This window comes from Trichomycterus rosablanca, chromosome 20, assembly GCF_030014385.1.
Source record: "Trichomycterus rosablanca isolate fTriRos1 chromosome 20, fTriRos1.hap1, whole genome shotgun sequence".
Lineage (NCBI taxonomy): Eukaryota > Metazoa > Chordata > Actinopteri > Siluriformes > Trichomycteridae > Trichomycterus > Trichomycterus rosablanca.
In genome coordinates, this window is record NC_086007.1 from 19,610,793 (window position 1) to 19,754,971 (window position 144,179).

The 144,179-nt window shown below is 41.7% G+C and overlaps 4 protein-coding genes across 4 annotated transcripts; 2 read left to right on the forward strand and 2 right to left on the reverse strand.

The window, feature by feature from the left end:
- The first annotated feature begins 6,805 nt into the window (after window positions 1–6,805).
- On the forward strand, window positions 6,806–9,984 carry ckmb (creatine kinase, muscle b). The gene is made up of 7 exons (XM_063016269.1): window positions 6,806–6,910; window positions 7,579–7,786; window positions 8,310–8,464; window positions 8,544–8,676; window positions 8,763–9,058; window positions 9,144–9,333; window positions 9,524–9,984. Exons 2-7 carry the CDS (start codon window positions 7,597–7,599, stop codon window positions 9,700–9,702), a joined length of 1,143 nt encoding a protein of 380 aa, XP_062872339.1. The 5' UTR covers window positions 6,806–6,910; window positions 7,579–7,596; the 3' UTR covers window positions 9,703–9,984.
- Window positions 9,985–16,766: 6,782 nt separating this feature from the next.
- mark4b (MAP/microtubule affinity-regulating kinase 4b) lies at window positions 16,767–112,281 on the reverse strand. The gene is made up of 17 exons (XM_063016225.1): window positions 111,429–112,281; window positions 94,234–94,431; window positions 88,430–88,483; window positions 57,886–57,934; window positions 55,903–55,968; window positions 52,512–52,582; window positions 51,318–51,374; window positions 50,933–51,169; window positions 50,525–50,644; window positions 45,094–45,193; window positions 44,722–44,831; window positions 43,186–43,369; window positions 42,885–43,081; window positions 41,038–41,141; window positions 33,003–33,278; window positions 27,173–27,217; window positions 16,767–18,549 (listed from the first exon to the last, which is right to left on the reverse strand). Exons 1-17 carry the CDS (start codon window positions 111,471–111,473, stop codon window positions 18,225–18,227), a joined length of 2,238 nt encoding a protein of 745 aa, XP_062872295.1. The 5' UTR covers window positions 111,474–112,281; the 3' UTR covers window positions 16,767–18,224.
- Window positions 112,282–124,087: 11,806 nt separating this feature from the next.
- On the forward strand, window positions 124,088–132,488 carry si:dkey-182i3.11 (protein artichoke). Its single transcript, XM_063016482.1, has 4 exons — window positions 124,088–124,147; window positions 129,679–130,689; window positions 131,596–132,083; window positions 132,476–132,488. Exons 1-4 carry the CDS (start codon window positions 124,088–124,090, stop codon window positions 132,486–132,488), a joined length of 1,572 nt encoding a protein of 523 aa, XP_062872552.1.
- Window positions 132,489–134,640: 2,152 nt separating this feature from the next.
- LOC134334245 (zinc finger protein 883-like) lies at window positions 134,641–143,491 on the reverse strand. The gene is made up of 5 exons (XM_063016483.1): window positions 143,311–143,491; window positions 141,935–142,109; window positions 139,141–139,238; window positions 138,946–139,042; window positions 134,641–136,076 (listed from the first exon to the last, which is right to left on the reverse strand). The coding sequence occupies exons 1-5, from the start codon at window positions 143,479–143,481 to the stop codon at window positions 134,641–134,643; spliced, it is 1,977 nt and encodes a 658-aa protein (XP_062872553.1). The 5' UTR covers window positions 143,482–143,491.
- Window positions 143,492–144,179: the final 688 nt, after the last annotated feature.

Here is a 144,179-nt window from a genome sequence, read left to right on the forward strand (position 1 = left end):
CCTTGGGCCCAGCAGTTAAAGTGGAAATAGAATCAAGGTTTGTCCACCTGAAAAAGACGCGGACTTACTATTTGTGTGTTGGTCATTAAAGATAAAAGACAAAACGAGATGTGCTGGGTTTTTTAAGACACAGGGGGAGTGGTGACTTAAGTGACATCCCTCTGGCAAACATTCAACAAAGCAGCTTAGGGAGGGCAGGATGAGAAAAGTAAATGGCATTATCCTGCCCCCGTCAGACTTGCTTAGCTTGACAAGCCACAGTCAGAAAAGACAACCGGCTATTACCAGCACGGCTCCTTTTGCTGTAAAGATTAAGAGCTTGCAAAAACAGTATATAATTTTCATTATTGTACAGTACTAGTTCTTTCAGTACAGACTCTCTCAACATACAATAGGTTCAGAAATAAGGGTAAGTTAAGGTGTAGGGCTTTAAAAAACTAAACAAAAGGAGCCTTAGCTCTGTTGGGTCTACTACAATGAAAACATAGAGGTATCATAAGGTGAATGTGCACAGGAAAGACAAGAAAGTGAAGGCTGAAGAGCAGCTGCGACCAGGCAGATATATGAGGCCAGGCTGACTGATGGCTCAGCTGCTGGGCACATGCACCGTGTGAGGCAGACTCTTACCATATAAGGACAGTCTGGGTGTGGGAAGGAAACAGCACAGCTTTAAATGGCAGCCAGGATTAAAAGAGCCACCCACAACTTTCACTTGTGCTAGGTTTGACTGCATTAAGCAAGCTGGCCAATATACAATGTCATTTTGTTAAAACATTAAATAAAAAATGGCAAAATTGCATGTTGAAACAATAAGTATGTGAACACCCTAGCAGTAGCTTGTTGGACAACCCATTTCAGAACCACAGGCATTTATATGGAGTCCCCCTTATAGCCATAATTCCCTGCACTCTTTTTGCACTGTGTCTGTGTCAAAAGAGCAATTGTGAGGTCAGGCACTGATGCTGGCTCACAATCAAGGGCTCTTTTATCTCTATCTATCTATCTATCTATCTATCTATCTATCTATCTATCTATCTATCTATCTATCTATCTATCTATCTATCTATCTATCTATCTATCTATCTTTATAACTGTTATTATCTATCTATCTATCTATCTATCTATCTATCTATCTATCTATCTTTATAACTGTTATTATCTATCTATCTATCTATCTATCTATCTATCTATCTATCTATCTATCTATCTATCTATCTATCTATCTATCTTTATAACTGTTATTATCTATCTATCTATCTATCTATCTATCTATCTATCTATCTATCTATCTATCTATCTATCTATCTATCTATCTTTATAACTGTTATTATCTATCTATCTATCTTTATAACTGTTATTATCTATCTATCTATCTATCTATCTATCTATCTATCTATCTATCTATCTATCTATCTATCTATCTATCTATCTTTATAACTGTTATTATCTATCTATCTATCTTTATAACTGTTATTATCTATCTATCTATCTATCTATCTATCTATCTATCTATCTATCTATCTATCTATCTATCTATCTATCTATATCTATCTATCTTTATAACTGTTATTATCTATCTATCTATCTATCTATCTATCTATCTATCTATCTATCTATCTATCTATCTATCTATCTATCTATCTATCTATCTATCTATCTATCTATCTATCTATCTATCTATCTATCTATCTATCTATCTATCCATCCATCCATCCATCCATCCATCCATCCATCCATCCATCCATCCATCCATCCATCCATCCATCCATCCATCCATCCATCCATCCATCCATCCATCCATCCATCCATCCATCCATCCATAAGGCAGAAAATACACTGGATAGGTTTCCAGTCCATCACAGCGCACATTTACACAAACACACTTACATATTTAGGGGGACTTTTTAGTAACCCCAGTTAACCTGACTGCATGTTTTTAGACTGTTGGAGGACACCTAAACCCACGCAGACGTTTATTTATGTTCATTACCATGTACAATCCAATCAACTGAGGGTTAGTGGCATTGTTTAAGGGCCCAACAGTGGCAATGTGAATCACACATATTATTGCATTTTACAAACTGTTCCAACTTCTCTGGACATGGGATTTGTTTGTATATATATATATATATATATATATATATATATATACCAACCAGGCATAACATTCTGACCACTGACAGGTGAAGTGAATAACACTGATTATCTCTTCATCACGACACCTGTTAGTGGGTGGGATATTTTAGGCAGCAATTGAACATTTTATCCTCAAAGTTGATGTGTTAGAAGCAGGAAAAATGGGCAAGCGTAAGGACTTGAGCGAGTTTGACAAGGGCCAAATTGTGATGGCTAGATGACTGGGTCAGAACATCTCCAAAACCGCAGCTCTTGTGGGGTGTTCCCAGTCTGCAGTGGTCAGTATCTATCAAAAGTGGTCCAAGGAAGGAACAGTGGTAAACACACACGACAGGGTCATGGGCGGCCAAGACTCATTGATGCACGTGGGGAGCGAAGGCTGACCCGTGTGGTCCGATCCAACAGACGAGCTACTGTAACTCAAATTGCTGGTCCAGTTAATGCTGGTTCTGATAGAAAGGTTGTTGCGTAAGGGGCTGCAAAAGGGGGACCAACACAATATTAGGAAGGTGGTCGTAATGTTATGCTTGAAGAAGAATAAGAAGAATTATAATATATAATTATAAATAATAATTATATTATAATCATTATTATTATTATTAGTAGCAGTAGTAGAAGTAGTAGTAGTAGTAGTGGTGGTGGTAGAAACAGGAGTACCATAACAAGCTTTAAAAACACAATGAGAAGAATGTATTTCAGGCTGTTACTATTGAGAGTTTATTTATTCATAAATAAACTTCAGTATCATTTCATGTAGGTGATTAAAAAGGGGACAAGGAGAATAGCCATTAGCACATGTCCACAGTGCACGTAAGGATTGCAAGTAATGTATCTGTCCTTACACTGACCAGCCAGCCCCCCTCCCACCACGGATCAAGATCTTTCTCCCTCACCTTTTTCCTTCACCTTTTTTCTGCACTTCACTTTACATTACATACTACACACATATAAACATACTGTATTTATAATATACACCGATCAGCCATAACATTAAAGCCTCCTTGTTTCTACACTCACTGTCCATTTTATCTGCTTTACTTACCATAAGAGCACTTTGTAGTTCTACAATTACTGACTGTAGTTCATCTGTTTCTCTGCCTGCTTTGTTAGCCCCCTTTCACCCTGTTCTTCAATGGTCAGGACCCCCACCGGACCACTACAGAGCAGGTATTATTGGGATGGTGGGTCATTCTCAGCACTGCAGTGACACTGACATGGTGGTGGTGTGTTAGTGTGTGTTGTGCTGGTATGAGTGGATCAGACACAGCAGCACTGCTGGAGTGTTTAAATACCGTGTCCACTCACTGTCCACTCTGTTAGACACTCCTACCTAGTTGGTCCACCTTGTAGATGTAAAGTCAGAGACGATCGCTCATCTATTGCTGCTGTTTGAGTTGGTCATCTTCTAGACCTTCATCAGTGGTCACAGGACGCTGCCTATGGGGCGCTGTTGGCTGGATGTTTTTGGTTGGTGGACTATTCTCAGTCCAGCAGTGACAGTGATGTGTTTAAAAACTCCACTCATCCACTCATACCAGCACAACACACACTAACACACCACCACCATGTCAGTGTCACTGCAGTGCTGAGAATGATCCACCACCCAATTAATACCTGCTCTGTAGTGGTCCTGGGAGAGTCCTGACCATTGAAGAACAGCATGAAAGAGGGCTAACAAAGCATGCAGAGAAACAGATGGACTACAGTCAGTAATTGTAGAACTACAAAGTGCTCCTATATGGTAAATGGAGCTGATAAAATGGACAGTGAGTGTAGAAACAAGGAGGTGGTTTTAATGTAATGGCTAATCAGTGTATATATATAATACACTATATACTGTACACTATAGTTACTCTGTGCTGGAGCTGGTGTTTCACTCGAATTTCCCCCTGAGGGTCAATAAATGAAATCTTATCTGTGTCAAGCCCTGTGGTTCAAAGTGGCTTCCACAACTCCGGGAGGAGTCCTGGGAGAATGTGTATAAACAAGATGCATATGTGCATCCTGCATTAAGTTCTGCACAACCTATATACAACGCATACTGGACTTCTTGGCACTCACGCGACCTTTAAATATATAATAGCTAAAATTATGAGTCACAGTGTAGCATCAGTTTACACACACACACACACACACATATATGTTAATTCTCCTGATGTCCTGTATGTAATCACTAATGTGTATTCAGATTTTATACAGGTTGTTACTCTAATATGCAAGGTCAAGGGTTACTGCAAGGACCGATAAATTGGTGGGTGGACAGACCCAAAGCTGAGTCAATGCAATTCAATCCAGCAACCTGTCACAGGAAAACGGACACATTTGTGACCCAGCACTAAACATAGCACTAGCAGAAGGACATAGCATTGGAGGGGCTCAAGTTTCAATGAAAAGTGTTTCCATATCAAACTCGATTTTACATGCCCATGCACAGACACATTTTACATGTTTAAATACAAACAAAAAGGGTTTTTATGTCAGCTCTGATGAATAAGAAACAGTTTACTGTTGTACATAGCTGTAAAGCACACTTAGTTTTGATTTTATATAACGTAAGCATGTCACGCAAGTGACTGAGATGTGAAATGAAGGTGGCCTCTATGTACAAGTGAAGTAAAAGTTATGTATCCGGTTACCCCAGCCTTGAGTGTGACGTGCTTTTCAGTAGCAGCTAAACTAAAAGCTCGGCTGGCTGCCAATGTTCTAACTAAAGTACAGCATGTATGTATAATACTGACGCTCATAAACTGAACAAACAAACAAATAAACGACAGAAAATCAGCCTTCAACTGTGAATTCCATTTTATCAGCTCCACTTCCCATATAACAGCACTTTGTAGTTCTACAATTACTGACTGTAGTCTATCTGTTTCTCTGCATGCTTTGTTAGCCCCCTTTCATTCTGTTCTTTAATGGTCAGGACCACTACAGAGCAGGTATTATTTGGGTGGTGGATCATTCTCAGCACTGCAGTGACACTGACATGGTGGTGGTGTGTCAGTGTGTGTTGTACTGGTATGAGTGGATAAGACACAGCAGCGCTGTCACTGCTGGACTGAGAATAGTCCACCAACCAAAAATATATCCAGCCAACGGCACCCCGTGGGCAGCGTCCTGTGATGAAGATCTCAAAGATGACAAACTCAAACAGCAGCAATAGATGAGCGATCGTCTCTGACTTTACATCCACAAGGTGGACCAACTAGGTAGGAGTGTCTAATAGGGTGGACAGTGAGTGGACACGGTATTTAAAAACTCCAGCAGCGCTGCTGTGTCTGATCCACTCATACCAGCACAACACACACTAACACATTACCACCACGTGTCCCTGCAGTGCTGAAAATGATCCACCACCTTAATAATACCTGCTCTGTAGTGGTCCTGTGGGGGTCCTGACCATTGAAGAACAGAGTAAAATCAGGCTAAAACTTTGGTGTGTTAGTGTTTGTTGTGCTGGTATGAGTGGATCAGACACAGCAGCGCTGCTGGAGTTTTCAAATACCGTGCCCACTCACTGTCCACTCTATTAAACACTCCTACCTAGTTGGTCCACCTTGTAGACGTAAAGTCAGATACGATCGCTCATCTCATGCTGCTGTTTGAGTTGGTCTTCTTTTAGACCTTCATCAGTGGTCACAGGACGCTGCTTACGGGGCGCTGTTGACTGGATATAATTTAGGTTCGTGGACTATTCTCAGTCCAGCAGTGACAGTAAGGTATTTAACAACTCCAGCAGTGCTGCTGTGTCTGATCCACTCATACCAGCACAACACACACTAACACACCACCACCATGTCAGTGTCACTGCAGCGCTGAGAATGACCCACCACCTAAATAATACCTGCTCTGTGGTGGTCCTGTGGGGGTCCTGACCATTGAAGAACAGGGTGAAAGCAGGCTAAAAAAGTATGTAGATAAAATAGATGGACTACAGTCAGTAATCGTAGAACTACAAAGTGCTTCTATATGGTAAGTGGAGCTGATAATATGGACAGTGAGTGTAGAAACAAGGAGGTGGTTTTAATGTTAAGGAAAAAACTAGAATCTTCTGTTGATTGATACGTCTACAAATTTTCCAAACCCCCGTTCAGTACTGTTATGTAACTATCCTTATTCAACATCAGAGAGCAGGAGCTTATTGGATGCTAATTTTGGAGGCAGATACATGAGTATACACATTTTCCAGCTTCTACCGTCCCTCCCTATCCTTTCTTAAAAAGTAAAACCACTGTGACCAAGAGTGTAAGCTGGTAGCAGTGTTGTAGGTGCTGGATTGGTACTGTTTACCACACCTCTTTATGTCTTTTATATTCTCAAATTAAACAGTGTAATCATGCAATGGCCAGAATTTTCTCAGCCAGTTCAAGAATCATATTGTAAAATCTTTACAATACATCCTAATTTCATTTTAACTGCATATTACTGTACTTTCAATTATTCTAATCCATCAACGCTAACATACAAAGTCCATTTGGCTAAATATCCTTCAACCACTAAATAGAAAGGAACAGGCGGAGGGGACGGGGTTGGGGACAGCTGTCACCCTGCCTCTAGTAATATGATGTGGGTTCTTTCCTTTTAGAACCTAAACCTGTTATCAGAGAGCGCTCGCCTCCAATAGTTTTAGAGCATGCAGAGACTGCGCAGCCAATAGGCATTCAGCATCTGAGTATATAAACCATGGTCTGACGTTTTGCAGAGTTGGGCAACCCCTACATTGGCTTTGGTGAACAGGATCTGATCCCAAGGACTGTTACTTTGTTCCCTCATACAGGTAAAGCAACGGTGGCTGAACAGATTGATTAAAGCATGTGAAAAAATATGGTTAACAAGAGGATACGTTTTGATTGTTGATTTATAAGCAAACCAAATTGTTTTCAGCTAAAAATAATGTTATAAATAATGTTCTTAGTTGTGGAGATCTGTGGAGTTGGCGCATTTCTGCATTTTTCTGGCGTGTTCTCCTGAACAAAACGGTAGATTCTGGGGATAAGTCCCAGGTTTTATTAAAAAGTGCAATTCGAACACAAGGCGTATTTAAATAATTAGCAATGTTAAGCAAACATGAATGCAAGTTAAGATTTTGTAGAGACCAAACCACAGTGTTCTTGCGGTATGATCATTTTTTTAATATAATTTGCTTATCATTGAGACGTCAGTTGCAAGCATATCGTACTTTCCATCGTGGATTCCACGTAGTTCTGACTTGCAAACGTGCAAATATTCACGCACACCACCCCCACCGAAATTAGAGAGGTGCATGTGGAATCTGTGGAGTGAGAATTTAGCAGGCACGCTAAATATATCTTGCAGCCAGATACATATATGCAAGCAAGCTGTGCCCCCACCACTTAGGTGGTAATTTGAAGCGATTACATTTGCTCAACTGACTAGCAAAGCATGTACTTCAAGCAATAAACATTTTTGTGTATATGTTTGTAGATCAAAAAAGGTGCAATCATGACTAAGAATTGCAACAATGACTACAAGATGAAATTCCCTATGGAGGAGGAGTACCCTGACCTCTCCCTGCACAACAACCACATGTCCAAGATACTCAACAAGGATATCTACAACAAGCTGAGGTCAAAGTCAACCCCAAGTGGCTTCACTCTGGATGACTGCATCCAGACTGGTGTGGACAACCCTGGTAAGAACGACCATACAAATACACAGAGAATGGGGTTTTGTAGTGTAACATTATCACTTCAGCCACATTAGTACCAGTATGTAGAATTACAATAGTCAATATATTGAGATGGGATACATTTTTTCCGACCCTTCACCGTTGACTGAGGACGCCTCTCGACTGACATACGCCCCCTCCGGCACGTACAGTCAGTACAGACTGCGAACAGTTCATACACTTGACGGGCACTGTGTACGGAGGGCCACACCCCCATCAGCATTATTCCTCAGCCCTGTGCAGGCGTCATCACTCAGCCAGCAGGGGCCGCAGTCGATCCGACTCTCTTACCCTCTAACCCCGAACAACAGCCAATCGTTGTTCATGCGGCCGCCCAGCCCAGTCAGAAAGGCAGAGCTGAGATTCGATACGATGTATTCGAAACCCCAACCCTGGTGCGCTAGCGTACTTTACCGTGGCAAGATGTGATACATTTTAAATTAAAGCCATTGTACTCATTCCAATTCACAACGTAATCTCTCTCCAGGCCACCCCTTCATCATGACCGTTGGCTGTGTTGCTGGTGATGAGGAGTCCTATGAGGTCTTCAAGGATCTCTTTGACCCAATCATCTCCGACCGTCATGGCGGCTACAAGCCCACAGACAAACACAAGACTGATCTGAACTGGGAGAACCTGAAGGTGTGCATTAAAAGACTCTTGTCGAGTATGTTGAATTGCATCTTCTTGTACTTCACTGACATCTTTTGTTCTTACGAAGGGTGGTGACGACCTTGACTCCAACTACGTCTTGAGCAGCCGTGTACGTACCGGCAGAAGCATCAAGGGATACACCCTGCCCCCACACAACAGCCGTGGTGAGCGCAGAGCTGTTGAGACGCTGTCCATCGAGGGTGAGTTTTCACATCAATCTTCCAGTCACACTCCATTCCCTACTGTAAAAATGTAACAGCCCTGAATTTTACTTAATTTTTTACAGCTCTGACCAGCCTGGATGGTGAGTTCAAGGGCAAGTACTACCCCCTGAAGGACATGACCGATAAAGAGCAAGAACAGCTGATTGCTGATCACTTCCTTTTCGACAAGCCCATCTCCCCACTGCTGCTGGCTGCCGGTATGGCCCGCGACTGGCCAGACGCAAGAGGCATCTGGCACAATGACAACAAGACCTTCCTGGTCTGGGTGAACGAGGAGGACCACCTGCGTGTCATTTCCATGCAGAAGGGTGGCAACATGAAGGAGGTCTTCAAGAGGTTCTGCACAGGTCTGCAGAAGGTGAGAAGCTAACCGTTTGTTCAAGTTTCAAACGATTAGACTAAAAAAAACTCACGCCAAACGTTCATGTTCTATCTTTACACAGATCGAGACGATCTTCAAGAAGCACAACCACGGATTTATGTGGAATGAGCATCTTGGCTTCGTCCTGACCTGCCCCTCTAACCTGGGCACTGGTCTCCGTGGTGGTGTGCACGTCAAGCTGCCCAAGCTCAGCACACACGCCAAATTCGAGGAGATCCTGACCAGGCTCCGCCTGCAGAAACGTGGAACAGGTATACTTCAGGACTCACTTTCTTAACCGCTTATCCTGTTAGGGTCGTGGGGGGGGGGGGGTCCTGGAGCCTATCCCAGCTTTTCAATGGGCGCAAGGCACACAGTAACACCCTGGACGGGGCGCCAATCCATTGCAAAGTTGCAAGTCAATTCTTTCAGTGACTTGACCATCTCTGTTTGCTTGTCCAGGTGGTGTGGACACTGCCTCTGTCGGCGGTGTGTTCGACATCTCCAACGCTGACCGTCTGGGTTCATCTGAAGTTGAGCAGGCGCAGCTCGTGGTTGACGGTGTGAAGCTCATGGTCGAGATGGAGAAGAAGCTGGAGAAGGGCGAGTCCATCGACGGCATGATCCCCGCCCAGAAGTAAAGTGGAAGCAGTGTTTTTTGTATTTGTTCCCTTTGCCATCAAAGGAGCAATCAAGCAGGAGAAATGATCTTGCTTGATGTTTTTTAAGAGACACTTGATCCTGCTCCCTCTTTCATACTTCAAATTCTCTCTTTCTTTCTCTTTTTACGGTTGCCATCTTTCCCATTTCGCTGTAACATCCTGGGATCAAATTGCCGCATAGCCTGGGGAAACTCTGACTATGCCGTCTTCACCTTTGTTTTGGTTGTACAAAGTAATAAAAAAGCCCAATGTAACAATCAACATGTGCTTCAGCTAATCATTTCAGTTCATGCATGTATTTTATTCACTGAATCAATTAATACTTTTAATTTGAAATTTTTCCCACTTTTCCCCCAATTTCCCTTAATTTTTCTAATCTAATCGTGTCCAATTACCCTGATCGCGTCCTCTATACTGATCCGACCCTTCACCGCTGACTGAGGACGCCTCTCAACTGACATACGCCCCCCTCCGGCACGTACAGTCAGTACAGACTGCATCTTTCACCTGCACGAGTCGAGTTCATACACTTGACGGGCACTGTGTACGGAGGGCCACGCCCCCATCAGCATTATTCCTCAGCCCTGCGCAGGCGCCATCAGTCAGCCAACAGGGGCCGCAGTCGCACCAGTTATGAGGACCTATGGTCCGACCTTTTACCCCTATGAACAACAGCCAGTCGTTGTTCATGCTGCCGCCCAGACCGGTCGGAAAGGCAGAGCTGAGATTCGATACGATGTATTCGAAACCCCAACTCTGGTGTGCTGGCGTACTTTACCGCTGCGCCACCTGAGCGGCTGTTTTTTTTTTTAATTAATAGAAATCTGGCATTGGTAGGATTTGTGATTGATCAGACCACACAACTGATCAGGCATAACATTATGACCACCTTCCTATTATTGTTTTGGTCCCCCTTTTGCTTCCCCATACCCAACAAACTGTGATGCACTGTGTATTCTGACACCTTCTATCAGAACCAGCATAAAATTCTTCAGCAATCTGAGCTACAGTAGCTCATCTAAAAAATCGGACCAAATGGACCAGCCTTCGCTCCCCAGGTGCATCAATGAGCCTTGGCCGCCCATGTGCCGGTTTACCACTGTTCCTTCCTTGGACCACTTCTGATAGATACTGACCACTGCAGACCATGGGAACACCCCACAAGAGCTGCAGTTTTGGAGATGCTCTGACCCAGTCGTCTAGTCCAGTGGATTTAAAATAGAATAACTGTACTACTCACAAATGAGCTTTTTTCGCTGCAATGAGATGCTGCTCCCACCTAGGGGTGATTAAAAACAATAACACCTGTAAAAAAGTAGTTTTCATTGCTGATGTAGCATCTCTAATTATTTATTCTTTCTGTGCGGCCCGGTAATAAATGACCGGTACCGGTCCGCGGCCCGGTGGTTGGGGACCACTGGTCTAGCCATCACAGTTTGGCCCTTGTCAAACTCGCTCAAATTCTTATGCTTGCCCATTTTTCCTGCTTCTAACACATCAACTTTGAGGATAAAATGTTCACACACTCACTTTCTTAACCGCTTATCCAATTAGGGTTGCGGGGGGTGGTGCTGGAGCCTATCCCAGCTTTTTAATTGGCCCAAGGCACACAGTAACACCCTGGACAGGGCGCCAGCCCATCGCAGGTCAGACACCCACACACATACACCCATTCACCTATAGGGCAATTCAGTGTCTCCAATTAACCTTGGTAGACCTTAGTGGACCTTGGTAGACTTTAGTGGACCTTGGTAGACCTTAGTAGACCTTGGTAGACCTTGGTAGACCTTATTGGACCTTAGTGGACTTTGGTAGACCTTGGTAGACCTTAGTGGACCTTGGTAGACTTAACTGGACCTTGGTAGACCTTATTGGACCTTGGTAGACTTAACTGGACCTTGGTAGACCTTATTGGACCTTGGTAGACCTTAGTGGACCTTGGTAGACCTTAGTGGACCTTGGTAGACTTTAGTGGACCTTGGTAGACCTTAGTGGACCTTGGAAGACTTTAGTGGACCTTGGTAGACTTAACTGGACCTTGGTAGACCTTATTGGACCTTAGTGGACTTTGGTAGACCTTGGTAGACCTTAGTGGACCTTGGTAGACTTAACTGGACCTTGGTAGACCTTATTGGACCTTGGTAGACCTTAGTGGACCTTGGTAGACTTTAGTTGACCTTGGTAGACCTTAGTGGACCTTGGTAGACTTAACTGGACCTTGGTAGACCTTAGTGGACCTTGGTAGACTTTAGTGGACCTTGGTAGACTTTAGTGGACCTTGGTAGACCTTAGTGGACCTTGGTAGACCTTAGTGGACCTTGGTAGACTTAACTGGACCTTGGTAGACCTTAGTGGACCTTGGTAGACTTTAGTGGACCTTGGTAGACCTCAGTAGACCTTGGTAGACTTAACTGGACCTTGGTAGACCTTAGTGGACCTTGGTAGACTTTAGTGGACCTTGGTAGACCTTAGTGGACCTTGGTAGACTTTAGTGGACCTTGGTAGACCTTAGTGGACCTTGGTAGACCTTAGTGGACCTTGGTAGACTTTAGTGGACCTTGGTAGACCTTAGTGGACCTTGGTAGACCTTAGTGGACCTTGGTAGACCTTAGTGGACATTGGTGGACTTTAGTGGACCTTGGTAGACCTTAGTGGACCTTGGTAAACTTAACTGGACCTTGGTAGACCTTAGTGGACCTAAGTAGACCTTAGTGGACCTTGGTAGACCTTAGTGGACCTTGGTAGACTTTAGTGGACCTTGGTAGACCATAGTGGACCTTGGTAGACCTTGATAGACCTTAGTGGACCTTGGTAGACCTTAGTGGACCTTGGTAGACTTTATTGGACCTTGGTAGACCTTAGTGGACCTTGGTAGACCTTAGTGGACATTGGTAGACTTTAGTGGAACTTGGTAGACCTTAGTGGACCTTGGTAGACTTTAGTGGACCTTGGTAGACTTTGATGGACCTTGGTAGACCTTAGTGGTAGACTTTTTGGACTGTGGGAGGAAACCGGAGCTCCCGGAAGAAACCCACACAGACACGAGGAGAACATGCAAACTGCACAGAAAGGACCCGGACCGCCCCGCCTGGGGATCAAACCCAGGACCTTCTTGCTGTGAGGCGACAGTGCTACCCACCGAGTCACCTTGCCTCCCTCGTATGTTTAATAAGTATTAAAAATGTCCCCCTGGACCTATGGACCTTTCTTTGTGCACTGGTGCGCAGTCATGTTGGAACAGGAAGGGGCCATCCCCAAACTGTTCCCACAAAGTTGGGAGCATGAAACTGTCCAAATCTCTTGGTATGCTGAAGCATTAAGAGTTCCTTTCACTGGAACTAAGGGGCCGAGCCCAACTCCTGAAAAACAACCTCTGATGTAAGGCTTGGATGCAGCTGCTCGGCCATGGAAACCTATTCCATGAAGCTCTCTACACACTGTTCTTGAGCTAATCTGAAGGCCACATGAAGTTTGGAGGTCTGTGGCGATCGACTCTGCAGAAAGTTGGCGACCTCTGCGCACTACGCGCCTCAGCATCCGCCGACCCGCTCTGTCATTTTACGTGGCTACCACTTTGTGGCTGAGGTGCTGTCATCTCAATCGCTTCCACTGACAGTTCTCTGTGGGATAATTTAGTAGCGAGGAAATTTCACGACTGGACTTGTTGCACAGGTGGCATCCTATCACGGTACCATGCTGGAATTCACTGAGCTCCTGAGAGCGACCCATTCTTTCACTAATGTTTGTAGAAGCAGTCGGCATGCCTAGGTGCTTGGTTTTATACACCTGTGGCCATGGAAGTGATTAGAACACCTGAATTCAATGATTTGGATGGGTGAGTGAATACTTTTGGCAATATAGTGTATATCTAAACTACATAAAAATTACCTTTGCATTTCGAAATCTGTGACCTGCTGTAACCTCTTTGTTAGTGGCTACCTTGTTGATAAACCACTGACAAACCTTTTTTTCCATTCTACACATAGACACACATACATGAACACCCACAATGCACACAAGCTCTGGTAAGTGGGATTGTTAACAGTTGTGCTATTAAATCCCACAGTATACACCGATCAGCCATAACATTAAAACCACCAATTTGTTTTTACACTCACTGTCCATTTTATTAGCTCCACTTACCATATAGAAGCACTTTGTAGTTCTACAATTACTGACTGTAGTCCATCTGTTTCTCTGCATGCTTTGTTAGCCCCCTTTCATGCTGTTCTTCAATGGTCAGGACCCACACAGGACCCCCACAGAGCAGGTCTTATTTGGGTGGTGGATCATTCTCAGCACTGCAGTGACACTGACATGGTGGTGGTGTGTTAGTGTGTGTTGTGCTGGTATGAGTGGATCAGACACAGCAGCGCTGCTGGAGTTTTTAAATACCATGTCCACTCAATGTCCACTCTATTAGACACTCCTACCTAGTTGGTCCACCTTGTAGATGTAAAGTCAGAGACAATCGCTCATCTATTGCTGCTGTTTGAGTTGGTCATCTTCTAGACCTTCATCAGTGGTCATAGGACGCTGCCCACGTGGTGCTGTTGGCTGGATGTTTTTGGTTGGTGGACTATTCTCAGTCCAGCAGTGACAGTGAGGTGTTTAAAAACTCCACCAGCATTGCTGTGTCTGATCCACTCATACCAGCACAACACACACTAACACACCACCACCATGTCAGTGTCACTGCAGTGCTGAGAATGATCCACCACCCAAATAATACTTACTTTGTAGTGGTCCTGACCATTGAAGAACAGAATGAAGGGGGATAACAAAGCATGCAGAGAAACAGTCAGTAATTGTACAAAGTGCTTCTATATGGTAAGTGGAGCTGATAAAATGTACAGTGAGTGTAGAAACAAGGAGGTGGTTATAATGTTATGGCGCAGAGCTTGTGGTGTAGACGAAGTCAAATACTTCCACAGAAACTTGTTTGTGCCATTGGATGCATTTGGATGCAAGAACTGAGTATTGTATTAAACAATTAAAGAACAATAAGAAGTAGGGATGTAACGATATACCACAATACAGTCAATAACCGATTCAAAAAGTCCACAATTCAAATCGATTTGACATGTAAAATAAACCGATATTCACTTTAAACAGCAGAGGGCACTGGCGCTATACAACTTGCCTTGTTGACGTCACTGGCGCTTTACGCCTGGTTGCCAAATTGTTTTGCATAGTTTGTACCTACCTCAGAAATAAAAGGGCATTCATTATTTAAATAAATAAAAGATAAGCACAAATACAGTATTTTATCTGTATTTTATTATTCATAATTAGTCTTCAGTTTAAAAAAATCGGGAAAAAATCGTATCGTGAACCCAGTATCATGAATCGCATCGCATCGTGGGTAGAGTGTATCGTTACATCCCTAATAAAAAGTGGAACGTCTATTTTCGGATAAAATATTGTGTAATCTTTTTGTTTTCATTATTTATTTTTATTTTTCGCTTGACAATATATTTCATACTTTAGGCATTTACACCATATTAATGTAGAGTTTGCTTCAGGGCAACATCATCACTATCCAGATCTTACAGCATTTCTTATTTTAGAAGCTTAGAATTGACCTTTAGTGTCTCAGCATTTTATACCCCAAAAAAGTGGAATGCAAATCTCATTTCTAAAGAACTATTTTAAGGTTATAGGAGTTCAGGAGGATATTTTATCTCTTTTTATCGCTTGTTCAGATTTTGTAGCACACTTGGCTACAAAAAGCCCTTATGCTTTAGCAAAACAACAACAAAAATAAGTTAATGTAAAAAAATTAACAATGTAAGGCCAGTGAAAAAAGATCCGTTTTTTGGTGATCTCAACACACCCTAAGAGCACTACAGTGTCTTTGCACACAGTACTAATGAACTATTTAAAGGGGCCCTTGGAACTAAAAGTACAAAGTCCTTTGTAATAAACAGTACTGAAAATGTATCACAGGATAAAGTGGCAGACTTATATTAGCACCTCGACAGTTCTTGTTACTACTACTAGAGGTCTCCAAGCCTATAACTAGGATTTATGCACATATGTTGTGTAGTGCAGGCACAATTTCTGAGAAAGGTTTTAGAGTAGAACAGAACATGGCAACGTTTTCATTATATTTACTTTGTATGTACTCTTGATGAAATTAATTGTCATGTTATAAAAAAAATTATAACCAAATATAAATAAAAAACCAAAAATTATATAAAAGTCAAATTAGCACCAGATATGAATTTGACTCAATAAAAAAGTAATCATGTATCTAAAATCAAACTATAAACTCAAAAAATGAATTCTTTTTAGAAAACACACGCTGGAACCAGAGCTGGGATCTCAAATACATCGTATCGAATCTCAGCTCTGCCTGCCGTCTAAGGCTGAGCGGCCACATGAACGACGTTTGGCCTGTTGTTCAGATATGGGCGGGACTAAGCCGGATGGGGTCTGACCCCCGCCCCGATTGAGAAGAGCGAGACCGTCACACGCCCCCTCTGACACGTGTGCAGTAGTCGATTTGGATATTTTCCCCTGCACAAGGCGAGGTCACATGCGGATCAGTTTGTGTACAGAGAGCCACACCCTAATAAGCATTATTCCTCGACTCAACCAGCCATCAGAGGTCCTAATTTAATCAGTTATGAGGAGCCTTTATCTGGCTTGTCCTACCCTATAAACAACAGCCAATCGTTGTTCATGCAGCTGCCCAGCCCAGCCGGATGGCAGATGTGTTCAAAATCCCAGCTCCGGTGTGCTAGCGCGTTTTACCGCTGCATCTTCTGAGCGGCAGGAAGTTCTTTCAAAAAATGAATATATCCCATAACTTTTTATGACTGTAATAATAAAATTGCCTGTATTGTGTATATAAAGAATTAGTTCTGACTGAATTTTGATTTGTAATTGATGATGGAAAGGAAATCCATTGCCGCAATGAATAAAAAATGAAATAGGACAAAAGAGAGTCGTCACAATACCGACCTCTGCACAAATTTGCAGAAATATAATGAACAATAATGTGTAAATATTAAATTAAAGCTTTAAGTTTCGAGGTTTTTATTTTATGTATTTAAATTTATCAGCACATTAAGTTATTTAAGTATTTTACAGCTTATAACCAGTGTGTAAATTGACTTGGTTTTTATTGGTATTGTAACTTTCTATTACCATTTTGGGGGCTTTGGGAATTGTAGTCTACAAATCTTCTATTTTATTTATACATTTTCTCCCATTTTCTCCCAATTTAGCGTCTCAATTCAATCTGTCTTCCGCTGCTGGGGATCCCAGATTGAAGTCGAGGTGAAAAACGTTTGAAGACCCCACCCACATAGTCCGGTCAACCCACCAGAGCAGAAACCAGTTTCGAACTGAGGAGTTCAGAATCTCGGCGCTGGTGTGTTAGCGGAATATCTAATACCCTGCCAATCAGTGTAAGGAATATCCAATACCCTGCCAATCAGGGTCCTTACACAGCGTTTGAAAAAACCCCACCCACATAGTACGGTAATCCCAGCCCTTGCAGAATCGTGTCTGCTGCAGGATGTCTGAACAGAGGAGTTCAGAATCTCGGCACTGGTGTGCTAGTGGAATTTCCCGCTGCGCTGAGGTCTGGATTCAAATCTCAGAGGTGCTATCGGACGACCAAGTGTCTACACAGACATAATAAATCAAAAAGTTTGCAGTAAATTATTGTAATATGACAATCGCTTTCATAAAGAATACATATACAGGTAAAAGAAAACACTGCCATGTCTTGCTCTACAATGAGTAGTGGTACCCTCACATTTCTGGAACTTCAGAAACTTCAGTTTGGTCGATTGCAGGGAGACGGTCCTCTTATTTGAGGTGATGATACAGTAAAACTGTGGTCTCTTATCCATTTAGCAGTGTCCTCTGTTGGTTTTACGACAGAGGCTGCTCACTGGCTTGACTTGACAGGTGCGTTGTACCATTTAGGGAAAAGCACAGTTAAAAGAAGAGATGCTCATTCAACCCTAAAGTGCTACTGTACAGCAACAGAGGTTGCATAACTGAGAACAACTGCTGAAACGCAGACGAAGAATATATGACGGCTACGACGTAAGTGGCTCAGAAAAAAACAGCCATTGCCTATTTACAACACAGGCAGTTTAGGCAGCTTTTCGTTTCTGCTACACAGTTTTTTTATGCCTGTGTTTAGGCCACATCTGTTTAGGACATCTGTTTGTTAATTAAGGTGTTAATTATGGCGCAATGGCAAGTGAAAAATGAATTAAATAGCAGCTATTCAAAGAGAGCGACATGAAGGGCTAAGACTTTGTGGTGATGTTACATATTGGGCAAAACTGGAATAAAAAAATAACTTGACACCGAGTCTGTTGGGTATTTTTCTCAGCAGTCCTTGTGTGAGGCAGGCATGACACTCCCAATGTCTGTTTCGAGTCTGTGTAGGCTCATAGAGGCAGAGGTGGGCTTACGCGGGTCCTACAATTTCGTCCCCTGCCCGTTGCACTTCCCCTCCGCCTCGACGTTTCCTAGAGTTCCAGCTCTTTCGACACCCTGGTGGCAATGTCCCGGAAGGCAAGCGGTCCTCCCCACAGGCGCTTGAAACGGACGCCACTGTTCTCGGGGGGGAGGTGGCACACCTCGGCCTCGAACGCCACTCGGGAGCCTGCAGCACCGTGCGTGCATGAGAGGAGGAAGGGGCCAGCCTGGTGCACCTGGCAACCGCAGCCCTGTGCCGCCTCGCGCACCGCCGACACCACCTCGGCCGGATCCCGCTCGCTCCGTACTTTTACATCCCAGCTGCATCGGGGGGGCCGGGGCTCTGCCGCTTTTTGATACCCAGATAGGTGGCGACTGTGAACGGAGGAGAGGGGGGAAGGTTGGGGGAAAGGAAGATGGGGTAGAATGTGTGGGCAGGTCCAAATGATATATGTGGTGATTGGGTAGATAAGGGAGAGGGAGAGAAAGAAATAGGTTAGAACTCCATAAGTAAAACAATTCAAGTCATGATTCATTCACTCATTCATTCATTCATGCCCAATAACCATTTAATACCGCTTACAGCAGATTAACTAACATTTACATCAATCAGCCATAACATTAAAACCACCTCCTTGTTTCTACACTCACTGTCCATTTTATCAGCTCCACTTACCATATAGAAGCACTTTGTAGTTCTACAATTACTGACTGTAGTCCATCTGTTTCTCTGCATGCTTTGTGAGCCCTCTTTCATGCTGTTCTTCAATGGTCAGGACCCCCACCGGACCCCCACAGAGCAGGTATTATTTAGGTGGTGGATCATTCTCAGCACTGCAGTGACACTGACATGGTGGTGGTGTGTTAGTGTGTGTTGTGCTGGTATTAGTGGATAAAACACAGCAGCGCTGCTGGAGTTTTTAAACACCTCACTGTCACTGCTGGACTGAGAATAGTCCACCAACCAAAAATATCCAGCCAACAGCGCCCTGTGACCACTGATGAAGGTCTAGAAGATGACCAACTCAAACAGCAGCAATAGATGAGCGATCGTCTCTGACTTTACATCTACAAGGTGGACCAACTAGGTAGGAGTGTCTAATAGAGTGGACAGGGAATCGGATCCACTCATACCAGCACAACACACACTAACACACCACCACCATGTCAGTGTGACTGCAGTGCTGAGAATGATCCACCATCTAAATAATACCTGCTTTGCGGTGGTCCGGTGGGGGTCCTGACCATTGAAGAACAGGGTGAAAGCAGGCTAAAACAGTGTGTAGAGAAACAGATGGACTACAGTCAGTAATTGTAGAACTACGAAGTGCTTCTATATGGTAAGTGGAGCTGATAACATGCACAGTGAGTGTAGAAACAAGGAGGTTTTAATGTTATGGCTGATCAGTGTATATATAAAAAAATTTTTACAATAAAATTGCATAATTCAATTGTAATAAACATGCAATAAACACAAAAACCAGCATGTAAACATTATGCATGTTTGATATTCACCTGATAAATAAATTTTATATCTTAAGTAAGTAGGCTTAGCGCTTGGGTGGCACAGAAGTGCTATATGAAGTCCGGGCGTCTACACAGACATAATTGGCTATGTTTGTGGGGTGGACCAAAATATAAATACATGTCACAAAGATGTAAAGCCATTTGAGGAGCAAAGTTAGTATCCTAAGTTCGGTTCATTCTGGTCAGCATATCTGACACAGTTGTGTCTGACATGTCTGGCACAGTTTTATACTGGATCTCCTTTTTATCCAGGCTTGTGACTGGCACTGAGACCACACTGACAAAAAAAAATGCAGCTCCCATTGGCAAGGCCGTTCAGCCTGCCCTCAGACATTGCCAATCGTGTCTGCGTAGATGCCAGACAGGCCTATAGCATCGTTAAAATTCGAACCCTGGATATCAGCATTAGTGGACTGCTGAGTTTTACCACTGTGCCACCAAGCACCTACTCAGTATTAGTATGGCGTTCCTAAAAAAAGAGGCCAGTGAGTGTTTGTACTGCAATAATAATCATTTAAGTGTTATTAGATGAGTTCTTATATTTTAAGTACAAGCCATTTACAGTGAATGTGTCCATATTTACAGTCTGTACCCAAACCTGATATACTTACACTTTAAATTAGGCTTTCTGCATTAAGTCATACAGCTGTTACACATGTGCTATGAAGAATATCTGTGCTTGCACTTAAAACATGCTTAATTTCAAGCAGACATGTACTGTAACTGTATTTATCCACAGCTTGGACTCTGTCGATTAATCAAAACTGGCAGGCATGTAGCAAAGTATTACAGACGACCAATCAATTCAAGCACTATCAAAGTTAATGGTACTAATGAATGCTAGATATCTGCAGTAGTGGGCTAGTGTGTTTTACCACTGAGATTCGAACCCTAGATATCTGCAGTAGTGGGCTAGTGTGTTTTACCACTGAGATTCGAACCCTAGATATCTGCAGTAGTGGGCTAGTGTGTTTTACCACTGAGATTCGAACCCTAGATATCTGCAGTAGTGGGCTAGTGTGTTTTACCACTGAGATTCGAACCCTAGATATCTGCAGTAGTGGGCTAGTGTGTTTTACCACTGAGATTCGAACCCTAGATATCTGCAGTAGTGGGCTAGTGTGTTTTACCACTGATATTCGAACCCTAGATATCTGCAGTAGTGGGCCAGTGTGTTTTACCACTGAGATTCGAACCCTAGATATCTGCAGTAGTGGGCTAGTGTGTTTTACCACTGATATTCGAACCCTAGATATCTGCAGTAGTGGGCTAGTGTGTTTTACCACTGATATTCGAACCCTAGATATCTGCAGTAGTGGGCCAGTGTGTTTTACCACTGAGATTCGAACCCTAGATATCTGCAGTAGTGGGCTAGTGTGTTTTACCACTGAGATTCGAACCCTAGATATCTGCAGTAGTGGGCTAGTGTGTTTTACCACTGATATTCGAACCCTAGATATCTGCAGTAGTGGGCTAGTGTGTTTTACCACTGAGATTCGAACCCTAGATATCTGCAGTAGTGGGCTAGTGTGTTTTACCACTGAGATTCGAACCCTAGATATCTGCAGTAGTGGGCTAGTGTGTTTTACCACTGATATTCGAACCCTAGATATATGCAGTAGTGGGCCAGTGTGTTTTACCACTGATATTCGAACCCTAGATATCTGCAGTAGTGGGCTAGAGTGTTTTACCGCCGAGATTCGAACCCTAGATATCTGCAGTAGTGGGCTAGTGTGTTTTACCACTGATATTCGAACCCTAGATATATGCAGTAGTGGGCTAGTGTGTTTTACCACTGAGATTCGAACCCTAGATATCTGCAGTAGTGGGCTAGTGTGTTTTACCACTGAGATTCGAACCCTAGATATCTGCAGTAGTGGGCTAGTGTGTTTTACCACTGAGATTCGAACCCTAGATATCTGCAGTAGTGGGCTAGTGTGTTTTACCACTGAGATTCGAACCCTAGATATCTGCAGTAGTGGGCTAGTGTGTTTTACCACTGAGATTCGAACCCTAGATATCTGCAGTAGTGGGCTAGTGTGTTTTACCACTGAGATTCGAACCCTAGATATATGCAGTAGTGGGCTAGAGTGTTTTACCGCCGAGATTCGAACCCTAGATATCTGCAGTAGTGGGCTAGTGTGTTTTACCACTGAGATTCGAACCCTAGATATGTGCAGTAGTGGGCTAGTGTGTTTTACCACTGATATTCGAACCCTAGATATGTGCAGTAGTGGGCTAGTGTGTTTTACCACTGATATTCGAACCCTAGATATATGCAGTAGTGGGCTAGAGTGTTTTACCGCCGAGATTCGAACCCTAGATATCTGCAGTAGTGGGCTAGTGTGTTTTACCGCTGATATTCGAACCCTAGATATCTGCAGTAGTGGGCTAGTGTGTTTTACCGCTGAGATTCGAACCCTAGATATCTGCAGTAGTGGGCTAGTGTGTTTTACCACTGATATTCGAACCCTAGATATCTGCAGTAGTGGGCTAGTGTGTTTTACCACTGAGATTCGAACCCTAGATATCTGCAGTAGTGGGCTAGTGTGTTTTACCACTGAGATTCGAACCCTAGATATATGCAGTAGTGGGCTAGTGTGTTTTACCACTGATATTCGAACCCTAGATATGTGCAGTAGTGGGCTAGTGTGTTTTACCGCCGAGATTCGAACCCTAGATATCTGCAGTAGTGGGCTAGTGTGTTTTACCACTGAGATTCGAACCCTAGATATCTGCAGTAGTGGGCTAGTGTGTTTTACCACTGATATTCGAACCCTAGATATCTGCAGTAGTGGGCTAGTGTGTTTTACCACTGAGATTCGAACCCTAGATATCTGCAGTAGTGGGCTAGTGTGTTTTACCACTGATATTCGAACCCTAGATATCTGCAGTAGTGGGCTAGTGTGTTTTACCGCTGAGATTCGAACCCTAGATATCTGCAGTAGTGGGCTAGTGTGTTTTACCGCTGAGATTTGAACCCTAGATATCTGCAGTAGTGGGCTAGTGTGTTTTACCGCCGAGATTCGAACCCTAGATATGTGCAGTAGTGGGCTAGTGTGTTTTACCACTGAGATTCGAACCCTAGATATCTGCAGTAGTGGGCTAGTGTGTTTTACCACTGAGATTCGAACCCTAGATATCTGCAGTAGTGGGCTAGTGTGTTTTACCACTGATATTCGAACCCTAGATATATGCAGTAGTGGGCCAGTGTGTTTTACCACTGATATTCGAACCCTAGATATGTGCAGTAGTGGGCTAGTGTGTTTTACCACTGAGATTCGAACCCTAGATATCTGCAGTAGTGGGCTAGTGTGTTTTACCACTGAGATTCGAACCCTAGATATCTGCAGTAGTGGGCTAGTGTGTTTTACCACTGAGATTCGAACCCTAGATATCTGCAGTAGTGGGCTAGTGTGTTTTACCACTGATATTCGAACCCTAGATATATGCAGTAGTGGGCCAGTGTGTTTTACCACTGATATTCGAACCCTAGATATCTGCAGTAGTGGGCTAGAGTGTTTTACTGCCGAGATTCGAACCCTAGATATCTGCAGTAGTGGGCTAGTGTGTTTTACCACTGATATTCGAACCCTAGATATATGCAGTAGTGGGCTAGAGTGTTTTACCGCCGAGATTCGAACCCTAGATATCTGCAGTAGTGGGCTAGTGTGTTTTACCACTGAGATTCGAACCCTAGATATGTGCAGTAGTGGGCTAGTGTGTTTTACCACTGATATTCGAACCCTAGATATGTGCAGTAGTGGGCTAGAGTGTTTTACCGCCGAGATTCGAACCCTAGATATCTGCAGTAGTGGGCTAGTGTGTTTTACCGCTGATATTCGAACCCTAGATATCTGCAGTAGTGGGCTAGTGTGTTTTACCGCTGAGATTCGAACCCTAGATATCTGCAGTAGTGGGCTAGTGTGTTTTACCACTGATATTCGAACCCTAGATATCTGCAGTAGTGGGCTAGTGTGTTTTACCACTGAGATTCGAACCCTAGATATCTGCAGTAGTGGGCTAGTGTGTTTTACCACTGAGATTCGAACCCTAGATATCTGCAGTAGTGGGCTAGTGTGTTTTACCACTGAGATTCGAACCCTAGATATGTGCAGTAGTGGGCTAGTGTGTTTTACCGCCGATATTCGAACCCTAGATATCTGCAGTAGTGGGCTAGTGTGTTTTACCGCCGAGATTCGAACCCTAGATATCTGCAGTAGTGGGCTAGTGTGTTTTACCACTGAGATTCGAACCCTAGATATCTGCAGTAGTGGGCTAGTGTGTTTTACCGCTGATATTCGAACCCTAGATATCTGCAGTAGTGGGCTAGTGTGTTTTACCGCTGAGATTCGAACCCTAGATATCTGCAGTAGTGGGCTAGTGTGTTTTACCGCCGAGATTTGAACCCTAGATATCTGCAGTAGTGGGCTAGTGTGTTTTACCGCCGAGATTCGAACCCTAGATATGTGCAGTAGTGGGCTAGTGTGTTTTACCACTGAGATTCGAACCCTAGATATGTGCAGTAGTGGGCTAGTGTGTTTTACCACTGAGATTCGAACCCTAGATATGTGCAGTAGTGGGCTAGTGTGTTTTACCACTGAGATTCGAACCCTAGATATGTGCAGTAGTGGGCTAGTGTGTTTTACCACTGAGATTCGAACCCTAGATATCTGCAGTAGTGGGCTAGTGTGTTTTACCACTGAGATTCGAACCCTAGATATCTGCAGTAGTGGGCTAGTGTGTTTTACCACTGAGATTCGAACCCTAGATATCTGCAGTAGTGGGCTAGTGTGTTTTACCACCGAGATTCGAACCCTAGATATCTGCAGTAGTGGGCTAGTGTGTTTTACCGCTGAGATTCGAACCCTAGACGTCTGCAGTAGTGGGCTAGTGTGTTTTACCACTGAGATTCGAACCCTAGATATCTGCAGTAGTGGGCCAGTGTGTTTTACCACTGATATTCGAACCCTAGATATCTGCAGTAGTGGGCTAGTGTGTTTTACCGCCGAGATTCGAACCCTAGATATGTGCAGTAGTGGGCTAGTGTGTTTTACCGCTGAGATTCGAACCCTAGATATCTGCAGTAGTGGGCTAGTGTGTTTTACCGCCGAGATTCGAACCCTAGATATGTGCAGTAGTGGGCTAGTGTGTTTTACCGCTGAGATTCGAACCCTAGATATCTGCAGTAGTGGGCTAGTGTGTTTTACCACTGAGATTCGAACCCTAGATATCTGCAGTAGCCAGTGTGTTTTACCGCTGAGATTTGAACCCTAGATATCTGCAGTAGTGGGCTAGTGTGTTTTACCGCCGAGATTCGAACCCTAGATATCTGCAGTAGTGGGCTAGTGTGTTTTACCACCGAGATTCGAACCCTAGATATGTGCAGTAGTGGGCTAGTGTGTTTTACCGCCGAGATTCGAACCCTAGATATCTGCAGTAGTGGGCTAGTGTGTTTTACCCCTGCGCCATCCAAGCACCTACTCAGTATTAGTATGGCGTTCCTAAAAAAAGAGGCCAGTGAGTGTTTGTACTGCAATAATAATCATTTAAGTGTTATTGATGAGTTCTTATATTTGAAGTACAAGCCATTTACAGTGAATGTGTCCATATTTACAGTCTGTACCCAAACCTGATATACTTACACTTTAAATTAGGCTTTCTGCATTAAGTCATACAGCTGTTACACATGTGCTATGGAGAAATCAGACTTCTCTGAGGAATCTCTGTGCTTGCACTTAAAACATGCTTAATTTCGAGCATAAATGTACCATACAGCACGGACTCTGTCGATAAACACAGTCGTTCATGTCATTAAACAAAATTGGCAGGCATGTAGCAAAGTATTACAGATGACCAATCAATTCAAGCACTATCCAAGTTAATGGTAACAATTTTCCTAATGTGCGTCCTAGTTAATGTCTCCTTTACGAAGTTCATATTTCAAGCACTATCTGTGATTAGCAAGGGTCAAACTGAGAAAGGTGGCCTGTCCTAATACGCCACATTACGCAACACTAAGTACTACTAGATGCTTCTGAACAAGTCATATCTGAACTACAGATCAGGCATGTATTAAAATTTACCTGGAGTTCTTAACCTCATTTTTTGCTTCTGGAGCTTTGCAGGGGAGGAGAGAGAATTAGTGTACAGTCAGTTTTGTGGACACAGATTTTAAAAAGCTGGAATAAATTACAATTAAGAGAAAAAAATGCAAGCAGTTCATCTGTGTTCAGAAAACTGGACCTTTGTTCATCTTCTGTTACTTGAAGAATGCAGAATGCTTATATAAAATGGCTTGACATGAGTTAAGAGTAAGAGTAAAGCCTGGTTTTTGCTTTCACCTAACAGGCACACACAGGTGAACCCAATCATTAAGACCACCACAGCACCCCATAAAAATGTGCATGGCAAGACGTACAGTACCAGTCAAAAGTTTGGACACACCTTCTCTTCAGTGGTTTTTCTTGATCATTTTTATTTTCTACATTGTAGGTTAATACTGAAGACATCCAAACTATGAAGGAACACATATGGAATTATGTAGTGAACAAAAAAATGTTAAACAAACCAGAATATGTTTTATATTTTACCAACTCTACCTCTGCACAGCACAACTGATGGTCTAAAACACATTAAAAAAGAAATGAACTCTAGACAAAGCACAAACGTTAATTGAAAACCATTCCAGGTGGCTGAGAAAATGCCAAAAAGTGTGCAAAGCTGTCATCAAAGCAAAAGATGGCTACTTTAAAGAATACAAAATATAAAACATATTCTGGTTTGTTTAACACTTTTTTGTTCACTACATAATTCCATATGTGTTCCTTCATGGTTTGGATGTCTTCATTATTAATCTACAATGTTGAAAATTCAAAAAAAATCAAGAAAAACCACAGGAATGAGAAAGTGTGTCCAAACTTTTGACTGGTACTGTATATCAAAACATACATTTACATTCTCGGCATTTAGCAGATGCTCTTATCCAGAGCGACTTATGCCTAGTGCACACTACATGATTTTTGCCCTGATTTGCCGGTTCCTGAGCAACTCGGCGTTCGCTCTGCGATCGAAACTCGGCTCTCAATCGCTATGTGTGAACTACTCAACAACTCGATCCGAGCGGCTTTATCTAGCTTGTCAAAGGTAAGTGGGGTAATTCTTGTGCAGTCAATGTAGTACTACAACTACAACTACAAACTACATTTTCAGGTATTGTTTCCATTAGTGCTGGAAATATAAATCTTATAAAGATAGACACTCTTATTTTTATTATGGCTTTTTATTACCAGCATCACTGTTCACCCTAATGTTCTCAGATTCCGTGAATGTTCAAGACTTTCCAAAATGTGTTTAAACTGGTGCTCTGAAGACCTTCTGAAAAAGCATAAACCAGGCTTTGGAATTACTGTATATTTAGTTCAGCCATGAATAAAAGCTGGAAAAGTGAGAATTGTTAATACACACTTACCTTGAGACCGGAGATCTGCAGAGTCTCTCAGGTTCGTCTGTGACCCTCAAGAAGAAGACAAAACTTTGCGTTATGAATTGGCTTATAGGTAGAAAAATAAGCATTGCTCCTACCACTCTCCTTACTAAACACACAAAAATCATCTTACAATACCAAAAAACATCAATGTCAATACTAACAATTATTTTAAAACATATTATACATATTTATTCGAAAAATATAAAATGTAACAACAGGCCATACGCAGACATCCCAAGTCTCCCGGAAGTTCCGGGAGTCTCCCGCATATACATAGCGGCTCCCTGATGCACGCAAGTCTGATATACAATCTAGCGCACTGTGTAGGGAACATGTTTAATATACTGTCTAGTGCACTAAGTAGGGAACATGAATTCATAACTAAAATACTATCTAGTATGCACTATGTAGGTAACATGAATCCGTTATCTGATATACAACTTAGCGCACTATGTAGGGAACATAAATCCGTTAAATTATAGTGGTTGTGACGCGAACAGTTAGCTAAGTAGCTCAGTAAGCAGCTTCTAAAAGTTCTGTTATCACCCATGTCCTTTGATGTGTGCGAGAGCTTTTTTACCTTTTTGTAATAAAAAAATTAAAAAAAAAGGGCGTGGTCCGGGGTACCTCCCGGAAATGAGTTTTTGCAACTTGGGATGTCTGCATACGTCAATGTGAAATCATATTAAAAGCTTCCAAAGAGTCCACGTTTCATCTATGTCTATGCCAAGGCCATGTCAAAGACAAAAAGTACTATTCGTACTATTATTAAGGTGCAAAATCCAACATATGTCATGGTATAAGGGTGCATCAGTGGCCATGGCATGGGTGACCTGTATATGTGTGAAGGTATCTGACTGAGGCGTATATTGTGATTTTTAAGCTGCCGTCAAGGCAAAATCTTTTAAAGTCTTTTTCTGATTGCGTCATGCTTCCTCCCCACTAATGCGATCCCCGCTCTGATTTGAGGAGAACGAAGCTAACCCACGCCCCCTCCGACACATGGGCAGCAGCCATATGCGTCTTTTCACCTGCACAAGGTGAGTGCTAATGTGGATCAGAACTGTGTACGGAGAGACACACCCTGATCAACGCACTCCTTCCCCGCCCCTGTGCAGGCTGCATCAACCAGCCAGCAGAGGTCGTAGTTGCATCAGTTACGAGGAGACCCTATCCGACTTACTACTACCCCACCCCTATATGAATGACAGGCCAATCGTGTGTTCATACTGCTGCGCATGATTTTTTACTTTAATCGATCACTTTATTCTTGGCAGACTTATGGTGAGTTTGGTTCCACCGGAAAACACCAGCCACAAGGCAGAAAAAAACACCCCCCCTCCCAGTTGAAGCTCAGTAGGTTGATAGCAATGCTGAGATTTAAAACTAGACAGCATTATATTTGTATAAAATAATCAGCCTGACCGAACTGTATTGCAGGAATGGCACTTTAAATCCACACAGTTAAAATATTTGTCAAGAGTGCAATTTCATCTACGACCATTTGTGGGCGACATAGTTTCATTCAGCACCAAGGAGACGGTACTAAACCTTTAACAACAAATATATGAAGCTAAAGCCTTTTAAATCTGGAATATATTGTGTCCAAACAGATTTAATGTTTGTAACTGGACTATGAAGGTATGACTAGACATGTGTATTAGCACCAAAGCTGTGAACACAATCCTTATAATGACTAGTTGCACAACTAATCAGTCTTAGCCTGGACAGTCAGTGCTCTTGTACTGTGCCAAATTTAGCACCCATATGGTGGCACAACAACTTACAGGAAACGAGTCACGAAATTCATAAGCTTCTTATAAACACTAAAATAGCTGGGACAGGAAGATGATTATGATACGGTATGATACGGACTCAATAGAGCTTTTCATAAAGGAGTCACATGATCACATGATAAGAACTAGGTATTATGGTACACTGCACCTGTAAATGAGATGATTTGAAAAGAGGGAACACGAAAAAAACAACACATTCACAGCAGACGGATGAGGCTCGTGGTGCTGAGGTACGGAGTGGCCCTTGATATCCGACCACAACTGGAACCCATCAAAGCAATTCATAGACATAGAGCTGATAAGAACGTTTAGTACTATGAATTGCCAATGATGCGTTCCCTGTTGTAAGGCTTGAGTGACAGTGGCCTCAAGGAGGCGCTCTGCTACTCAGCTGGACCTGCAGGAACCGAACAGGATGTGTACATGCATGCATGGCGTGCAGGAGACAAAACAGTGGAAAGAAGACTTACTAACTGGTTTTGATCCTTGAGGCAGAGTGCAGCTTGACACTGACTTGTTTGAGTTCTGACGCTTAGAGGGGTCAAGACTGACCCTAGAAGATGGAAGTAAGATAGACAAGAAAAGAAAAGAGAGATAGATAGACGATAGTAAGACAGCAGTGCAGGACATAGAGTTAATAGAGACTACAGCTGAAAGAAGGAAATAAGAGCGACAAAAAGAGACATAGTGTACCCAACCTCACCCTGAACTGACGACTGGTTTATACTTCCTTTTAAAATCGTACAAAGCATTTACATGCCTCAACCAGAACACCATGCTAACTTGTATGTTAAATTCATACACAATTGTGTTATTGAAATTTTTGAGGCGTGGGATTCAGTCCATGGTTTGAGGATGAAATGCAAGAACTCAACATGAGTAAAAACTGTGTTCAATATGCTGTGTAAATCAACAGTATTGCACTGTGCACACCAGCACAAACAATAGTATATATACACCGACCAGGCATAACATTCTGACCACTGACAGGTGAAGTGAATAACACTGATCATCTCTTCGTCACGGCACCTGTTAGTGGGGGGGATATGTTAGGCAGCAGGTGAACATTTATCCTCTGAGTTGATGTGTTAGAAGCGGGAAAAATGGGCGAGCGTAAGGACTTGAGCGAGTTTAACCAGGGCCAAATTGTGATGGTTAGACGACTGGGTCAGAGCATTTCCAAAACTGCAGCTTGTGTGGGGTGTTCCCGGTCTGCAGTGGTCAGTATCTATCAAAACCTGGCAGGGCGCAACAAAAATCTGGCGTGCGCCTATTAGATGGGACGGGAATCTGGCATGTTGCAACAAAAATGTCCAGAACTTATAATGTCCAGGTCATCTTCAAAGACTGGATTAAAAATAAAGAACTCTTCCAGGCCACCCAAGAAGGATGGGTTCCTGCTGAGTCTGGTTCCTCTCAAGGTTTCTTCATGTAATTTTTAGGGGAGTTTTTTTTGTCGCCCTCGGCTTGCTCAGCAGGGGTAAAGCTGATGTGAGACAATGTTCATAGTAAGAAGCATATATAAATGAGTAGGGGTGGGCGATATGGCCCTAAAATAATATCACGATATTTCAGGTTATTTTTGCGATAACGATATTTTTGGCGATATAACGAAACACTGAAAAATATTTTATTTATTTTGAGAAAACACTATTGCAAAAAAAATAATGTTCAGGTTTTATTTAGAATTAATATAAGTTAGCACTTCGTAGAGAAATGTAAGAAGTATGTAAGAATTACGCACACTTTTCTGTATTTTGTCTTTCCAGTAAAAATAATGTAACATAATGTAGTGGCGGAGTCAGACAATTTCCATAGGGGTGGCCAGACTGAGACCATTGCTCACACAGGGGTGGCACAGAAACTGATACCTTTTTTTCATGTGGTCATAAAAAATTTATTTACCTATACAGGCAGTAAGTGCCATGTAGAATTACATCATGAAGAAAATTGACTTTACTTTTAATAACCTTCTTCAATCCTGGAGCTTTTTAAAAGGGAATATTTTCTTTTAAATAGAAGTGTTATTTAACAGCTATTAAATTGTTTCCCAACAAAATCCGCCCAATTTGGCGGATAACCGCCCAATCTGGCAACACTGGAATGCGCAGAGCCCGGTGGCGCCTGTACTCGTAGCACGCCACAACTACGTACTAAGTAAAGTAGTAATAGACCACTGAAGTCGTGCGTCATTCTGTAGTCCTCGTTATGCCCATATTTGGAGACCCGGGTCTAACTCAGATTTCCTATAGGAAAAATGAACAGGGTTTTCAAAAAATCGGCTCTAACGCATCCTGTGCTAAATAAACATGTTCAGAACCCTGTATGTTTTGTCCTGTGTACATTTTTCTCCTGTACATCGCTGGATCCTCTGAATTACGAGGTTGTTAAAGGGTCGTAATACTAATAATGCTACACGAAAGCTAATGCTACTGCGCATTAATTAGACGTCACTGAAGTACACCAATCAAATCAACGGAACGAGCGGCTCGCTTTTGGTGAGTACAACCGAAGGCGTAACACCCGACCATCCTTGCTTTCTACTTTAATGTAGCTAGCTACTAAAAATATCAACCAAAACTTGTGAATATCACTCCACTGTTACACCGGTGAATCGCGCTGCTTCGTGCGGTTACTTAAGAGGCTTATACAAGAAAAAAAAAAAGAAAACATTAAGAGGCTTACAGTTTAGTGACATCAATTCAGTGCGCAGTAGCATTAGCTTACATGTAGCAATATTCATATTTTGACTCTTTAACGACTTCATAATTCAGAGGATCCAGTGATAAGACAGAAGAATCTCCATAGAACAAAACGTAACAGCTCTGGAACATTTTTTATGACTACAGGATGCGAGAGAGGCAATTTGCGAAATCTCCATTCATATTTCCCATTCAAAATTTCTCTTAGACCCGGGTTACCAAATATGGGCATAACAACATGGCGTGGCCTACAAAATGACGACACGACTTCAGTGGTCTATAGTACTAAGTAGTACTACTTCTGTGTTGGTGGTTGACCTTAATGTTAAGAGTATTCCTGCACTGTTTGGTGGAGGTGCGCTGTTGAATTGCGTCCCTGTGTGAACCTGCGTGCAGAAATAATTCTGCAAACAAGTTGCCGGCAAAGCGGTGATTGGGGTTTGGGTTGCCAAAGATTAATTTATGGTGGACTTGGGCTTTTTGGAACGAGCTCCTCCACTGCAGAGCCGCTTTCCGCCATACTCATAGCTGTGCCCAAATGACCCACGTAACGAACGTACGCCATTTGCGTAGCTGCGTGACGTCATTACGTAAACAACGCAGAATATCACTATTATTACGATATGGGATTTTTTGTATCGTTTTAAAAATTATACCAGTATTATCGTGAACGATACGATATAGCACACCCCTATAAATGAGTCTGACTTAACTTGACTGATACACATAACTTGTGTATAATCTACCTCACCATTATTTACTTAGTACCATGTACTAACCAACACTTGTCTCTAGTCTTGTCTTCCTTTATTTATTTTAAGCATTCTCGTATTATTCTAATGTCGTCTACCTGCACTGTACTGTAGTGTTTTGCACTTTTTGTTCTATGTTGCACCTTGGACCTGGAGGAACGTTGTTTCGTTTCAATATGTATTTGTATATAGCTGAAATGACAATAAAACCTCTCTTGACTCTTGAAAAGTTGTCCAAGGAAGGAACAGTGGTAAACCGGAGACAGGGTCATGGGCGGCCAAGGCTCATTGATGCACATGGGGACTGAAGTTAATGCTGGTTCTGATAGAAAGGTGTCAGAATACACAGTGCGTCACAGTTTGTTGTGTGTCGGGCAGCAACGGGGGACCAACACAATATTAGGAAGGTGGTCATAATGTTATGCCTAATCAGTGTATAAACAACACGTGGGACTCAAAGCAGTTCAATACGCTTTTACATAATACTAATTTTATTAAAAAACATCTAAAATGATACACTCAGTGCATGTGTGCTCTGTAGCGGCCTGTTCTCTCCTCTTACCTGCGTGTGAGCTTAGAGGTCAGCTTGCTGAACAGATTGGAGGTGGCACGGGTACGGGCGTGGGGTAAGGGGCTGGCGTCGTGTGACAAGGTAGGCGATTTTGGCGGGGCATGCGTAGGCACTCTGCGCTCCCGGAGCTGACCTCCGTGGAAAGTGCTGCGGACGGTCGACCCTCGGCTTAACCTGGAACGTTCGGCTGAGGAGGACGAGGCCACCCCCGCCCCGGTTATGCTGTGTGTGGAGGGGGAGGCTGGAGGCAAGCGGTGTGAGATCGAGCTACGAAGAAAGCAAAAACAAAACACAGACGGCACATGAGTACCGAGATCACAAGCCTGCAGGGACATGATCAGATATCAGATTAGTCAGATATGGCCTTCAGTAAAAGAGCAGAGTTTAATAAAGCATGAGTGTGCTTATGCTGAGTCACCCAGCTATGACAGTTCTCTCTTGCTTAATGACTAGGCAAAGAACCTGACATATTTCTTTTTAGCAAAGCATTAAACCACCTCCTTGTTTCTACACTCACTGTCCATTTTATCAGCTCCACTTACCATATAGAAGCACTTTGTAGTTCTACAATTACTGACTGTAGTCCATCTGTTTTTCTACATACTTTTTTAACCTGCTTTCACCCTGTTCTTCAGTGATCAGGACCCCCACAGAGCAGGTATTATTTAGGTGGTGGATCATTCTCAGCACTGCACTGACACTGACATGGTGGTGGTGTGTTAGTGTGTGTTGTGCTGGTATGAGTGGATCAGACACAGTAGCGCTGCTGGAGTTTTTAAATACCGTGTCCACTCACTGTCCACTCTATTAGACACTCCTACCTAGTTGATCCACTTTGTAGATGTCAAGTCAGAGACGATCGCTCATCTATTGCTGCTGTTTGAGTTGGTCATCTTCTAGACCTTCATCAGTGGTCACAGGACGCTGCCCACGGGGCGCTTTTGGCTGGATGTTTTTGGTTGGTGGACTTTTCATTTACATTTTCATTTACATTTTCAGCATTTAGCAGACGCTTTTATCCAAAGCGACTTACACAATGAGCGGAACACGATGAGCAATTGAGGGTTAAGGGCCTTGCTCAGGGACCCAACAGTGGCAACTTGGTGGTGGCAGGACTTGAACCGGCAACCTTCTGTTTATTAGTCCAGTACCTTAACCACTGAGCTATCACTGGCCCAGCAGTGACAGTGAGGTGTTTCTCACTCCAGCAGCGCTGCTGTGTCTGATCCACTCATACCAGCACAACACACACTAACACACCAGCACCATGTCAGTGTCACTGCAGTGCTGAGAATGATCCACCACCTAAATAATACCTGCTCTGTGGTGGTCCTGGGAGAGTCCTGACCATTGAAGAACAGCATGAAAGGGGGCTAACAAAGCATGCAGAGAAACAGATTACAGACTACAGTCAGTAATTGTAGAACTACAAAGTGCTTCTATATGGTAAGTGGAGCTGATAAAATGGACAGTGAGTGTAGAAACAAGGAGGTGGTTTTAATGCTTTGGCTGATCGGGGTATAATTATTAAATTATATATTATTATATAGTTCCATGCCAGCTTGTTTTTCGCTAATAATTAGGCTCAGTCAAAATAAACTGGTCCACCAAACAGAGGAACAGAGATAGTTCTTTTCTGATAACTATTTAAAGTTGGAACAGACTATACTCTTACTATCGCAGAACCAGACCACATCAGGTACTTTACTGTCCTTACCGTTACTACTGCAGAAACCACTTAACAGAGCAGAAAGTAAAAAGTAAAATAGAACTACAACACCAAAGTGTGGAAACATACTTATATAGAGTGACAGACGATAAATAGGTAAGCAGCAAAGTCAAAACAAAGCGGTTAGGGAACCCAGCTGTGGAAAACACATTGTGACAGTTGAACTCCAACAGCTCGATTTAAGCCATTAGATTAGCAGTTCGTGGCAGCCGGCCTGCTCTGCCCCCTCAGTGTTGCTTGCTTTGCATTTTGGCGCTGCGGTAACAGATCTCGCGCGGTGCCTCCGCCTCGGGTTGGCCTCAGGCCACTTCACTTTACGCTCGAAATAACAAGATGCTAATAGAGCTGCTTCCACCCATGAGCACATAAATACTTAACAAAGCCTTAGACAGATAGCAAAGATATCAAAAATAGAATATTGATCAGATATGTAGCTAAACACATAAAAACAAGTGTTTATTTTGATTCTGTGTGTTTCTAAACACTCATGCATAGATGTGAACACTGCCAGTGCGCACACTAGTGTTAATTAGGAAAGTAATTGCCAAATATAATAATAATGGAACACAATATCTTTTCTTTCAGCTCCCATATCTAGAGGTTGCCACAGCAGATCAGGTCTGCATAATGGACATGGCCCAGTTTTTATGCTGGATGCCTTTCCTGATGCAGCCTTCCTATTTTATCTGGGCTTGGGACTGGCACTGAGAGCCAGAGATGGGGACTCGAGTCGTTTCAAATGACTCAGACTCGACTCATGACTCGCAAAAAATAACTTATAGACAACAAAAGTCAGCATGTGTTAACAATAGTTACGTGTGACAATTATATATATTTATACAACAGTTAGTTCCGACCTTACAATCTGATTGGTTGAGAAGCGTTCTAACTGTGCTGATATTCGTGATAACAACACGGCCTTTTCACGCCACAACTGTATTACTCCGCTGACGCGTTGCCAGTAACGACAAGCTTCATGCACACAAACGCGCACGCAGGCGACAGACTTTATTCCCGATCTCGTTTTAAAACCGTTATCTGATACACAATCTAGCGCAGTGTGTAGGGAACATAAATCCGTTATCTGATACACAATCTAGCGCAGTGTGTAGGGAACATAAATCCCTTATCTGATATACAATCTAGCGCAGTGTGTAGGGAACATAAATCCGTTATCTGATACACAATCTAGTGCACTGTGTAGGGAACATAAATCCGTTATCTGATACACAATCTAGTGCACTGTGTAGGGAACATAAATCCGTTATCTGATACACAATCTAGCGCACTGTGTAGGGAACATAAATCCGTTATCTGATACACAATCTAGTGCACTGTGTAGGGAACATAAATCCGTTATCTGACACACAATCTAGTGCAGTGTGTAGGGAACATAAATCCGTTATCTGACACACAATCTAGCACAGTGTGTAGGGAACATAAATCCGTTATCTGACACACAATCTAGTGCAGTGTGTAGGGAACATAAATCCGTTATCTGACACACAATCTAGTGCAGTGTGTAGGGAACATAAATCCGTTATCTGACACACAATCTAGCACAGTGTGTAGGGAACATAAATCCGTTATCTGATACACAATCTAGTGCAGTGTGTAGGGAACATAAATCCGTTATCTGACACACAATCTAGCACAGTGTGTAGGGAACATAAATCCGTTATCTGATACACAATCTAGCGCACTGTGTAGGGAACATAAATCCGTTATCTGATATACAATCTAGTGCACTGTGTAGGGAACATAAATCCGTTATCTGATACACAATCTAGCGCAGTGTGTAGGGAACATAAATCCGTTATCTGATACACAATCTAGCGCAGTGTGTAGGGAACATAAATCCGTTATCTGATACACAATCTAGCGCAGTGTGTAGGGAACATAAATCCGCGATCTGATACACAATCTAGTGCACTGTGTAGGGAACATAAATCCGCGATCTGATACACAATCTAGTGCACTGTGTAGGGAACATAAATCCGTTATCTGATACACAATCTAGCGCAGTGTGTAGGGAACATAAATCCGTTATCTGATACACAATCTAGCGCAGTGTGTAGGGAACATAAATCCGTTATCTGATACACAATCTAGTGCACTGTGTAGGGAACATAAATCCGCGATCTGATACACAATCTAGTGCACTGTGTAGGGAACATAAATCCGTTATCTGATACACAATCTAGTGCACTGTGTAGGGAACATAAATCCGTTATCTGATACACAATCTAGTGCACTGTGTAGGGAACATAAATCCGCGATCTGATACACAATCTAGTGCACTGTGTAGGGAACATAAATCCGTTATCTGATACACAATCTAGTGCAGTGTGTAGGGAACATAAATCCGTTATCTGACACACAATCTAGCGCAGTGTGTAGGGAACATAAATCCGTTATCTGATACACAATCTAGCGCAGTGTGAAGGGAACATAAATCCGTTATCTGATACACAATCTAGCGCAGTGTGTAGGGAACATAAATCCGCGATCTGATACACAATCTAGTGCACTGTGTAGGGAACATAAATCCGCGATCTGATACACAATCTAGTGCACTGTGTAGGGAACATAAATCCGCGATCTGATACACAATCTAGTGCACTGTGTAGGGAACATAAATCCGTTATCTGATACACAATCTAGCGCAGTGTGTAGGGAACATAAATCCGTTATCTGATACACAATCTAGCGCAGTGTGTAGGGAACATAAATCCGTTATCTGATACACAATCTAGCGCAGTGTGTAGGTAACATAAATCCGTTATCTGATACACAATCTAGCGCAGTGTGTAGGGAACATAAATCCGTTATCTGATACACAATCTAGTGCACTATGTAGGGAACATAAATCCGTTATCTGATACACAATGTAGTGCACTGTGTAGGGAACATAAATCCGTTATCTGATACACAATGTAGTGCACTGTGTAGGGAACATAAATCCGTTATCTGATACACAATCTAGTGCACTGTGTAGGGAACATAAATCCGTTATCTGATACACAATCTAGCGCAGTGTGTAGGGAACATAAATCCGTTATCTGATACACAATCTAGTGCACTATGTAGGGAACATAAATCCGTTATCTGATACACAATGTAGTGCACTGTGTAGGGAACATAAATCCGCGATCTGATACACAATCTAGCGCAGTGTGTAGGGAACATAAATCCGTTATCTGATACACAATCTAGTGCACTATGTAGGGAACATAAATCCGTTATCTGATACACAATGTAGTGCACTGTGTAGGGAACATAAATCCGCGATCTGATACACAATCTAGTGCACTGTGTAGGGAACATAAATCCGTTATCTGATACACAATCTAGCGCACTGTGTAGGGAACATAAATCCGCGATCTGATACACAATCTAGCGCAGTGTGTAGGGAACATAAATCCGTTATCTGATACACAATCTAGCGCAGTGTGTAGGGAACATAAATCCGTTATCTGATACACAATCTAGCGCAGTGTGTAGGGAACATAAATCCGTTATCTGATACACAATCTAGCGCAGTGTGTAGGGAACATAAATCCGTTATCTGATACACAATCTAGCGCAGTGTGTAGGGAACATAAATCCGTTATCTGATACACAATCTAGCGCAGTGTGTAGGGAACATAAATCCGTTATCTGATACACAATCTAGCGCAGTGTGTAGGGAACATAAATCCGTTATCTGATACACAATATAGCGCAGTGTGTAGGGAACATAAATCCGTTATCTGATACACAATCTAGCGCAGTGTGTAGGGAACATAAATCCGTTATCTGATACACAATCTAGCGCAGTGTGTAGGGAACATAAATCCGTTATCTGATACACAATCTAGCGCAGTGTGTAGGGAACATAAATCCGCGATCTGATACACAATCTAGCGCAGTGTGTAGGGAACATAAATCCGTTATCTGATACACAATCTAGTGCACTATGTAGGGAACATAAATCCGCAATCTGATACACAATCTAGTGCACTATGTAGGGAACATAAATCCGTTATCTGATACACAATGTAGTGCACTGTGTAGGGAACATAAATCCGCGATCTGATACACAATCTAGCGCAGTGTGTAGGGAACATAAATCCGTTATCTGATACACAATCTAGTGCACTATGTAGGGAACATAAATCCGTTATCTGATACACAATGTAGTGCACTGTGTAGGGAACATAAATCCGCGATCTGATACACAATCTAGTGCACTGTGTAGGGAACATAAATCCGTTATCTGATATACAATCTAGTGCACTGTGTAGGGAACATAAATCCGCGATCTGATACACAATCTAGCGCAGTGTGTAGGGAACATAAATCCGTTATCTGATACACAATCTAGCGCAGTGTGTAGGGAACATAAATCCGTTATCTGATACACAATCTAGCGCAGTGTGTAGGGAACATAAATCCGTTATCTGATACACAATCTAGCGCAGTGTGTAGGGAACATAAATCCGTTATCTGATACACAATCTAGCGCAGTGTGTAGGGAACATAAATCCGTTATCTGATACACAATCTAGCGCAGTGTGTAGGGAACATAAATCCGTTATCTGATACACAATCTAGCGCAGTGTGTAGGGAACATAAATCCGTTATCTGATACACAATATAGCGCAGTGTGTAGGGAACATAAATCCGTTATCTGATACACAATCTAGCGCAGTGTGTAGGGAACATAAATCCGTTATCTGATACACAATCTAGCGCAGTGTGTAGGGAACATAAATCCGTTATCTGATACACAATCTAGCGCAGTGTGTAGGGAACATAAATCCGCGATCTGATACACAATCTAGCGCAGTGTGTAGGGAACATAAATCCGTTATCTGATACACAATCTAGTGCACTATGTAGGGAACATAAATCCGCAATCTGATACACAATCTAGTGCACTATGTAGGGAACATTAATGTGTTTGTGATGCGAACAGTTAGCTTAATAGCCCAGTTAGCAGCTCCTAAAAGTTCTGTTATCACCCATAATCCTTTGGTGTGTGCGAGAGGTTTTTTATTTCTTTTTTTTTTTTCCTTCGGAGGTTCTTGCCTTTTTCTTCTTGTTGTTCTTACCTCCCTGAAATGAGTTTTTGCAACTTGGAATGTCTGCTTTGTAGAGTTAAACTATATATTCGTTGTGGAACTACTTTTTGGCAGAAGGTATTGTCAATATTAAAGCATATTTATTATTAAATTCAGGGCTTCTTTGATTTATTTTCTTTATTTATTTTGTAAAAACTGTTGTATAAAAGCAATAGAACACTTGAGGTCGTGTGTTATCGCGAATAACATCACGGCTGTGATTCGGTCGCAGGCACGAGCCGAAGGCGAGGGATAACACACTCCCTCTCGTGTTCTATTGCTTAAATATATATATGATCCGACATCATTCTGATCGTGTCATTTTCTGCTCTCTAATAACGCTCCGGCCGTCTTAACCCGCAGCGCAGACAATGGGTAAATGTTCCAGCCAGCTTCCGGCGTAGTGATGAAGCGTCGCTCCCTACTTTGGATTGTAGTCTCACTTAAAATGGTGGAATACCCTACGTAGTGCACTTCACAGGAACAGATAATGTGAATGGAACGCTCCTACAGAATTGGCGCTAATGATTGTAAGAACCGCTTTCTGAACCAATCAGACCTTCTGATTTTAACTTTTAGTAAGAAATGCTGTTATTTGCATTTATTCAGTTTGCGTCACACAGATGATGTGTTAATGAAACGCTTGATTGGCTTTCTAACGAGTTTGTGTTTTACTTCACAACCGGGAAACGTTTGGAGGTTTTTAATTATAAGCACATTTACAAAATAACGGATTATATTCCTAATGGGACACACGGTTATACATTTAACAGCATCTGGAAGAACATAAGCTAAGGTAAGCAGTGGTTATGATTTTTTTTTGCTGTGTTTTGGATTTTGGCTGCTGTGCTGTGATTTATCGTGCGCTTTTTTGCAATGAAAACAAAACGTATCAGTTTAAGCTTTTAACTGATACCTAGGTACGTATAGGCACTAAGTAAAACGGCAAAATACAGTTGCTAATCTGTTGTTTTTTATCTGGACTTACATATTATTTGTATATTTCTACTCTACATTTCTAATATATGTTTTGTGTATATTATATTGACTCGTGACTTGACCCGGACTCGTATTTTGTGACTTGTGAACATCTCTGCTGAGAGCGCACTGATAAATGTGCCTCCTAATGGCTAGACTGTACTGTTCCATACTTTTCCAAACAGATACTGACAGACACACATACACAGATTACCTGTTCTCCTTGCCGTTCTGCAATAATGAGTGTCTATCGGTGCTGGATCGATCCGTACATACGTATGTGTTCCTGCGGGTTATGGTACTTGCTGTTAAGTTGTTCTACAAAGCAGAAAAAAGAAGAAGAAGCAAAAAGTGATAAGCAAACATTCCTAACATAAATGTTAACTGTAAACCTTAAGCTATGACTAAAATGTATTTGTATGTATGTATCTCTTAATGTTTGCCTTTGATGCCTGAAACACACTTATTTAGTGGAAGAAATAGTCAGTCAGTTTAAAAAGATCATTGCAAACAATCTTTTCCATCTACCATACATAATATTGTGAAACAATTCAGTAAATCCAGAGACATTTCAATCTATGCAGGGCAGTGCACTGTTAAATGCCACACTTAGACCACACTGCATAAGAATGTACCAAAAGACAGTTAAAACGTGCTGTGATCAGACGAGTACACATTTCAACGTGTTTTGGGAAAACCAGACATTGAGTTCTTTGAGCCAAAGATGAATAGGACCATACAGGAAGTCAACGTCTGTCATGGTATGAGGATGCATCAATGCCCACAGCATAGGCGACATAGGCGTATATTGGGACATATGCTCCCATCAATTAAGGCATCATCTTTTCCTGGGAAAGACAATACCAGGCCTCATTTTGCACATGCTAAAACAGCGTGGCTTCACAGACACAGAGGGCATGTGTCTGACTGATCTGTGTGCAGTCTAGATCTGTACGGCACATCATAAAGAGGAGAATCTGACAACGATGACTAAAGATTGAGCAGCTAAAGTATTGCATCAAACAAGAAACGTATAAAAACTCCACCTGCCAAACTGCAAGAATCAGAGTAGCAAGACATTGTCACGATTATTTATATTGCTGATCTTAAAACCTACTGATCTCTGAATAAGCTAAAAAAAAATTGGGTTACGACTCAATAACAACCCCTAATTTGCGTCAGCTCTCTGTCTTTATTTGCTCAGCTGCTCCCGTTAGGGGTCGCTGGCGGATCGTGATCCGCATTATTGATTTGGCACAGTTTTGACACAACCCTCCCAATTTATCCGGCCTTCGGACCGGCACTACAATGCACTGGTTTATGCATCCTAGCAGCTAGGTACCTATAGGACAATTCTGGCTGCATGTTTTTGGACTGTGGGAAGAAACCGGAGCACCCGGAGGAAACCCACACAGACACGGGGAGAACATGCAAACTCTGCACTGAAAGGACCCGGACCGCCCGACCTGGGGATCTTTTTGCTGTGAGGCCACTGTGCTGCCCTAATTTGTGTCAGCTGTGATGTGTTAAATAAGCACCTCCCAGAGAGGTGTGTTGCAACTATGGCAAAAACTAAGGAGCTGTCACAAATGCTATGAGAGATTTAATGCAATTTAATACAAGTAACAAATATTTTATATTTCAGAAGGTTTGGCAGAAAATAATTACTTAAGTATGATAGTACGGTTTGAATTAGGGGTCGACAAAGAGGATCATTCTGGTCCTCATACATTATTTTATACCGGATGCCAAATTGTGTTCATTTTCCAATGCCTAGGCTGTTAAAGTGCATCTCAAATTGCAGTGTGTCAGCAATTAGCTAGTCAATTTCCTATTAATTAGGGTAAAGATGTCAAGATTTTAGAAGGCAATTTTTATTATTAAAACATTTGTAATTATTACCAAATATTAAAACAGTTTAAACTACTATTTTAGATGTATTTCTATGCCTTACATAAAACTTTTAACAGTGTTATGTTGGATGTACTACTGGTGGGTAGAATAACAGCATTCTTTATTAAAAATATCATAACAGCTATTAAGGTACTAAGGTTTTCTCACTGGGGTGACGATGGTATCCTTGCGATGGTTAGGAATCTCTGATTTGTTTGGATTGTTAGCTGAGCTGACCATAGGGCTTGATGGAGGAATGGTACGGCTGCTGGCCTTCCTTGCAGCCAAACGCTCCTCCTTGAGATCAGATTCTCCCGCAGTGGTGGGGCTACGCTTAGGTTGAGCTGTCGCAACTGCAGGACCACCTAAAACACACACACACACACAACACCAGACAGTCATCAGAAAGCCTGAAAGATTAAAAAACCTTCGGTGTAGTGTAGTGTCTCAATAAAAAACTAAGGCTCACAGAAGTCACTGTGCCGTCTCTGACGGTGGTATGTAGAGGCACTGCGTTGGGGTTTGCTATGGGTGGAGGCAGACGTTGAGCTTGATGACGAGGTGGAAGAGTGTTTACTGGTACCGTTGGTTATGGGACTGGGTCGAACCCGTGCTAGAGATAGAGTACTGCTTGATCTTGAGTCACTGCCATCCTGTAAAGGGAAACAGGGTTAAACAGGGTATGCACACAAACCCTTCATAATATTTATTAATTTATTAGGATTTTAACGTCATGTTTTACACTTTGGTTACATTCATGACAGAAAGTTCACAAGTCGAATGTCAAACACAGTCATGGCCAATTTTGTATCTCCAATTCACCTCACTTGCATGTCTTTAAACTGTGGCAGGAAATCTGAACCACCACTCAACAATAGCTGATATAACCACATGGGTGAGGGATTACTTTGGCAAACCTTTGTCAAGCGCTACAGTACAGAGTTACATGCACAAATACCACTTAATACTTTACTGTGCAAAAAAAGAAGCCTTATGTTAACCCTGTCCAGAAGCGACGTCGACTTCTCTGGGCTCAAAGGCATCTAGGATGGACCATCACACAGTGGTAACGTGTATTGTGGTCAGATGAATCAGCATTCCAGGTCTTTTTTTTGGAAAAAATGGACATCGTGTGCTCCGGACCAAAGACGAGAAGGACCATCAAGACAGGGTCTGTCATGGTATGGGGCGGTGTCAGTGCCCTTGGCAAAGGTCATTTACCAACAGTTGAGAAAATCTGAGCTGCTGGAGGAAACCCACACAGACACACAGGGTGTGTTCGAAAAGCTAGCTCTCTCTCTACATAGGCAGCATTTTACATCATCCTGTGCGCGCTCCCGAGAAGGAGGCTGTTCGAAGTCCTAGATGCCTTAATATCCTCACTACTGAGGCATCTTAACATTTCAATGTTATTTTGACCCAAGAACGAGTGAGCATCGGAAGCATCCTTAGTGATCGAGGCAACCCCAGAATTCAGTGCGGCAGCTCTTCTCTCACAGAAAAATAATAAAAACATGGCTGACGGGGCGGAGAAACGAACGAGTTATTTTCAAACGTCAATAAATTATTACTGATTTTTAACTTGTATAAACTTGTACATGTGTTTTTATTTGAAAGTTACCTAAGTTGAAAGTTATCTAACCGTTTTCGGTACACGGCGGGAGATAGGGAGAAGAGAGTTAGTTGACATGCTAGCGTGTTGTGCTACCCCATCCCATGGGTTTGAATGACTAAATGCTAAATGCGAAACCCGATGGAATCGCTGTCTAAGTAGTGCGTTCGAATAACCTGACTTATAAGTCGTTGACTAATTAGAATCCTCTCTACTGAGGCAGCTGCCTATGTAGTCGGTAAGACAGCAAGGCGGCTCCCTAGGTTTTCGAACACACCCACAGAGAACATGCAAACTCCACACTTCTTGCTGTGAGGCGACAGTGCTACCCACTGAGCCCCCGTGTCACCCCCCTTTCAGAATAAAAAAATCCAGGAATTTTAGGATCCTTGCCTCGCTCTTGCGGCCCAGCAGCAGGTATGTAGCAGTGATCTCGTTGTACTTTTGAGAGGTCAAGGCTTCCCTGATCTCTTCGCGTGTGTAACCCATACCAACCATTACATCTGGATTATAAGAGGAGAACAGAGAAACACAAAACAAATTAAAACCCAGACAAAGATGGCAATGCTTTCTAATAGGTGAACCTGAATGCAGTTTAAAACAAATACAGGGAAGCTTGGAGATGCTATAAAGTATATTAATTAAGTATCTATCTATCTATCTATCTATCTATCTATCTATCTATCTATCTATCTATCATCAGAGCAGCGGGACATTTTTAGCACGGCTAAAGAAAATTTACACTTACGCAGAAAAGAGACTTACCTATCCGCTCAGTGTCATTATAGTCCTCCACAGGCTCTATGTGTGGCTTCAGCTCATTGCTTTCATATCCAACATTCAACCATTTATCCTTCATAATTTGCTAGAGAAGAAACAGACAGAAATTAATGGATTACACTACATTTTAATATTATTATTAAACTAAAAGCTACCTGTGTTGGGAAAAGTTAAGGAACTCCCGAGCATTGCGTTTCTAATCAGTCAGGTGCATCTATTTTATACAATCAGTTGCAAAACATATACACCATACTGCCAAAAGTATTCACTCACCCATCCAAATCATTGAATTCAGGTGTTCCAATCACTTCCATGGCCACAGGTGTATAAAACCAAGCACCTAAGCATGTAGACTGCTTCTACAAACATTAGTGAAAGAATGCCACCTGTGCAACAAGTCCAGTCGTGACCTCGCTACTAAATATTCAACAGTCAACTGTGGTAGCCACGTAAAATGACAGAGCGGGTCGGCGGATGCTGAGGCGCATATTGAGCAGAGGTCGCCAACTTTCTGCAGAGTCGATCGCTACAGACCTCCAAACTTCATGTGGCCTTCAGATTAGCTCAAGAACAGCGTGTAGAGAGCTTCATGGAACGGGTTTCCACAGCCGAGCGCAATGCAAAGCGTCGTATGTAGTGGTGTAAAGCACGCCGCCACTGGACTGTAGAGCAGTGGAGACGCGTTCTCTGGAGTGACGGATCACGCTTCTCTGCTTGGCGGTTGCCAGGAGAACGGTACTTGTCTGACTGCATTGTGCCGAGTGTAAAGTTTGGTGGAGGGGGGATTATGGTGTGGGGTTGTTTTTCAGGAGTTGGGCTCGGCCCCTTAGTTCCAGTGAGAGTTTGGACAATTTCATGCTCCCAACTTTGTGGGAACAGTTTGGGGATGGCCCCTTCCTGTTCCAACATGACTGCGCACCAGTGCACAAAGCAAGGTCGATAAAGACACGGATGAGCGAGTCTGGTGTGGAAGAACTTGACTGGTCCTTTGGGATGAATTAGAGCGGAGACTGTGAGCCAGGCCTTCTCGTCCAACATCAGTGCCTGACCGCACGCTTCTGGAAGAATGGTCAAAAATTCCCATAAACACACTCCTAAACCTTGTGGAAAGCCTTCCCAGAAGAGTTGAAGCTGTTATAGCTGTAAAGTGTGGGCCGACATCATATTAAACCCTATGGATTAAGAATCATATTCATATGTGTGTGAAGGCAGACGAGCGAATACTTTTGGCAATATAGTGTATCTTCGTTTTAAAAATGAACCAAAGTCTGCCTGCTTAGGTCCTCGAATTATCTGGTGTGTGAACAACTTTTTCTCCAAGTCACCTTGCTAAACCGAACAAGTTGTGGCACATTAAAAAAAGAGGATTATCTATCTACAGTATTATCCAGGGTAGAGGTTCTGCTTCAGCAATGTGCAATTTCCAGGACTGGTCCACATGCCTGCGCAAGTGGTGATTCTCTGTCTGTGATAGGCTCTCTGTGGGAACCCAACACTGCTATGTGATAAGAGGTGGGTGCAAATTGGACACGTGTCGAAGGGGGCGTATTGTGATCCAGCTCTCATTGATCAGATCAAGGGTTAGCAAGCGGCAGCGGATATACAGTTGGAAAGTGGAAATAAATACATTGGGAGATAAACTGGGAAACATCCAGAAAAAAGCTGACCATGCTTCTTAATTAAACCAGATTTTGCCATTTTGACAAGCCACTGTCTTCTTCTTGTCCTCAGCCTTTGTCCCGTTTTTGGATTACGGGGGTCGGCATTTCTGGCTTCTTCCCGTCAGGGGTCGCCGGCGGGATTTGGCACAGTTTTTACGCCGGATGCCCTTCCTGACACAACCCTCCCTATTTTATCCGGGCTAGGGACCGGCACTGCAGTGCACTGGTCTGTGCATCCAGCGGCTAGGTAGGTACCTATAGGACAATTCGGTGTTTCCAATTAGCCTGGTGGCATGTTTTTGGACTGTGGGAGGAAACCGGAGCACCCGGAAGAAGACCCACACGGACACGGGGAGAACATGCACACTCCGCACAGAAAGGACCCGGACCGCCCCACCTGGGGATCGAACCCAGGACCTTCTTGCTGTGAGGCGACAGTGCTACCCGCTAAGCCACCGTGCCGCCCCTGTCAACAACCCCCCTGTAACCCCCTCCTTTTTCTAAAAGTACAACAGATATCCTGTCCTCTACATGAACCACTTTCGTTGATAACCACTGGCTCCTCCCACGTGAGCTTGCATAATGCTTTCTAATCCCTAACATTACATTGCTTATTAGGACCCACAGTTAAAACTCGGGGGGGGGGTCTACATATTCAAATACGCTTGTTTCTCTAACGCCACGAACATTCCTGGCATGCAAAAACTTTACTTCCGTCTTTAAAGATACCTGGTGGCCATTAATAAAGAGTATACCAAAATTACTTCATATATATACTATATATACACACACTATATTGCCAAAAGTATTCATTAGTCTGCCTTCACACGCATATGAACTTGAGTGACTCCCATTCTTAATCCATAGGGTTTAATATGATGTCGGTCCACGCTTTGCAACTATAACAGCTTCAACTCTTCTGGGAAGGCTTTCCACAAGGTTTAGGAGTGTGTTTATGGGAATTTTTGACCATTTTTCTTGAAGTGCATTTGTGAGGTCAGACACTGATGTTGGACGAGGAGGCCTGGCTCGCAGTCTCCACTCTAATTCATCCCAAAGGTGTTCTATCGGGCTGAGGTCAGGACACCAGACTCGCTCATCCATGTCTTTATGGACCTTGCTTTGTGCACTGGTGCGCAGTCATGTTGGAACAGGAAGGGACCATCCCCAAACTGTTTCCACAAAGTTAGGAGCATGAAATTGTCCAAAATCTCTTGGTATGCTGAAGCATTAAGAGTTCCTTTCACTGGAACTATGGAACTCCCGAACCCCCCCCCCCCCCACTTTACACTTGGCACAATGCAATCAGACAAGTACCGCTCTCCTGGCAACCGCCAAATCCAGACTCGTGGCTGAGTTGCTGTCGTTCTCAATCGCTTCCACTATGTTATAATACCACTGACAGTTGACTGTGGAATATTTAGTAGCGAGAAAGTTTCGCGACTGGACTTGTTGCACAGGTGGCATCCTATCACTGTACCACGCTGGAATTCACTGAGCTCCTGAGAGCGACCCATTCTTTCACTAATGTTTGTAGAAGCAGTCTGCATGCCCCAGCCACTTCCTGTTCCTGCCGTCTGGAAAGAGGTACCGGAACATTCGAGCCAGAACCACCAGACCTAAGAACAGTTCCTACTCACGAGCGGTTAAACTGGTCACTCCTACAACATCTACCAGAACATAACATACCCTTCTGACTGTCACTACCAAACCCTGCACAATAACTTATACACTTACACTGGACTTTGTTTACCTAAACCTAGCTGCTAAATCCACTACCTCAAATCTATGCACCTTGTCTATGCACCTTGTATTATCATTGCACCTTGTCTAAGCACCTTATGTATGGACATTTTTGGTAACCTCCCCATCCCCTCCCCCCATTGTCTTTGCACTATTGTCTTTTGTTGTCTGCACTGGAGATGTAGCCTGACAGTGTTTCTTTATACTGTACAACCCTGTATTGTATAATGACAATAAAGTTCAATTGAACTGAATAGGTGCTTGGTTTTATACACCTGTGGCCACGGAAGTGATTGGAACACCTGAATTAAATGATTTGGATGGGTGAGTGAATACTTTTGGCAATATAGTATAATATATATACAGTGTATCACAAAAGTGAGTACACCCCTCACATTTCTGCAAATATTTCATTATATCTTTTCATGGGACAACACTATAGACATGAAACTTGGATATAACTTAGAGTAGTCAGTGTACAGCTTGTATAGCAGTGTAGATTTACTGTCTTCTGAAAATAACTCAACACACAGCCATTAATGTCCAAATAGCTGGCAACATAAGTGAGTACACCCCACAGTGAACATGTCCAAATTGTGCCCAAATGTGTCGTCGTCCCTCCCTGGTGTCATGTGTCAAGGTCCCAGGTGTAAATGGGGAGCAGGGCTGTTAAATTTGGTGTTTTGGGTACAATTCTCTCATACTGGCCACTGGATATTCAACATGGCACCTCATGGCAAAGAACTCTCTGAGGATGTGAGAAATAGAATTGTTGCTCTCCACAAAGACGGCCTGGGCTATAAGAAGATTGCTAACACCCTGAAACTGAGCTACAGCATGGTGGCCAAGGTCATACAGCGGTTTTCCAGGACAGGTTCCACTCGGAACAGGCTTCGCCAGGGTCGACCAAAGAAGTTGAGTCCACGTGTTCGGCGTCATATCCAGAGGTTGGCTTTAAAAAATAGACACATGAGTGCTGCCAGCATTGCTGCAGAGGTTGAAGACGTGGGAGGTCAGCCTGTCAGTGCTCAGACCATACGCCGCACACTGCATCAACTCGGTCTGCATGGTCGTCATCCCAGAAGGAAGCTGACGCACAAGAAAGCCTGCAAACAGTTTGCTGAAGACAAGCAGTCCAAGAACATGGATTACTGGAATGCCCTGTGGTCTGACGAGACCAAGATAAACTTGTTTGGCTCAGATGGTGTCCAGCATGTGTGGCGGCGCCCTGGTGAGAAGTACCAAGACAACTGTATCTTGCCTACAGTCAAGCATGGTGGTGGTAGCATCATGGTCTTGGGCTGCATGAGTGTTGCTGGCACTGGGGAGCTGCAGTTCATTGAGGGAAACATGAATTCCAACATGTACTGTGACATTCTGAAACAGAGCATGATCCCCTCCCTTCGAAAACTGGGCCTCATGGCAGTTTTCCAACAGGATAACGACCCCAAACACAACCTCCAAGATGACAACTGCCTTGCTTAGGAAGCTGAAGGTAAAGGTGATGGACTAAACCCAATTGAGCACCTGTGGCGCATCCTCAAGTGGAAGGTGGAGGAGTTCAAGGTGTCTAACATCCACCAGCTCCGTGATGTCATCATGGAGGAGTGGAAGAGGATTCCAGTAGCAACCTGTGCAGCTCTGGTGAATTCCATGCCCAGGAGGGTTAAGGCAGTGCTGGATAATAATGGTGGTCACACAAAATATTGACACTTTGGGCACAATTTGGACATGTTCACTGTGGGGTGTACTCACTTATGTTGCCAGCCATTTAGACATTAATGGCTGTGTGTTGAGTTATTTTCAGAAGACAGTAAATCTACACTGCTATACAAGTTGTACACTGACTACTCTAAGTTATATCCAAGTTTCATGTCTATAGTGTTGTCCCACGAAAAGATATAATAAAATATTTGCAGAAATGTGAGGGGTGTACTCACTTTTGTGATACACTGTATATATATATACACAATGCAACACTTAAATACCTTCAGAAAATAAATCTTACTTACCTCTAGGGTACAGCGCTTGGCAGGGTTGAGCACCAAAAACCTGCGCAGGATCCCCTCACAATCAGTGGACATGTAGAACGGAACTCGATACTTTCCTCTCAGCACACGCTCACGCAGTTCCTAATGGAGATGAATGGAGTTTAGCTTTTTATAAAACACACCATCTGACTGGGCCTGTCTTAACATGTACATTGGGCCTCCAGACACATTTAGACAAAGAAAAGACGCTTAACCTACTTTGCAATAACTTCAAAGATAAAAGGAAAGGAATGCCTGAACTCTACATACATGTGCATTAACAAGTATGTACACTAAAGACTCGTGTGTTAGGTTACTTTTTGATCCACCTGAGCAAGTACACATTAGACCTTGTGTAAAAGCAGTATCAGCAGAAAAGACAACACAAACCTTTAGGTTTTGGCCATCAAAGGGCAGTGATCCGCTGACCAGTGTGTACAGGATGACCCCCAGGCTCCAGATGTCTACCTCAGGCCCATCGTACTTCTTGCCCTGAAAGAGCTCTGGAGCGGCGTAAGGTGGGCTGCCGCAAAACGTGTCCAGCTTACTGCCCAGCGTGAACTCGTTACTAAAACCAAAGTCTGCTATTTTGATGTTGGAGTCTGCATCGAGCAGGAGGTTCTCTGCCTGAAAAGGAAAAAGATCAAGGGAATGGCAGGGAAGGAAAAGACAGAGCAAGTGTAAAGATGAGCAATGTTCTTATAACACTGTGAGTGAGATATAATGCTTATGATGAGAAGCCTGAAGTATAGGTGACACTGGAGACAACACTTACCTTCAGGTCCCTGTGAACAATCTTCTTCTGATGACAGTAGTGAACTGCAGAAACGATCTTAAACAGGGATAAAAGAAAATACTTTAAGAAAAATATAATTACCTTTCAATTAATTCACTAACGAGCCTGGAACATGCTTTTTGATCCGTAAGGGTTAAGGTGGCAACAAGCTGAAAAGGTCAGCCCAGACTTTTCTATCGCGAGCTCTACCTGGGGCATCCCTATATGTTCCCTTGTCAACTGCGAGATACACACCGATCAGCCATAACATTAAAACCACCTTCTTTCAACACTAACTGTCCATTTTATCAGCTCCACTTACCATATAGGAGCACTTTGTAGTTCTACAATTACTGACTGTAGTCCATCTGTTTCTCTGCATGCTTTGTTAGCCCCCTTTCATGCTGTTCTTCAATGGTCAGGTATTATTTAGGTGGTGGATCATTCTCAGCACTGCAGTGACACTGACATGGTGGTGGTGTGTTAGTGTGTGTTGTGCTGGAATGAGTGGATCAGACACAGCAGCGCTGCTGGAGTTTTTAAACACTTCACTGTCACTACTGGACTAAGAATAGTCCACCAACCAAAAATATCCAGCAACAGCGCCCCGTGGGTAGCGTCCTGTGACCACTGATGAAGGTCTAGAAGATGACCAACTCAAACAGCAGTAATAGATGAGCGATTATCTCTGACTTTACATCTACAAGGTGGACCAACTAGGTAGGAGTGTCTAATAGAGTGAACAGTGAGTGGACACGGTATTTAAAAACTCCAGCAGCACTGCTGTGTCTAATCCACTCATACCAGCACAACACACACTAACACACCACCACCATGTCAGTGTCAGTGCAGTGCTGAGAATGATCCACCACCCAAATAATACCTGCTCTGTTGTGGTCCTGACCATTGTAGAACAGGGTGAAAGTGGGCTAACAAAGCATGCAGAGAAACAGATGGACTACAGTCAGTAATTGTAGAACTACAAAGTGCTTCTATATGGTAAGTGGAGCTGATAAAATGGACAGTGAGTGTAGAAACAAGGAGGAGGTGGTACTTTACTAATCTACTAGGTTGTTACACAACATAGATTAGTCAGTAACAGATCCCATTACCAGTTAGAAACTAAACAAAAAGATAAAAGTAAAATCTTTTAGTCATGATTAGCATAACCATAATTTTAAATTTGTAACATACCTGCCGAAATTTAGCACGGGCCTCCTTTTCCTTCATTCTTCCATGGGCTACGAGGTAGTCAAACACTTCACCTGTCATGGAAAGAGCGCAAGAGAAACACAAATAAATTACATAATGCGTATGCCTTAATAGCACACCAGTAAAACAGAGATCCAATTTCAATGCATACAATCCTTGGTAAAACCAAGATGTGCATTAGGTCTGCAGCACAATGTACATTGTGATTGAAATACAGTTGTATTCAACTGATAAGCTTCATTTATTTATTTATTGATTTACACTAATTGCTTTATAGGCGGCACAGCCTCACAGCAAGAAGGTCCTGGCTTCGATTCCACATGTTCTCCATGTGTCTGCGTGGGTTTCCTCCGGGAGCATACAGTCAGATTAATTGAAGACACTGAATTGCCCTATAGGTGAATGGGTGTGTGTGTGTGTATGTGTGTCTGCCCTGCGATGAACTGGCGCCCCGTCCAGGGTGTTACTGTGTGCCTTGCGCCCATTGAAAAGCTGGGATAGGCTATAGCACTACTGCAATTCCTTACTGCACGGACTTCCCGCCAAAACCCTCCGTCCCCTGCAAACTATACAAAATGCAGCTGCTCGGGTCCTGACATTTACCCGAAAGTTTGACCACATCACCCCTGTTTTGGAAGAACTACATTGGCTGCCAATTTCCATGCGCATTAAATATAAAATTAATGCTCCCGCCTATCTTACTAAACTCCTCACACATCACACACCATCACGCAAACTAAGGTCGTCAGACACGAATCAACTATCTGTTCCTAGATTTAGGATGTCCACTATGGGCGGCAGATCCTTCAGCGTTGCCGCCCCAACACTCTGGAACTCTCTGCCCTCGACTCTTCGCTCTATTTCTTCTCTTTCTGCTTTCAAGGTGTCTCTAAAAACCCATCTCTTCTCACAACATTTTCATTCTACTTCTTGAACTTATATCTCTAACCTATCCTTACTCACTGTCGGTTTGTTTTTGTTTTGTTTTTGTTTTTGTTTTGTTTTGCCTTGTCTTGTTTTGCGTGTTGTCGTTTGTTTTCACTTTTTATTACTGTACAGCGACCTTGAGCTTGGTGAAAGGCGCTATATAAGTTGAACTTATTATTATAGCAACCCCCCTGTGACCCTGATTGGATAAGCGGTTAAGAAAGTGAGTGAGCAATTGCTTCATGGTCAGGGTTGCTGTAAATCTGGGGCAACCCAAAAACAATAGGCGCAAGAACAAAAAACACCCTGGGAAGGGCACCAATCCCTTGCAGGGCAACACACTTACTCATTCATGCACTTTTAACATACTCACTCTCCCACTTACACTCTTATACTCACACACTTCTGGACACCAAGACTAAACCTAGCACCGCGACTATAAGGCTGAAGTAAGTTGAGAAAGAACAGGGTTAAAATAAGCGGGTTCTGGCAGAACTGTGCCCTATGCTTTAATGCTGGTGGTGCACTTAAGGTGGAGAATGTACACCGATCAACCATAACATTAAAACCACCTCCTTGTTTCTACACTCACTGTCCATTTTATCAGCTCCACTTATCATATAGAAGCACTTTGTAGTTCTACAATTACTGAATGTAGTCCATCTGTTTCTCTGCATGCTTTGTTAGCCCACTTTCACGCTGTTCTTCAATGATCAGGACCCCCACAGGACCACCACAGAGCAGGTATTATTTGGGTGGTGGATCATTCTCAGCACTGCAGTGACACTGACATGGTGGTGGTGTGTTAGTGTGTGTTGTGCTGGTATGAGTGAAGAAGACACACCTCACTGTCACTGCTGGACTGAGAATAGTCCACCAACCAAAAACACCCAGCCAACAGCGCCCCGTGGGCAGCGTCCTGTGACCACAGATGAAGGTCTAGAAGATGACCAACTCAAACAGCAGCAATAGATGAGCGATCGTCTCTGACTTTACGTCTACAAGGTGGACCAACTACATAGGAGTGGACAGTGAGTGGACACGGTATTTAAAAACTCCAGCAGTGCTGCTGTGTCTGATCCACTCATACCAGCACAACACACACTAACACACCACCACCATGTCAGTGTCACTGCAGTGCTGAGAATGATCCACCACCCAAATAATACCTGCTCTGTGGTGGTCCTGACCATTAAAGAACAGGGTAAAAAGAGGTTAAAAAAGTATGTAGTAAAACAGATGGACTACAGTCAGTAATTGTAGAACTATGAAGTGCTTTTATATGGTAAGTGGAGCTGATAAAATGGACAGTGAGTGTAGAAACAAGGAGGTGGTTTCAGTGTTATGGCTGAGTGATAGAAATTCTCAGATACACAGTGCATGTCTGTTCTTGTATATGCCACAGCTGGAGGTGACATACAGTTAATAACAGAGAGTTGAATGTACATGAAATAGCTTGTCAGTTTACATATTAATAGCAGAAAAGTCTTTAAAACACCTTATTCATATATATATATATAGTCAAGGTTTTAAGTCAAAGCAAAACAATATAAAAACCTATTTCTACATACATTCTACATTAGGCATAACATTAAAACCACCTCCTTGTTTCTACACTCACTGTCCATTTTATCAGCTCCACTTACCATATAGAAGCACTTTGTATTCTACAATTACTGACTGTAGTCCATCTGTTTCTCTGCATATCTTTTTTAGCCTGCTTTCACCCTGTTCTTCAATGGTCAGGACCCCCACAGGACCCCTACAGAGCAGGTATTATTTAGGTGGTGGATGATCCTCAGCACTGCAGTGACAATGACATGATGGTGGTGTGTTAGTGTTTGTTGTGCTGGTGTGAGTGGATCAGAGATCGTGTCCACTCACTGTCCACTCTATTAGACACTCCTACCTAGTTGGTCCACCTTGTAGATGTAAAGTCAGAGACGATCGCTCATCTATTGCTGCTGTTTGAGTTGGTCATCTTCTAGACCCTCATCAGTGCTCACAGGACGCTGCCCATGGGGCGCTGTTGGCTGGATGTTTTTGGTTGGTGGACTATTCTCAGTCCAGCAGTGACAGTGAGGTGTTTAAAAACTCCATCAGCATTTCTGTGTCTTATCCACTCATACCAGCACAACACACACTAACACACCACCACCATGTCAGTGTCACTGCAGTGCTGAGAATGATCCACCACCCAAATAATACCAGCTCTGTGGTGGTCCTGTCCATTGAAGAACAGCATGAAAGGGGGCTAACAAAGCATGCAGAGAAACAGATGGACTACAGTCAGTAATTGTAGAACTACAAAGTGCTTCTATATGGTTGGTGGAGCTGGCAAGAAGGTGGTTTAAAGGTTATGGCTGATCAGTGTATATGCACATGGAGGCAATACATTTACATGTACTTGATGGTGTGCAGACAGACAGATCTGAAGGCTACTTACCACCACTGGCATACTCCATAACAAGGTAAAGCGTCTTCTCTGTTTCAATCACTTCAAAGAGTTGAACTGTAAAGGCAAAAACACAGAATTCAGAGAAATATTCATGTATTTATTTGTGTACTTTGATTTATTTGAATGAAAAGGCATTAAATAGAGTCAAACACACATTTTTATCAGGAAAAAAACACATACTCCTGTATTAAATATAACCAGTGGTGTACAAGTACAAGTATCTTTGACAGAAGTAAAAGCCACCTTTTAGAAAATTGCTTGAGTAAAAGTCTTAAAGTATCTGATATTAAATGTACTTAAGTATTAAAAGTAGAAGTAAATGCTGTTAATAAAAACGGAAGCGGTCAGAATTTTGAAAAATATGACTATTGTTCTTTTAATCCTGTAAACCACCTTAACAATGGAGCCGACCCCACACCTACAGAAAAAGGAGGACTTCACAATAAAAGGATTTACAGAACAAAATACATTTTCTTCCTTCATCCGAACATGATTTGGCTCAAATCATGCCGATTATAATCGGCTGTTGACATCACTTGTTTGAAATCATGTAATATTTAGTTTTTTTTACGTCATTACTAGCCCTGTTCCAACTTTTTTGGAACGGGTTATAGGCCTAAAATGCATGTATATGCATGTATATGTATGTTAAGAGTTGAAATGAAGTTAACCAGACAAAACATGACATATATTGGGTTCATATAGGATGGAATAAGAGTCAATGGACATGTCTTCATGAGTTTTGCACTAAATTAATTCTAAGAAATTTTAGTGAAATGTAATATCTGGGGTTCGAATGTAATGGAAAATGGTAGCTAGATATCTAAACGATCTAAAAATGTTTTCTAACTATCAGTAATCACAAGTTAGGAACTCAACTTTCGATGCATGTATTTGTTTAAAACTTCAATATTAGCTGGTGCTTAGCCTTTAACTAACATTAGTGTGTTTGGTAAGTTTGGATGGGGAGTTTTGTTTTGAAATGACGATATTTCCTCTGACACATTTTCACTCCGATCGCGTTAATGTGCGCAAATTCGCCAAACCTGCTTGCAATCTGTGACACATCTTTCACCATTTAGCTACACAATTTCTTCTTGTTATTTTATAGTTAAAAGTAACAAATTTACATATGGCAAATTTCCAAAAGTACACATTTTCTTTAAAAAATGTAGTGGAGTAAAAGTAAAAGTTGCTGAAAATGTTTATACTCAAATAAAGTACAGATACTCCAAAAAATACTCAAGTACTGAAACGAAGTATTATTATGAAGTTGGGACATTTTCGAAAATGCAAGTGTAATTTACTGTCCAGTTTTCACTGTCCAGTTTAATTGAGTATTAAAGAAGGATTCATCAAAGACTCTTTGCAAGTCTTTGCGAGCAATAATGGGTTGTGGCTCATGACTATGAGCCAAACTTACGGAGAGAATTGTAAATCAGCTTAAAAAGAACATATATCAATGCAAGATTGCAAACAACTTAAGTCTTTCACCATCTAACGTACATAATATTGTGAAAAGATAGACAATCCAGAGAAATCTCCGTGTTCCAAACAAGGCTAGAAACCATTGTTGAATGAGCATGACAGTTTATGTGTAGCCCCAGGCATGCTGTCAGTATGTCAGACTAGAATAACACCTGGTGATCAAGTACTTTGACATACTTTTTAATACAGAGGAAAGCAATTTGGGACAAAGCCAAAGCAATTGGGAGTGATTAATATTACCCTCATTGTTCTGTGTGTAAAACAGGTATAAATTGTTGACGATCACATGTTTACACATGCACACACCACAACTAATCCCACACTTTGGGGAAACAGTTTACATACTGAATTGCTCATAAACATACTAGTGAAATTATATTAAATATGCTATATATCATAAAAACAGTTTAGAGTAACTTAAAAGTAACAGTGAAACAGTGACATTGACAGTAAAAGCAAACGTGTTCAAAGCACGGGACTCACCAATGTTTGGGTGGTTGAGGCTCTTCATAATCCGTACCTCTCGAAAGAGCTGAAGGAAAAACACAGTGGAAATAAAACTTTATAACATCATTCTAGAACATAATACCATTTTAGTTATTTTACACAAGGGTATCAATAAAGTCTTATCCTATCTTAAAACAAACCAGATAATTGCAATTAGAAAAGTGTACATGGAAACTGCAAATCAACTATAGTTTTATACTGATATTGGGTTGCAAACATCCCATAATTTACACCCCCAGAGGCCCCAGCTCTGGGACCCCCTGATTTTGGGTCCCAGAGACCCCAGCTAAAGTACATGATTAAAGGTGATACGGTACAGCTGACTGTCCTTTACACACACACACACACACACACCAGAGATGTTCACAAGTCACAAAATACGAGTCCGAGTCAATATAATAAACACAAAACATATATTGGAAATGTAGAGAGGAAATAAACAAATAATATATAAGTTCAGATAAAAAACAACAGATTAGTGACTGTATTTTGCCGTTTACTTAGTGCCTTTACTTTCCTAGTCATTGTGCAAATGATTAATGAATGAAATTTTTGTAACAAGTAGGTACCAGTTAAAAGCTTAAACCGACACACACGTTTTGTTTTCATTGCAAAACAAAAGCGCGTGAAAAATCACGGCACAGCGGCCAAAATCCAACCAGCCAGCAGAGGTCGTAATCGCACTAGTCTGAGAGAGAGTCCACCTCCGGCTTAGTCCCGCCCCTTATCTGAACAACAGGCCAATCGTTGTTCATGTGGCCGCTCAGCCTTAGCCAGCAAGGCAGAGCCGAGATTCGATACGATGTATTCGAGATCTCAGCTCTGGTGAACAGCGTGTTATACCATCAGCGCCAATTCTGTCGGAGCGTTCCATTCACCCCAGTTGTTCCTGTGAAGTGCACTATGTAGGGTTTTCCAGGGAGGGTTGTTTACAAGTCATTTTGTTGTTTATGAGTCATGAGTCGAGTCCGAGTCGTTTGAAACGAGTCCGAGTCGAGTCTGAAGTCGCAGTGTGTGCGACTTACGTGCGACTCGGAATCTCCGACACACACACATTTACAACATCTCCATCTCTCTCGCTCCAGGTAATTTGGTTAATTAATGTTGAACCTAATGTATTTTTATTTTACCCACAAAACACAGGGGTCCCTGGGACCCCTAAAAACAAGGTAGTCAACAGAACACATGGGTCAACAAACATGGCTCATGTCGTTGTGCCATTGTCTATCAGTGCAAATAATTTAGGTCTTTTACCATCTAATGTGCATAATATTGTGAAAAGATTTAAGTAATCTGGAAACAAGGCTGGAACCCTCTGTTAAATGTGCCTGACGTTTAAGCTCTCAGACAGCATTGCATGAGACATCAAATTCTAAATGTGTTCATATATGCAAAATACAAATAAGTACAATCACATTTTGTTTTAAAAAATTCTAGCCGCTCAGGTGGCGCAGCGGTAAAAAATTGTGTCTCTCCACATGCAACGCTAGGAGGCGCCAAACTCGTCAATGTGCGGGTGGCAAAGATGCATCCGGCTGCTGCTCATGTTTGGGAGGGGATACGGGTTAGCTTCGATCTCCTCGGTCAGGGCAGGGTTTGGCGTAGACGGAGAGGAAGCACGATGCAAATTGAACAATTGGATGCGCTAAAGGGGGAGAAAAAGGGGGGGGGGGGGAATACAAAATTCTGACATCATTCTAAAGGTTCACATAAACCAGGGCAACCGGTGGTCCAACAGACACAACAGTTCCAAAATAATCATGGGTATCCACATTTTTGGGGATTGGTCCTAATGTTTTAGCTCATCTGCGTATATACAGGAAACGACACTAAAAATGAACTTGCTATAGGTTCTTATTACAGTTGTGGGAGTCTAAAGAAACAGGACAGAGGTGCATACAATGCTGTCTCTCTAGCCAGATGTGTCAGGACAAAAGTAACACAGAGAAAATAAGAATTGAAACATAAAACATGAACGAACTGAGTGGAATGTGCTTCTAAAGGCCAGCTGGCACTGTTAGTTCTGATTTATTTCCAAAAACGCAAGACACCCGGGGAGTATAACAACGAGAATGAGAAAGGAAAGCAAGCAAGCGATTCGAAAAAGTACAAAATATGAAAAAAGAGACAGTGAGAAACCATGCGCTTCCTTCCTTAGACAGCATCCACCTCGCCGTGTCCTGTCCTGTGTATGTTTTTGTACTATCAATGATTATTTTCACACCACAGACAAGAACACTGATAAAGAACGTCATGCTGCAAAAACGATAAGTTTCAATCTGCACAATCTTTAGGCCTAGTGAAGATAAACTAATAGTATGTCCACCTAAATATACAGTGTATCACAAAAGTGAGTACACCCCTCACATTTCTGCAGATATTTAAGTATATCTTTTCATGGGACAACACTGACAAAATGACACTTTGACACAATGAAAAGTAGTCTGTGTGCAGCTTATATAACAGTGTAAATTTATTCTTCCCTCAAAATAACTCAATATACAGCCATTAATGTCTAAACCACCGGCAACAAAAGTGAGTACACCCCTAAGAGACTACACCCCTAAATGTCCAAATTGAGCACTGCTTGTCATTTTCCCTCCAAAATGTCATGTGACTCGTTAGTGTTACTAGGTCTCAGGTGTGCATAGGGAGCAGGTGTGTTCAATTTAGTAGTACAGCTCTCTCACACTCTCATACTGGTCACTGAAAGTTCCAACATGGCACCTCATGGCAAAGAACTCTCTGAGGATCTTAAAAGACGAATTGTTGCGCTACATGAAGATGGCCAAGGCTACAAGAAGATTGCCAACACCCTGAAACTGAGCTGCAGCACAGTGGCCAAGATCATCCAGCGTTTTAAAAGAGCAGGGTCCACTCAGAACAGACCTCGCGTTGGTCGTCCAAAGAAGCTGAGTGCACGTGCTCAGCGTCACATCCAACTGCTGTCTTTGAAAGATAGGCGCAGGAGTGCTGTCAGCATTGCTGCAGAGATTGAAAAGGTGGGGGGTCAGCCTGTCAGTGCACAGACCATACGCCGCACACTACATCAAATTGGTCTGCATGGCTGTCACCCCAGAAGGAAGCCTCTTCTGAAGTCTCTACACAAGAAAGCCAACAAACAGTTTGCTGAAGACATGTCAACAAAGGACATGGATTACTGGAACCATGTCCTATGGTCTGATGAGACCAAGATTAATTTGTTTGGTTCAGATGGTCTCAAGCATGTGTGGCGGCAATCAGGTGAGGAGTACAAAGATAAGTGTGTCATGCCTACAGTCAAGCATGGTGGTGGGAATGCCATGGTCTGGGGCTGCATGAGTGCAGCAGGTGTTTGGGAGTTACATTTCATTGAGGGACACATGAACTCCAATATGTACTGTGAAATACTGAAGCTGAGCATGATCCCCTCCCTCCGGAAACTGGGTCGCAGTGCAGTGTTCCAGCATGATAATGACCCCAAACACACCTCTAAGACGACCACTGCTTTATTGAAGAGGCTGAGGGTAAAGGTGATGGACTGGCCAAGCATGTCTCCAGACCTAAACCCAATAGAACATCTTTGGGGCATCCTCAAGCGGAAGGTGGAGGAGCGCAAAGTCTCGAATATCCGCCAGCTCCGTGATGTCGTCATGGAGGAGTGGAAAAGCATTCCAGTGGCAACCTGTGAAGCTCTGGTAAACTCCATGCCCAGGAGAGTTAAGGCAGTTCTGGGAAATAATGGTGGCCACACAAAATATTGACACTTCAGGAACTTTCACTAAGGGGTGTACTCACTTTTGTTGCCGGTGGTTTAGACATTAATGGCTGTATATTGAGTTATTTTGAGGGAAGAATAAATTTACACTGTTATATAAGCTGCACACAGACTACTTTTCATTGTGTCAAAGTGTCATTTTGTCAGTGTTGTCCCATGAAAAGATATACTTAAATATCTGCAGAAATGTGAGGGGTGTACTCACTTTTGTGATACACTGTAGACTTACAAAGCCTTATACTCCATTATTGTCTTTATGAAACTATAAAAAAAGAGGTGGAAACTCCAGCTGTGGGATTAAGGTAAACTTATGTCTGCAGTCATGGCCAGGTTAAGGGTTTAGTAAAATCCCAGAGGAACATCCATTAAAAAACTTGACATTGTTGTATAGATCAGTAGTGTTTTAAAGCTGTGTCTTTATGTGAAAGATATGGTTTTTCCACTTGTAGGACCTTCCTGCTGTGAGGTGACAGTGCTACCCACCGAGCTGCCTGAAAAGCACTCGTCATAGACTAGATCAGCCTTTCTCAACCGGGGTGCCGTCTGGCTTCGTCAGGGGTGCCGTCAAAACTATTCTGACGTTACTAATAGGGATACATCAATACCATTTTTTCCCAACCGAATACGAGTACAAGTACATGTATTTTTGTACTTGCCGATACCGATACCTATTTAGAATACCGTTTTTTTTTTTAAACAAAAACAGACGTGAGAAGTGACGAGAAGTTTAATGATACCACGTCCAAAAATGCACGTCAACAAGTAGCGAGTGATCAAAGTGTTTGTGCGCTGATGTGATGAAATCAAGGAGGAAAAATAAATGAATCTGAGTGGATTTGGCAACACGAATAGCATGGATTGTTCTGTAGTTAGTTGGAGGTTAATAAATATTTTTGCAATGTTGGTGTTTTGTTGTTATGTTTTGTAGAGAACGATCAGGTCAGAAATACTGTAAAACGTGTGTGTGTGCCGGTGTATTCTGATATAAACTATATTATCCCCCTGTCCCACCTGTTTACACTCCTCTCCTGCGTTTCCCATCACACCGTATCCTGCGTTCTCATTGGCTGTTCGACATGTCACTCATTCCCAGTCGCACATCTCAGATCAGATATCTGACGCAGCAACGTGCACTAGGCACACGGTATCGGATGTTTAGTATCGGAGCCTCGTTTGCGAGTACGAGTACAAGTTAATGAGCGCGGTATCGGGCAAATACCCGATACCAGTATCGGTACTCATGCATCTCTAGTTACTGATATTATGAAATAAGTTTAAAATACAAAAAAGTCAACTTATCATGAAAATGTAGACCATTAGCCGCCTCAAACATCAAAATTTGTCTCACACGCCCCTTTCCCCGTGCTACAACGTCAACACGGGTTGCGTGCGTTGCCTATAGTGATGAGTCGTTCGCGAACGATCCGATTCTATTGAACGGCTCTTTAAAATGGACAAAAGGAACCGAGTCGCGCCTCTGAGAGCCGTTATAATACATATTTACACTTCTGTGCAGTTCTTATCGGCTGTAATTCAACCATTCCGCTTCCATCAGTAGAGGGAATTAATCAGTCATAATAAGAGCTGTTAATTGTCGAAATTCAAATCACTTTTAGTATCGCGGAGAGAGCAAGCGACACACACACACACATGCAGAGAGAGAGAGCTCATTACCTCATTAATGTAAATATTATAATTTTTATTGTTATTATTTTGCACTGTTTTTATTAATATTTTATTCTATTTTATATTTTTGCACATGTAACTGTTTTGTATATATTTGTTCTTTTTTATTGTTATTTTTATTATCTCTCTGTAACTGAGCTTTGGCAATACGAATGTCCTTATTTGTCATGCCAGTAAAGCTTCTTTTGAGTTCAAGTCTGAGGGCCGTAACCGAGCTACAGAGAAACCATGCAGACAATGAGCGGTGCTAGTGGTATAATGACAAATAATTGAGAAATAAGAGGATTGTTCTGAAACCTAATGTAATGCAACCACAGTATGACTCTTCCCTGTAGTGTTTTTGTGTGTTAGCAGTCTGAGGGAGGCAGAGTGTACGTTTTTTTAATACATTTTAGACTGGGGTGACTTGAGATTTTGAATACTTTTAAAGGGTGCCGTGACTGAAAAAAGGTTGAGAAACACTGGACTAGATACAGTAAGTGACTGCATATACTCTAAAACTTTCTGGTCTAGAAGGTCAGTAAAAAAGGGAAACCCTCTTTAATGAGATCATTTATTATCTAAATTACGGTGGTAACTTGACGTCCACTAAACTCGAAATACTTGAAACTCGACACCCTTCGTGGAGAAATCTGTACCCTCACACTCAGTTTTCCTTAAATTCAACATGTTCAGCCTTAAAACTATTATTTATTTAATTTAAAATTAACAATGAACAGCCGCTTTGTTCAGCGTTTGGCTTGTGCGATGAGGCTAGTGTTCTGAGAAATCACCTTTTCCAAGTTTAAAACCCCTATCGAAAAAAAATAAAATAAATAAAGCTTAACGTGGATTAATGTATGACACAGAAACACTAAACTTAATTATTACTGCTCATAAGTTCTCTCTAACAACTAAATAGCTCTGCAGTGCTGAAGGGAAAAATGCTGCATCCAAGCTATTGGCTTAATGTTTTGTATTTTTACAAAATCAATCAAAATGAGAGAGATAATTAGTTTTACTTTAAACTTTACATTCAAAGCAAAAAAAATTTTAATGCAGTGATACACTAAAAATGAACAGAAATCTGTGTAGCAGCTTAACTTGAATATAAGAAAAAAAGTTACTTAAAAGCATTACAGTAAAACCTGAATACCAAAATAAAATGGAAAGGCTCTTTTGTTATGAAGGAAAGCCAGTTTTTAAAGTGCTTGTATTGTGACAATGGTTTGATGGACGTTTGTACACGAACTGAGTGTGTTTTGACCCTTTAGGCCTTCCATAGAACATGAAATAGCGTGCTTGACTCAACTGTCGGCTATTCGGTACCGTAACAGAAGAAGTTAATAAAGTGTTCTGCTCCCGACAATATGTGAATATACTGTGCATTTATTTCTTTATTAAGAAACCCCCTCGTGAAACTCTCACACTGCAGACGTTACACTTCACTGCTGGACTTGTTTTACTTTTCAATTTAAAGTATTTCCACACAGCGGACATGCTGACGTAACACAAAAGATCGGGATTAAGATCGGGTTTAGTAAAGCCGATTCCGATCAATTAAAAAATGCCTTGATCGGATCGGGACATCCCTAATTAATATAATACAATAGTACAATAAAACCTGCACTTTACCTTTACTTTCATATTGTTTCTCTACGCTTCTTAATCGTGAAGATGCATCTTGGAATACCGTATTCGCCCCCCCCCAAGTCAGTTTTAAACTCGTCTTGGGGAATTATTGGTGATAAAAATTTTCACAAAAATTTTGATTTTAAAGCTGCTTTTCTAAACATAGAGTGTAGCTCCATATTATAATAAAGCAATAAGCCACGAGAGGCCGTGCATTACTGTGATTTTAGCACGGGGAATGACGTTTTTTCTAAAACTTCTTTCCCCGTGCTAAAATCATAGCAGTAACGCACGACCTCGAGTGGCTTATTGCTTTTATAAAACGGCGGTCAACATAAAATATAATAAATACAACAATGTTTAATTCATAAATGTATTTATATGTAAATGCAAGGTAGTTCGATTAATAGTGTTGCTAGGCAACATGAGGGCGAACATAACATTAACTTTTTCTTTTCAGTGGCGTATTAATATGGAATGATGTGAGGTGGTCATAGGTGTGCGTTTATCGGGGATTTTACAACGGCTTCGAACGCGGCTCAGCCAATCAGATTTTAGGACCGGAACTATCCGTTTTATAATAATCTGTCTATTGACATTTTTCGGATCCCAAAATAGCAAAATAAAAACCCCTTTTTGTTTTTATTCAAAACTAAATGACCTCAGCACATGTCTACATTCCTCTTCCTTATGCAGACACATCAACCTGATAAAACCGGTATCAGAGATCGTCTGTTCCTTATTTACATTACAGACAGATAATGTATTGTAATCAATTGACCACTGTGCTCACTTTGAAAGAATTTGGTGTAGGGCTGGGCGGTCCTCGTACGGTATGGATTTTTCATATAGCGCCATACCGTAGCATAGTTAATACAAGAGCTGTAGGCTTTAATAGGCAGCAAATCATATAATGTTGTTCATCGCTAAAAGTGCTATGGAGCGCTTGAGTTAGAGTCAGCTCATGAGTTAGATACAGCGTTAGCATGACAGTGTGACAGAGGCTTCTTCAAAAAGTAAACAAAAACAGATGGAGGATGAAGAGAGGGAGACCAAAGATGCACCAGAAGAACCTGCCAAAGAAATGAGCCGCGTCGGCAGTTTAGAACCGACTAAAACACTAGCAAAGCTTATAGTATTCAAAACCTCCACTATATACCAGAGATGGGGACTAATGCCATTAGTGCATTGCACGTAATGCCAAGTTCACACTACACGACTTTCTGATTTGCCGGGTCGCTGTACAGTTCACACTACACGACTGGATCTCTTGCACTCGGGAGTCTTTCAGTCAGTGTGTATATACAGTGTGTATAGTGAGTGTGAGTTATCACACACCGGTGGACCGAGTAGCTGGTGTTGTCATTTTCTGAATTTCAATGTGGTTGGGTGATTCGCTGTGGGCGTGTCATGTTCCGATGTTCCTGTGGGGCGTGGGCATGGCCACCTGAGTTTCCCATTGTTACAGGGGGCAGTGTAGGCATATGTCCCTGTGTGAACAAGTGTGTGGATTGTTGTACCACCTGCTCCACTAATGCACTAATGCCTGCAACAACCGAGAAAGGAAAAAAAGAAAACCAGAACAAGCTGGGGACAGCAATGCACGTGTGGCAACCCACCCCACTGACTGGTACAGGCTGTGCCCAGAACGAGTTCAAACAGGGGGGGCCCACTCTAAAAAAAGAACCGTCATGCTGCCTCTGGGGCAGCTCGGTTTTCCAGTAGGGTTTCTTAGTGACGACTGGAACAAACCTGGCATCACTGCATCAAAGGAAAACAGGTTGCTGAGCACATTTGTGATGAAGAAACTGTGATAAACACTTCCATCTAAAGCAAATTAACACTCAACAAGGCACAGGTGACTGTCAGTTAAGAGGAATTGACACCTCAATCATCTGCACCTCAATGCACCATCTGCTTGTCACATGTGGCAGGGCCAAAGGACATGATTCTGTAACCGAACACCGCCATTAATTCCCGCAACAGGTGGGCTGGTACAAGAAGTTGTCACTTTTGGGCCCTTGAGCAAAACCTTTAACACTCAATTGCTTAGACAATATACCCTGACCAGCCATAACATTAAAACCACCTCCTTGTTTCTACACTCACTGCCTATTTTATCAGCTCCACTTACCATATAAAAGCACTTTGTAGTTCTACAATTACTGACTGTAGTCCGTCTGTTTCTCTGCATGCTTTTTTTTAGCTGGCTTTCACCCTGTTCTTCAATAGTCAGGACCTCAACAGGACCAAGACAGAATAGGTATTATTTAGGTGCTGGGTCATTCTCAGCACTGCAGTGCATGGAAGTGGTATGTTAGTGTGTGTTGTGCTGGTATGAGTTCTTAAATACCGTGTCCACTCACTGTCCACTCTATTAGACCCCCAACCTAGTTGATCCACCTTGTAGATGTAAAGTCAGAGTCGATCGCTCATCTATTGCTGCTGTTTGAGTTGGTCATAGACCTTCATCAGTGGTCACAGGACGCTGCCCACGGGGCGCTGTTGGCTGGATATATTTTGGTTGGTGGACTATTCTCAGTCCAGCAGGGACAGTGAGGTGTTTAAAAACTCAATCAGCGCTGCTGTGTCTGATCCACTCATATCCACCACCACCATGTCAGTGTCACTACAGTGCTGAGGATGATCCACCACCTAAATAATACACTACTCTGTAGTGGTCCTGTGGGGGTCCTGACCACTGAAGAACAGCATGAAAGGGGGCTAACAAAGCATGCAGAGAAACAGATGGACTACAGTCAGTAATTGTAGAACTACAAAGTGCTTCTATATGGTAAGTGGAGCTGATAAAATGGACAATGTGTGTAGAAACATGTTGTTATGGCTGGTTTGCCAAATGCCGAAAATATAAATGCCGAAATGAAGAATCGACACTGAGATAGCTCTTAGCCCTGTAATTAGGTACACCTGCAAACCAAACATCTGGGGCTTGTTAAGGCCTACAAGGTACACATTTGAATTTTGGGTAGTAAAGATACATGCATATCTGTAATTTATTTACACTCAATAACAATAAAAAATTAGGGTACCACCCCAGTGGCAAAACAGCTACAATTCAGTCCTATTTTTGTTGCAGCAAATTAAACTCCTGGTTCACATAAAATCAAGCCTTTAGGGTGAAAGCATTTAAAGTACATACCGTACATATTCATACAAGACATCTGTATAAATGAGCGCACACACACAAACACCGGGCCAAAAATTGGCCAAACCCAAAATTGGCCAAACCCAAAATTAAACTGATCTTTAAAAAGGCATTTTGGAAAATTGTGAACACCCAGATAGCAGAGATGGGGACTCGAGTCGCTCAGACTTGACTCTGACTCGTTTCAAATGACTTGGACTCGACTCATGACTCGCTAGCGTCAGCATTTGTTAACATTAGTTACGTGTGACAATTATATATATATACATATATATAGAATTATTATTATTATAAATATTCTGCTCTCTAATAACGCTCCGGCCGTCTTAACCCACAACACATGAAATGGGTAAATGTTACAGCCAGCTTCCGGCGTAGTGATGAAGCGTCACTCCCTACTCCCTACACAGTTTGAAGTTCACTTCATTTTCGTTACCTTTGGATTGGAATCTCCAGGAACAACTGAGGTGAATGGAACACTCCTACAGAATTGGCGCAAAAATAACCGCTAAAAAATTGGTTAAAATAACCGCTTTCTGAACCAATCAGACCTTCTGATTGTAATTTTTAGTAAGAAATGCTGTTATTTGCATCTATTCAGTTTGCGTCACACAGATGATGTGTGAATGAAATGCTTGATTGGCTTTCTAACGAGTTCATGTTTTACTTCACAACCTGGAAAAGTTTGGAGGTTTTTAATTATAAGCACATTTACAAAATAACAAATTCTATTCCTAATGGGACACACGGTTATACATTTAACAGCTTCTGGAAGAACATAAGCTAAGGTAAGCAGTGGTTATGATTTTTTTTTTTGCTGTGTTTTGGATTTTGGCCGCTGTGCCGTGATTTGCAATGAAAACAAAACGTATCCGTTTAAGCTTTTACTGGAACCTTCTTGTTACGGAAATTACATTCATTTGCACAATGACTAGGAAAGTAAAGGCACTAAGTAACACAGCAAAATACACCGGTCGGCATCTAGCGGGCATAATTGGCAGTGCCTGCAGGGAGGGATGCCGGACTATGTGGGCGGGGTCTTCAAAACGCCGTGTAAGGACCCTGATTGGCGGATAGAGGCGCCTGTGCAGAGCGCATGGGTGGAAGAGGGTTCCGTTAAGGGCTGCGCGTAGGTCGGAGGAGGCGTGAGCAGCAATATACCCTCCTCGACTGCAAAAAATCGGGGATCCACAGCGGCAGAAGACGAATTGACTACACTAAATTGGGGGAAAATGGGAGAAAAACGCATAAAATATAATAAAAATGAATAAATAAATAAAAGGAATTTTGGTTTGACCTATTTTTTGCCGAGGAGTGAACACACACACACACAAATGCACACACTACTGTAAGTGACACGCTAAATTACATAATGACACTAAAAGAATAAACACCATCATCTGAGCAGTATAACAGAGCAGCATTACACGTGCTCAAGCAATTCTACTCATGTGATGCAATTAAAAGAAAGATGATGATATTGCACTAACGTTTATACACCGATCAGGCATAACATTAAAACCACCTCCTTGTTTCTTCACTCACTGTCCATTTTATCAGCTCCACTTACCATATAGAAGCACTTTGTAGTTCTACAATTACTGACTTTAGTCCATCTATTTCATATGCCTTTTAAGCCTGCTTTCACCCTGGTCTTTAATAGTCAGGTATTATTTAGGTGGTGGATCATTCTCAGCACTGCAGTGACAATGAAATAGTGGTGGTGACGATGAAAAACTCCATGGGCATTCTGATGGAAACCTGTTTACCCGCCAAGGTTAAGGATTGAAGTCGAGACTGCAGTGCCAACTATGCTGCTCCTGCCGGATGTGACGGGTCTGGAGTAATTGCACCAAGGATGACAAGAACTCACTACAGACTTTATTGAAGACTAGACCGAATAACAAGTTTATTATTATTTATTTATTTATTTATTTACTGCCAGTTATAACTTTTAGTTCATTTAATTCTGTGTTTGTATGATTTGTGTAAATCCTATTTATTTAAAGTATCCTCCAGACCACCCAAGAAGGATGGGCCCTTGAGAGTCTGGTTCCTCTCAAGGTTTCTTCCTGTAATTTTAAGGGAGTTTTTCCTTGCCACAGTCGCCCTCGGCTTGCTCAACAGGGGTTTTTGTATCTGTTGGTCCTGGATTTTGTAAAGTTGCTTTGAGACAATGTCTATTGTAAAAAGCGCTATATAAATAAAGTTGACTTGACTTGGTGGTGTGTTAGTGTGTGTTGTGCTGGTATGAGTGGATCAGACACAGCAGCGCTGCTGTAGTTTTTAAACACCGTGTCCACTCACTGTCCACTCCTACCTAGTTGGTCCACCTTGTAGATGTAAAGTCAGAGACGGTCGCTCATCTATTGCTGCTGTTTGAGTTGGTCGTCTTGTAGACCTTCATCAGTGCTCACAGGACGCTGCCCGTGGGGCGCTGTTGGCTGGATATTTTTGGTTGGTGGACTATTCTCAGTCCAGCAGTGACAGTAAGTTGTTTAATCCACTCATACCAGCACAACACACACTAACACACCACCACCATGTCAGTGTCACTGCAGTGCTGAGAATGATCCACCACCCAAATAATACCTGCTCTGTGGTGGTCCTGACCATTGAAGAACAGCATGAAAGGGGGCTAACAAAGCATGCAGAGAAACAGATGGACTACAGTTAGTAATTGTAGAACTACAAAGTGCTTCTATATGGTAAGTGGAGCTGATAAAATGGACATTGTGTGTAGAAACAAGGCAGTGGTTTTAATATTATGGCTGATCAGTGTATTTGTACACTCGAGGCTTCCCCAATCTCATGACCTTATACGACACAACACAAACTACACGCTCCTCTAATAAACACACATTTACTCTGACAGGTGCTAATAGGATTGCTTAACCACGTTGTGCACCTGAGCTTGAAAAGGAATAAGCCTGTAAGTCTACAGCTTTCTATCTGTCCTTGTACAGCCTCTCATCCGGTCTCTTAATTCACCACCTACAGACAGGATTTTCTGCTTCATTCCCCAGACGTTGGTCTCATGTACCTATCACTATGGTCACTCTAGAATAGATTAAGGACACCCTGTCTTGAACTGTACTGCTTCTCCGATTCATTTTCCCTCTATCATTAGGCTATGTTACAATGGGGCAGGGAAGGGCAGGGTATTCCTTTTTTTTAATGCATTTTCTCCCCTTTTTCTCCCTTTTAGCGCGTCCAATTGCCCAATGCTTCCTCTCCACCAATGCCGATCCCCTGATTGCTCTGATTGAGGAGAACGAAGCTAACCCACGCCCCATCCGACACGTGGACAGCAGCCGCATGCATAGCGCTGTCGCCTCACAGCCAGAAGGTCCTGGGTTCGATCCCCGGGTGGGGGGGTCTGGGTCCTTTCTGTGTGGAGTTTGCATGTTTACATTAACATTTCTGATCTCTGTGCAGGCGGCATCAATCAGCCAGCGGAGGTCGTGATTGCATTAGTTATGAGAGAGAGCCTATCCGGCTTTTTTGAATATCCCACTCCTATCCGAACAACAGGCCAATCGTTGTTCATGTGGCCGCTCAACCCAACCGGCAGGCAGAGCTAACACTCGATACGATGTATTTGAGACCCCAGCTCTGGTGTTCAGCGTGTGTTTTTACCGCTGCGCCACCTGAGCGGCAAGACAGGATATTCCTTGAATGATAACTTTCCCATCCGGCTCTCGGCAAGAAAGAACTCGTCATGATCTCTTAATTTTTTTGGTGATTCTCTTTACCCTTCATCCTTCTGCTAGCATTAACGATTTACACAATATTTAATACGCGGCAGGGTGCCAATCCATTACAGTGCTTTAGCCCCCCAAATATAGCCAACAGTGTAAGCAGACTCCCAGCCGGCCAACTGATATACGAACCTGGAGGCCCTAACGTGAATTGGTGTCCTGTCTGAGGTGTGTTACTGCAACATGTCCAGTGATTCTGGGTAAAACTGACCCACCATGACCCTGACCAGATCAAAGCAGCACTAAAACATGAAAATGAAATAAAAATCACCACATCATATTACAACACACACTTCATGTGTTCATGTGTGAACCAGTCACTTTCTTAGAAGCTTTCTTTCTCAGCATATTATCCATGTCATGGCCCCTTGGGGGGTCCCTACCCCCTCTAGGTTCAGCTGTCCCTATTGTTTGCCTGTCTGGAATGTAGCTCCTCACTGCAGAAACTTTAATGAAAGATACCACTGATCTCCCAACCCCCACAGTCCTTCGCCCTTGCTGATTCTTAAAGCGTCCCCCTTTTATTTATGCAGCAATTCAACGATGGGGCCGATGTAACGCTCTCGTCTTATAAGGCATATAAGTCTTATACATAACCACCTCCTTGTTTCTACACTCACTGTCCATTTTATCAGCTCCACCTACCATATAGAAGCACTTTGTAGTTCTACAATTACTGACTGTAGTCCATCTGTTTCTCTGCATGCTTTTTTATCCTGATTTTACTCTGTTCTTCAATGGTCAGGACCCCCACAGGACCACAACAGAGCAGGTATTATTTAGGTGGTGGATCATTCTCAGAACTGCATTCACACTGACATGGTGGTGGTGTGTTAGTGTGTGTTGTGCTGGTATGAGTGGATCAGACACAGCAGCGCTGCTGGAGTTTTTAAACACCTCAATGTCAATGCTGGACTGAGAACAGTCCACCAACCAAAAATATATCCAGCCGACAGCGCCCCGTGAGCAGCGTCCTGTGACCACTGATGAAGGTCTAGAAGATGACCAACTCAAACAGCATCAATAGATGAGCGATCGTCTCTGACTTTACATCTACAAGGTGGACCGATTAGGTAGGAGTGTCTAACAGAGTGGACAGTGAGTGGACACGGTATTTAAAGACTCCAGCAGCGCTGCTGTGTCTGATCCACTCATACCAGCACAACACACACTAACACACCACCACCATGTCAGTGTCACTGCAGTGCTGAGAATGATCCACCATCTAAATAATACCTGCTCTGTGATGGTCCTGACCATTAAAGAACAGAACTACAGTCAGTAATTGTAGAACTACAAAGTGCTCCTATATGGTAAGTGGAGCTGATAAAATAGACAGTGAGTGTAGAAACAAGGAGGTGGTTTTAATGTTATGGCTGATTGGTGTATTTTTCTACATTGCAGCGATACCCATGGTTTAATTTAGAGGAACAGTACAAGCATAAATCTTTAAAAGAAGGAGCTTACCAAGGTACTTAGCCTGATTGACGTTGTTTGCTTTAGCGCACAGAGCTGGCTGTCGATTGTGCTTCATGCTTTACAATAAGTCATTAACTAAAAGCTCTCAGCGAGAGTGAATGTTCACAAGGCTGTCATAAGAGCCGGAGACCAAAGAGAAGGCGCTGTGTCACGTTTAATACTCAAAACCGGTCACAGTAAAAAACACACACTAAAAGGCCACTTGTTCATGGTAGCCATGCAGCTACTTTTAAAATGTGTACATTCCCTTCTGTTTGGTCTCTTAATACCTTCAACAACAACAGCACTCTCACTTTTATTCGACCTCTCACTGGACTGGATTGTGTGTCTGTGTATGTGAATGGGAAAGAGGGCACATGACTGACTGATTGAGAGAGAGATAGATAAAGTGGAGAGAGAGAGAGAGAGAGAGAGAGAGAGAGAGAGAGAGAGAGAGAGAGAGAGAGAGAGAGAGAGAGAGATTCTACTGTGCACATATTGGGTCTGTTCGAAAACCTAGTGAGCTCTCTACATAAACAGCCTTTTATGTCATCCTAATTCTTAGATGCCTTAAAATGCTGCCTTATGAGATGCCTTATTTCAAAGCTATAAATTGCCTGAATAACGAGGGAGCATCCAATGCTTCCTTACCAGTGAAGGCATTCCCAGCATTCAGTGAGGCACAACTTTTCTCCCAAACAAAGTTCTTTTCAAATGTAAATAAATTCTCATTGATAAGGTACACAAGTGTCATTTATTTGCAAAGTCGGGCCTGTCAGTGACGGAAGGAGGTGTTAGCTGGCATGCTAGCGGGTGGTGTCGCCATAGCCCATTGGTTTGAAAGGCCTGAGGCTAACTGTGTTAGAATAGGAGGCGGAAACTGCGGTGACGTAATCGCGGTAATCGCTGTCTAAGTAGTGTGTCTTATACAACCCCAAATCAGAAAAAGTTGGGACAGTATGAAAAATGCAATGCAAATAAAATATAAACGCAGTGTTCCTTACATTCACTTTGACTTTTATTTGATTGCAGACAGTTTTAAACTCAAAATATTTCATGTTTTATGTGCTCAACTTCATTTCATTTATTAATAAACATCCATTCCTGCATTTCAGGCCTGCAACACATTCGGAAAAAAGTTGGGACGGGGGCAATTTAGGGCTAGTAATGAGGTAAAAAAAACTAAATAATTATGTGATTCCAAACAGGTAATTGTAATCATGTTTTGGTACAAAAGCAGCATCCAGAAGCGGCGTCGACTTCTCTGGGCTCAAAGGCACATACAAAAATAAGGTATCAGACAGTTTTAAGTATAATAAGTATAATATGTTTAAGTCTAAACTGAAAACATATTTATTTTCTCAGGCTTTTGATTAATATAGACAAAGGCGCAGGGCTTGGGGGTTCTTGGTCATAGAAACTTGTGGTGATCAGGGATGTTGGGTTGCTGTCGTTCTGCCTCTCTTGTCCAATCACTCTGGTTTGGGTAGGAGAGGTGGGCGCTGATGTCCTGTGAAAGCCTTCATGACCTTGTTACCTGCTCGCTCTCCCTTTTAGTTATGCTGTAATAATTAGGGCTGCCGGAGTCTAAAACTCTCTGTAAAACTGTTTGTCAACTAGCATTGTACATTATTAACTACATTCTCTGTTGTTTTACCCCGAGGGCATTCTGATGGAAACCTGTTTACCCGCCGAGGTTAAGGATTAAAGTCGAGACTGCCGGGACAACGATGCTGCTCCTGTCAGATGTGACGGGTCTGGAGTAATTGCAACGACAAGAAATCACTACAGACTTTATTGAAGACTAGAGCGGATAACAACTCTATTATTATTTAATTGTTTATTTATCTATTTATTACCACTGTATGACTTTTAGATCATTCAATTCTGTGTTTGTATGATTTGTGTAAATCGTGTATTTCTTTAAAGTATCCTCCAGACCACCCAAGAAGGATGGGCCCTGTTGAGTCTGGTTCCTCTCAAGGTTTCTTCCTGTAATTTTCAGGGAGTTTTTCCTTGCCACAGTCGCCCTCGGCTTGCTCAACAGGGGTTTTTGTATCTGTTGGTCCTGGATTTTGTAAAGTTGCTTTGAGACAATGTATATTGTAAAAAGCGCTATATAAATAAAGTTGACTTGACTTGACTTGACAGTTTCTGTGCCACCCCTGTGTGAGCAATGGTCTCAGTCTGGCCACCCCTATGAAAATTGTCTGGCTCTGCCACTGTCCACAGTTGAAAAAGAAATGAAATAGCTGATAAGAGAGGAAGGACTAATGCAGTGGTGTATTCAGCTTGTATTTCTTGCCAGAAACCAGAAAAGAGGTTTGCAGGTACCGGCATCCAATTTAGCTGTTTTTGGCAGTTTTTCTGACATTTGTATTATTCATATCGATATCGGAATTATATCGTATCGACCGAAATTAGGAGTTATATCGTGATATAAATTTTCATATAAAAAGCCCTACCGTCAATCAAGCCGAATACTGAACAAAGCGCCTGTTCGTTATTAATTTGAAATTAAATAAAAAAAAAAAAATTTTTTAAAACAAACTGAACACGTTGAGTTTAAGGGTACAGATTTCTCAGCGAAGGGCGCTGAGTTTCAACGATTTTGAGTTTAGGGGACGTTGAGTTACAAGGTACCACTGTAATGGTATTTACAAAAAGTCATTTATGAACCATTAACCGCGAATAACAGTAAGGCTGCATTCACATGATACACAGCAAAAATGCTTTTGAGCTGGCTGTGCCATTGGTTCCTATGGAGTACTGCGGCGGCATTTATGCAGCGGCACGAACCGCGAAGATTTGCCACGTTGTGGCATGGTTTTTACTACTTAGTAATGTGCTCAAAAATAGATCTGACTCAACTTATACCCAGCTTGCCACTGCCAACGAGACGACTTGTTTATATGATGGGGTATAAAACAAAGCACAGACATGGCAGAGAGAAACTGACTTTCACTGTTTTACAAACCCAAAATGTGGAGACTGGTTTTGCATTTTACATAGCAATCCCACATTTACTAATCACGGATTTGCTCGTTGTGGCTTTGTAGGATAAGAACATGTTGCCAGAGCTTTCTTATTTTAAACTAAAATACATTTCATAGCCACTCAGGTGTCGCAGCGGAAAAACGCACTAGCACAACAGAGCTGGGATTTCGGACACATCATTTCGAATCTCAGCTCCGCCATCCGGCTGGGCTGGGCGGCATAATGAACGACAATTGGCTGTTCGTTACACAGGGTGGGAAAGCCGGACCAGGGTTCCTCATAACCGATGCAGCTACGACCTCTGCTGGCTGAGTCAAGGGACAATGCATTGACCAGGGTGTGGCTCTCCGTACACACTCGCCTCGTGCAGGTTCGGAGGGGGCGTGTGTCAGGTGCGGCGCTCCTCAGTCAGCAGTGGAGGGTAGTATCGGTACAGAGGAAGCATAATACATTAAGGGAAATTGGATACGACTAGATTAGGGAGAAAATTTGGGGAGGGGGGGGGTATTGTAAATTACCGCAAATACTGTCAGTTAGTGTTGGATATTGTTTTCAAGCTTGGGATTCAGTGGCACAGACAGCAGTGGTTCTGCTGTGTCATGTGAAAAGCTTAAACACTTAAACGCTCCAGTAAGTGGCAACATGCTCCCGATTTCACAAGGAAAGAAGCTCAAAACGCTCATCATGTGAATGCAGCCTAAATGCCATGGCAGAGAAAACGACAACAATTAGGGATGTCCCGATCCGATCTCAAAGATCAGATTCGGGGCCGATCAAGGCATTTTTTAACTGATCCGTATCGGCTTCACTAAGGCCGATCCTAAGCCGATCCTTCGTTTTACGTCAGCATGTCCGCTGTGTGGAAATACTTTAAACTGGAAAGTGAAACAAGTCCAACAGTAAAGTGGAATGTCTGCAATGCGAGCGTTTCACGAGGCGGTAGGAGCAGAGCTGCGTTCATTACTGTAGAATTTTACTATTTATACGGTGTGTGAGTCGAGGATCACTCCGGTTTACAAAACAATAACTTTTAATCTGAGTATAAAAACTTCAGGACCATAACATACAGCTTTTACGAGTTTACGTGTTACAAGACTGAACGACATCTCAGTATCAAGCTCTCTGATTGGCTTAGTTATGTAACCGAGCGTCGTAGTGATGCACTTGCTTAATAAAGAAATAAAATACACGGTATATTCACAAATTGTCGGGAGCAAAACACTTTATTAACTTCTTCTGTTACGGTACCGAATAGCGGAAAGCTAGTCATCGCGTTAGCCAAGCTATTTTAGTTTTTTTATTTTACTGTTTTTAAATTAATTTTTATACTTATTTTATAATAATTTTATTGTGCATATAAACTATTAAAATCTTGTATAATATCATGAATTAATGTCAAACGATTTTTTATATACAAAATTAATGTCCCTTACCTTCTACAAACCTTGTTTTAAAAAAAATCCTTTTATATTTATTTTACATTAAAATATAATAAAGATCAGTAAATCCATAATAAGTGTGATCATTTGTATAAAAAAAAAAATAAATAAAAAAAAAATAAAATAAAAAAAAACGTGTGATTTTGATCAAAATGCTACATACAGTGGGGTCAAAAAGTATTTAGTCAGCCACTGATTGTGCAGGTTCTCCTACTTAGAAAGATGAGAGAGGTCTGTAATTCATCATAGGTACACTTCAACTATGAGAGACAAAATGAGAAAAAAAAATCCAGGAAATCACATTGTAGCATTTTTAAAGAATTTATTTGTAAATTATGGTGGAAAATAAGTATTTGGTCAATAACAAACAAGCAAGATTTCAAAGTAGACCTGAAATATATGTTTCCTACTAGAGATGGGACGATCGGGGTTTTTGGCACCGATTGCGATCTCCGATCTCCTTTCAGGGACATCTGCCGATAGCCGATTGCGATCGGGGGGGCGGGGGGTTAGCAGTAAATAAAATAAATAAACTTAAAAAGAGCCTCACAGTGAAGATAAACCGGAGCAGCGCGCGTGTGTGTGTGTGTGTGTGTGTGTGCGCCTTTAGAAGAGACGCTTTGTTCACTGTATCGCTATAAGTGATTCATTGATTCACGAGTCATTTTTCGCGAAGCGTAAGTTTCTCTTCTCAGTTATCTCTCCGTGTTTACTGTTATTAATTAAATGTCGTGGTTTTAAATAAACACCAGCTACTACAGAACATTTTGTGTGACTCTCTTACATTAAAAAGCTTAATTAAACTGCTCTTACCACAGATCTGTAACCGACTGTCAGACTCGTTCCATCTAAGGAGCTAAAAGTTCAGCAGATGATCCTGAACTAACGAATTTGGTAATGAATAAACTTTTGCCTCGGATTGGCTCTGTAACGTTTTCTGTTCTCATCTACATCACAAGTAAGAACCGCTTACGATTTACCAAAGTGAACCAGGAGTTTATATAACGTGCTGATAGAATCGACTCAGATGTGACCGGGTTGAATTATCTTTTTAAAGTAAATATTTCAATCAGCAAAATTACATCGTATGTATGATGCACAACGTTAATGATGTTATTTTAGGTCATGAAGAGCTTTCACTGTGGTTTCTGTACGATGGTTGATGAATGGTGATGTGATGGTTGGCGCTTCGTAGCTCAAAGTCTGGATCAATCCACTGAGCTGTTAACTTAACGTGGTCTTTATATATCACACGATCGGATCGGCTACTTTTAGGAAATATCGCCGATCGCCGATAGCATATTTTGATTAAAAATCGGCCGATACCGATTCATAGCCGATCGATCGTCCCATCTCTATTTCCTACCATGGTAAATCGTTGTTAATAATTATTCTGAGGAATCATTAACATTATCATATGATCAGTCTCTTCATATATATGAATATTAATAATAATAATAATAATAATAATAATAATAATATCATTAAAGGTGAACCGTGCAACTTTATGTTATTCAGGAAGTTTGTATCACCAAGTAGCCCTTCGCATTATTCAGTAGCCCTGAAGTAGCTCTCGGTCTCGAAAAGGTTGGTGAGTATCGGTTTGAGACTCGGTATCGGATCGGGATCAAAATTAAAGAAAAATTAAAAAAAAACGTGATAGGAACATCCCTAACAACAGTAAACAAACCTGAGTATGTTACATGTAAAGACAACCATGCTTACTGTCTGTGGAATTTGCCCTACATCACATTTCATGGCATGTGTGAACAGGTCCACCCTGGTAAATTACAGCTGAAGGCTACTACTTTAAATGACACAAAGCCGGAATATTAGCAGTGAGCCTCTACAGTGCCGTTATTGTAAAAGTAATGTAAAACAGTGTGTCAGAGTACGTCAGACACACAACTCAAAAAGAGAAGTTGCTAGTTGCACGCAGCATGGAGCACCAGCCCAGAAGGTGTTATCTGGTCTGCCAAGACAGATACTGCTGATGAGACATGTGGTGTTGCTACAGCACAAAAAACTACACCCAAATGCAGAACATTTAGCAGCTCCACCCTAAACCAGAACAGAATCAGAATCTACCAGCCACTCAGTAATTTAGCTAAAACAGTATTACCAATATTTCATGAATGTTGTATTCAATCATTAGATGTGGCATTTGGGTTCTTGGCTAATTGGCTCATGTATATATACAGTGTATCACAAAAGTGAGTACACCCCTCACATTTCTGCAGATATTTAAGTATATCTTTTCATGGGACAACACTGACAAAATGACACTTTGACACAATGAAAAGTAGTCTGTGTGCAGCTTATATAACAGTGTAAATTTATTCTTCCCTCAAAATAACTCAATATACAGCCATTAATGTCTAAACCACCGGCAACAAAAGTGAGTACACCCCTAAGAGACTACACCCCTAAATGTCCAAATTGAGCACTGCTTGTCATTTTCCCTCCAAAATGTCATGTGATTTGTTAGTGTTACTAGGTCTCAGGTGTGCATAGGGAGAAGGTGTGTTCAATTTAGTAGTACAGCTCTCACACTCTCTCATACTGGTCACTGAAAGTTCCAACATGGCACCTCATGGCAAAGAACTCTCTGAGGATCTTAAAAGACGAATTGTTGCGCTACATGAAGATGGCCAAGGCTACAAGAAGATTGCCAACACCCTGAAACTGAGCTGCAGCACAGTGGCCAAGTTCATCCAGCGTTTTAAAAGAGCAGGGTCCACTCAGAACAGACCTCGCGTTGGTCGTCCAAAGAAGCTGAGTGCACGTGCTCAGCGTCACATCCAACTGCTGTCTTTGAAAGATAGGCGCAGGAGGGCTGTCAGCATTGCTGCAGAGATTGAAAAGGTGGGGGGTCAGCCTGTCAGTGCTCAGACCATACGCCGCACACTACATCAAATTGGTCTGCATGGCTGTCACCCCAGAAGGAAGCCTCTTCTGAAGTCTCTACACAAGAAAGCCCACAAACAGTTTGCTGAAGACATGTCAACAAAGGACATGGATTACTGGAACCATGTCCTATGGTCTGATGAGACCAAGATTAATTTGTTTGGTTCAGATGGTCTCAAGCATGTGTGGCGGCAATCAGGTGAGGAGTACAAAGATAAGTGTGTCATGCCTACAGTCAAGCATGGTGGTGGGAATGCCATGGTCTGGGGCTGCATGAGTGCAGCAGGTGTTGGGGAGTTACATTTCATTGAGGGACACATGAACTCCAATATGTACTGTGAAATACTGAAGCAGAGCATGATCCCCTCCCTCCGGAAACTGGGTCGCAGGGCAGTGTTCCAGCATGATAATGACCCCAAACACACCTCTAAGACAACCACTGCTTTATTGAATAGGCTGAGGGTAAAGGTGATGGACTGGCCAAGCATGTCTCCAGACCTAAACCCAATAGAACATCTTTGGGGCATCCTCAAGCGGAAGGTGGAGGAGCGCAAAGTCTCGAATATCCGCCAGCTCCGTGATGTCGTCATGGAGGAGTGGAAAAGCATTCCAGTGGCAACCTGTGAAGCTCTGGTAAACTCCATGCCCAGGAGAGTTAAGGCAGTTCTGGGAAATAATGGTGGCCACACAAAATATTGACACTTCAGGAACTTTCACTAAGGGGTGTACTCACTTTTGTTGCCGGTGGTTTAGACATTAATGGCTGTATATTGAGTTATTTTGAGGGAAGAATAAATTTACACTGTTATATAAGCTGCACACAGTCTACTTTTCATTGTGTCAAAGTGTCATTTTGTCAGTGTTGTCCCATGAAAAGATATACTTAAATATCTGCAGAAATGTGAGGGGTGTACTCACTTTTGTGATACACTGTACATACAGTGTATCACAAAAGTGAGTACACCCCTCACATTTCTGCAAATATTTTATTATATCTTTTCTTGGGACAACACTATAGAAATAAAACTTGGATATAACTTAGAGTAGTCAGTGTACAGCTTGTATAGCAGTGTAGATTTACTGTCTTCTGAAAATAACTCAACACACAGCCATTAATGTCTAAATAGCTGGCAACATAAGTGAGTACACCCCACAGTGAACATGTCCAAATTGTGCCCAAAGTGTCAATATTTTGTGTGACCACCATTATTATCCAGCACTGCCTTAACCCTCCTGGGCATGGAATTCACCAGAGCTGCACAGGTTGCTACTGGAATCCTCTTCCACTCCTCCATGATGACATCACGGAGCTGGTGGATGTTAGACACCTTGAACTCCTCCACCTTCCACTTGAGGATGCGCCACAGGTGCTCAATTGGGTTTAGTCCATCACCTTTACCTTCAGCTTCCTCAGCAAGGCAGTTGTCATCTTGGAGGTTGTGTTTGGGGTCGTTATCCTGTTGGAAAACTGCCATGAGGCTCAGTTTTCGAAGGGAGGGGATCATGCTCTGTTTCAGAATGTCACAGTACATGTTGGAATTCATGTTTCCCTCAATGAACTGCAGCTCCCCAGTGCCAGCAACACTCATGCAGCCCAAGACCATGATGCTACCACCACCATGCTTGACTGTAGGCAAGATACAGTTGTCTTGGTACTTCTCACCAGGGCGCCGCCACACATGCTGGACACCATCTGAGCCAAACAAGTTTATCTTGGTCTCGTCAGACCACAGGGCATTCCAGAAATCCATGTTCTTGGACTGCTTGTCTTCAGCAAACTGTTTGCTGGCTTTCTTGTGCGTCAGCTTCCTTCTGGGATGACGACCATGCAGACCGAGTTGATGCAGTGTGCGGCGTATGGTCTGAGCACTGACAGGCTGACCTCCCACGTCTTCAACCTCTGCAGCAATGCTGGCAGCACTCATGTGTCTATTTTTTAAAGCCAACCTCTGGATATGACGCCGAACACGTGGACTCGACTTCTTTGGTCGACCCTGGCGAAGCCTGTTCCGAGTGGAACCTGTCCTGGAAAACCACTGTATGACCTTGGCCACCATGCTGTAGCTCAGTTTCAGGGTGTTAGCAATCTTCTTATAGCCCAGGCCATCTTTGTGGAGAGCAACAATTCTATTTCTCACATCCTCAGAGAGTTCTTTGCCATGAGGTGCCATGTTGAATATCCAGTGGCCAGTATGAGAGAATTGTACCCAAAACACCAAATTTAACAGCCCTGCTCCCCATTTACACCTGGGACCTTGACACATGACACCAGGGAGGCACAACGACACATTTGGGCACAATTTGGACATGTTCACTGTGGGGTGTACTCACTTATGTTGCAGCCATTTAGACATTAATGGCTGTGTGTTGAGTTATTTTCAGAAGACAGTAAATCTACACTGCTATATAAGCTGTACACTGACTACTCTAAGTTATATCCAAGTTTCATGTCTATAGTGTTGTCCCATGAAAAGATATAATGAAATATTTGCAGAAATGTGAGGGGTGTACTCACTTTTGTGATACACTGTATATGTAAACCACTAGATAGGATTTGACCACTAAAAAGCCTATTTGTTAAATCCACCATTTATTTGAAGCTCATTAATATTGGGACAGGTAGCCTAATGGATAGAGCTTTAGGCAATCAATCGGAAGATTGTTGGTTCAAATCCAGGCTCTGCTATGAAACTGCTGTTGGTATATACACCGATCAGCCATAGCATTAAAACCACCTCCTTGTTTCTACATACACTGTCCTTTAAAAGCACTTTGTAGTTCTACAATTACTGACTGTAGTCCATCTGTTTCTCTGCATTCTTAGTGCTGTTCTTCAATGGTCAGAACTCTCCCAGAACCAGTACAGAGAATGTATTACAGATGAGCGATCGTCTCTGATTTTACATCTACAAGGTGGACCAACTAGGTAGGAGTGTCTAATAGAGTGGACAGTGAGTGGACACGGTATTTAAAAACTCCAGCAGCGCTGCTGTGTCTGATCCACTAATACCAGCACAACACACACTAACACAACACCACCATGTCAGTGTCACTGCAGTGCTGAGAATGATCCACCACCTAAATAATACCTGCTCTGTGGTGGTCCTGTGGGGGTCCTGACCATTGAAGAACAGGGTGAAAGCAGGCTAAAACAGTATGTAGAGAAACAGATGGAGTACAGTCAGTAATTGTAGTACTACAAAGTGCTTCTATATGGTAAGTGGAGCTGATAAAGTGGACAGTGAGAGTAGAAACAAGGAGGTGGTTGTAATGTAATGGCTGATTGATATATACTGTATATACATAATGTTGTGAGGCAGATATGATACATATCAAATTGTAACGTTTGTGTACTCTTACACACTGTTACAGATATTAGGCCAAAGCAGTGGTCACAGTTATCCTTGTATTGCTTTGAGGGGAATTAGTCCTACAGGTAAATGGATGGACACAATAATAACTCAAACTATTTTTTAAAATAGGATTAGGACACTAGTGTGCACTTGTCAGGGTGCCTTCAGCGCCAGACTTAAGCCTAGATAAAATAAGGAGGATGGTGTCCTGGGAACGGGGTAATGGGACAATTTGTGTCCCATTACCAAAACAGTGGCCATAACAGAAATAACAGAAGCATACATAGACTAGGAGTGTAGCTAACTGGGATTTCTGATTTGTAGAAAAAACACTAGATAGGATTTGACCACTAAATGTATATTTATTGATTTAGCTTATTTTTTAAATCCACCAATTTATTTAAAGCTCAACAAAAATATTTTAGGTAGATATACCCTTCGATCAAATGGCAAAATTGCATGTTAACCACACTGGGGGACCTTAAACTAGCAGATTACAAAAAGTTTGTAAGCTTAGTCTGGAGCTGATTTTAGCAATAATAATGACTAATATTTCTGATGACTATAACATGTGTATTTTTGTTATGAGACCACACAAGAGACTACAATGATCCTAATGTGTATTTAACCCTTGTGCTCTGTTGTCATCAACTTTACTGCCTTGTTCTTTGGGGTCCCAGACACCCCAGTGTTGACTAGGTAAAATAACATCACATTAAGTTCAAAATAAACCAAAGAGAGAGAGGTGGGAGACTGTGTGAACAGCAAGTCACACAGCAAATCTACTTACTGGAATATTTACTCTAAATGTATCTCAAAAAAAAAAAAAAAACTGATACAAAACAGACATTTATTTATACAAGCTACATATTCATATTGACATTTCCTGTGAATTTACTTTGCCGCTCCAGGAAAAGTCATCACAAGAGTGGACTAGAGATCTAGATTAATGCAAACTTGTCAGATTAACAATGCAAACTCTGCAGTCTATCGGCAGTTCCTGATAACTCAGCATTCCCGGCAAACGGCCCCAAAGAAGGAAAAAACAAACCAAAAACAAACAAACTGTCAAACAGCACTCTCATGAGTCTTTCAGTCACAAGGAACAGGTCAAAGTTCATGTTTTTACAGGCAGCTTTTGCTAAGCAAAAAGTCTGACCAAAAGAAACCTCTGATGCCGACCTTGTGTTTTGAATGATGTAAGCATTATTTATAGTTTACATGCAATACAAATAATACAGTCGACCCTTGACTTACGAATTTAATTGGTTCTGAAGGGCTGTTCTTAAATCAAAGTGTTCGTAAGTTAAACCTATTTTTCCTATAAGAAATAATGTAAATAGAATTAATCCGTGCCAGACCTCCCAACCCCCTCCTTACCTAACCTTTCTAATGTCTTAAATGGTCTTTTCTGTTATAAATACAAGTATATTTTCCCTTAAATCTTAAATTATGGAATATACAGTACATTACTGTAATAAACAACAATACACAGTAGTACTGTACTGTACATAAAAAACACATCACATTTCAGTGCAGTACGTGTGCTGTACCATACACCATAATACATTTCCTTCTTTTTTTCCAATAGTAATAGATTTGTTCCTTTTTTTCACCACTACGCTTTCTCTGCATCTTCTTTGGGTCCATTTTGATATTGAATCTTAAAAATATAAAGAAAACACCAGAAAAACACCGTCCGCTGTCCGAATATACAGTGCAAGTCAAAAGTTTGGACACGCTTTCTCATTCCTGTGGTTTTTCTTGATTTTTTTTTTATTTTCAACATTGTACATTAATACTGAAGACATCCAAACTATGAAGGAACACATATGGAATTATGTAGTAAACAAAAAAGTGTTAAACAAACAAGAATATGTTTTATATTTTATATTCTTTAAAGTAGCCATCTTTTGCTTTGATGACAGCTTTGCACACTTTTTGCCATTTTCTCAATCAGCTTCATGAGGTATCCACCTGGAATGGTTTTCAATTAATGTTTGTGCTTTGTCTAGAGTTAATTTCTGGAATTTCTTGCTTTTTTAATGTGTTTGAGACCATCAGTTGTGCTGTGCAGAGGTAGAGTTGGTCAAATATAAAACATATTCTGGTTTGTTTAACATTTTTTTGTTCACTACATAATTCCATATGTGTTCCTTCATAGTTTGGATGTCTTCAGTATTAATCTACAATGTAGAAAATAAAAATGATCAAGAAAAACCACTGAAGAGAAGGTGTGTCCAAACTTTTGACTGATACTGTACATTACTGTAATAAACAACAATACACAGTAGTACTGTACATAAAAAACACACATCACATTTCAGTGCGGTACGTGTGCTGTACCATACACCATAATACATTTCCTTCTTTTTTTCCAATAGTAATAGATTTGTTCCTTTTTTTCACCACTACGCTTTCTCTGCATCTTCTTTGGGGCCATTTTTATATTGAATCTTAAAAATATAAAGAAAACACCAGAAAAACATTGGCCGCTATATATACAGTGTATCACAAAAGTGAGTACACCCCTCACATTTCTGCAGATATTTAAGTATATCTTTTCATGGGACAACACTGACAAAATGACACTTTAACACAATGAAAAGTAGTCTGTGTGCAGCTTATATAACAGTGTAAATTTATTCTTCCCTCAAAATAACTCAATATACAGCCATTAATGTCTAAACCACCGGCAACAAAAGTGAGTACACCCCTAAGAGACTACACCCCTAAATGTCCAAATTGAGCACTGCTTGTCATTTTCCCTGCAAAATATCATGATTTGTTAGTGTTACTAGGTCTCAGGTGTGCATAGGGAGCAGGTGTGTTCAATTTAGTAGTACAGCTCTCACACTCTCTCATACTGGTCACTGAAAGTTCCAACATGGCACCTCATGGCAAAGAACTCTCTGAGGATCTTAAAAGACGAATTGTTGCGCTACATGAAGATGGCCAAGGCTACAAGAAGATTGCCAACACCCTGAAACTGAGCTGCAGCACAGTGGCCAAGATCCTCCAGCGTTTTAAAAGAGCAGGGTCCACTCAGAACAGACCTCGCGTTGGTCGTCCAAAGAAACTGAGTGCACGTGCTCAGCGTCACATCCAACTGCTGTCTTTGAAAGATAGGCGCAGGAGTGCTGTCAGCATTGCTGCAGAGATTGAAAAGGTGGGGGGTCAGCCTGTCAGTGCTCAGACCATACGCCGCACACTACATCAAATTGGTCTGCATGGCTGTCACCCCAGAAGAAAGCCTCTTCTGAAGTCTCTACACAAGAAAGCCCGCAAACAGTTTGCTGAAGACATGTCAACAAAGGACATGGATTACTGGAACCATGTCCTATGGTCTGATGAGACCAAGATTAATTTGTTTGGTTCAGATGGTCTCAAGCATGTGTGGCGGCAATCAGGTGAGGAGTACAAAGATAAGTGTGTCATGCCTACAGTCAAGCATGGTGGTGGGAATGCCATGGTCTGGGGCTGCATGAGTGCAGCAGGTGTTGGGGAGTTACATTTCATTGAGGGACACATTAACTCCAATATGTACTGTGAAATACTGAAGCAGAGCATGATCCCCTCCCTCCGGAAACTGGGTCACAGGGCAGTGTTCCAGCATGATAATGACCCCAAACACACCTCTAAGACGACCACTGCTTTATTGAAGAGGCTGAGGGTAAAGGTGATGGACTGGCCAAGCATGTCTCCAGACCTAAACCCAATAGAACATCTTTGGGGCATCCTCAAGCGGAAGGTGGAGGAGCGCAAAGTCTCGAATATCCGCCAGCTCCGTGATGTCGTCATGGAGGAGTGGAAAAGCATTCCAGTGGCAACCTGTGAAGCTCTGGTAAACTCCATGCCCAGGAGAGTTAAGGCAGTTCTGGGAAATAATGGTGGCCACACAAAATATTGACACTTCAGGAACTTTCACTAAGGGGTGTACTCACTTTTGTTGCCGGTGGTTTAGACATTAATGGCTGTATATTGAGTTATTTTGAGGGAAGAATAAATTTACACTGTTATATAAGCTGCACACAGACTACTTTTCATTGTGTCAAAGTGTCATTTTGTCAGTGTTGTCCCATGAAAAGATATACTTAAATATCTGCAGAAATGTGAGGGGCGTACTCACTTTCGTGATACACTGTATATATATATATATATATATAGAGAGAGAGAGAGAGAGAGAGAGAGAGACAGAGGATCAGAGTCAACTTGTTGCTGACGTCACATGTTTCGTTCGCATGAGGTTCATAATCCGAAATTTGTTTGTACGTTAAGTTGAAAAAAAATCGCTCGTAATCCAAAATGTTCATATGGTCAACGGTTCGTAAGTCAAGGGTCTACTGTATATGAAAAATAACTGGATAGTTGAAAAGTAGTCTTACCTTTTGTAGGCTGGTTGGGTTCAGTTGGGTTTTGTCAATAATCTTTATTGCAACCTAAAAATGACATATATACCAGTTAAAAGCATGTACTTTTCCCTTATGTGTTGTAGCCATTAATAATAATAAAAAAACATTCTTGATTGAAGTTTGTTGAAACCTCATTAAATCATTTTGGATTTTATGCTTAAGTGAAATTCCATGCAAATGTCAAACGTAAAAAAAATCTTTACATGGTCAACTATTAAACTGTTAACTCTTCATGAATATATTTCTGCACTGTTATCACTATACTTTGTTGGAATGTACAGGACACATTATAATGAATGTAAATATGTCAAATTCATATGTAAGTGCAAGTATGCTTAGTGACAGTAGGGACCAAAAGTCTGAGACCACTAGCAAAAATTAACATTATTAACATTTTTATTGAACACAATGTTGTTATTAGCTATTATATAAACAGCTTAACAATCTGGGTGAAAAGTTGAATCTCTTAAAAGTGTACATGTACATTTTATTATTACAATTTATTAGTTTGTTTGTTTGTTTATTAGGATTTTATCGTCATGTTTTACACTTTTGGTTACATTCTTGACAGGAACGGTAATTTATCTTCACACAAGATTCATCAGTTCACAAGGTTATATCGAACACAGTCATGGACAATTTAGTATCTCCAATTCACCTCAATTGCATGTATTTGGACTGCGGGAGGAAACCGGAGCACCCGGAGTAAACCCACGCAGACACTGGGAGGACATGCAAACTCCACACAGAAAGGACCCGGACCGCCCCACCTGAGGATCGAACCCAGGACCTTCTTGCTGTGAGGCGACAGTGCTACCCACTTAGCCACCGTGCCGCCCACAATTTATTAGAATTTGGTACGACCACATGTATAACAGGTGAACAATGGCTGCAAAATGTATTAACTTCAGCAAGTTCTTGGTGAGTTCATGAGCTTGGAGTTGTCTGAGCCTGTGCTGTAATGGAAAAATTAAGACTTAATGAGATTGCTCTGGGGGCGCAGTGGTATGTCATGCTAGCCCACCACTGCTGGGACCCGGATTCGAATATCAGCAGGTGCTATCGGGCGTCTACACATGATTGACTGTGTCGGAGGAAGGGGCATGGGGAGAACAAATGATTAGTTTTACAAATAAGAATATCTGCATTTTAGTCACGTCAAATACTAAGAAATTGGATGTATTTTTAAAAACAACTTTTATACTGTATTGTAATTCTGATTATATGATTTGTAACAAAAACATTGTATTACATTTGAGAAATGTGAAAATTACCTATTTAACTTATATAATGACTTACAACACTGCATGCACTGGTCTTTCACATTCATTTTTTATTTCTTATTTATATATTTTTCTATTTTTTTTCTATAGTTTATATAGTCTATATATTGCACAGAACTCTGCACCTTAACCCATAATGTGAATTACACATGCTGATTGTTTACAGGTATGAATGTGGTAATGTGTGTGTTAGAGAAAGTATGTGTGTATGTGTGTGTGTGTGTGTATGTGTGTGTGTGTGTGTGTGTGTGTGTGTGTGTATAAGACTGTCCTTATTGTATTTTTCGTGCAATGCTAGCATCTGTATAACCAATGTCTAATTTCTTGTATGTGTGAGCATACTTGGCCAATAAAGTCTGATTCTGAAAACAGAAGCAAAATAGAAGCATTTTAAACCTAGAATTTAGACAAATATTAAATATTTAATCAATACTTTTTGTCATCTTTAAACTGATGTGCATATTTAATATGCACATTTATACTGTACTTTTTACTGAGCAAGTCGACAGCCACCGTCTCGTTTTACTCATGCTTTATTCTGATCAAGGTCCCAGTGGGTCACCGGAAAACATGGGCAGGAAACAAGGCAGGAATTTCCTGGACAGGGCGGAAATCCATTTCAGGGCTTCAGTCGATAGCACCGCTGAGATTTGAACCAGAATGGTGGACTAGTGGTGGGTAATAGGCCACCTGTGTCGCCTGAGTGCTCTGGACACTATCTTGTAGACGCAGTAGAACACTTAACAAATCACACCCACTTTCTTTTTTTTTATAATTTAGCGCGTCCAATTTCACCCCATCAATCATCCTCTCACTAATGCCGGTCCGTGCTCCTGATCGGGGCTGACGAGGCCGCTCCACGCCTCCTCCGACACGTGCACAGCCAATCGACCGTCTTATAGCCCACACTTGACGAGTGCAGCGCGGCACAGCACCGTGCACACTCCGCCGCACCCCCTCCCGTCTCCATGCAGGCGCCACCGACCAGCCAGCAGAGGGCGCAACCGCCCCAGTCCTGATAGAGTATCCCCTCCGGTCTCAAATCCCGCCCCCCCCCACCTGAACAACATGCCAATCGTTGTTCACATAGCCGCCCAGACTCGACCGGTGAAGGCAGAGCTGGATTCGAAACGACGCACCTTCGAGATCCAGCTCTGGTTGCGGCGCGTGTCTTTTACCGCTGCGCCACCTGAGCGGCCCACACTCACTTTCTTAACCGCTTATCGAATTAGGGTCTCGTGCCGGTGCCCAGCTTTTCAATGGGCGCAAGGCAACCAGTAACACCCTGGCCGGTGCGGCAGTTCATCGCAGGGCAGACACACATACAGTACATACACACACACACCCATTCACCTATAGTGCAATTCAGTGTCTCCAATGAACCTGACTGCATGTTTTTAGACTGTCGGAGGAAACCGGCGCACACCAGCGCCGAGATTCTGAACTCCTGAGCCCCATCTAGCGGGCATAACTGGTGGCAGTGCCTGCAGCAGACACTAATTGGCCACCGTGTCTGCTAGGACGGGATGACCGGACTATGTGGGTGGGGTCTTCGAACGCTGTGCAAGGATCCCGATTGGCAGATATAGGCGCCTGTGCAGAATGCATGGGCGAAAAGAAGGGGTCCGCTAGGAATGCGCACGTGTCAGAGGAGGCGTGAGCAGCAACATACCCTCCTCGAATGCAATCAGGGATGCCCCAGCAGCGGAAGACAGACTGACTATGCTAAAAATAAGGAGAAATTAAAAAAATAAATATAAATAAAATACATTTCATACAAAAGTTCATGTTAATAAACTGTGATACTGTCAGTCAATATTGTGGATTGTCCTTAACCCCGGGAGACGCCCAGTTGCAGAATTGTAACATTACTTTTAAACGATAAAATACAACCCTGGGCCCCAGTGGTCAACATAATTACAGAAAGGTAAACTCATATCAAATTAATGACATCAATATTTTGACATTTGAGCATTTAAACTCAGTGGCACAGACAGCAGGCAGCAGGTTTGCTGCATATCGTGTGAAAGGCTTCATGTGAGTCTCGCTGTGAAAACATCCTAATGTTGTTATAAGGGTGTGTAATACAGCCAGAATCCTCTACTGCTTGTACTGTTATCAGAATAATGCTATGCTAAAATGTAGTAGTTACGCAACATTACACAGCACTCATTATGCAGTAACAAATGCAGCTTGGCATCACACACAGACAGACGTGATGTGTCAATCTTCTTTAGTTGTTAAATCCCTACTGGGAGACATATTCCTAATTCATTACCATACTGCCTGTGTAAAAATAAACTACAGCATCACGGTGGCTCAGTGGGAAGCACTGTCGCCTCACAGCAAGAAGGTCCTGGGTTCGATCCCCAAGTGGGACGGTCTGGGTCCTTTCTGTGTGGATATTGCATGTTCCCCCCCTGTCTTGTGTGGGTTTACTCCGGGTGCTCCGGTTTTCTCCCACAGTCCAAAAACATGCAAGAGAGGTAAACTGGACATACTACATCATGTGGATTTTGCATGTTCCCCCCCTGTCTTGTGTGGGTTTACTCCGGGTGCTCCGGTTTTCTCCCACAGTCCAAAAACATGCAAGAGAGGTAAACTGGACATACTACATTATGTGGATTTTGCATGTTCTCCCCGTGTCTGCGTGGGTTTACTCCGGGTGCTCCGGTTTCCTCCCACAGTCCAAAAACATGCAAGAGAGGTAAACTGGACATACTACATCATGTGGATTTTGCATGTTCTCCCCGTGTCTGCGTGGGTTTACTCCAGGTGCTCCGGTTTCCTCCCACAGTCCAAAAACATGCAAGAGAGGTAAACTGGACATACTACATTATGTGGATTTTGCATGTTCCCCCCCTGTCTCGTGTGGGTTTACTCCGGGTGCTCCGGTTTCCTCCCACAGTCCAAAAACATGCAAGAGAGGTAAACTGGACATACTACATTATGTGGATTTTGCATGTTCTCCCCGTGTCTGCGTGGGTTTACTCCGGGTGCTCCGGTTTCCTCCCACAGTCCAAAAACATGCAAGAGAGGTAAACTGGACATACTACATTATGTGGATTTTGCATGTTCTCCCCGTGTCTGCGTGGGTTTACTCCGGGTGCTCCGGTTTCCTCCCACAGTCCAAAAACATGCAAGAGAGGTAAACTGGACATACTACATTATGTGGATTTTGCATGTTCTCCCCGTGTCTGCGTGGGTTTACTCCGGGTGCTCCGGTTTCCTCCCACAGTCCAAAAACATGCAAGAGAGGTAAACTGGACATACTACATTATGTGGATTTTGCATGTTCTCCCCGTGTCTGCGTGGGTTTATTCCAGGAGCTCCGGTTTCCTCCCACAGTCCAAAAACATACAAGAGAGGTAAACTGGACATACTACATTATGTGGATTTTGCATGTTCTCCCCGTGTCTGCGTGGGTTTATTCCAGGAGCTCCGGAACTAGCGGGCCAATCTGGCACCACAGAATACTTGGTTTTTCAGCCCGAACCGTGACGTCCGTCAGTGGGCGTGTCATGTTGTACAGCATAGCGACAGCAACAATGCCGTCCGCTGGTGTCTCGTATGGAGCTTAATGCTGCATTTTTATCTTTTTAACTTCACCTGATTACATTTTGAGCCAGTTTGCCGCTGATATTTTCAAAGCGCCTTTAAAAAGGTGAACTGTGTGATTATGATGTGATAAAAGTGACCCGGACAGAACGAACACCGCTTAACGTGAAAAATAAAGCGTGAAGCTTTTTCAACTCCCCGAGCTGCATAAACACACGTGAAGTAAATCCAGTTAAACACAGATACATGTGGTATTTTAGACTGGATTTGATGGTTATTTCACACAGATTAATGTTCGTGTTGTGGAACTTTAGTGATGTTTGAGTAAATCGGCTATTTGAGCCGAGAGTCGCGGTAAAACCGAAGCACAAAACGCTTCTCACGTTAATGAACTAAAGAAAACAACAACTGAGACAAACACGTCACGTCTTCTTATCACCGATAGTTAGATCGATGCTTTTTGCATAAAAACTAACATCTGTAACAGCAGCACAAATGCTCGCACATAATCTACACACTCCGCCATGATATTACTACTCTTAACTTTCGTTAAGTAACGCCCACTGTTGATGACGCTGCTTGGTTCTCAAAAACTGGTGGAAACGCGCGTCGGTTCTCTACAGAACACCAAGGTTCAGAGAAACCCGAACAGAACCGGTTCAAGAACCACGGTTTTTTTGGTGGAAAAGGGGTACGTGTGGGTTTACTCCGGGTGCTCCGGTTTCCTCCCACAGTCCGAAAACATGCAAGTGAGGTAAATTGGAGATACAAAATTGTCCACGACTGTGTTCGATGTAACCTTGTGAACTGATTAACCTTGTGTGTAATGAGTGACTACCGTTCCTGTCATGAATGTAACCAAAGTGTAAAACATGACGTTAAAATCCTAATAAACAAACAAACAAACATTAATGTACCACGGTACACCAGACTCACCTCTCTACCAGTCAGGATGTGGCGTGCCAGCTTGACCTTGGCGAAGTTCCCCTTGCCGATCGTTTTGAGGAGCCGGTAGTTGCCGATGTGGGGGTGCTCGTCTGAGCAGGAGGCGATAGAGTTGCGGCAGCGGGCTCCGAGTGAGCGGTTGGACCAGGTTGAACCCTTGTCTGAGCGGCTGGCAGAGAGAGAACCATGCTACAAAGAGAGAGAAAAATAATCGAGAATATCACTTAAGAGGGAATGCTATTAATGGCTTTAGTGCGAAGGTGTTAAATGGTATCTCTGGCACGTCTGGCAAACAGACGTTCAAACAGTGATCAGATGTCAACAGTAAGACAGTTTAGAGTGACTCTGACCACAGGATTAAGCACTGGCTGGAGTTGAGAGGGGGCGAACGTTAGTGGAAAGCAAAGACTTTTTTTCAGTGCCAACAGTCATTAGGATGCAGGTGTTACTTTTCATACCCTGTAAAATATTTCTCCAGACTGTGTGTTACTTATACGCCTGAGTTCGCCTATTGTGGAATGTGCTACATCATTCAACTGTCCCTAGCACCAGAGTATTATTTTCTATAGTGCATCTCCCCAGGCTGGGTCCTTTTCCTTCTACTTACGTATGTCTAGAGTTTTTAAATACCGTGTCCACTCACTGTCCACTCTATTAGACACTCCTACCTAGTTGCTTCACTTTGTAGATGTAAAGTCAGAAACGATCGTTCATCTATTGCTGCTGTTTGTATATGTACAGTGTATCACAAAAGTGAGTACACCCCTCACATTTCTGCAAATATTTCATTATATATTTTCATGGGACAACACTATAGACATGAAACTTGGATATAACTTAGAGTAGTCAGTGTACAGCTTGTATAGCAGTGTAGATTTACTGTCTTCTGAAAATAACTCAACACACAGCCATTAATGTCTAAATAGCTGGCAACATAAGTGAGTACACCCCACAGTGAACATGTCCAAATTGTGCCCAAATGTGTCGTTGTCCCTCCCTGGTGTCATGTGTCAAGGTCCCAGGTGTAAATGGGGAGCAGGGCTGTTAAATTTGGTGTTTTGGGTACAATTCTCTCATACTGGCCACTGGATATTCAACATGGCACCTCATGGCAAAGAACTCTCTGAGGATGTGAGAAATAGAATTGTTGCTCTCCACAAAGATGGCCTGGGCTATAAGAAGATTGCTAACACCCTGAAACTGAGCTACAGCATGGTGGCCAAGGTCATACAGCGGTTTTCCAGGACAGGTTCCACTCGGAACAGGCTTCGCCAGGGTCGACCAAAGAAGTTGAGTCCACGTGTTCGGCGTCATATCCAGAGGTTGGCTTTAAAAAATAGACACATGAGTGCTGCCAGCATTGCTGCAGAGGTTGAAGACGTGGGAGGTCAGCCTGTCAGTGCTCAGACCATACGCCACACACTGCATCAACTCGGTCTGCATGGTTGTCATCCCAGAAGGAAGCTGACGCACAAGAAAGCCCACAAACAGTTTGCTGAAGACAAGGAGTCCAAGAACATGGATTACTGGAATGCCCTGTGGTCTGACGAGACCAAGATAAACTTGTTTGGCTCAGATGGTGTCCAGCATGTGTGGCGGCGCCCTGGTGAGAAGTACCAAGACAACTGTATCTTGCCTACAGTCAAGCATGGTGGTGGTAGCATCATGGTCTTGGGCTGCATGAGTGTTGCTGGCACTGGGGAGCTGCAGTTCATTGAGGGAAACATGAATTTCAACATGTACTGTGACATTCTGAAACAGAGCATGATCCCCTCCCTTCGAAAACTGGGCCTCATGGCAGTTTTCCAACAGGATAACGACCCCAAACACAACCTCCAAGATGACAACTGCCTTGCTGAGGAAGCTGAAGGTAAAGGTGATGGACTAAACCCAATTGAGCACCTGTGGCGCGTCCTCAAGTGGAAGGTGGAGGAGTTCAAGGTGTCTAACATCCACCAGCTCCGTGATGTCATCATGGAGGAGTGGAAGAGGATTCCAGTAGCAACCTGTGCAGCTCTGGTGAATTCCATGCCCAGGAGGGTTAAGGCAGTGCTGGATAATAATGGTGGTCACACAAAATATTGACACTTTGGGCACAATTTGGACATGTTCACTGTGGGGTGTACTCACTTATGTTGCCAGCCATTTAGACATTAATGGCTGTGTGTTGAGTTATTTTCAGAAGACAGTAAATCTACACTGCTATACAAGCTGTACACTGACTACTCTAAGTTATATCCAAGTTTTATTTCTATAGTGTTGTCCCATGAAAAGATATAATAAAATATTTGCAGAAATGTGAGGGGTGTACTTACTTTTGTGATACACTGTATATATACAGTATATATATAGTGTCATTTTGTGGGGGCCAAGGAAACCTTATAGTACTTAAAACCTTCACTATATACACTGATCAGCCATAACATTAAAACCACCTCGTTTCTACACTCACTGTCCATTTCATCAGCTCCACTTACCATATAGAAGCACTTTAGTCCATCTATTTCTCTGCATGCTTTGTTAGCCCACTTTCATGCTGTTCTTCAATGGTCAGGACTCTCCCAGGACCACCACAGAGCAGGTATTATTTAGGTGGTGGATTATTCTCAGCACTGCACTGACACTGACAGGGTGGTGGTGTGTTAGTGTGTGTTGTGCTGTTATGAGTGGATAAGACACAGCAATGCTGATGGAGTTTTTAAACACCTCACTGTCACTGCTGGACTGAGAATAGTCCACCAACCAAAAATATCCAGCCGACAGCGCCCCGTGGGTAGCGTCCTGTGACCACTGATGAAGATCTCAAAGATGACCGACTCAATGAGCGATCGTCTCTGACTCTACATCTACAAGGTGGACCAACTAGGTAGGAGTGTCTGATAGAGTGGACAGTGAGTGGACACGGTATTTAAACACTCTAGTAGCGCTGCTGTGTGTGATCCACTCATACCAGCACAACACACACTAACACACCAGCACCATGTCAGTGTCACTGCAGTGCTGAGAATGATGATGTGGGGGTCCTGACCATTGAAGAACAGGGTCAAAGATACAGAGATACAGACGGACAACAGTCAGTAATTGTAGAACTACAAAGTGCTTCTATATGGTAAGTGGAGCTGATAAAATGGACAGTGAGTGTAGAAACAAGGAGGTGGTTTTAATGTTATGGCTGATCAGTGTACATGGTGAAATGCTTCATATCCTATGTACATATGACAGTAAAATCAGCCACAGTCATACTAAAAATAAAACATACCGTGATACACCGCCAACCGTCCTTGCAAAATTCTATCCGGTGCTTAATCATGTGGTCAAAGTCCTTCTAAAATGTCTTTATGTTGACATTTGATTACTGTTTAAGGTATAATGCACCCACTGTAGGAATACAATGACCAAAGTCTGCCAGAATTATTGCTGAACTGAATTTGATTGGTTTTATTTAACATGGTAAACTTGGCAGTGTGATGTTTTGACAGATCTTTAGCTTTCCGTATGAGCTGAAAAAAACACATGCACAAATTTCAAGTACTTTTTATCTGTTTCAACATTTTATGTTTAACCACTGCTATATCCTGGTCAGGGTCACGATGGGACCAGTGTCCCCGTAATCACTTTGCACAGTGCTGCAACACACCCTGAACAGGATTGTAATCAATTGCACGACCTCTTGTTATTTTTTACAAGACTAAAATGCTAAATCAGATTGAAGCTGTTGTAGCTTATCGGTTAGGGTGCTGGACTAGTAGACAGAAGGTCGGTGGTTCAAGCCCCACCCCTGCCAGGTTGCCACTGTTGGGCCCTTGAGCAAGGCCCTTAACCCTCAATTGCTTAGATTGTGTACTGTTACAGTACTCTAAGTCGCTTTGGATAAAAGCGTCTGCTGTAAATGTAATGTAATGTACATTTAACACATTGAGTGTAGCACAAACGTACCATAGCACATGCCTATGACAAGTGAAATGTATTATTTTAGTAGCATTGAGTTAAGGGGGCGGCACGGTGGCTTAGTGGGTAGCACTGTCGCCTCACAGCAAGAAGGTCCTGGGTTCGATCCCCGGGTGGGGCGGTCCTTTCTGTGCGGAGTTTGCATGTTCTCCCCGTGTCCGCGTGGCTTTCCTCCGGGTGCGCCGGTTTCCTCCCACAGTCCAAAAACATGCCACCAGGCTAATTGGAAACACTGAATTGTCCTATAGGTACCTAGCCGCTAGATGCACAAACCAGTGCATTGTAGTGCCGGTCCCAAGCCCGGATAAAATAGGGAGGGTCGTGTCAGGAAGGGCACCCGGCGTAAAAATTGTGCCAAATCGGTGAGAGCCGACCCCGCAACCGAGCGGGACAAAGGCCGAGGAAAAGAAGAAGAAGTAGCATTGAGTTAAGTTTAAAATAATGGCATGCTGAGTTGACCTCGGGAGAAGAAGTGCATTTTTCAAAAACAATAGATCAAAATGCGGCATCTAGCGAGCATAATTGGCAGTGCCTGTAGCAGACACTAATTGGCCACCGTGTCTGCTAGGGTGGGATGACCGGACTTTGTGGGTGGGCTCTTCTAACGCCGTGCAAGGACCCTGATTAGCAGATAGGGGCGCCTGTGCAGAAGCATGGGTGAATATGAAAGGCTCCGCTTAGGACTGCGCACGGGTCGGAGGAGGCGTGAGCAGACAATATACCTTCTTCGAATGCAATCAGGGATCCCCAGCAGCGTAAGACAGATTGACTACGCTAAATCGGGTGAAAATTGGGAGAAAATGCGTAAATAAATAGAACAAAAAATGGCACGTGGGTGGCACAGTCATCTATTACGCTAGCTCAGTACAGCCGAGATTCTACTCTCTCAGCGTTGCTATGTGCCATACTCAGAAATGATCATTTTAAGGCGTCGGGTGGCCGAAGCCCTGCAATGGATTGGCACCCTGTTCAGGGTTTCCTGCCTGGAGTTTCCTGGACCCAGTGTGACCCTGAATAGGATAAAATGATTACGTGTGTCCCAATGTGGAAAACATAAAAAAGTTTTTTGCTAATTTGCATTTAGCTAACGGGCAATTCCGCAGAATCAGTGCCATTACGTTCCCAGGACATTATACACTGATCAGCCATAACGTTAAAACCACCTCCTTGTTTCTACACTCACTGTCCATTTTATCAGCTCCATTTACCATATAGGAGCACTTTGTAGTTCTATTCTCAGTCCAGCAGTGACAGTGAGGTGTTTAAAAACTCCAGCAGGGCTGCTGTGTCTGATCCACTCATACCAGCACAACACACCCTAACACACCACACATGATCCACTGTGTGGGTCCTGACCATTGAAGAACAGCATGAAAGGGGGCTAACAAAGCATGCAGAGAAACAGATGGACTACAGTCAGTAATTGTAGAACTACAAAGTGCTCCTATATGGTAAGTGGAGCTGATAAAATGGACAGTGAGTGTAAAATTAAGGGGGTGGTTTTAACGTTATGGCTGATCGGTGTATATACAAATGAAGATTAAAATTCACTTAAAAATACATTTTATAATTGAGCAAAGTGTCCTGCACGTTGATCTAACAGCAAATATAGTATATACAATTTAAAACGTTAATAAAAACTCCCCATAACACTGAAAAAGTCATTTTTTTCATGTTCACACTCACTAACACTACATTTTTACAATGTAATATAAGTAAAATCCTTTTTCTTTGCATTGTTTGGTGACTCCATATCCAATCTATGATTTTAATACACTCATATTCCATAGGAAATGGCCCTAGTCACAGCTAAATTGTTAACTGACTTACAACTGAAACACAATTGTGACACGGATTTGCTTAAAATGTTTTTCTCAAAGGAGAAATTTAATCTTTTAAGATGTGTAAATGTGCAGGCCATAAAACTCACCCAACCCACCTTCACAAATAAAGCTTGTCTAAATAGGACAAGAATTAAATCATTATTAAATCATTATATAAACATGCCCCCCTGTTGTACAGGCTAACAACATTGATTACCATAGTTACGCAGATGACACACAGATATATCTGGCTCTCTCACCAGATGATTACAGCCCAATAGATTCACTGTGTCAGTGTCTGGAGGACATCAATAACTGGATGAGCCAGAATTTTTTACAGTTAAATAAGGACAAAACAGAGATTGTTGTGTTTGGCAGCAAAGAGAAGAGGTCTAGTGTCAGTGAACACCTCAGTTCCCGGGGCTCTAAAAACCAAAGACCAAGTCCGAAATCTTGGCGTTCTAATAGACTCAGATCTCACATTCACCAGCCATATAAAAACCATCACCAAAACAGCCTTCTACCATCTTAGAAATATAGCCAAAATCAAGGGTCTATTGTGCCAACAAGACCTAGAGACGCTGATCCATGCTTTTATCTCCAGTAGGGTGGACTATTGTAATGGTCTCTTAACTGGACTTCCCAAAAAGACCATTAAACAGTTACGGCTCATTCGGAACGCTGCTGCTAGAGTTCTAACTAAGACGAAGAGAACTGAGCACATCACTCCAGTTCTAAAATCTCTACACTGGCTTCCAGTTAGTTACAGAATAGAATTTAAAGTGCTGCTACTGGTCTATAAATCACTGAATGGGTTCGGCCCAGAATACATCTCAGAAATGTTTAGAGAATATAAACCCAGTAGATGTCTTAGATCCATGGACTCAGGTCAGCTAGTTGAGTTCAAACTAAACACGGTGAAGCAGCATTTAGCTCTTGGGCTGCATATAACTGGAACAGACTGCCAGGAGATATTAGATGTTCCGCAAATGTAGAAATCTTTAAATCCAGGTTAAAAACGTTTCTTTTTTCTTGTGCCTATGATTGAGCTCGAAATTTTTGCTATTACCCTATTTCTTTTAGTTTTTCATGCTCTTAATAATTCTTTTTATAGAGTAGTGTACATTCTAAATTGTAGTGTATATTTTACTATATTTTCTTTTAGTTTTCATGTTTTAATTGCTTATCTCTTGTTTTAATTTCATATTTCCCAAATTGTAGGGTATATTTTACAATACTTTCTTTTAATTTTTCACGTTCTTAATTTTTCACCTCTCTTGTTTGAATTTCATATTCTCTTAATTGTAACTAAATGTTTGCAAGAAGTCTTTCTGAGATTCTAGATCTCAGGAATGTTTTAATGCTTTTAATTAATTTTTTTTCCTTATGTAAAGCACTTTGAATTGCCACTGTGTATGAAAGGTGCTATACAAATAAACTTGCCTTGCCTTGCCTTGTTTCCAATTTCTATCCAATACTCCTATCACAATGATATCGATGCTCTCCATCACTACCCCCTCTTTCATGTTCTCTTTTAAAAGAAGCAAATCGATTCCCCTGCCACCTCCCTCTCCGTGTGCTAATTTATTCACTAGAGTGGGGGGGTTGGGTGATGGATGTGTACGTGTGTGTTGTGGGGGGTTAAAGGATTCTCCCGATTCTCTTGAGGCAATTTTGGAGAACGGCGAGGGATTTCCACACCCGAAGCCACACCTTGCAAAAAAACAAACAAGAGGATGTTGAGGTTCATCACAGGTTTCACAGCAATTCCTATTGTGAGCAAAATGATAAATCGAAGAATTCTGCTATCTTCAAAGAAATGAGGTACAACCAGAAAAACGAGCAGATTTAAATGCGTGTTTCTCTGTTGCTACAACAACTCGCCAGTGGTATACAAATACCTACAAATGAGAGGTTAAATGTCTAAAAGAAAAAGATTCAAGCTGATTGTGTGCGAACAAAAGGCTTACTAGGTGGAGCGGACATGACGATGATCCACGTACAATAAGGTGTTCACCTCTGTGAACGTGGACAATTTATTCTTAATTCTGAGATGATTAATTAAAGCCAATACAATGGATAATTATAATTTCTCCCTTTGTTTTTAGACTTAGTTTATCCCCCTTTCTTTCCCAGTCTAATCTTTTCCAATTATCTGTGCCTATCGCAATCCTCTGCACCACCCTTGCTCTGCTCAGAAGAGCCACAGACTATCAAACATCCCCTTTGACACATGGTCAGTCTCTGACCGCTGCTTTTAACCTGCCAGAGAGTCTCGAAAAGAGCTGTATCATGTGCGGAAAGACACTATGGGGTGCTCGATATATTTGGTTGGTGGACTGTTCTCAGTCCAGCAGTGACAGTGAGGTGTTTAAAAACTCCAGCAGCACTGCTGTGTCTGATCCACTTAGACCAGCACAACACACACTGTGCTGAGCATGATCCACCAGCTAAATAATACCTGCTCTGTGGTGGTCCTGTGGGGGTCCTGACCATTGAAGAACAGGGTGAAATGGGGCTAACAAAGCATGCAGAGAAACAGATGGACTACAGTCAGTAATTGTAGAACTACAAAGTGCTTCTATATGGTAAGTGGAGCTGATAAAATAGACAGTGAGTGTAGAAACAAGGAGGTGGTCATAATGTTATACCTGATCGGTGTAAGTCTGAGACAGCAAGCTATTCCCAAGGCCATAGCTTTTATACTGATTGATACTTTATGATTAAAATAGCTTAGTCTACTGTACATTGAGCCTATAATGGCTTAGTTTGCATCACTAGCGTGGATGACAGCCCTGTTAAGCAATACTAGGCTCCAACAAACCAAACACCTAAATTCTTGCCACAGAGAGCACTGAGGCAGCTTGGGAAGTCTCACCTTGGCATTAGATGAGAGGACCAAACAAAAACAACTCTGAAAAAAGCTGAGACCCATCTGGCAAGCGCACTTGCAGAGAAACCCATCCCCCATCCCTAGGCGAATACACAAAGGGAAGCTACTAGCATCAGTTGTCAATCACCGCCATGAGCACTACAACTAAATCATAATACAATCATGCTGCTGTTTACATTCCTTCATTAGCAGTCTGAAAATAATTTGTCTAAAAATTAAAACCTTTTAGTATCAACCTGATACTGAGGCAATGATAAAATATTTCCAGTTACAAATATAACAACTCTGTAAACAAATTGTATGCATGTGATCCTAGTGTGCAAAACGGTTTTGCAGTAGCAGACAGCTTTTAGAAAAGGCCTTGGCCTCTCTGTGATCTGTGACTTATCTGGGCATGTATGTGCATTATCTTCATGCCCAGCGACGAGGAACTGCTAATAAGTTACTCAAAAATGCTATAAAAAAAATTAAAAAAAAGCCTAAATATATGAGGTGTACTACAGGGTATGTTATGTTTAAGGCCCTACCTAATTCACGGCTGTGAAAATCGCGTAACAGCCCGTGAAATGAGCCGTGTCCCGTGTAATATCCAATTTGCTGTAAATTCGAAATGTAAGGTTCGTGTTTAGCAATTTAAAATTTTTTATTCACATAGCGTATGAAATATGAGGCGTAATATGCAACGTGAGTGATTCTTGCAATCATACGGCAATTGTGTTTGTGTAAGAGACTTTTCTGTGGTGTAGTGTGCTGACAATGTTTGATGTGTTTACGTTTTGAGTGCTTTTTGTCCCTTGATGGATTCCATAGTGTGCTTCTCTACACACGTGATCATCTCTCTGTAGTTTGTGTTCAAACGAACAAGCCAGTAAAGTATTATGCTTCCGATAATTTGTCTATGTACAGTTTATTTCTTTCTTTATAATCTCAGCAAGCTCTAAATACGCTCGGTTACATTAGCAAACGCTTACACAAAATGTCCAAGATGTCGAAGTCTAAAGCAGCTAAAACACGACTCAGATCATTCTGTGGATGTCAAAAAATCGGTGTAATCTGTGATTATTGAAAAACGAGGTCCGTGAAATGAAGCACATTTTTCTGTATATCTGGTAGGACCTTAGTTATACTTAGTTATGCTAAGACACATGAAGAACAGAGCTGCTACTCACAGAAAGCTACAGACCACTGTATCCCAAATAGCATGCTACTTATATGGTCATTTAAAGTACAACACAGCTAACAGTGTTATTATTTTAAAACTAGTGTATAGAAGTATAACACTAGGAAAAACAACCCTTTAGCTTACAGATAGTATTAGTGTGTCTCTTAGACCAGAGGTGGGCAATTACATTTTCCAAGGGGCCACATAAGAAACTGGGACTGTTGTGGAGGGCCGAACCAATAAGGTGAACTTAATTCTGCTCAATATTAATTTTATCTCTTTATTTACATTTACATTTTCAGCATTTAGCAGACGCCTTTATCCAAAGCGATTTACATTACAGTTACAGTATACAGTCTGAGCAATTGAGGGTTAAGGGCCTTGCTCAAGGGCCCAACAGCAGCAACCTGGCAGTGGTGGGGCTTGAACCAGCAACCTTCTGATTACTAGTCCAGTACCTTAAGCACTAGGCTACAACTGCCCACTCTTTATGAAAAGCAGTAAATTGTACAGTTCTAATAAGCTGTTAATGTTTAGATGTTACAATCAGACAATTAGAAATACGCAGGGTAAAAACATCAACATTATTTCACTATTTAAACAAACAAATGCAAAAAAAACAAAAACAAAATGTGACAAAAATGTGCAGGTTTTTAAACTTTACACTATTTTGTTTTGAGTCCAATTACCTCATTTGTTTTTCAGTCCTTTGTTATTGTTGGATATTCTTTTTAAAATCACAAAGCTGGTGACTGCTTCACATCTGGTTGTGTTAAACTTTATAAAAAGTATTTGTTGCTTTTGCAGTTTAGTTAGTGAAGCTTCAGGTGTGACGCTCCGCATCGTTCATGTTCTTCATTTATTTACGTCTAATTTTTAATTGCCACGAACCTCATGAGTACAATAAAATACTACCATACCAAATGCTACTAAAGAAACCAACCAACAGAAAAAAACAGGTACTGTTCAAACCAGTTCATGTTTTACTATTTGTTCTAGATATTATTTTACAATAGATCATTACCTTCAAGTTCTAAGGCTGCTTGCGAGAAATGCATAGCTCAAAGTTTTCTTTTCTTCTATACTTTTCCAGAAGGCTGACCTCTGGGTTAGATTAGCTAAGGTATGCAACTAATGACTGGTTGTCTGACTGTCTGAGGAGCCTGAGTGGACATAAAATGCCTGTTTTTCAAACGATCCTAAACGTCGGATTTCAGACTACGAGTAAAAATAGGGCAGGATGAAGCCTTACAGACAAAAAGGTCCCCTACTGTACACATGCATATGATCTCACTACATTAGAATGTGACCCAGTCTGTGTTCAAGAACTTATTATTTAAGTTCGGTCGATGTAGAGAATATTCAAATTTTAATCGTATACAGACGAACATGCAACAAATAAAGCATATTTTTACTCTGGTGCACTAAATGGCCGTTGGTACCTCCCACACTCACATTTACAAATCAAATGTACAGCCTAACAGCTCGGGCAGTGCGCAATCATCTGACATATATTAAGCCAAAGTGTAGAACGTGTTCCTCTAGCTGCTGTGTTAGCTGACCACAGTGCCATGTGAAGTAATAAGAAGTGGTTACACAACTGCTTGCTAACTTCCCTTTTAAATGCGCGATATTCTTTTCGGCAAACCGGACGACTAAGCTTCCATACAAAGTTATGTGCTGAGCAAAAAGGGCAATAGATATGACTAACATTATATTTCTAAGCAGGCTGCTAGGCTGAAAAAAGCCTGCCATTGTGACCGAACAAAACCTGTTTCATTTTAACAGATAAGCCAGACAGCACGGGACAAACAAGCCAGTGGTGGTGACTACTGCAGACCATTTTTAAACCACTTGCATGAGAATGATAATCTGATCTTCTGGCCTACACAGGATTCACTGTTTTCACAGCTATTGCTCTACAGTCAGTCATGGATATTGCTTAATCAGCTGTTTCTCTCCTTTGGCGTACTTCCTTTTGTGTTTCCTGTGTATTAGTTCCTCTGTATCAGCCTTTGGTCACTTCCACTAGGAAATGCATGAACCAACTTTATTATATTTAACAAAACATTTTGTAAACAAAGTGTAGTATACACCGATCAGCTATAACATTAAAACCACCTCATTGTTTCTACCTTAACTGTCCATTTTATCAGCTCCACTTACCATATAGAAGCACTTTGTAGTTCTACAATTACTGACTGTGCTTTGTTAGGCCCCTTTCATGCTGTTCTTTAATGGTCAGGACTCTCACAGGACCACCACAGAGCAGGTATTATTTGGGTGGTGGATCATTCTCAGCACTGCAGTGACACTGACATGGTGGTGGTGTGTTTGTGTGTGTTGTGCTGGTATGAGTGGATCAGACACAGCAATGCTGCTGGAGTTTTTAAACACCTCACTGTCACTGCTGGACTGAGAATAGTCCACCAACCAAAAATACCCAGCCAACAGCGCCCTGTGGGCAGCATCCTGTGACCACTGATGAAGGTCTAGAACAGGGGTGCCCAAATAATTCCTTATAAGGGGCCAAAATTTAATCTCAGTGAGGGGCCACGGGCCAAAACTAAAAGTTATTTTAACTAGGGCTGGGCGATATTGGAAAAAAAAAAAAGATTCTGATTGTGTTTTTTTTTTTTTTGTTGTTGTTGTTGTTTTTGTATAATGCAATTGAAAAAAAAAAGACTTTTTTTGCATTTTAATTTAAAAGACTGCAGAAGTGAAAAAATAGTAACAGCACCACCTATAATTATCTTTTCAAGGGACTCAAACTTTATAACAATAACAATATAACAATTAACAATAAACAGAAATCTTAATTAGCTATATGCTTTTTAGGAACAGCTCACAAACAACTCACTTTAAGTAATTTGCAGCAGAACCTCCTTACATTAAGAAAAGTGCAAAGCTACAAAAAGTTCTTTACAGATTTCTTAAAAGAAACACAAGCCTGTTTACTGTTTTCACCAATGAAGTTAGTGTATCAGTATCTACACTGGGGGACCACAAGTAATCACTCAGCTTTCATTTTGTCCCCTTGTGATTGGGGGGTGGATGGAGGGGCACATTCCGCTTCTAACAATATTGACTACAACTCCCATGCTCTCACAGACTGTCACGTGACTACCACAAGTCCCCGGTCAGTCAATTCTGATCGGTCCTCCCACTCCGGAGTTTTGATTCAGTTCAGCTGTGTTCGATTCCATGAATCTTAATTAAACTCTTCTGTTTGTGAGTCTCGTTGTGAAGTTTTGCCGATCGTGTTTGCGCTCCTTATTTCTGAATCTAACTATTACCGTGTATGACCCTTGTTGTCTTCCGTTTACTGTTTTTACTCTTTTGATATTAAACTGACATGTTGGTATTTTAATTAAAATATAAAGTATGTAAACAATCGCGATTGTCACATTTCTAACATCGTGTGAAAACGTTCATTCGAATTAATCGTGAAAATCGCCCACCCTAATTTTAATATTGCATTAAATTTAAAAATATCACGTTTTTGTTGTTAAATAAAACACTACTGTTTATTCTAATTAACAGTGCTTTTATTTATTTCAACGGATGATAGATGTTTCTTTTTAGGAGCAGAAATATTTGAACAAATGTAAATTTGTAAAGAAAAACATGCAAAGCAAAATATATACTGTATATATACGTATATACCATCAATATTCAAATATTCAATATATTCACCTTTCCTCGCCACTGTACTTTGAGAACAGGTGTGCATGTTTTGTTTCGTAATGCTGACGGATGTTGTACTCCTTTAGTGCAGCCACTCTCTATCCGCAGATGAGGCAAACTGCGGTTTAATCTATTTCGGTGAAAAAATATTCAAACTGTTTTTAAATGTTCGTTTATCCAATGCCACTGCCTCATACGCTCCATGATTAACAGCCTCACTCGTGTCATCATGTCTGCTGACAGGAGCTCCACAGCGCCCCCCTCTCCTATCCACTGTCTCATGTAAAATTGTGGTCAGCCAATGAATTGCAGCTAGCGTTATAGGCAGTTCAACACTGTTAAAAGAAATTCCCAGCTACTGACAAAAGTAAGCGCTACTTTGATATAGTGAGGCGGGCCAGAAAAAAGAGACGGCGGGCCAAGTTTGGCCCGCGGGCCCCAAATTGGGCAGCCCTGGTCTAGAAGATGACCAACTCAAACAGCAGCAATAGATGAGCGATCGCCTCTGACATTACATCTACAAGGTGGACCAACTAGGTAGGAGTGTCTAATAGTTTAAAAACTCCAGCAGCGCTGCTGTGTCTGATCCACTCATACCAGCACAACACACACTAACACACCACCACCATGTCAGTGTCATTACAGTGCTGAAAATGATCCACCACCTAAATAATACCTACTCTGTGGTGGTCCTGGGAGAATCCTGACCATTGAAGAACAGCATGAAAGCAGGCTAAAAAAGTATGTAGAGAAACAGATGGACTACAGTCAGTAATTGTAGAGCTACAAAGTGCTCCTATATGGTAAGTGGAGCTGATAAAATGGACAATGAGTGTAGAAACAAGGCGGTGGTTTTAATGTTATGGCTGATCAGTGTATATACTTAGAAGTAGTAGTAGTTACACATCAACTTAATCAAAACAATGAATAGTAGAAATACAGACTCCAAAACGGACAGAAATGAAATAAAATAGTGTAGCGGGTATTGAAGCATTGTTATGTCGATTAGCTTTCCTGTTGTTCTAAAGTAAAATTTGCAGTTTCAGGGTTTGAATCCAGGGCTGGGCTGACAAATACAGAAGGTGCATGGAGTTATGAGAACCTAGCTATTGGGCCGGACACATATCAGTGCACACTTAGCGCTGGTCCCGAGGCCGGACAAGGTACTGATCAGTCCACGTCTATTTTAGATTATTATGGCTACATGACTTTCGTCCCCACGTTTAATAAATCTATTTGCATTGACCCTGCTTTAACATTTAACACCCCGATTGTCAATGATTCAAGCATACCAACCAATTAGACAGAATGATTGATTTTGCTTATTTAAATGTTATTTTATTTATCCCTGTAATTGCATTACTTGCATCTCTATACTTAGAGCAATGTAAAGGCTTCTTTCCTGTTATACTAAACATCTAAATGTATAATGGCTTCACTGAGTAAAAATAATACATTACCACAGTTCAAAGATTTAACACCTGATATACATGAACAGATGATTTCTATATCTGACCTATTTCCGTGGCACAACTACTGGTGTAATAAGAATAACTCTTCTCCAGTCTCATTTTAATTACACATGTTGATGAGACCATTGGGAGCCCTGAATCTGATACGCCAGTAAGTGAATGTAATCAAGAATAAGAGCAGGTTTTATGTTTAAAAGACATTAAGATGCATGTATGTGTGTTTCTAAAGTAGAAATTCCTAACTGTTCAAATCTCCAGTGGTAAACAACTGAATCTGTAAGAAAAAGTAGAACGGTACCAAGAAAAATGTAATGAACAGCAATAACGTCAATAAGTAATGTTTACTACATGGTAATAGAGTGGCACAGTATCATAGCAGGTAGTGTAGAGGTCACACAGTTCCAGGATCCTGAGAAATGATTAGGTGCTAGCTGTCTACTAATAGCTAATTAAATAATAGAGATGTAACTGGTATTGTAAGAGCATTAACTTATATAATAGCTAATATAATAATAGAGATGTAGCTCCTTTTGAGAGCATTACTCTCTCACTCATTTTCTTAACCGCCTATCCCTGCTTTTCAATGGGCGCAAGGCATACAGTAACACCCTGGACGGAGCGCCAGTCCATCGCAGGGCAGACACACATACACACACACACCCATTCACCTATAGGGCAATTCAGTGTCTCCAATTAACTTGACTGCACGTCGTTGGACTGTTGGAGGAAACCGGAGCTTCCGGAAGAAACCTCCGAAAACTGTACCGAATCAATAATGCGGATCACGCTCCGCCGGCGACCCCGAACGGGAGCAGCTGAGGATATAGATAGATTTCAATCAACTACTTTACCCTGGACAGGGTCGCTGCGGGTCAGCAGAAATCCAATCCAATGCAGGCCTTTGGTCAGCCCTTGACATGTCAGCCAGTCATGTTTGTGTAGATGCCCCGCCAGCCAATAGTACTTCAGAAAACCATTGACACTTAAATGGTAAACACGCCCAGTCACAACTTTTGAAAGTGTTGCAGGCATCAAATTCTAAATGATATTCTTTGTCAGTTAAGATGAACAAATACCAGATTCTTGTTTAAAAAAAATTGCATTTTACAAAACGTCCAAACGTATATGGGTTTAAAAGTAGAACTACAACTACTACAGGGTAACTCTGTAGGCCACAATATATATACAGTACCAGTCAAAAGTTAGGACACACCTTCTCTTCAGTGGTTTTTCTTGATCATTTTTATTTTCTAGATTAATACTGAAGACATCCAAACTATGAAGGAACACACATGGAATTATGTAGTGAACAAAAAAATGTTAAACGAACCAGAATATGTTTTATATTTGACCAACTCTACCTCTGCACAGCACAACTGATGGTCTCAAACACATTTAAAAAAGCAAGAAATTCCAGAAATTAACTCTAGACAAGGCACAAACATTAATTGAAAACCATTCCAGGTGGATACCTCATGAAGCTGATGCCAAAAAGTGTGCAAAGCTGTCATCAAAGCAAAAGATGGCTACTTTAAAGAATACAAAATATAAAACATATTCTGGTTTGTTTAACACTTTTTTGTTTACTACATAATTCCATATGTGTTCCTTTATAGTTTGGATGTCTTCAGTATTAATGTACAATGTTGAAAATTAAAAAAAAATCAAGAAAAAACACAGGAATGAGAAAGCGTGTCCAAACTTTTGACTGGTACTGTATATAATATATATCCACAGGGGGGGAAACATCTATACATCTTGTTTTATATATATATATATATATATATATATATGTGTGTGTGTGTGTGTGTGTGTGTGTGTGTGTGTGTGTGTGTGTGTATATATATATATGTGTGTGTGTGTGTGTGTGTGTATATATATATATATACAGTATATATACACAGGGGGGAAACATTGGGATATGCAGTGTCAACTTATACACACTAAGGTGCTAAAAATATGCTTAGTATGTTAGTATGTTAGTATGTATACTGTTTTGGACATCACAAGATGCTTACATCACTGTGTTGGGACTGTAATTGGAAACAGCTGTCAAAATTACTAAAATTACTTAATATAGGCATTTCTAAAACTACATTTATGATAGTAATGATAGTATTCATAGTACTTTGTTGGTTTTACAGTGCTGTTTAATGGAAAGTATGTGTGTTATGCAGTGCAGAGGTGAATTCTTTACTTACATGGTCTGCATTCCTGTCGGAGTTGATTGTTACTCTAGAAGACATGGTCCCTGAGATCAGAACTAGAACAGATAGACTTTATATTTTCCCTTAGTTGATAAAATAGTGCCGGGCAATAAAAATCGGCTGTCATTTGGCTCTTAGCATCTCCTCCGGTCCTGTTATTGAAGCAAACCAATGCGCGGCTCAATGCTGAGACTGGAATGAGCTCAGCTATGTGCTAATGTCCGGATTTTCTTCAAATAATCCACATTTTCTCTTTTATAAACGCACATATGTGAATAAAACATGAATATGTGAAGTAAATCCTATATATCGGCATCAGTCTGACTGGAACAGAGGCTCATTTTTGTTAATAAATGATACAATGTCCTGTGCAGTTTCCATTCATAGCCTGTAGCAGCACTGCTTCCCATTACCTAGCCTGTGTTCCTACAATAGCTTTTCGTTCCTCAGTACTCGAACCGACTATCAAAAAAATACCACAAAAAAAACCGTGTAATTATGATATTATATTCCGTATGTTGAATTTAAAGCAGTCGGTTGTTTTTTGTTTTTTTTTGCTTTTTCGTTTGAAGAAGTGTCTATCGTTTAAAGCAAACCGCTCCCTCACAAACAGGCTCTGTCAGAGATTCCCTCTCTGTACATGTCCACGAAAAAAATCAATAAAGACCCTAAAAACAGCAGCTTACAGTCCAGAACGAACACCTTTTTGTTCATGTGTGGTTCACCCTAGTCGAAAAGTATTTCAACAACGACTAGGCGTTAAAAAATATATAAAAATATAACAAAATGTCGCTCCGAACATCCCCCGGGCAGCTGCTCATAAAATCTCCCTCCTAGAAGCGAGTAACCGACACGCGCGCGCACGCACACGCGCTGAAACACACCAGCATCGAGGAAGCGCGTCAGTACAGAGAGAGACTGGGCTGGGCAGCTGTGCACGCGCACGCGCACGCGTGCACGCGGTTTCTTAAAGAGACAACACGCCCTTTCATTCATATACACCGATCAGCCATAACATTAAAACCACCTTGTTTCTACACTCGCTGTTCTACAATTACTGACTGTAGTCCATCTGTTTCTCTGCATGCTTTGTTAGCAGTCTTTCACCTTGTTCTTCAATGGTCAGGACCCCCACAGGACCACTACAGAGCAGGTATTATATGGGTGGTGGATCATTCTCAGCACTGCAGTGACACTGACATGGTGGTGGTGTGTTAGTGTGTGTTGTGCTGGTATGAGTGGATAAGATAAAGTAATGCTGATGGAGTTCACTGCTGGACTGAGAAAAGTCCACCAACCAAAAATATCCGGCCAACAGCACCCCGTGGGCAGCGTCCTATGACCACCGATGAAGGTCTAGAAGATGACCAACTCAAACAGCAGCAATAGATGTGCGATCGTCTCTGACATTACATCTACAAGGTGGACCAACTAGGTAGGAGTGTCTAATAGAGTGCTGCTGTGTCATATCACTCATACCAGCACAACACACACTAACACACCACCACCATGTCAGTGTCCCTGCAGTGCTGAGAATGATCCACCACCTAAATAATACCTGCTCTGTGGTGGTCCTGTGGGGGTCCTGACCATTGAAGAACAGCATGAAAGAGGGCTAACAAAGCATGCAGAGAAACAGATGATCTACAGTCAGTAATTGTAGAACTACAAAGTGCTTCTGTATGATAAGTGGAGCTGATAAAATGGACAGTCAGTGTAGAAACAAAGAGGTGGTTTTAATGTTATGGCTGATCAGTGTAATACAAAGCAGCGGACTGGGTTTTGCTGGTAGGGTGCACAGCACTACGGTAGCATGTGCTAGAACACCAATAACAGTTTAAGTTTAAAAACAATTACTCAGTGCAGCTTTTTTCCCAAACCCATTGCTATCAGGTGCATAAATGTATTAAATGAAGTAAAACGTATGCTTCTGTGGTATGGTGGCTTGGTCACTGTCACCTCACAGCAAGTAGGTCCACTTTTTGATTCCCAGATAGAGCAGTCTGGGTCCTTTTGCGTGTTCTTGCCATGGCTGCACAGGTTTCCTCCTGGTGCTTTGGTTTCCACCCACAGTCCAAACACATTCAGTTGTGTTTGTGTGTGTCACGGTGGGGCTAAGGACTAAACAAAGACAAGACAAAGGGGGCGGACACACACGCAGAGATGTAGGGCAAGATATTTATTAATGAACTAAACAAGGGAATGACAAGAGTATGGAACATGAACTAGGTACACGGACTGGGAATATAAACTAGGGATACAGACTAAACATAGGTTAGGAACATAGGCTAAACATAAGCTAGGAACATTGGCTAAACACAGGCTAGGAACACTGGCTAAACACAGGCTAGGAACACTGGCTAAACACAGGCTAGGAACACAAACTAAACATAAGCTAGGAACACTGGCTAAACGCAGGCTAGGAACACTGGCTAAACACAGGCTAGGAACACAAACTAAACATAAGCTAGGGACATTGGCTAAACACAGGCTAGGAACACTGGCTAAACACAGGCTAGGAACACAAACTAAACATAAGCTAGGGACATTGGCTAAACACAGGCTAGGAACACTGGCTAAACGCAGGCTAGTAACACTGGCTAAACGCAGGCTAGGAACACCGGAAAATAACCACCATAAACCAAAATAACCCCTGCCAGCCTGTTCCTCAGCTCTCCTTTTTAAACTGGTCCCTGATTAGGAACAGCTGGGGCTGATTGCTCAGGGGGACCAATCAGGAGTGAGGCATGGCAGGAGTGAGTGTACTCACAGAGAAGAGGGGCGTGGCACACATGAGCACACCAAGGCTAACAGTGTGACAGTGTGTGTGTGTGTGTGTGTGTGTCATCCGGCCCTAGCAGAACCGTGTCTGCTGCAGGCACTGCCAATTATGGTCGCTAGATGGCGCCCAGCCGGCCAGTGGCAACGCCGAGTTTCGAACCGAGAAGTTCAGAATCTTGGCGCTGGTGTGCTAGCGGAATATTCTGCTGCACCACCTGGCCGCCCAAAAATGTCACAAGTTTAAATGCAATTCCAGAATTTTTTACCCACCACCCTCCAAAAAATCTGTGTTCTATGTTGTAACAAATGGGCTAGACGTGACAAAAGGAGGCGGACACACACGCAGACAACATTTAATAATAACAACATCAAAACACAATACAAGGGTACACAAGACAAGACACACTAACACATGACCTAAGCTAATGCTAAATGCTAACACTAATCTAACCACATGAACGATGCTAAAGCTAAACACAAACCCTAAGCTAAGCTAACAGACTAACACAAAACATGAACAAGACAACCACTAAACAAGACTTTTGAGCACAAACAGGAGCATGGCCTAGACAGGAGCATACCAAACCAAAATCGTGACAAGTTAAAGTCAAAATAGCCTCTGCTAGATGGTCCGTAGCTGCCTTCTTAAATTCCCTGAGTATTAACCCTAAACAAGGTGCAGCTGTGGATCAATTAGCAGGAGACCAATCAAAATGAGGAGGCGTAGACAAACAAAAGCCTCCTTAGGAGAGGGTCGTGGCACATAAACTCTAGGGCCATAGAGGCTTGATTCGTGACACATGTTATATTTTAATGACACATTTTCAGAAAACAGGCAACAGACTAATGAAAGAACTCGAATGTGTAATTTTATTCAAACACAGAGGTATGGACTGTCATTTAGTCTAATAAAAACAGTTGCAAAAAATTATTACTGTATATCCCTGTCCTGCCATGAGTTAAAAGCATATGTAATCTCAGAAATCATGTTCTCCTATAGACATTAACAATCAAAACCAGCGTACAGTCTATGTGATTGCTGAAAGAACATGTTAAATTCCTCACAGACAGTGACTGCCCATATTTGTTTTTCCACCAAATGCTATTCTGGCAGGGTTAATAAAAACCAAAGAAGTCAGAGAAGGTTTGTGTATTGTTTTGGCCATTTAATTTTCATTTGAGTAACAACATTATTACAACTCCTTCACAAACGGTATGTTTCACCAGTCATAAATGATACATAACTTTAAACTGTAAAGCAATTAAGTGTACATTACATTACAAGTGTATTCATACTCCTTTCTGTAACCAAATGGCAGAATGGAACAAGATGATATTACAAATTAGATTCAGCAATTCTTGGAACAACAACGTAATCTCAGACGATTCTTAGATTCTACATCAAGGGACAACTCAAGACAATGACTGTAACCACTATGGGAACACACAGGAAACAAGAAGCAGGAAGACACAATGACAAAGAACTAAGCAGACCCTACACTAACCTTATGCTAATGCTAACACTATGCAAACACTAACTACAAACCATACAGAAATGTAATATGACATAGACCGATCAGCCATAACATTAAAACAGCCTCCTTGTTTCTACACTGACTGTCCATTTTATCAGCTCCACTTACCATATAGAAGCACTTTGTAGTTCTACAATTACTGACTGTAGTCCATCTGTTTCTCTGCATGCTTTGTTAGCCCCCTTTCATGCTGTTCTTCAATGGTCAGGACCCCCACAGGACCACTACAGAGCAGGTATTATTTAGGTGGTGGGTCATTCTCAGCACTGCAGTGACACTGACATGGTGGTGGTGTGTTAGTGTGTGTTGTGCTGGTATGAGTGGATCAGACAAAGCAGCGCTGCTGGAGTTTTTAAATACCGTGTCCACTCACTGTCCACTCTATTAGACACTCCTAGCTAGTTGGTCCACATTGTAGATGTAAAGTCAGAGACGATCGCTCATCTATGGCTGTTTGAGTTGGTCATCTTCTAGACAGTCATCAGTGGTCACAAGATGCTGCCCACGGGGTGCTGTTGGCTAGATATATTTTTGGTTGGTGAACTATTCTTAGTCCAGCAGTGACAGTGAGGTGTTTAAAAACTTCAGCAGCATTGATGTGTCGTATCCACTCATACCAGCACAACACACTAACACACCACCACCATGTCAGTGTCACGGCAGTGCTGAGAATGATCCACCACCCAAATAATACCTGCTCTGTAGTGGTCCTGTGGGGGTCCTGACCATTGAAGAACAGCATGAAAGGGGGGTACCAAAGCATGCAGAGAAACAGATGGACTACAGTCAGTAATTGTAGAACTACAAAGTGCTTCTATATGGTAAGTGGAGCTGCATAGCAGCATAGGGTTTTATAGCAGCAGAGATATAAAAAGAGTAAGGGGCAAAAATGCAATATTGTGCAAGTTGCAATACTGTGCAAAGATGTGAGCAATACAGTCACTAAGTAGTTGTATGAGTCCAGGGATCAAGACTGTGTTGGTTGTGTGTGTATCGGTGTGAGTGAGCGTATGTGCATGTGTGTGTGTGAGTGAGTGTATGTGCATTGTAGTGAGTGTGTGTGATCGTATGAGTGTGTATATACAGTATATACATGTGAGTAATAATGTGTCACAGTGTAAGTATGTGTGCAATTAAGTATGTGAGTGTATGTGTGTGCAGACATCCCAAGTCTCCTGGAAGTTCCGTGAGTCTCCCGCATATACATAGCGGCTCCCTGATGCCCCCAAGTCAGATAAAATCTCCCGGAATCTAGAACGAGCGGCCAAGAGCGACACACACGCGTGCAGGCGACACAGACTTTTTTCCCCCGATCGCGTATTAAATCCGTTATCTGATATACAATCTAGTGCACTGTGTAGGGAACATAAATCCGTTATCTGATATACAATCTAGTGCACTGTGTAGGGAACATAAATCCGTTATCTGATATACAATCTAGTGCACTGTGTAGGGAACATAAATCCGTTATCTGATATACAATCTAGTGCACTGTGTAGGGAACATAAATCCGTTATCTGATATACAATCTAGTGCACTGTGTAGGGAACATAAATCCGTTATCTGATATACAAATTAGCGCACTGTGTAGGGAACATAAATCTGTTATCTGATATACAATCTAGTGCACTGTGTAGGGAACATAAATCCGTTATCTGATATACAATCTAGCGCACTGTGTAGGGAACATAAATCCGTTATCTGATATACAATCTAGTGCACTGTGTAGGGAACATAAATCCATTAACTAATATACAATTTAGTGCACTATGTAGGGAACATAATTAATTATGCAATACACTATCTAGTGCACTATGTAAGGAACACAAATTATCATCTAGTTATACTTTCTAGTGCACTATGTAGTGAACATGAATGCGTTATATATTACACTATCTAGTGCACTATGTATGGAACATAAATCCGTGATCTGATATACAATCTAGCGCACTGTGTAGGGAACATAAATTTGTGATCTGGTGTACAATTTAGTGAACTGTGTAGTGAACATGAATGCGTTATCTAATACACTATCTAGTGCACTACATAGGGAACATAAATCCGTGATCTGATATACAATCTACGTAGTAAACTGTGTAGGGAACATAAACCAATTGTCTAATTCACTATCTAGTGCACTACATAGGGAACATAAATTCGTATCTAAAATACGATCTAGCGCACTATGTAGGGAACATAAATCCGTTATCTGATATCCAATCTAGTGCACTATGTAGGGAACCTAAATCCGTTAACTAATACGCTAAAGCATTATGTAAGAAACATAAGTCTATTATCTAGTACACTATCTAGTGCACTAAGTAAGGAACATACATTATTTTCTAATATACAATCTAGTGCACTATGTAGGGAACATAAATCTATTATCTTTCACACTATATAGTGCACTATGTAGTACACATTAATGTGTCTGTGACGCGAACAGTTAGCTTAGTAGCTCAGTTAGCAGCTCCTAAAAGTTCTGTCATCACCCATATCATTTGGTGTGTGCGAGAGGTTTTTTAGCTTTTTTGGGGGGGAACTTGGGGGTCAGGGTCCAGGTCCGGGGGTACCGCCCTGAAATGGGTTTTTGCAACTTGGGATGTCTGTGTGTGCGTACATGTGTGTGAGCATGTGTATATATGCATGTGTGTATGATTAAGCATGATTGTGTGTCAGAATCTAGTTTTAGGCTGAATTGTTACCCTGGCCTTTATGCATTCATTCATTGATTCATTATTTTAAACATTTCCACTGCTGTATCCTGATCAGAGCCGGTGCTGGTCTGGAAACACTGGATGCAAAGCTGGAAAACATCCTGGACAGATTGCCAATACATCACAGTGGCATTACACAACTCACACATTGACTCACAGATAGAGGCCGTTTGGAGTAACCAGTTGACCTTCTGCATGTTTTTGGGAGGTGAATGGAAAGCAGAAATTGTACATACAATAAATTCCCAAAACAGCAGGAAAGCCTTAAATTCATCAGCAGCACTGAATGTAAATAACATTGCCCATTGCAGTCAGTGATGCTGAGCATGCATAAAGATCTGAGTCTCTGTGTGCTTTATCTGTACTGATTAACCAGGAGTAATCCAGTCAGGTTCAGAAGAACTGCCATCTGTGTTAGATGGCTTCTGTTGTGTGCATCCTGATTATGGCACAGTATTTTGCATTGTGAATCTTCTCTTTGTAAGTGATTAGACAATATTTAAAGAGAGACAGCCAACCTCACACACCACTCGACCCACTGTCACATGCTTGATCCCACTCGTTTGTCTGATTTGTAGAACCTGTAGAATGGCGCCCCCTAGTGATTTTGTACTCTACAGTAGATAATTGCCCATTTCACTCTTGCCATGATCTGGATAGGTCCCCAAATACAATGCATGCCTGAGGAACTCCTAACATACAATTTACAAGGACTAAGTCTAAATCATGTAGTGCTAAACAGTGCCACTAATGGACAAAATGTACTTTGATTACATTTTGTAAAATACAATAAAAACAAGACTCTTTAATTTGTTTATTCATTTGAACCTTTATTTAACTGATAAAACTTAAAGTTGGGTGAGTAATATTAAAGATAAAAATAAATTGTTCTTTGTACCAAAACAACGTTCATGTACCTTGGAATAGATTCTGTGCAACTCTGTAACTGTACTTAAGGGATGAACCACCGTTCTTCTACAACCCCAAATCAGAAAAAGTTGGGACAGTATGGAAAATGCAAATAAAATAAAAAAGCAGTGTTCCTTACATTTACTTTGACATCTATTTGATTGCAGACAGTCTGAACCCAAAATATTTCATGTTTTGTCTGCTTAACTTAATTTCATTTATTAATAAACATTCATTTCTGCATTTCAGGCCTGCAACACATTCCAAAAAAAGTTGGGACGGGGGCAATTTAGGGCTAGTAAAGAGGTGGAAAAGCTAAATATTAATGTGATTCCAAACAGGTGATTGTAATCATGGTTTGGTACAAAAGCAGCATCCAGGAAAGGCTTTGAGTCTTTGATGAGCAAAGATGATCAGAGGCATCTTTCAGAGATTGAAATGTTTAAAAACAATTTTAGTGCGTAAAAGCCAAGGGTGCAAGCTTAAGCTGAACGCCCGTGATCTTCCATCCCTCAGACGGCACTGCATCAAGAACCACCACTCAATAATAGCTGATATAACCACATGGGTGAGGGATTACTTTGGCAAACCTTTGTCAAGCACTACAATACAGAGTTACATGCACAAATGCCACTTAAAACTTTACTGTGCAAAAAAGAAGCTTCATGTTAACCATGTCCAGAAGCGGCGTCGACTTCCCTGGGCTCACTGGCATCTGGGATGGACCATCACACAGTGGAAATGTGTATTGTGGTCAGATGAATCAGCATTCCAGGTCTTTTTTGGAAAAAATGGACACCGTGTGCTCCGGACCAAAGACGAAAAGGACCATCTTGTTGTTATCAGCAACAAGTCCAAAAGTCAGGGTCTGTCATGGTATGGGGCTGTGTCAGTGCCCTCGGCAAAGGTCATTTACACTTCTGTGATGGCAGCATTAATGTAGAAAAGTACATTGAGATCTTAGAGCAACATGTGCTGCCTTCAAGACGTCATCTTTTCCAGGGACGTCCATGCAAAACCACATGCTGCACACATTACAAAGGCATGGCTGCGGAAAAGTGTGGAAAATTTTAAAACAGAAAATGTGACAATGAGAGGAGAGGGCAATTAGGATATAAATGTGTCATCATGATACTGATCAAGTAATCAGTCAATGGTGGCAAACATTACTCTGCTACCAAAGAGACTAGTGGTACCATTCCACTGCTGTTCATGGAGTTTCATTGGGCATATCTTTTTTTCTATACACACATTCACAGACTCCACTCACTGTCCAAAGCAAATAATGCTCTCAGGCATTTGAGTTGAATTGAAAAATGCATTGCTGTTTTGCTGACTGTAGCCTTAAATTCCCGTCCTTGGCTGACAGAAGTGAAAGCAATTGTGGTCTTCTACTGTTGTTAGTCACAGGATTCGACGTGTTTCTGCTTTTGCCTAGATTTTGCCAAAATGATCTTGGTTACTGTGTTTGAAAGCCTAATTACTCATACCAGGTCTGCAATACAGCCAAATGTTTCGTCTAGAAAGACTCATTCACCTTATTTGCTTCTAATTATTTTGTTAGTACCATATAATCAACTACTTGGCAGTATACACTGATCAGCCATAACATTAAAACCGCCTCCTTGTTTCTACACTCACTGTCCATTTTATCAGCTCCACTTACCATATAGAAGCACTTTGTAGTTATACAATTACTGACTGTAGTCCATCTGTTTCTCTACATGCTTTGTTAGCCCCCCTTCATGCTGTTCTTCAAGGGTCAGGACTCTCCCAGGACCACAACAGAGCAGGTATTATTTAGGTGGTGGATCATTCTCAGCACTGAAGTGACATGGTGGTGGTGTGTTAGTGTGTGTTGTGCTGGTATGAGTGGATAAGACACAGCAGCACTGATCACTGTCACTGCTGGACTGAGAATAGTCCACCAACCAAAAATATCCAGTCAACAGCTCCCTGTGGGCAGCGTGCTGTGACCACTGATGAAGATCTGAAAGATGACCAACTCAAACAGCAGCAATAGATGAGCGATCGTCTCTGACTTGACATCTACAAGGTGGACCAACTAGGTAGGAGTGTCTAATAGAGTGGACAGTGAGTGGACACGGTATTAAAAAACTCATACCAGCACAACACACACTAACACACCACCACCATGTCACTGCAGTGTTGAGAATGATGCATCACCCTGTGGTAGTCATGTGGGGGTCCTGACCATTGAAGAACAAGGTGAAAGCAGGCTAAAAAGTTATGCAGTAACAGATGGACTACAGTCAGTAATTGTAGAACTACAAAGTGCTTCTATATGGTAAGTGGAGCTGATAAAATGGACAGTGAGTGTAGAAACAAGGAGGTGGTTTTAATGTTATAACCAGAATACATTTGGTTACCGATAGATGGCAGTGTTGTACCATCTTTTCCCTTTTTGGTACATTATATTAATGTAAATTCAGACATCCGGTGACCCAGTTCTGTATTTACTAGGCAGCTACAATTTCCTCTTAGTAAAAGACATCTCCACCCTAAAGGCTTTTCACTAGCTAACCTGCCCAAGTGAATCATCTCAGTTGTCTCTGTTATTCCAAACAGTATATTACACTGATATATTACACTATCAAGTCTAAATCAGTTGAACACTTTCTATAAATTCAGTGACACAATGCTAGCCGACTGTTACCTAAGTTAGACACATTGTTATGTTTTTAGTTTGACCTTTTCATTCTTACCACAGCATCTCTATTTGGGTTTAAGTTGGGACTTTAACTAGGCCAGAGTAAAGCGTTAATCTTGTATACGTTTAACAATCCAGATGTAAAACTGCTTTTGTATTGTGGGTTACAGTCATGTTGCATAATCCAAAACCTCAGCTTCAACTCACACAGTTTCCTGACACAGCAAATCACCCTCAAACCATTAAACTATTACCATCATGTTTGACTGTTACTACAACCCCAAATCAGAAAAAGTTGGGACAGCATGGAAAATGCAAATAAAACTTTTCTGGATTAATGCTGCCATCACAGAAGTGTAAATGACCTTTGCCAAGGGCACTGACACAGTGCCATACCATGACAGACCCTGGCTTTTGGACTTCTTGTTGTCCTTTTCGTCTTTGGTTCGGAGCACACGGCGTCCATTTTTTTCAAAAAAAGAACTGGAATGCTGATTTATCTGACCACAATACACGTTTCCACTGTGTGATGGTCCATCCTAGATGCCTCAGAGCCCAGAGAAGTCGACGCCGCTTCTGGACATGGTTAACATAAGGCTTCTTTTTTGCACAGTAAAGTTTTAAGTGGCGTTTGTGCATGTAACTCTGTATTGTAGCGCTTGCCAAAAGTTTGCCAAAGTAATCCCTCACCCATGTGGTTATATCAGCTATTGTTGAGTGGCGGTTCTTGATGCAGTGCCGTCTGAGGGATGGAAGATCACAGGCGTTCAGCTTAAGCTTGCGCCCTTGGCCTTTATGCACTGACATTCCTTCCGATTCCTTGAATCGTTTAATGATATTATGCACTGTAGAGGGAGAAATTTGCATTTTTCTTTAAGGTACACTGTTTTTAAACATTTCAATCATTTTCTCACACATTTTATCCTCTGGGCATCTTTGCTCATTAGAGACTCAGCCTTTCCTGGATGCTGCTTTTGTACCAAACCATGATTACAATCACCTGTTGACATCACCTCTTTGGAATCACATCATTATTAAATTCTTTTTACCACAATTCTAGCTCTAAATTGCACCCATTACAACTTTTCTTTGAATGTGTTGCAGGCCCAAAATACAAAAACCAGACAAAACATAAAATATCTTGGGTTCATACTGTCTGCACTGAAATAAAGGTCAAAGTAAATGTAAGAAACACAGAATTTTTAAAATGTGCATTTTACATTCTTTCGTAACTTTTCCGATTTGGGGTTGTACAAATAATACATAATAATAATTATTATCATTTATATATACAGTGGTGTTAAAAAAAATAGCAGTCCAACATCATTAACCTGATAAATCACTGTTTTTAGTAGAAATGCTATTTCTACATAGCAAATAATTTACTTGAAAGTGTAGTAGAGTAATGAAAACAAAACAAACCCAACCAGTGATAACCAGTGATAGCTCAGTGATAACCAGTGATAACCAGTGATAGCTCAGTGATAACCAGCGATAACCAGTGATAGCTCAGTGGTTAAGGTACTGGACTAATAAACAGAAGGTTGCCGGTTCAAGCCCCGCCACCACCAAGTTGCCACTGTTGGGTCCCTGAGCAAGGCCCTTAACCCTCAATTGCTCATTGTGTTAGTCTTTTTGGATAAAAGCGTCTGCTAAATGCTGAAAATGAAATGAAATGTATTAAGACATGCATGCCGAAGTAGACGAAGCATTGATTGAAAGGGGGTTGTTCAAAATAACAGCAGTGAGGAGTTCAATTGGTGAAGTAAGGTGGGAGGGTGACAAACATTGCACAGGTTGGTCATAGCACATTTCCTTTTGAAATACTGGGTAAAATGGGTTGTTCCAGACATTGTTCTGATGAACAGCGTACTTTGATTAAAAAGTTGATTGTAGAGGGAAAAAACATACAGAGAAGTGCAGCAGATTATATTCTGCTCATCTAAAATGATCTCAAATGCCTTGAAGTGAAAACCAAAACCTGAAAGACGCAGAAGGAAGCGTGGAACTACTGTTCAAATGGATCGAAGAATAGCCAAAATGGCAAAGGCTCAGCCAATAACCACCTCCAGAAATATCAGGGAACATCTGAAGTTCCCAGTGAGTACAGAAGATGATTAAGTGAAGCCAATTTACCAGCAAGAACTCCTTGCAAAGTTCCGTTGTTAAGAAAAAGGCGTGTCCTGAATGGGTTCAAATTTGCCAAGGAACACATTGACTGGTCCAAAGAGAAATGGCTCAACATTTTGTGGACTGGTGAAAGCAAAATTGTTCTCTTTGGGTCTAGTGGCCGTAGACAGTATGTCAGACGACCCCCGAGCACTGAATTCAAGACACAGTACACTGTGAAGACAGTAAAGCATGGTGGTACAAAATGATGATATGGGGATGTTTCTCATACCGTGGTGTTACGCCTATTTATCACATACGAGGGATCATGGATCAGTTTAAATATATCAGAATACTTGAGGAGATGTTGCCCCCTGGCGAAGAAGAAATGTCCTTAAAATGGGTGTTTCAACATGACAATGACCCAAAACATCTTGGTTACAAACAAGGTAATAGAGTGACCAGCACAATTCCCTGACCTCAATCTCAGAGAGAACTTGTGGGCTGAAATCTGAAACATGTTTTTTTGAGGCGAAACCCAAAAATGCAGAAGAACTGTGGAATGTCGTCTAATCATCCTGGACTGGAATACCTGTTCAGAGGTGCCAGAAGTTGGTCGACTCCATGCAACACAGATCTCGGAAACAATTGTTATGCCACTAAATATTAGTTCAGTAATTTAAAGTAAAGTGAAAGCTCAAACATTTTTTTCATGTTATAGATAAGTTTTTTGAGTTTTTAAAGAAAAATGCTGGCACTGCTATTTTTTTGAACGGCCTAATATTCATTTTTCTTAACTTTCTGTAAAGGATGAACACAAACTGGCTAAATGTTGTTAATGTTTTGATTTAGAATTAAAAGTGTAGTATTTTCAGTGCATTTTCATTTATGGAAATAAAAGTTATTATAATGATTTTGTGCTTTATTCACTGTTTTAAAATGACTGCTATTTTTTTTAACACCACTGTACATTTATAGTGCATTGTAAGCAGATTATCGGTGCATTTCCGTGCAGTTGTTAAATATGATGTCACTAGTGGTTTGTAAAGATGCTGCAGCTGATGAGTGTTAGTGCTGACAGCTACATTTCTGATTTTTATTTGCTTCCTTTTAGAACAGGAAACTACATATATCTGCATAAGACCTGTGGCACACTTGTAAGTTTTTCTAATTCATACAAACTTATTTACAATACTGTTGTTATGCAAAATATGGTGTGGCTCATTAGCAATATCACAAGAATATTATAGTTTATTAATTTATTGATTTTTTAAACTAAAAACTAGAAAAGAGAGTCTTACATCTTAGTACATCTTAGCTTTTTAATAACTGTGATAATTTAACAGTATTATATATTAAATCTGCTTTCTTTTCTTTTTCTTTCTTTTTTTTAAACACTTTATTCACACTATGTTGCTTTTATTCAGAGCTACAGTATATTTAAAGATTGTTAGAGAGAAAGGGAAATTCCTCTCTTCATGTTCATCCTTTCTTGCTCACTTGTTTTCTTTCTCTGAAACCTGAGTGTGGTTTTAGTGTATGTGTGACTTTCTGTCTTATACTGATTGCTCATAAAATATGGTCTGATCTTTATCCAGCCACAATAATACACAAAGAAAATCTGCCTGAATTAATAACAGCTTACTATCAAAAATGAGGTCTTTTGAAATGTTGTCAGAAATATACAGTGGGGTCAAAAAGTATTTAGTCAGCCACTGATTGTGCAGGTTCTCCTACTTAGAAAGATGAGAGAGGTCTGTAATTTTCATCATAGGTACACTTTAACTATGAGAGACAAAATGAGAAAAAAAAATCCAGGAAATCACATTGTAGGATTTTTAAAGAATTTATTTGTAAATTATGGTGGAAAATAAGTATTTGGTCAATAACAAAAGTTCAACTCAATACTTTGTAACATAACCTTTGTTGGCAATGACAGAGGTGAAACGTTTCCTGTAAGTCTTCACCAGGTTTGCACACACTGTAGCTGGTATTTTGGCCCATTCCTCCATGCAGATCTCCTCTAGAGCAGTGATGTTTTGGGGCTGTCGCTGGGCAACACGGACTCCACAAATTTTCTATGGGGTTGAGGTCTGGAGACTGGCTAGGCCACTCCAGGACCTTTAAATGCTTTTTACGGAGCCACTCCGTCGTTGCCCGAGCGGTGTGTTTGGGATCATTGTCATGCTGGAAGACCCAGCCACGTTCCATCTTCAATGCTCTCACTGATGGAAGGAGGTTTTGGCTTAAAATCTCACGATACATGGCCCCGTTCATTCTTCCCTTAACACGGATCAGTCGTCCTGTCCCCTTTGCAGAAAAACAGCCCCAAAGCATGATGTTTCCTCCCCCATGCTTCACAGTAGGTATGGTGTTCTTGGGATGTAACTCAGCATTCTTCTTCCTCCAAACACGACGAGTTGAGTTTTTACCAAAAAGTTCCATTTTGGTTTCATCTGACCACATGATATTCTCCCAATCCTCTTCTGGATCATCCATATGCTCTCTGGCAAACTTCAGATGGGCCTGGACATGTACTGGCTTAAGCAGGGGGACACGCCTGGCATTGCAGGATTTGAGTCCCTCTCGGCGTAGTGTGTTACTGATGGTCCCTTTGTTACTTTGGTCCCAGCTCTCTGCAGGTCATTCATCAGGTCCCTCCGTGTAGTTCTGGGATTTTTGCTCACCGTTCTCATGATCATTTTGACCCCACGGGATGAGATCTTGACCCCAAGGGAGATTATCAATGGTCTTGTATGTCTTCCATTTTCTTACAATTGCTCCCACAGTTGATTTACTCACACCAACCTGCTTGCCTATTGTAGATTCACTCTTCCCAGCCTGGTGCAGGTCTACAATTTTCTTCCTGGTGTCCTTTGACAGCTCTTTGGTCTTGGCCATGGTTGAGTTTGGAGTCTGACTGAGGCTGTGGACAGGTGTCTTTTATACAGATAACGAGGTCAAACAGGTGCCATTAATACAGGTGACGAGTGGAGGACAGAAGAGCTTCTTAAGTTACAGAAGTTACAGGTCTGTGAGAGCCAGAAATCTTGCTTGTTTGTTATTGACCAAATACTTATTTTCCACCATAATTTACAAATAAATTCTTTAAAAATCCTACAATGTGATTTCCTAAAATTTTTTTTCTCATTTTGTCTCTCATAGTTGAAGTGTACCTATGATGAAAATTACAGACCTCTCTCATCTTTCTAAGTAGGAGAACCTGCACAATCAGTGGCTGACTAAATACTTTTTGACCCCACTGTACATACAGCAATTTGAATGAATAAATTGGTGGTTTAAATTATACTAGACTGCATGCTATTTAACTTTGTGGCAGAACAAGTGATTGTTGTATTCTCTGTATCCATATAAAAATGTCTAGTTGAACTTCACCCATTAAAAAGTACAAACCCAAATAAAATAAAAAGTTGGGACAGCATGGAAAATGCAAATAAAAAAACAGAGTTTCTTACATTTACTTTGACTTTTATTTCACTGCAAACATATTTCATGTTTTATCTGCTCAACTTCATTTCATGTATTAATAAATATCCATTCCTGCATTTCAGGCCTGCAACACATTCCAAAAAAGTTGGGACAGTAAAGCATTTACCACTTTGTAATGTTGCCATTCCTTTTCACCACACTTAAAAGATGTTTTGGCACCGAGGATACCAAGTGATTTCGTGTTTCAGCTTTTTTTTGGTCCCGTTCTGCCCGCAAACACGTCTTAAGATGTGCAACAGTACGGGGTCGTCATTGTCACATTTTTTGTTTCAAAATTCTCCACACATTCTCTATTGAGGACAGGTCAGGACTGTAGGCAGGCCAGTCCAGTACCCATACCCTCTTCTTCCGCAGCCATGTCTTTGTAATGTGTGCAGCATGTGGTTTTGCATTATCTTGTTGACACACGGCGATCTTTTTCTCCAAAAAAAGACCTGGAATGCAGATTAATCTCACCACGATACATGTTTCCACTGTGTGATGGTCCATCCTAGATGCCTCTGAGCCCAGAGAAGTCGACGCCGCTTCTGGACATGTTTACCATGAAGCTTAGTTTTTGCACAGTAAAGTTTTAAGTGGCGTTTGTGTATGAAACTCTGTATTGTAGCGCTTGTTAAAGGTTTGCCAAAGTAATCCCTCACCCATGTGGTTATATCAGCTATTGCTGAGTGGCGGTTCTTGATGCAGTGCCGTCTGAGGGATCGAAGATCACGAGCGTTCAGCTTAAGCTTGCACCCTTGGCCTTTACGCACTGAAATTCCTCCTGATTCCTTGAATTGTTAAATGATATTATGCACTGTAGAGGGAGAAATACACAAATCCCTTCCAATCTTTCTTTGAGGTACATTGTTTTTAAACATTTCAATAATTTTTTCACGCATTGGTTGACAAACTGGAGATCCTCTGATCATCTTTGCTCATCAGAGACTCAGTATTTCCTAGATGCTGCTGTTGTACCAAAACATGATTACAATCACCTGTTGACATCACATAATTGTTTAGTTTTTTCACTTCATTACTAGCCCTAAATTGTCCGTCCCAACTTTTTTTGGAATGTGTTGCAGTCCCGAAATGCAGGAATGAAGGTATATTAACAAATTAAATGAAGTTGAGCAGACAGAACAAAACATATCTTGGGTTCAAACTGTCTGCAATCAAATAAAAGTCACAGTAAATGTAAGGAACACGGCACTTTTATTTTTTTTGCATTTTCCATACCGTCCCAACTTTCTGTTTTTGGGTTGTATTTATGGTCCTACCAAAGACGACCAATTAAGACTTGTTTATTTTTTTTTAGGTCAAAGTTCTTCAACATGCTTGCAGTCTTGGGTGTGATAATGACCTTAACTGCAGCAGCTGGAGCTTGTATAATGTCTTGTGAGTGTATAGACAACAGGACCATCAGTTGTTCAAACAAGGATCTTTTGGAATTGCCTCAACCTCTGGAAGGTACCAAGATCCTCTATGCTAGTCACAACTTGATCCGAGCTCTACCCAGTGAGGGTTTAGAAGAACTACAAGTCCTTGATCTCACCAACAATCATCTTTATGAGTGGTTTAATGGTACTACCAATTTACCAAAGATGAGAAGCCTTACCCATCTTCATCTAAGAGGAAATGGTCTTACGACATTTGTGACTGGAAGACATAAGGAACTGCAGAATCTTACTCATTTGGATCTCAGTGAAAACCATATTAAGATAATTCCACAAAGGTTCCTTCAAGGTCTGAACAACCTTCAAACTCTCTTTTTGAGCCTTAACCAGATACATGATCTTCCTTGTGGATCTTTCGCGGGAGCTTCTGCACTTAAAGAGCTCCATTTGAACAGCAATAACATCAAGACAATAAATGTGTGTGTGTTCGAAAGCTGTGCCAATCTGAAAATACTGTTCCTGCATAACAACCATCTAATAAGTTTAAGCAATGGCACATTCAGTGGTGTATCGGGTCTGGCTTATCTTGATATCAGTAAAAACAGGCTCAACAGTGTTCCTATTAGTGCCCTTAAGGGTATTACCAATCTCACCAGTCTCTACCTGCAGAAAAATGCTATCACTTATGTTCCTGAGAATGCTTTCAATGGGCTATCTGCACTGAGCAAACTGGATCTGAGCAATAACAACATCAATGCTTTAGCCACAACCTCATTTAAAGGTCTTTACCAGCTTGTTGAACTAGACTTGAGTACCAATCAATTGCAAACCATTCCCTCAACAGTCTTTCAAGATCTGGTCAAACTAGGTGGTCTTAATCTATATAAAAATAATTTGATATCGCTCCCAAAAGGTCTATTTAATAACTGTAAAAAGTTAAAAGAATTGCAACTTGACAAGAATAATCTTCAGACCATCCCACTGGATCTGTTTCGACCACTTTCAATGCTCGAATTTTTACAACTGGACAATAATCGCATCTCAGAACTCAATTTACCTTCATTTGCAACAATGAAGAAGCTTAAACATCTCGACCTGAGCTACAATGCTCTAAAGAAGATTTCAAAGGGGATCTTCAACAGGGCACCACAAAGATGTACAGCAATTAGGGAACTACACCTAAAAGGGAACAAGATTGAACTGATAGAAAACGATGCTTTTGAGACTTGCATCAATCTGAAAAGACTTTGCTTGTCCAACAACCTTTTAAAAAGTCTAGAGGAGGGGACTTTCCGTGGTGCACCCTACCTAACTCATCTAGATCTTAGTAAAAACAAGCTCACTACTGTGCCCACCAGTGCTTTAAGGGACACCCCTAAAGTCACTGTTTTATCCTTGCAGAAAAATGCGATCACATTACTCTCTGAAAATGCTTTCTTTGGACTGTCGGCTTTAGAGAAATTAGACTTGAGCAATAACGCTCTTTTAAGCATAAACAATGAGTCCCTAGTTACTCTTTTCAATCTTAAGGAGTTAGATCTGAGCTTCAACAAACTGCATCATCTTCCTGAAAAAGCATTTCAAGACTTGGGGAACCTAAAGATCCTTACATTGCACCACAATGACCTGGCATCACTTCCAATGGGTGTATTTAAGCATTTGATTAATTTAAAAGAGCTACATCTTGACAGCAATAACGTTTCCATCGTCCTACCAGATCTATTCCAGCCAGTAATAGAAACCAATATAACAATCACTGAGCACAATTCGTCTTCATGCACAGTAATGACTCAGATTGAGCAATTCAATATGAGCAACGACGTGTCAACACTTTTCAACACAACACAACAATCTACTGCTGTTGTGAATTATGTTGCCTCACTAACAGACTCTGAAGTAAGGAAGCTCCACTTGAGATCTAATAACACAGCGATTATAGAAAATTGCACCACAATGATACAACCTTTAGAAAAGAAGCATGTAATGGGTTTAACGCATCTTGATCTCAGTCAAAACAGGCTTATCACTGTTCCCACGGACACCCTTAAATATGCTTCCAATCTCACCAGCCTTTACTTGCAAAAAAATGCCATCACCCAAGTACCTGAAAATGCTTTTTCTGGACTATATGCATTGAAAAAATTAGACTTGAGCAATAACCTCCTGGTTACTTTACATGAGGGCTCTCTGGTAGGACTTTTCCAGCTCGTTGAACTAGATTTGAGTTTCAACCAATTGCAAGATCTGCCTTCAAGTGTGTTTCACGAGTTGGGGAATCTAGAGGTCCTTAATTTGTACCGCAATAGCTTGTCATCGCTGTCCAAAAATCTGTTCAACAGTTTGACCAAACTGAGGATACTTCAGCTTGACAGTAATAACATATCAGTCATCTTGCCTGATTTATTCCACCCATTAACAGAACTGAGAGATTTACAACTCGACAACAATCGCATCTCTGAACTCGGCTCATCTTGCTTCACATCACTGACAAAGCTGCAGCACATTTATTTAAGCAATAACGATCTTACAAGGATTCCTAAACACTTTCTACAGAAATCACAGCATCTGAAAGACCTCCACGTGACGAACAATCAGATTTATAATGTCTCAAAGTTTGCTTTTAAAGGCCTCGTAAGACTTAAATCTCTCAGACTAAACAACAACCACATTTCTGTTCTTGACCCCAAGACGCTAACTAATCTTGAAGGCCTGCGGGAGCTTTGGCTTAATCATAACCGAATGAAAACCTTCCCAGATGGACTATTTTCAGGGCTTAAAAACTTGAGGATGCTCGACTTGGCTGACAATTACTTCAGTTCCCTTGCCACTGCTGATTTCACAGACCTGTCCACACTTAGAGAGTTGCACTTGAGTTTTAATGAGCTTGTTGAACTTCCCCAGAATGTCTTCATCAGTCTGAGCAATTTGCAGAAGCTTTTCCTGCAAAACAACCACCTGTCCAACGTTCCTCCAGAAGTGTTCTCTTCTCTGAGCTCTTTGCAAGAGCTTGATCTGGAAAACAACAAGCTCGTGCGTCTCACGTCTGGACAATTACAAGGCCTTCAGAACTTGCAAGAACTACATCTCAAATCAAATCAGATACAGTCACTGGATTATGGGACATTAGATTCTCTGACGGCTCTGAAATCTATACATCTTGGCAGAAATCCGTGGAATTGTTCTTGTGCATCTATCAAGTATGTTGGTACATGGATCAGTAAGAATTTTAAATTAGTAAAGGATAAACCCACCTGCTCTGTGAAGTCTAAGAATAATTTCCATCAAAACCTTGCATTGTTTGTTTTACAGCACTGTGCCAGTGCTGCTGATTTCATTGCATGTACACCAAAATTACTGATAATAACTAGTGCTATCGTCTTTTATGCTCATATTCTGTGATGACCCTATTGTTTTTGCTTTTTATGTCATCAAGGCGCTTACCATAGTATTTCAATGTAGTTTTTTTTTGCTGTGTATCTTCTAAAATAAACACCACACCATATTCAACTAAGCTGGTGCATGTTTACAATGATGATATTGATGATTTATTTAAGTGTATGGAAGCATTCTCTTTCTATAATGCCAAATCAAAAAAAGTTGGGACAGCATGGAAAATGCAAATAATAATAAAAAAAAACACGGAGTTTCTTACATTTACTTTGACTTTTATTTCATTGCAGACAGGATGAACCTGAGATATTTCATTTATTAATAAACATCCATTCGTGCAAAGTTGGGACAGTAAAGCATTTACCACTTTGTAATGGTGCCATTCCTTTTCACCACACCTAAAAGACATTTTGGCACCGAGGATACCAAGTGATTTAGTGTTTCAGCTTTTATTTTGTTCCATTCTTCCTGAAAACACGTCTTAAGATGAGCAACACGGGGTCGTTGTACAATTTTTTCTTTCACAATTCTCCACACATTCTCTATTGAGGACAGGTCAGGACTGCAGGCAGGCCAGTCCAGTACCCGTACCCTCTTCTTCCTCAGCCATGCCTTTGTAATGTGTGCAGCATGTGGTTTTGTCTTGTTGAAAGATGACGTCTTGAAGGCAGCACATGTTACTCTAAGATCTCAATGTACTTTTCTGCATTAATGCTGCCATCACAGAAGTGTAAATGACCTTTGCCAAGGGCACTGACACAGCCCCAATACCATGACAGACCCTGGCTTTTGGACAGTCTGGATGGTCCTTTTTGGCGGCTCATTACCCTGTCGCCAGTTTACCACTGTTCCTTCCTTGGACCAATTTTTATAGATACTGACCACGAGAGCTGCAGTTTTGGAGATGCTCTGACCCAGTCGTCTAGCCATCACAATTTGGCCCTTGTCAAACTCACTCAAATCCTTACGCTTGTCCATTTTTCCTGCTTCTAACACATCAACTTTGAGGATAAAATGTTTACTTGCTGCCTAATATATTCTACCCACTAACAGGTGCTGTGATGAAGAGATAATCAGTGTTATTCACTTCACCTGTCAGTCGTCATAATGTTATGCCAGATCGGTGTAAAAGATACACATTCTACACTAATGAACATTATAAGTTGGTCAAATATTAAATGCATTTATTTGCACTGCATACATTTGAAAAGCATTATATATGGATTAAGAAATATGCATATGAATGTGTACAATGTCAGGAAAATTACCCACTCATTGGAATTACTTCAATATACACCAATCAGCCATAACATTAAAACCACCTCCTTGTTTCTACTCTCACTGTCCATTTTATCAGCTCCACTTACCATATAGAAGCACTTTGTAGTTCTACAATTACTGACTGTAGTCCATATGTTTCTCTGCATGCTTTGTTAGCCCCCTTTCATGCTGTTCTTCAATGGTCAGGACCCCCACAGAGTAGGTATTATTTAGGTGGTGGATCATTCTCAGCACTGCAGTGACACTGACATGGTGGTGGTGTTAGTGTGTGTTGTGCTGGTATGAGTGGATAAGACACAGCAATGCTGATGGAGTCTTTAAACACCTCACTGTCACTGCTGGACTGAGAATAGTCCACCAACCAAAAATATCCAGCCAACAGCACCCCATGGGCAGCGTCCTGTGACCACTGATAAAGGTCTTGAAGATGACCAACTCAAACAGCAGCAATAGATGAGCGATCGTCTCTGACTTTACATCTACAAGGTGGACCAACTAGGTAGGAGTGTCTAATAGAGTGGACAGTGAGTGGACACGGTATTTAAAAACTCCAGCAGCGCTGCTGTGTCTGATCCACTCATACCAGCACAACACACACTATCACACCACCACCATGTCAGTGTCACTGCAGTGCTGAGAATGATCCACCACCCAAATGATACCTGCTCTGTGCTGGTCCTGTGAGGGTCATGACAATTGAAGAACAGGGTGAAAGCGGGATAAAAAAGCATGCAGAGAAACAGATAGACTACAGTTAGTAATTGTAGAACTACAAAGTGCTTCTATATGGTAAGTGGAGCTGAAAAAATGGACAGTGAGTGTAGAAACAAGGAGGTAGTTTTAATGTTATGGTTGATCAGTGTAAGTTATAAGTATAAAATTTTCGTTTGTGTTGGTCATGCCATTCTGAGAAAGAAACTGTCTCTTTTAAAGAGGCACACATTTGTGATCATTATAATTCCTAACATAAGCGTACTGTTTCCCACATTTCTCACACGTGTACGGCTTTATTCCGGTGTGGATCTGCATGTGAGCCTTGACATTGTTAGGCTGGCTGAAGCTTTTTCCACAGACCTCACAGCTATACGGCTTCTCACCAGTGTGAACACGCTTGTGCCTTCGCAGATTGCCAACGTTGCGAAAGGACATGCCACACAGTTCACACTTGTGCGGTTTTTCACCCGTGTGAATGAGCATGTGCACCTTAAGTCCGTTAGGAAGACTGAATCCTTTCCCACACAGGTCACATTTGTGGATCTTTTGTTTGGTGTGCAAGGACTCGTGGACTTTGAGATAGGACTTGTTCAGGAAGGTCTTTTTGCAGAGCTCACACTGGTAAACGTTTACTCTTGTGTGGCGCTGCTCGTGTGTGTACAAGCTGCCCATACTGTTAAAGATCTTCCCACAGATCTTACAGGTGAAAGGATTGTTCTCGGAGTGAATACGCTGGTGCATTTTGAAAGTGTAACTAGAGCTGTAGCACTTTCCACATACATCACAGCGATGAGCGTGCTTCTCGTGTCGTTCTTTTCTAACCCCCACGTGTGTCTGCATGTGCTTTCTTAGGGCGTAATTATACACAAAGGTCTTACCGCACATCTCACACATGAAGGATTTTGCCCCCCCGTGGACCGGCATGTGCTGCTTTAGCATGGTCATCTGGCTGTAGCTTTTACCACAGATCTTGCACACGTACGGCTTCATGCCCAAGTGACTGAGCGTGTGTCTTCTCAGATTCGCCCTGAGCCCAAACTTCTGCCCGCATGTTTCACAGGTGTGCGGCTTCTCCCCCGTGTGAACCAGCTGGTGGTTTTTCAAACCAGTCTGTCTCCTAAAGGTCTTATCGCACAAGCTGCACGTCCACGGCTTCTCCTCAGAATGGATCCTCTTGTGAACGTGAAGGGTGCTCGATTGTGCGAAGCGTCTGCCACACATTTCACACTGGTACGGCCTTTCCCCCGTGTGAAGTCTCTGGTGTGCCAGGAGAACAGACTCCAGAGTGAATTCTTTCCCACACACGCCGCAAAGATACGGTTTTACACTTAAGTGAGTGAGTTTGTGCTTTGCTAGATCCACGAAGCTTTTGCCGCACGTCGAGCAGGGATGTGTCGAGTTCTTCTTCACGCCATGAGACAAGAGGTGCTTGTTTAGTGCTTTCAGGAATCTGTATTTCTTCCCACACTTGCTGCAGGTGTGATTGTATATTTTGGTGTGGATTTCCTTGTGCCGCTTCAGGTAATACAGCTTTGAAAATGTCTTGTTACACACATCACATTTGTATGACATTATTTCCTTTGGATCTTCTGGTTGAACGCTGGTTTGCGCATCTGGTGTTATTATTGTATCCTCATCTTCATCCGTGCCTGGATTTAAAGCAAACATAAACAATTGTGTGTAATTATAGTGTAATCTTAAATAGAAAATCAGCAGTACGCCCTGCAGCTCCTTAAATATAATGGTTTACAGTTACAATCAAAAATATTCAACCCCATCACCTTTTATTAGGTATTATGGTGATGTGTCTGCCTTCACATGCATATGAACTTGAGTGACATCACATTCTTAATCCATAGGGTTTAATATGATGTCGGCCCACCCTTTGCAGCTATAACAGCTTCAACTCTTCTGTGTTTATGGAAGCACATTTGTGAGCTCAGACACTGATGTTGGACGAGAAGGCCTGGCTTACAGTCTCCGCTCTGATTCATCCCAAAGGTGTCGGGTTAAGGCCAGTCAAGTTCTTCCACACCAAACTCGCTCATCCGTCTTTATGGACCTTGCTTTGTGCACTGGTGCGCAGTCATGTTGGAACAGGAAGGGGCCATCCCCAAACTGTTCCCACAAAGTTGGGAGCATGAAATTGTCCGAAATCTCTTGGTACGCTGAAGCATTAAGCGTTCAAGTTCCTTTCACTGGAACTAAGGGGCCCAACTCCTGAAAAACTCCTGAAAAACAACCCCACACCATAATGCCCCTCCACCAAACTTTACACTTGGCACAATGCAGTCAGACAAGTACCGTTCTCCTGGCAACCGCCAAACCCAGACTCGGAGAAGCGTGATTCGTCACCCCAGAGAACACGTCTCCACTGCTCTAGAGTCCAGTAGCGGCGTGCTTTACACCACTGCATCCGACGCTTTGCATTGCGCTTGGTGATGTAAGGCTTGGATGCAGCTGCTCGGCCATGGAAACCCATCCCATGAAGCTCTCTACACGCTGTTTTTGAGCTAATCTGAAGGCCACATGAAGTTTGGAGGTCTGTAGCGATTGACTCTGCAGAAAGTTGGCGACCTCTGCGCACTATGCGTCTCCCGCTCTGTCATTTTACGTGGCCTACAACTTCGTTGCTGTCGTTCCCAATCGCTTCCACATTGTGGCACAGGTGGCATCCTATCACGGTACCACACTGGAATTCACTGAGCTCCTGAGAGCGACTCATTCTTTCACTAATGTTTGTAGAAGCAGTCTGGATGCCTAGGTGCTTGGTTTTATACACCTGTGGCCACGGATGATTTGGATGGGTGAGTGAATACTTTTGGCAATATAGTGTATCTAGCTTTCTAGAAATGTCAATGTGCACTATTATTCAACCCCCAGCCTCAGTCCCTTTGCCTTAATAACCTCTAATAAGCGTTTTCAGTATACATGATAAGCATCCCTCTTGTGTCTTAAATCTTTGCCTATTTATCTCATATAAATGCTTTGAAAGGGGATAACATTTCTTCTTGATATGCCTTGGTATTCCTTGGTGAATCTATGATGCCGGTCACACAGTTAAGCAGAAAAACACCTCCATCATCACTGACCAACCTTCATGCTTGACCGTGAGGATAGTCCTCCTCTGATCATAGGCCTCACCTTTCTTCTTCCAGACCACTGATCAAAAGGGCCAAACAGTTCCAGTTTTAATTTGTCAATCCACAGAACTGTGTCCCAGAACTCTTCAGGCCTATCCAAATTCAAGTTTGCCCTTCCTGTGCTTCTTACATCACGGAGTATGTCCAGGAAATCCTTGGTTGTTAAGTGATCTTCCTATTAATGCCACTGACACATCTGTCCCAGCCTATATCAGGTCATCCTGTGAGTCCTTTGCAGTAACAATGGTGTCTCTAGGAGCGTTCAAGGTCTTGGAAATCTTCTTATATTCATTGCCCTTTCTGTGCAATGGATATAAGACACCACCCCACAGAGTTTCCAATGATTTCCAATCATATTAATCAATGTAAATACGTTTTACGATCAGTAATATTATATGTAGGGTTGGATAATTGGGAAATGTCAGCATAAACAAAATATCCTGCTACACTAAAATATTACATCACTCATCATCTTTGTTTATTTGCTGTTTCATGTAACTCATTAAGACTGAATGTAAAGCAAAATCTAGCTCTGTGGAAAAGCTTTGTGTACGGAGAGCCACACTCTGGTCAACGCATTATTCCTTGATTCTGTGCAGGCACCATCATTCAGCCGGCAGAGGTCGTAGCTGCATCAGTTATGAGGAGTCCCTGGTCCGGCTTCCCACCCTGTGTGAGGTGGCAGAGCTGAGATTCGAAACGATGTGTTCAAAATCCCAGCTCTGGTGTGCTAGCGTGTTTTACGGGTGCACCACCGGAGCACGAAGTTAAAACTTTTAAAGAAGGTAGTGCTGCGATCTAGTCGCTACTGTAGAGCACACATGCAGCTGATCGACATGGTTGTGCTTCCTTTTTTATTTTATTATGCCATGTTATTGCATTTTCACTCCCCATTTGCCTCCCGATTTAGCTCACTCAATTTGTCTTCCGCTGCTCAGGGATACCTGATTGCATCTGAGAAGAGCACGTCGTTGCACACGCCTCTTCCGACACGTGCACATCCCTCCTCTTCTTGCCCTTGCATTCTGCACGGGCGTCTCTTCCGCCAATCAGGGTCCTTACACAGCGTATGAAGAACCACCCACCCACACATAGTCTGGCCCCCACCCTGCAGATACGGTGGCCAATTAGTATCTGCTGCAGGCACTGCCAAGTACATCCGCTAGATGGTGATGCCAAGTTTCGAACCGAGAGAGGAGTTCAGAATCTCGGTGCTGGTGTGCTAGCGGAATAACCACTTTTATACCAATGCATTCCATACCGTCAATGCCTGTAGTAACTTAAATAACGTAAAGTGGAGGTGATGGTCATATTATTAAAAAAATACAAATAACAGAATGTGTGTTATAATACTCAAAAATAAAAGCACTCATACTTTCTTTTATTAGAAGGACTTGGATTTGATTTCGGCCATCATCCACCTTGACAGGAGCACTAACGGCTGTAGAGTCGTCTTTCTTATGGCCAGGGCACTAAACAAGAAAAGAAATATGAACAAATAAAATAATCTTATTAGAGTTTTAATAAAGCAGTTTCAGACTATTGAAATAAAACCCAAGTTTAAACAGACCTGATCCTGTGGGATTATATTGTCCTGTGGAGGTGTTGTTGCTGGTAAAGGAACCAGTGACTCATTCTGCCCACTCACTAAGAGACACACAGTTCCTTCTAAAATACAGACAATAAGATTCTGTTACTATAAATAAAATGAGTTGGAAATTGGATTAATTGCTGTTGTGTTACTCAGAGTGAGAAAACAATAAAGTAAAAGTAGTCCTTTTAATGTGATTTTAATGTACTTGATTTTTTCACTGTATACTTTTTTATTATATTTAAAATTATTATTCTCAAGACTTGTTATCCTACAATTTGATGTATATTTAAAAAATGACTTTAGTATCTATTCAGGAACAATAAGATTCTATAGTCACAAAATCTTTAGTTATTTAAACCAGATTAAATTGTCACTTGAGGTATAGATTTTATTGTTTGTGTGGAACTGTGGTAGCTCGGAAGTACTAGAGTTAGTTAAACTAACAGTGTTAGATACAGTAAAATGTCAGTGCTCTGAATAAAATTAGCCTCTTGATTAACAATGATTAACAAAATGAAATATTTGTACACTTCTAACTAAGCCATTGAGTTGAATGGTATTAAAACAGTTCAGGTTGCAGGTACTCACTTTTTAATAGAAGGTATTGGTTGGGGGTGGGGATAGGGGGGTTCACTGCTTTAGTCTAGCATAAGTGCATCATTGAGAAAGTAACTGTGGGTTACTTTGTACTTCGTCAAGGTGTTTCGTAATTTAGGATCGGATACTGCGCTTAGATAATCTGCTGCACTGTAGTGTCAAATAGGGCCAAATAACAAATAACACTGCAGTTTCCCAATATCTGAATTGACTAAAGTTCATAGTAAAATGCAGTTATTTGGCACTAAACAGACACTACAGTGCAGCAAATTATCTGTGCACAGTATCCTACCCTAAATTCAATAAACACCATGACGGACTATGGACTACAGACTGAGCGCACACGACCTGGCCGTGAAGACGGGGCGACGCACCCGGTCCTGGCTGCCCCGTCTCAGTGCAGTAGAGACTGGGCTGCACTTCCTCACCCAATGCACCAAATACCACCACATCTGGGCCCAGTTCTTCCCCAAATTTAACATCATCATCATCCCCAACTTCGACTCCCTCCCAGACCCAGACAAACTGCCCCACCTTCTGGGGGAGCACAGAGAGAGCTGCGAACTAGCAGCACTCTACACACACACCTGCCACCAGGTGAGGGACAGTGAGTGACCATGTCTCACACACACTCACACTCACACACACACAACTGTTATTATTTGCACTGTTTTTATTATTATTTTATTCTATTTTATTTTTGCATCTGTAACTGTTTTGTATATATTTAGAGTAGGTGAGATAACTGCTGCCATCTGGTGTCTAGTGTAGAGCACACCTTTATTTACAATTGACAAAATGTACTAACAAAAAGTTCAAATTTTTATCCCAACCTAACTGGACAATTTATACTTCATTATTACTTTATACTTTTCATTACTCATGTAACCATGTATCAATTGAATTGATAACTGAGTGTAATTACACAGGAAACATCAAGACGTAATTCTAAAAAAACTAAACATCACTTAAATAGAAACTTTCCAGCACTGTGAAATAACCTTGTTATAGACAAGAACACAAAGTACACAAAAGCAGCAGAAATATTTTAACAAACAGTACTAAATTACAAGCCCAAACCAGAAAAAGTGTTCCGAACATTTACTTGAACTTTTATTTGATTGCAGACAGGATAAACCCGAGATATTTCATGTTTTGTCTGCTCAGCTTCATTTCATTTATTAATAAACATCCATTTCTGCATTTTAGGTCTGCAACACATTCCAAAAAAAGTTGGAACGTGGGGCAATTGAGGACTAGTAATGAGGTGAAAAACTAAATAATGATGTGATTCCAAACAGGTGATTGTAATCATGGTTTGGTACAAAAGCAGCATCCAGGAAAGACTGAGTGTGATGAGCAAAGATGATCAGAGGATCTCCAGTTTGTCAACAAATGTGTGAGAAAATGATTGAAATGTTTAAAAACAATGAACCTCAAAGAAAGATTGGAAAGGATTTGCATATTTCTCCCTCTACAGTGCACAATATCATTAAATGCTTCAAGGAATCAGGACTTAAAACTTTACTGTGCAAAAAAAGTCGACTTCTCTGGGCTCTGAGGCATCTAGGATGGACCATCACACAGTGGAGACGTGTACTGTGGTCAGATGAATCAGCATTCCAGGTCTTTTTTTGGAAAAAATGGACACCAAGTGCTCCTGACCAAAAACGAAAAGGACCATCCAGACTGTTATCAGGAACAAGTCCAAAAGCCAGGGTCTGTCATGGTATGGGGCTGTGTCAGTGCCCTTGGCAAAGGTCATTTACACTTCTGTGATGGCAGCATTAATGTAGAAAAGTACATTGAACTCTTAGAGCAACATGTGCTGCCTTTAAGACGTCATCTTTTCCAGGGACGTCCATGCATTTTTAAAAAGACGATGCAAAACCAAACCACATGCTGCACACATTACAAGAGCATGGCTGTGGAAGAAGAGGGTACGGGTACTGGATTGACCTGCCTGCAGTCCTGATCTGTCCCCAATAAAGAATGTGTGGAGAATTTTTAAAAGAAAATGCGACAACGACGACCCCGTACTGTTGCACATCTTAAGACGCGTTTGCAGGAAGAATGGGACAAAATATAAGCTGAAACACTAAATCACTTGGTATCAGATGTAATAGCCAAAGCTATGGTGTTAAGTACCTACTCTATATGAGTAAAGTCCTACCAGGTATGGCTGTCTGAGCATCCATGGGTTGTACAGCTGTGTCCTTTAAATCTGGTGTTGTAGTGTCCAAGTTCACTGGATTACACTGTTTTACCTCATAGCAAACCTTGAACAGCTGGCATATTCGTCGAGCTGCCTCCTTCGCCAACGATTCCATGATTGAGGTAAGTTCCGCCTGCAAATAAGGTGAAAGGTTACATATTTTATGAGTGTTGTCAGTTCAAGAGAAAGCAATGCATCATTCTAGGTACAGTTTACAAACCCCATTTCCAAAGAAGTAATACAATTTCAGGTAGCATTTGTTAATGCAGCATCTGACAGTGATGGTCCATCCTAGATGCCTCTGAGCCCAATGAAGTCGATGCCGCTTCTGGACATGGGTAACATAAAACTTCTTTTTCACACAAATGCAGATTGGACGTTTTACCGCTCAAACCGAGCGCTGAGCAAAGCAGAAGTCGCACACACGTTGAGTTTAAGGGAAACGTTAGGTTTAAGGGTACCTCCTTGTTTCTACACACACTGTCCATGTGATCAGCTCCACATACCATACAGAAGCACTTTGTAGTTTTACAATTACTGACTGTAGTCCATCTCTTTCCCTGCATGCTTTGTTAGCCCACTTTCATGCTGTTCTTCAATGGTCAGGACCCCCACAGGACCACCACAAATCAGGTACTATTTAGGTGGTGGATCATTCTCAGCACTGCAGTGACACGGACATGGTGGTGGTGTGTTAGTGTGTGTTGTGCTGGTATGAGTGGATCAGACACAGCAGCGCTGCTGGAGTTTTTAAACACCTCACTGTCACTGCTGGACTGAGAATAGTCCACCAACCAAAAATATCCAGCCAACAACAGCACCCCGTGGGCAGCGTCCTGTGACCACTGATGGTCTAGAAGATGACCAACTGAAACAGCACCAATAGATGAGCGATCGTCTCTGACTTTACATCTACAAGATGGACCAACTAGGTAGGAGTGTCTAATAGAGTGGACAGTGAGTGGACACAGTATTTAACAACTCCAGGAGCGTTGCTGTGTCTGATTCACTCATACCAGCACAATACAGTAGTGGTCCTGACCACTGAAGAACAGGGTAAAAAAGTATGTAGAGAAACAGATGGACTACAGTCAGTAATTGTAGAACTACAAAGTCCTCTTATATGGTAAGTGGAGCTGATAAAATAGACAGCGAGTGTATTGTCAAACAACTTTAAGAAGGCGTATCATACTGCGGTCACGTGACCCTACATCAGTTCTAGTATGGAGATGCTAAACTCAGCTCTTCATTTAACGTTCACTAATGACAACCAGTACATCAATTTATACCATTCTGCTGGTTTGTTCTTTTAAATCCATTTTAGCTAAACTTACCAGTCGGAGCTGTGAATCAGAACCAGTATTATTATTATTACTCTCATCATTACTGTGTACTGCTACTGCAGCCTGATAACCAAACACTCTGTAGAGTTCAGTCCGGGCTGTGTTTGTCAACAGCGCCATTATCCGCTCCGTTTCTCTCTCAAACACTTCATACTGCGACATTTCGAAGAAGAAAACTCTATAAAAATGTTAATTAGGCGTAATTACATAATTAAAACTATTAAAACTTAATAAACCCCATTAGCATGAGGTAATTCTGCTAACAATCCCGAGTGACGCATCTAGTCACCAAAGACTTCCAACAGTCACGTGTGCCTGCTAACAGCCTCATGCACTTCAAAATAAGAGAGTACCTAAAAGTACCAGAAGTACGACGGCGTATTAGAGCCTCTTTAAAGAAAAATATTTTTTTAAGTTTTGATTTTGAGAATAAAGTCGTATAAGTTTCGATTTCGAGATTAAAGTCAAAATATTATTAGAATTAAGTCAAAATATTACGAGATTAAAGTCAAAATAATTACGGGATTAAAGTCAAAATAATTATGAGATTAAAGTCAAAATAATTACGAGATTAAAGTCGAAATAATTACGAGAATAAAGTCGAAATAGTTATAAGATTAAAGTCGAAATAATTACCAGATTAAAGTCGAAATAATTACCAGATTAAAGTCGAAATAATTACGAGAGTAAAGTTGAAATAGTTACGAGATTAAAGTCAAAATATTTACGAGATTAAAGTCTAAATAATTAGGAGATTAAAGTCAAAATAAATACGAGATTAAAGTCGAAATAATTACGAGATTAAAGTCAAAATAATTACCAGATTAAAGTTAAAATAATTACGAGATTAAAGTCAAAAT

What these genes read in the sequence shown, in the direction of transcription:
- ckmb (XM_063016269.1), top strand. Translation starts at nt 7,597, where the DNA reads ATGACTAAGAATTGCAACAATGACTACAAGATGAAATTCCCTATGGAG. An exon ending in TGAACTGGGAGAACCTGAAG is followed by an intron (nt 8,465 to 8,543) that starts GTGTGCATTAAA and finishes GTTCTTACGAAG; the next exon opens with GGTGGTGACGACCTTGACTC. An exon ending in CCTGCAGAAACGTGGAACAG is followed by an intron (nt 9,334 to 9,523) that starts GTATACTTCAGG and finishes TTGCTTGTCCAG; the next exon opens with GTGGTGTGGACACTGCCTCT.
- mark4b (XM_063016225.1), bottom strand. Translation starts at nt 111,473, where the DNA reads ATGTCTTCTAGAGTAACAATCAACTCCGACAGGAATGCAGACCAT. An exon ending in CCTCAACCACCCAAACATTG is followed by an intron (nt 55,969 to 57,885) that starts GTGAGTCCCGTG and finishes TTGCCTTTACAG; the next exon opens with TTCAACTCTTTGAAGTGATT. An exon ending in GAGACGGCACAGTGACTTCT is followed by an intron (nt 43,082 to 43,185) that starts GTGAGCCTTAGT and finishes TGTGTGTTTTAG; the next exon opens with GTGGTCCTGCAGTTGCGACA.
- LOC134334245 (XM_063016483.1), bottom strand. Translation starts at nt 143,481, where the DNA reads ATGTCGCAGTATGAAGTGTTTGAGAGAGAAACGGAGCGGATAATGGCG. An exon ending in TGCTCAGACAGCCATACCTG is followed by an intron (nt 139,239 to 141,934) that starts GTAGGACTTTAC and finishes TCTGTATTTTAG; the next exon opens with AAGGAACTGTGTGTCTCTTA. An exon ending in ATATAATCCCACAGGATCAG is followed by an intron (nt 139,043 to 139,140) that starts GTCTGTTTAAAC and finishes TTTCTTGTTTAG; the next exon opens with TGCCCTGGCCATAAGAAAGA.
- si:dkey-182i3.11 (XM_063016482.1), top strand. Translation starts at nt 124,088, where the DNA reads ATGGCAAAGGCTCAGCCAATAACCACCTCCAGAAATATCAGGGAACAT. An exon ending in GGGAACATCTGAAGTTCCCA is followed by an intron (nt 124,148 to 129,678) that starts GTGAGTACAGAA and finishes AGTGCCCTTAAG; the next exon opens with GGTATTACCAATCTCACCAG. An exon ending in TGGCATCACTTCCAATGGGT is followed by an intron (nt 130,690 to 131,595) that starts GTATTTAAGCAT and finishes CACTTTCTACAG; the next exon opens with AAATCACAGCATCTGAAAGA.